Source organism: Oenanthe melanoleuca, chromosome 1A, assembly GCF_029582105.1.
Source record: "Oenanthe melanoleuca isolate GR-GAL-2019-014 chromosome 1A, OMel1.0, whole genome shotgun sequence".
NCBI lineage: Eukaryota > Metazoa > Chordata > Aves > Passeriformes > Muscicapidae > Oenanthe > Oenanthe melanoleuca.
Genome location: NC_079334.1, coordinates 46,697,499 through 46,838,159, shown reverse-complemented (window position 1 = coordinate 46,838,159; position 140,661 = coordinate 46,697,499). Strand labels below are relative to the sequence as shown.

Below are 140,661 nucleotides of genomic sequence, written 5' to 3'. Positions count from 1 at the left end.
ACTAAAAATAATCCCAGAGATACAGAAAACATTTCAGGATATGAGGCTTAAGGATGTCAAGATTGAGAAGTGATTTTGGATATAGCAGTGATGCACTAGTTAATTTGGAATTTAAATGTATCTTCTATGAAGGCATCTATCTCTGCTTGCTGCTTTAAATTGAATACAGCCAATTTTCAACCAGTAAATCTCATTTATAAAATTAATATTTTTCGTGTGTCATTATCTCTACACATTGATCAAAGGCTAATTTTCACTACAATCACATACAGAACAGCAAAATATCCTGTTGCTTACTAGCTAGATCATGTCTTAGCAGCTGTCTAGTCCTACTATGTGAAGCTCACCATGGGCTAGCAGATCTGTCTGATGAGCAGCATGTGGTTTAGTGATGTAGTGAGAGAAAAATTAATTAATTATGAAAATACCCCACCCACCCACGTCCCAAACAACAGCTATTGAGTTTTACTTAATCTGATCAGACATAGTAGATTACTTTTTCAAGTACCTTGCTGTTTTGCTGTACTGCTTCTGTCAATTTTTTCTGTATTGTCTCTGTAGAGCCAGACCCCTGGCCCTTGAGTAGCACTGGGAGGGAGAGCACAGAGCTCCTTACTGCAAGGTCTCCCTGCAGGGCTACCAATATGGCTTGAGGGAAGTGCTAAAGCCATCCTGAAGATTGGCAATGAGGTGATAGGACATAGAGGTTAACACAGCACACCTCTGTTCTTCTGCACTGGCCCCCAACATCGGGATAAACAGTGCAGAAAAAAATAAAGTATATTTTCATTCTCCTCCATCAAGGCAGGTGATTGACATTTTGCTGATTGCATCTGCAAGGACAAACTCATGAGAGGTGTCTTTGTGCTGAGTGTTGTCTGAGTGCTCAGAAAGGCGGGGCACCCTCTCTCTGATGCCTGCTCCTTTCCATGGGAAGCACCTTCTTGCATCCTGATACTTGTTGGAATAAATCCTCATGTTTCTGTGAGTTGGTAGGAGACATACTCCAGTTCCTGAGATTCCCAAGTATGTATCAGATCTTAGGGCCTTGGGAATAGTCTACCGAATTGTGTCTGTATATTTGGAGACTTAGTATTTGCAAATCTCTCAATTTGCTATTTTACCTTAGAGATCCTTAGCAGCAAAAGCAAATAGGCTTCTTCTAGACAAGTTGAGTGATAAATCCTTAAAATAGTTTTGGAAAGAATGCTGTCATAGGAGGAAAAATATTAGGAAGTATAACTGTGGAGCAAGACTGAGACTGAGCTGCCTTCTATAATAGCACTTAGGATATTTTAGACCCTGATGGATATTTAAGGGAATACTTAGTAGCCCTTCATTTGCTGTGGAGGTACTTCTTAAAATCATGGATCAGCCTAGCTTGGAAGGGACCTTGAAAGATCAATTGATCCAACCTTTTGTGGGAAAGGGAGCATAAATGAGATTTCTCTCCAACTGAACTTTCTAATTGCCCCATCTTGGACGTTGTTCCAGTTAATGTTTGTTCTCACTGTAAAAAATGTCTTTCCTATAGTGAGATTTTTGTTGATGCCTTAGAATTTACTGTCATTTGGGTTTTTGCTCATCAAGTTCATGGTCCTTCTTACTGTGGCATTTTTTAAATTGTTACACTACTCTTTATGCTTTGTGACCATAATACTTCGGGAAATTTTGTTAATTTTGCACCATATTTTATGCTTTTCATAGAGACTACAGATACAATGACAAACTGGGTAGTTAGAGTGTACTGCTTTTGCAGTTAGAGGGGCCCTTACTAACACATTCACCTTAGAAGCTCTTTTAAAGTTTTTAAATACAGGATTGCATTCAAATCTTATCCATACTTGCTTTGTGACTTCCTATTCTGTTTCTATTGGAAATGTTCTCAGCTTCTTTATCCACCCCATCCCTTGCATGAATAGGAAGCTATATAGCTTGCATTACATAGTTAAAATTCGAAGTCTAGTATTTGCCTTTCTTTTGACATGTACCCATGTTTTAGGAAGTAGATACTGATATTGTTACTTAGATTTATCTTGAAATGCAGGCCAGTAGTTCCTCCCATAAATTGAGATACTTTGAAGCGGAGTGGAATTATTTATTTGTGATACAAAATTTTTATCTAGGGATGGGAACATGCGAAAGGAGGGTGAAAAAGAGCAAGTGTTGAGCATTTTAGAGAAGGGCAACCAAAGAAAGGAGATACTCCTATATCTTGTTGGCTGCTGCTTCAGCAGAGACAAGGTGGTATGAGGGCAATGGTCAGTAGTGCAGCAACATCTGCAAAGAGCTGAAGTGAACAGGAACATGAGGATGAAGTGCTGCATACTGAACCATCTACTTTTGATTCTAGTCAGTCTCCAACTAACTTTCTGAATGAGCAATACTTATATATTTTCACATTCTACTGATTCTGTAGCCTGTATTCTTTGGACATAGGGGATCTGATTGTAGGTTTCTCCAAATGTGTTAGTTATCTTTGCTGTCTTTGTTTGTTAGCTTTTTAAAAGCCACACTGTTAGCTATTAAAATGTTGTCTATGGCAGCCAGCTTCTTTTCTTTACCTGTCCTTTGAGTCCTCGAATGTATTGTTTGATAAAATTGTCAGACTTGCAAAAGGGCTTAATCCAAAATTCCCTGAAGAAAGAATCCTGCTCTCCAGCTGAAATATAAAAGGAAGTACTGTCAAGCAAAGAAGATTAGTGACTTCTTATAAAATGTCTTTCATTTCAGAAAGTCTTCTCTCAATTCTGATGCAATGTGATAAGCAACCGAATAATGAAAGTGTATTCTAAAAGTGTTCTTGAAGTTAGCAGTGCATGATGGATTGCTAGAACTGAGCAATTTTTGGGGCTTAAATAAAAGCACAGAGTTTGCAGGGAAAATGGGGCAACTAGAGAAGTTTTCTGTAGGATTGTTTTCAGTATCCATGGAGAAGTTGCTAACTTAATCTGTGCTAAAGTGTTAAATATTTTATTAATAAATTATATCATAGCTATGTGCTGTGATAGTGCTTTGGAAAGAAGAATATTAGCGTGTCTATTTCATAGCCTTTTAAAAAAAGATAAATATATTTGTTATAGACAGTTGCAGCTAGAGGCTTTCAAGGAGAGCATCTGTGCATTGCAAAGAGTTCAAAGAATGATCAGGGACTGGAAAATGCAAGCAATACAATCTCTGATTAGTTTTATTAACAAAGAAAACTTCTTAAATATTTGTAGCTACTTTCGGGGATTTCAGAAAGTTGTTAATTGTATGTTTTGGTGTATTAGAATACAAGATTCATGGCAAGAAGTTAGAACAAATTCAGGCTAAAATAAGCTTAATATTGGTTATCAGAGCAGTTAACTATGATTTAATGATTTAACCAAGGCAACACTGGCACTAGCAATTTTAGAGCAAAGACTAACCATTTTTCTAGAAGATATATCCTCCAATTCAGTGACAGCTTAAGGAGTCTTGTGGTGCATGTTGCAGGAGAAGGTGGCAAGGAATGCAATCCTGAAGCAATACTTCCTGACACTATGGCATGATTCTCTGAGCCCTTTTCCTTTTCAGCATCTGATGGAGAGAAACTGAAGTAAGAGTGGAAGTGGCTCCATGGAAAAGATGAAGAGAGAGGATAGTAGGATGTAATGAACTGAATCCAGCAAGAACGGAGTACGAAAAGGAGTGAAAAAATTTACTAGGGAAATTACTGAGGGTAGAGTGGGTATTAATGAAATGGGGAATATCATGGTCAAATGAATCATCTGTAAAAAGGTTTAAAGTATTTAAAGTTGGATTATTGGGTAATACTTTTGATACTTAGATGATAAACACCTGAGTCTCAGCTCACGACCCTCAGCTTCAATCAACAGGGAAGCACATAAGCACTCCAAAGGTGAGATTAATCTGACCTAGTTAAGACACTTGTTTTAGGACAAGATTATTGCCTATATGAGTTCAGACCGAGCTGTCTAAATATTAGGTACCTGTATTATGACAGCCAAATCCCCTTTTACTGTTAGAAGATCAAAAAGAAAGAAGGTGGTGGACCAGTGAAGGGACACAAGAGCCAGCAGAACACAAGGAGCAGCTGAAGTTAAAAAGCTAGGGGAAAGGAGAACTGTAGTTCAGCAGTGCTCTGTGCTCCCTAGGGAAGCTGCACTCAAAGAGGTAAATCACATATTTATGCACAAAGGACTTTGTACCAAGAGGGCTGTGCTTCTGTACTGCCTTTATTGCAGCTCCTACTCAGACATCAGGAATGCCATATCAGCAGCTATTGATAGTATGGAGATAGAGCAGGATTAGGATTAACAGAAGAAGAGGACAGGCTGGGCATTAGGAAACAGACCAGTCTAAGAGTTCTGCAAAGGCTAAAGAGGGCCCTTAAGACAACAGTGTGCCTTACAGCAAGTCCAAAATTTCTCCAGCCTGAACCAGTCTTGCTCTCTTTTGGTGTACCTATTTGCCTTTGCTCTGTACCAGGATAAATTGAGAAAACAGTAGGAGAAGGCAGAACTGAGGAGAGCACTGCTTGTCTCAGCCATCAAATTGTTACAGGAATAGAACAGTAGCTCACAGGATTTGAGCAGCCACCTGATTTTGAAAAGCTCCATGAGAAAATGTAAAAATTCCTTTCCTTCCCTCTCACTGAGCCTGATTCTTGCTTATATTTTTAGTTATTTCTTTCTCAAAAAAAAAAAAAAAAAAAAAAAAAAAAAGCGTAGTCTTCTAGCTGGATTTATTTACTTTTGTTCTAAAGGAGTCTTGTTTGGCAATTTAATTTTTCAACAGGAAATGGTAAATGTGCTGATTTGTTTAATGAAGTTGAGATTCACTGTAGGAGTCCAAATTCCTCTTTTTGTTTTATTCTCTGTGGAATTGAATGTCTTATGTAGATAAAATCTCAATAAAGATAAACCATTCAAGCAGATGTGAGTGAAGAGCTGAGAATTTCTGGGCTAGTGCAGAGAAAAATGCCTCACAGAATCAGTGGTACTTCGTGCTGCTTTACAGTGGTGTGGGGCCTTAATTTTTGATCTTGTGCACATATTGGAAGAAATAGTAGGAAGAGAAGGTTGGATTTGGAAGTTAAATAATGTAATTATATTTTTGAATGCTGGACCTCTGAATGAAAAGCAGCATAAGCACTTGAGCACCCTTGATTCTGACTCAATAAAAGTCCTGAATGCTAAATACTTGTGAAAATTAGGACAGTGTTCCAATGTTCATGGAGGAACATTACTTCTTTTATCTACTTTTGAAACAGTTGCCACGATGTTTATTGATAAAATCACACTGATCTATTAAAACATGTTTGTTTTGTTTGTATCTTTTTGTTTGGTTGTTGATGCTGTTCTGCAGTGTTCTGTTTAATCAAAGACTGGTTAAGACAGTGGTGCAATTTGCCTGTAGCAGTCAGGACTCACCTGTGGCCTTAGAGCCAAGATCTGCTTCCTTGGGAGATCTGTCATTTCTTAACACTGCACTGGAACACAGTAAAACCCCATTAGGTGTAAAAGATACTGGAAAATCTATCTTGCCATTTGACTTTAGCAAAACTAGTCCTGTATATGACTGTAGTAATTGCATTGTTCTCAATTTTCTGTTGTCATAGAAATTTGACACTACAAGAGAGCCCAAGATTTTACCCACATGGATTCTGAAGTTGATGATGACTGTGGATCAGGTCAGGTAAATTAAATGAGCAGGAATCAAGGAAGGTTACAGATAAATGGGCAATGTGTCTGAGGGAATGCTAAGTTTTGTATGACTATACATTGTCCCAAGTTAGCATTGAACTTGTTTGACTTAAACCCCCTACATTTTCTTATTCCTCAATTTTGCACTTAATTTGGTTTATAATGGTACAGAGGTCTCAGCTGTGACCAATTTCATAGGCTTCATATCGACAAACTCTTATTCAATTCTTTAAAAGGAAGAATTTGCACCCCTTCCCCTAAGTATTTCTACTGTTGATTATCTCAATGGGAATGACTTTTTAGATTAGCAATTCTTTTTGTTCCCAAGAAGTTTGTAAAAAGGGAAAATACTTTTTGTTGTTGCAGTAAATAGGGTTATAGGGATCGTTCTCCCTCAGGTCTCATAAAGACAATTGACAAATGTCTAATGCAAACCCAGAGAAAATACATCCCACCATAATGTCCTCAACAACCCCCCAAGGAGTAATTTTTTGGTTAAAAAAAACAACTCAGAAAAAAAGTAATACAAAGACTAAAGGTCTGATTTTACCAGTTTCATTTCTCCAAGCTCAAGAAATGCATAGAGGAGTAAATCATTAAACTTCCTTAAAAAAATGCTGTCATTTTCTTCTTTGTGGCACTTTAGAAAGCATTTTGTATGGACTTATTTGGAATGGAAAACCTTAGAACTGTAACTGTATTTTGGTAGTAAGTAATAACTCACTAAAATGTTTAATATCTGGATGAACTATTTTGAACCGAAGAAAATGCTTTTGATCCTTAAAGGGAACAAATTTTTATTCCACATGTGCTTTAACCAGTTTTGCAATTTGTAGAGAATTGCACTTGCTACGTGTGCCTGTTTTACCTCCTGTTACTGTGCTATCATGATATCCCTGACTGATATAGATCAGTATTAATCTGAGAGAAAGCCTCATTCTTTCCAAATGGTAAGCTCAGACTTTTGCAATCTGTGGAAAGTTAGTGCTAATACTGTGCTCCACTTCCTTCCTCACAGTAAGATTTTGGAGTTCTGTTTTTAGTCTCTCATGTCAGATCAGGATATGCAGCAAAAAAAAAGAAGTCTCATGTCTCTGTTGTGATGTGTAGGATAAAGTGATGAAGAGCTACAATCAGAAGTGGGGTATCTAGATATGTAAAATAACACCATCTAATGTGTTGAAGAGAGGTCTCTACTCTCCCTGTTACTTGTTTTTTGAATTTTTGTGGCCCTCAAAAGTAATTTTTTAGGGAGAGGGGGAAAGAAGAGCAGCAAGGTGCCTTTATAGATGTTTCAGGTCCAACACAGGGCAAAGACAATTTTCTTGGAATGTGATGGTAGCAGAAGATGAGAGTTTGATAACCATTGAAAGACTTAGAAGGAAAGATGGTGGAGGTGGTAAGATACAGGTGGACCACTGCCTTCCTAAGCTGCTTGCTGACATGATGACATGAAGAGCTGTTTCTAAACCTGGCTGAATTTACAGAACTGCTGTAACTGAGTCCAGCTTCCTCATACAACCTGTGTCATCATGCATTGTTTTCTGGCTGTCCCTTTGTGTAGTACATGATGATTGGACCTTTATGTGTTAATTTCTGGTTGTTTCAGCTCTTCATTGCCACTTGTTCTGGGTTTGGCTTTACATTCCTTTTAGTTATGGTCTTTGCTCTAAGCCACATCAGACTGCTGATTCCACCATTGCTCACTGCCTTGTCTGCTGGGAATTCTCCTGGAGCCAGGAAAAAAAGAGAAGACCTAGGAAAGGAGTGGCGAAATGGGAAGGTGGGGAGAAAAGGGAAGCAGAACTCATGTAATTTTTTTCCTTACAGCATACTGTGCTTCACTGTTTCCATGCAATATAGCCTGTCTCATGCTGTGGGCTGTGTTCCAGGGAAGGAATTTTCAAATGGTCTGTTAATAAACCCTGATTGAGTCACAGAAGTCTGCTGCAGCTCTCTAAACCTGGCAAAATTAGGATTTTGTTGTGTGTATGGAGGACAGCATGGTGGGGTCACACACTGGTGATAAGCCCTGCTCATGCAGAAGCTGGGAAGGACAGTGGCAAGGGCCTGATCCTGCCCATGGCACAAGGTGGAGAGGAATGGACTAAAATGGGCCAGGTCTATGTCATACCAAGGGTTTTTATGTTTTAACGTTTACAGGAATTTCTCTCGTTCAACCAAAGAAAACAAAAGGGAAACAAAAAAAACAGTGAAGTGTTTTCAGTGAATTGACTCATTCCCCTGATGTCAGGGAGAAGCTGATAAATAAAGCTGCAAAGTCTGAAAGATGTGTGCTTGACTTCTGTGTGTGCTGCACACATCTGTGTCCCAATATCAACTGAGACGTGCCTGACATTATATTTTATGGGTTAAAGATTAGTGATACCAGGCTATAGGTACAAAAAACCCCCGGTGAAATATGAGTCCTTAGGGTAGAAGGGAATCTGAGGCAATTGGCATAGAGATTGTAATCTTTCTTTTCCTGCTGCAGGATATACAGCCTTAATTTTAGGGTTTCTTTTGTAGTTTAAGGCAATCTGTATTAAAAGCTGACAATGAATGTACTCTAATCTAGTGTAGACAGCCAAGTATGATACTAGATGCAGTGGGAGGGCTGAATAGGATTTTGGGAAAAGGGAGTTGAATCTGTATTCTGTTTACTTGAAGGGGAGCCCTGGGCTCCTCAGATAGAGACTGAGGAATGAGATGCTGGAAAGCAGTGCTGCAGAAAGGGACCTGGGGGTCCTGGTCAATGGCCAGTTGAATGTGAGTCAGCAGTGCCATGGCAGCCAGGAGGACCAAGCATATTCTGTGGTGCATCAGGCACAGCATCACAGCTGGGCAAGGGAGGGGATTGTCCTGCTCTGCTCTGCACTGGGGTGGCCTCATCTTTGATATACTGGGCAGTTCAACTTCCTCATGAGGGAAAGAGGAGGGGCAGGCACTGATCTCTTCACTCTTGTGGCCAGTGACAGGACCTGAGGAAACAGCATGAAGCTGAGTCAGGACAGGTTTAGGTTACATATTAGGAAAAGCTTTTTCATCTAGAAAGTGATTGAGCACTGGGACAGGCTCCCCAGGGCAGTGGTCACAGCACTAGCCTGACAGAGTTCAAAGAAGCATTTGGGCAATGCTTTCAGGCACAGGGTGTGACTCTTGGGATGTCCTGTGCAGGGCTAGGAGCTGGACTTGATGATCCTTGTGGGTGTCTTCCAGCTCACCATATTGTGTGATTCTAACAAAAAGATGTGACACGTGCAGAATTTTTAAATCTATTTTATGCATAATATGAAGATTATAACTTGGGTTGGAAAAGACCTTACAGATCACCTAGTTACATCCTCCCCCCACCCTTTGCCTGCCCCTGCCGTGGTCAGGGATAGTTTCCACTAGAGCAGATTGTTCAAAGCACCATCCAGCCTGGCCTTCAGCACCTGCAGGGATGGAGCATCCACAGCTTCTCTGGGTAACACGTTCCATTGTGTCACCACCCGCACAGTAAAGAATTTCTTCCTGATATCTAATCAAAACCTACCCTTTTTCAGTTTAAAGCCATTCTCCCTTTTGCTGTCACTCCATACCCTTGTAAAAAGTCCCTCTCCAGCTTTCTTGTAGTCCCATTCAGATAGTGGAAGGATGCTGTAAGCTCTCCTTGGAGTCTTCTCCAGGCTGAACAACTCCTCTCTCAGCCTAGATGACATCTAAAAATAACAGAAATATTTCAGTGTTGCTGTTTTGAAACAAAATTATTTAGAACCTGAGAATTAATGTCAATGCAGGACTTTATTTATTTTAGTTAATTCGCAGTAGTTAAATCTACAAGTAGATTTAACCATGAGGTTTTATTAATAATACAAATATAAATATGACATAAGACGGTCTTTGCCTGAAAGTTACATATTCCCCACTGGTAAGACTTGGGAGCTCAGGCATATAGAGTGTGGCATTAATTTATCAGTCCTTTTCCATTAGCATTAGGGAATGGTAAAATAAAGAATGTGATTCTGTGTGATGCTCTGGCCACAGCAATGCACTAGATGGCACTGTTGGTTTTAGTTTTAGTGCTGCCTCTTCTCGGGAACTTGTCTTAATTAGCTCCTTTTGAAAACAAACATGCTGTTTCAACAGAGGGTCAGTGTACATTGTTCTGGGCTGCTGCTTTTATATTTATAGTCATGTAATCAATATGTTGGAAGGGTAATTAATTTTTAACTTCAAGCCAATTGTAGATCAAATGCCACTAGAGTTACTGGGTGGAGACAGTTTAATTTCCTTTGAAGCAGTATACTGATTAGCTGTAAAGGGTTTGCAGTGAGTTGCTGGAGATCCAGAAGACCTTTTGCTTTGAAATACTGGTGTTAACTTTAAAGTAACACCATTACTGTGATACAGATTAATGAATTGGGGCATAATTCTGATAAAGTTCCACTCATGTACTTGCTATATTTTGTCCTGTCAATTCCCATTTCAAAGCAGCTTTATTTGCTTTGACTATTCCGTTCCTATCAAAGGAATGGTACAAAGTAAGCATTAAGTTGATCAAACTGACTTTCTGCTTTTTATCCCTGTCTCTCATTATCTGTCTTTGGGGACTCTAGAGGCCCATGGCTAAGGATGAGATGTGACCATCTGTACTACAGCATATAGGAGGGATGGCATGAGAAGCTGGGGTGTTTTTTGAAATCTCTCCAACCCATGCTTGTCAGACATGCTGGTGTCCTGGCCTCCTGTCCCTTTCTCCTATTGTCTAGGGCAGCTCTGTCTGTCTCTCAGGCTCCTTGCTTGGAGATACTTGCTAGCTTTCAGTGCTCCTCCAGTGATTTCAGCCCATCCCCTTGATGTGTCCTTATCCTCTGAGCTAACCTTCCTTGATCATATTTTCATCTGTTCACTCTTTCATCTTCTTCTTTGTCTCTGTTCTTCAACATTCAAACAAACTGAAATCTCAGTGCTCAGCTCTCTATCCCTGTCTTACAACTTTAACACCTTCCTTCTCCTTTTTGTAATCAATAAATGAGCCATTTTCATGGATAGGCTATTGATCACTTCTCTGGCTGCTCGGATTCTTTCTGATCTTGTGTCTTTGCTTTCCATTACTTAAAAATTTCACTATGGGCCCTGACTATCCACTCTTGGACAAGTCTCAGAGCCTTTCTGCTGTCCTCATCTTTGTTGATCTTTTGGCTGGCTTTTGATACTTTGATCATTTAATTGGATTTCATGCTGAGTAAAAGCATGGGGACTGGTTTAAGCTGAAATTAAACTTTTGTTTAGTCTAACATTAAAAAAATAAGGTCAATTTCAAAACAAAAAATATTTCAATTTCTCTTTAAAAAGCCAGCCTCTTGTATTTTTAGGTTTAAACTATTAATTTAGTTCAGTCTGGTCTGAGCAAATATTTCTGTCCATTTAAGTCATACTTTTGAGTAAATCTTCTCAATTAATGGAACAATGTTACTGAGCTGTGCTACAAATATCTCTGATTTCTGCTGGAACCTAGAATAACCCTCAGTACAGATGGACACAGTCATCAGATATTGAGACATGTCAGAATTTTAACCTTTTCAGGAAGACAAAACATCATAATTAGGAAAATGATCAGCAGAGGTTATGGTCCACGCCATTACATTTTCTGTCAGAAATTAATATTGTGACTAATAAAGGCAGGACTGCAGTTACTGCAGCAGACTGTTCTGTAGACTGTAGCCTACAGTTGTTTGTAAGATATTAGATTAAGATCATGAAATTTATTCTAGTTTTGAGATAAACTAGAGATGGATATATGCAGCATACAAGAAGACTGAAAACTCAATTATCATAACCACAAGAGCTGAAAAGAAAAATCTGTGCTGTCTTCCTGTCTGCCTGTTCTACAGGATCAATTTTTCCAGTGGTCTTAGTCACAGTGCTTCAAAGTACTACTTTTGTCAAATCTGGCCATTTTGGGGGTGGTGGGGTGGCAGAAGCACATATCCCAGTGTATTTACAGTAGAGGGAGCTGATGTTCAATGCACATGCCTGTGAGTTTTCACTGCTGTGCCAGTCTTTGTTCAGAATATGCCATTACCAGTGTCTGTAAGCACTGCTGAAGAAATAATTTCTCTCAGGAGTTTGAGAGAACTTCATTCCTTGCCCACTGGCTGTATTCTCACAGAGCTCTCTGTCAGGGTCAGTGGCCTCAGGCAGCACTTGTTAGGAGACGCCTCCTGGGGCCTTGGGCATTTTTTCCATGCATCAGTTTTGAAATGGGGGAGTGGCAGGAGTGTTGGTATAACGTTGCAAACGTGGATCCTCAGTGTGTCTCCTCCCTTACCTACCCAAGTCTAATGTTTCCATCTTTCCAAATATCATGACTTCCTATTACACCATGAACAATGTCTCTATTGTGCTCTTAGCTTCGCTCTGCTTCTTGAATCTGGCCTGTTTTCTGCCTGACCCATCCATGAATAAGTGCTCAAGAAATTCCTTTCGGTACAGCTGCCTTTTTAGAAGCCAGAGATCTATCATTTGCTGGTATTGCCTGGCTGGATTATGCAAGTTATTTAAAGTTAATGAATCAAAGTTAGTTAAAATAGAGACAAAGGAAATGTGAAACCACTAAATACATATGTATTTAAAAATATGTATTGTGTAAAATGAATGTAATATTATTTTAATGCAGGCTAAGGGATGAAGGATTAGGGCTCCAACTAACTTGAGTTCCTGTTCCTGGCTTTGCTGTAGCTCTTTGGTTAAAAGAGTGCAGTGGTTCAACTAAGGTAATCACAAAAGAATGAGTTAGGGGAGGGACATAATCTCAAGACAAAAGTAGGATATAGACTTGTAAAAAAGAGGATTCAGTGTATTACAGACCCATCCAACTTGTTTGACCAGAAAGATCCTCAAGCAAGTTATTTATTTGCCTTGTTTGCACCTAGAGCCACATTTCTCAATATGTGGAAAAAACCTCTAAGCACGTAATGTGCTGTAGTATGTTGTTTGTCCAGGCAACTTGGGTCATATTATTGGTGACTTAATTTAGCCATGAGCAACATAGGCTGACTTAATCACTCTATAAAGTGGTACATTTTGAGAGTACCCAGTTTATCTTTGTCACCACACTTTAGAAGTAAAGAAATAAAAATAGACTGGGAAGAACCAGTAAAAAGAAATATGTTAAGAAAATATAGGCTATGACAAAGGGATGAAAAGAACTTTTTAATCTGAGAAAAAGAGATTAAGATGGGGCATCTTTGCTTAAATTTTTTCTGTAGATTACCTGACAGCTGTTTGTTGGCCATGTAGCCAGTGTTGGGGCAAAAAGAAGGATATGGATCTCATACTGAGTAAGAAAGATATAGAAAAGAAATCCATGAGAACATTTTTCACTATACAAATAATGAAACCTTGAAATCCTTGTAGCTTGTACAAGTGAATTTTTAAAAGAAAACATTAGACAAATGTTTGCCAAGCTTAGGTGCATTCACCCTATCTTAGTGACATGGGTTGGACCAAATAATCTCCTGACATGACTTCCAGCCCTGTATTTTTGTGCAGGTGCTTTGAAATGTATTTATGAAAACTCCAAACTAGGCAGTAGTATTCATTATAATAAAGGAAAACTCCTATCTCCAAAATTGGTTCTTTCTGCTAATTCTCTGGTCAGCTTTCTTCCTCAGGCCTTGGCACTAGGCAGTATCATAGCAGGCTGAAATTTTTATTGGCTGTTTAATCAGAGGAGTGTTTGATTAGAAGCATCATGAAAGGAAACAAGGAGGCTTTTATGATGACGATTCTACATTTTTCAGTATTTCCTAATCACAAATAATTTTCCTAATAATTTCCTTAACAAGTCTTTCCTAAGAGTGGTTGATTTTTGAGCTGTGTGCCATGGTCTGCATTTCTGGTTAATACCTTCATGTTGAACAGTGTACTGATGTTAGCTGATCACACAGGTAGGATGGATTTCATGCTTTTTCAACAGCTTTTTATCAGTTCTTCCTTGCCTTGAGGTTAAAAATGACTGCAGGCTGAGGAACATCTCTCATATTCTCTAAGTGTAGCTTGGCTCTGAGGGAAGATGTGATATATATCCAATCTGTACCTAAGGAAAACCCACTGTAAAACATAAGTGTCTGCATTTGTGGATACCTTTCACATACATGAAAAACACAACATTGGCACTGCAAAACATAGATAAGCCAAAGCAGCAGCTCCTTGTTCAGATCCCCTGTATCTGACAGCTTACTGCTCAGTTCTGCTTTACTACTGAACAGAAGTTCCCCTGCAACTGTGCAAATCTGTCACTTTATGCTCATATATTTGGAAATTGCAGTACATCTGGGAAGTGAAAAAATGCTGGGAAGCATTTCAGATCTTGCAGTTGAGCACTTCAAACAGATGGCTTTTTTCCAGAGAGCTCTTCCAGCTTTTAAAATTACTCTTCATAAAATTTGACCTAGCTATTTAGGGGTATTAGTAAGAATGGTGGGAAGGAGTGGCATTAAACTTATAGCAAATAGTGTTGGTACCTTAAGCAGTGAAATTCTTTGATCTTCTTTCAGTCTCTAATTTCCTGATTGTGGGTTAAAGTAGGAATGATGGACAAAGCTTCTATAGTCTCATTCAGGTGATAAAGGAAGTTTGGTGGGTTACTTTTTGTTAGTTTTTTTCATTGAAATGAGACCTTGTTGATTTGAATTCAGGTTGAAAATACCAGAATGTTGATCCTGTATGTTGTACTTTATGAATGAGTCATGAGTCTGTTTTATACTATCTGCTTGGCAGACTAGTACAGAAGCACAATATGAAAAATATGATTTAAATGAAGCATTTCATTAAGCAAAGACATTTGTTATTGGCTTTTAAGTATGGACCATTAACCTTCATGGATGCTACTTTTCCTGCAATGAAGTTACTACTTTAAGACCATTCACTATTTTATGCAGTAAAATACATAACTACATAAATTTTATGGTAAGTACTATAAGGACTTTGGAAGGGGAGTTTTGGGAGAAGTGCTGTGTCAGAAAGGATTTGTACATCACAGTAGTAATAATATAAACATATTGTTCATCACCATCCAGACTTTGTCTTCCTATTAGCTACAGAGAACAATATTGGGTAGGTATTTATACACAGAACCTCCATTGATGCCTTCTTGGTAGTGTGAAGATACTAGAGGCAAGAACCAGGACAAAGTATTTGGCAAATCAGTTTTGGCAGACAATGAACCCTCAAGTACTGCAGAGAAATGCAGTTTCTGCCAAATAACCCAAAATCAGTTTCCCTTGAATCAAACTCAGCTTTCAGAAGACAGAAAACATATTTCAAGGTGCCCAGAATGGCTAATAGAAAAGAATTCCCTGCATTTATCCAAAGGAATTGGCAGATACATTTTGAAGCTTCTAGATATAGGTCATAGGTTTAAACATATTTTAAAATAATTTACTTTGGATTTTTGTGATGGTTGTAAGAAAACCCTGCTGATACACATAAGATTTCTAGCAAATGTATTTTATCACTGCTACTGCAGATGTAAAGGTATTTTTTCAGGATATTTTTGAATAAACTTAATACTCATAAAAAGAAGTAAAAGTAGTTCTGACATAGATGCTCTTTGTTTACCTGCATTTCATACAGCAGCCCAGGTTACACCTTTCAATGAGGTGAGCTTGTTTTCATCACTTCAGTGACAGAATTCACGGGAACTGCAAGGGCCTGACCATTTTTTGTCCTCTTCCCATTTGATTCAGAGCTAGTGTTTGAAAATTCTGACAATAGCTGGAACAATTTGGTGCTCAATGGAGGACACAGCAGTGCTGAAGTGGTTTTACAATAATTGAGCTATTGACCTGTGAGGGAAATGTTTCAATGCTGTTGCAGTTCTTGTGGCCATGTGGCAGATATATCACATAGGCACAGCTAGTGATTTAATACACCAGGTAATTTCAATAGATAGGTTTCCAGTAACTGACAATGAATGAAGAAGCTATTAATTTAATTACATTTCTCTACAAAATTCAAAAGTCACAAGATGAAATTGTTTTTAACTTCTGATGATGGCTGTCATTCCTGTAGAAGTCTTCTCTTCTAAGGTTTGCTTAGACTGATAACATGCAATTGGAGTTGGGTGTGACTCACTCCTTGTTATGTTCCACTTGCTGATGAAGGTGAATATATTGTCACATCTTCCCATGTGTGTGCCATCAATTCCCTACCAAGAGCTCCATCAGGCTGCAGCCCCAGTCTATCTTAAATTGACTTTATTTTATGTTGAGCCACACAAGATAGTGAATATACCACTGCTGTCTGGAGGTCTTTTTTCCTTCCTAATTAAACTTCAAACTCTATTTTTAGCATTTGAATTCAGTTTTGTCACACTTGCAAAGCATGCCAACTGCCCCAGTGAGCTGCAGCCTCCTGGCAGCTGAGGTGTCCATGTTTGGTCATGCACCCTAAAGTTTTTGGCAATGACACTTTTCACATCCTAATGGAGGATATTCAACTGTCATTTGTGCCAGAGAGGGTCTCAATGTGTGCTTGATAATTAGAACCTGGCAAATGGTAATGCATGGTGTTTGTAGGAATGCACAGAGCCTCAGAGGCCCGAGAAAGGATGACTGCCCTGTTAAATTGTAATGAGTGCAAGAAAACTTTTGGCAGATAGTGATGAATCTCCAAACAGCACTGGGCTGCATCAAGGTACCTACAATTAAATCAGAACTGAATATGGCAAGGATTTACTTTCTGCTGAGGGTCTCTCCCCAGGCATTGTGTGAAGGGAGGAGGCTGCTGGCTCTTGAAAGGAAAGCACCAAAATTAATAGTAGCAGCAGCCAGAAGGCAGATTTTCTTATAAAACAGAAATATTTTCTCTTCTGTCCCCCAGGAGTAGCTACAAGTCCTTAATCTTAATCAGAAAAGTCTCTTTTGGTATCCTCACTGGAAGCAAATGTGCCTGTAATGTTAGCAGGTGTATGGGGATTGCAAAAGGAAAATTCAGGTTTTGTGTCAGAGCTCAGTTCTGGTGTGAGACACTGATTTCCACTGGGCTGGTGTCTGTTGAGTCAATAAAATTGTTTTGAGTTCTCCCTGCTGTCTGTGAGATCACAATTTCTTGTAAATGTTTTCACTAATCAGTTTGGCACAGTCCTAAGATTTTCTGTGTCTTTCTCTCATGCTCGGAATATTCAGTTCATGACCTGTTTGTTAAAAAGAATGGAAATTGAAATTTTCAGGAATAGATGTTTTGCTTAGTGAGTAAAAAACCTATTATAATTTCTATTTCATTTATTTGCTATGACCCTTTTCTCTGATATAGTATTCTGACTGACTCCCAGAAATGAAATTTCTGAAGGGAGAGTTTCATCTTTAGGTATAAAATTATTTTGAGGCCTTTTGCAATTTCTCACCTGTACTGTTTTTGCTGCTGCAACCTCATAATTTATTTACATAAAGCATGTAGGTCTCTTCTTCATGACTGATTTTAACACTAGAGACAAAAAATTAGCAATATGCTAAGGCTAAGCAACCCAGTGGTACTGTGTGCCATTTTCCTTTGTTTTGGAAACCTTTAATATTGTTGGATATATTAAAAACCTTCCTTAACAGATGCAAGTTACTCTCAGTGGATTAAAAATCTTCCTAAATAGAGGCAAATGACTCCCAATGGTTGAGTTAATAGTGCACTCAAAAAGTTGATGTGAACTCAACAGGAAAATTTCCATGGGGTGAGGATATCCCTCCCTATTTTTCAGTCTCTTGGCCTTTGTGTAGGGTATCTGTTATGCAATGTTTTGAGCATGGGCCCCATCCACTGTTAATATTCCTGCAGTGGGAAGCCTGCCAGTGTAAGTCAGCTGCAGATCTGCTGCAGTGTGTACCTGGTATAATCAAAATTACTAGGATGAAAAACTGAGCATGGGAAGCTTGTGATTCTGTTGACTCTTTCAAAAATGCAATATACAGCATCCCTGAGAAATCATGAGAAGTAATCAGAGGAATGTGTTACAAATCTGGTATTTAAGTTCAGACCATCATTTGACTGTGTGTTACGCTGGTTTAGGTTGAAGATCCTGGTATTAATAGCAGATTGTGTTAAAACTTTGGAGACTTTTTACTGACTTTTCAGGGAAATCCTGAAAATCTATTGGAAAATAAATTAAATATAAATAAATAGAACAAAAAATGGATTGGTCTTGTGACATAGCAGAATGTTTTCATTCTTAGCTACTATTTTCAATGGCTTTTTCACTAACTAAAACAATATTTAGGATTAGAAGGGACCTCTGGCAATCATCAAGTTTGAACTTTTTCCTCAAATATACTTTGAGGTGAAACTGAGCATATATATATTTTTGCTAAGAATTAAATGTGTCTGGAGAAAATGTGTTTTGATGTTGGGTTTTCCTGATATTTTGAAATGACAAAATCATATAAATGCTGTTTTTAATCAGCTGAGGTCACAGAATTAACTAGGTTGGAGATCTTTGAGATCATCAAGTCTAACCTATGACCTAATCACCTAGACCATGGCACAGAGTGCCACACCCAGTCTTTTGTAAAACACCTCCAGGGACAGTGACTCCACCACCTTTCTGGGCAGCCCACTCCAATACCCAATCACACTCTGTGACGAAATTCTTCCAACCTAAACCTCCCCTGGCCCAGCTTAAGCCTGTGTCCTCTTGTCCTGTCTCTGGTTCCCTGGGAGAAGAGACTGATCCCCCCTGGCTGAGGCTCCTTCCAGGTGGTTGTAGAGAGCAATAAGGTCTGTCCTGAGCCTCCTCTTCTCCAGGATTTTTGAGTGAGTTAAGTACAAAATGTTCCCCTGAGATAAGACACTGGAGAAATAAGCTTGTAAGGTCTGACTTAGAGTGGCACATGACACCGTGCATTGCAGTGTTTGTGGGGTACCCACTTAAAATACTCTTCACAAAAGGAAACTTGTGAATTCAGTGGGAGACATCTTATGTAACTGAGAGGAAATGTTTGGGTGAAGGGTGGGGCTGGCTCCTCTTGCTCTGGAAGAACCAAGAGCCTGTGGATTTTTCTCTTCAGGTGTCACAGATACAAAACACCTTGCAGACATGAAACACAGGATGGATGACTCTGAGTGACACAGATTCAGCTACTTGAAATTTCTTGTGGATCATGACTGATTAGGGATTTAGTTACCAAACAAGTGCTAGCATCCATGCTGGGCCATGAAGGTACTCCTCATGATTGCTAAATTCCAAGCTTCAATTGCCACCCCAACTCTAAGTGCATCAAGAATTGTAAGGGTCTGCATGGGTGCAGCCTGTGGTTAGGCAAGAGGCTTCCTATTCAAACAGACTATGCCATAGTTGTTGATGAAAAATATTCAACATCTTTCTCTGACATAATGATGGCTATGAGGCTGGTGAACTGTGTGTTTGATTTATTGGAGCACTCTGTATTTTTAGGTTTTGGAGTTTTTTTTCCCTTCCCTTCCACAATTCCACAGGTTGCTCTTCCCATTTTAGTCAGAAAAAGCATATGGACAGACTTGTCAGTTTAACAGTCAGTGTGAACAGTAATTAGAGCACTAGGAACTTAAAGTATTACAATCATTCATTTTAATAACATGTTTATTCGGTCATAACAACAACTATAAACATAAGTACCATTCAGCTCTTTGCAGATATACGAACTTACTAACATCAAATCTTTACCAGAATCACATATTCTTACAGGTGTCCCAGACACAACATTAACTTTATTAAGCAAAAGTTCATAAATAGTAAAAATGTCCTCTGTTTCACATTGCAGCGTTCCTCAAGCATGTACGTACAAGTTTGGAGTAACTTCTCCAAATCTATGTGTCATAAACTTCCTTAGCTGTTTTAACAACCATAGAGATGATTTTTTTTTTGCCTGCAGCAAAGCCTTTTGTCCTTGAGCAATCTACAATTAGTATCACTCTCAGCAGACATGAAAGTTCATTTCTGAAATGAAAGTGGTGATGAAACACAATACAATATTATCTGCTCATAGCTTGCCTACACACTCTGCCCTCATTATAAATCTTTCAGTTATAACACAGTCTCCCAAGAACAATATATCTTCCTTATATCAGCTCTTTATCTGCATTACGTCTCTTTGAAGATCTTAAAATGGTTGGCCTGCAGCAATGGAGATATTAGACCTAGGGTGGAGTGTGTTTACAGTCAGTTCTTTTCCTTTTTAATATTTACACAGGATTTCTTAAGGTTGCTACAGTTTATGAATCATGTACATTGACATACATTTTCTGAAATGTTCACAGTGCAGTATTCTGTGGCCTAACCAAACTTTGTAAATGTCATTAAAAATAAACTTTTTTTTAATATAAAAATAGAATACTTTATGTGTTTACACCAGCAAACCCAGTTCTATCCTATTCTAAACAAACTATACAGTAGTATGCACAGAATTCCACAGGAACAGAAATGACATGTGATGTTTGCCCTAAAGTTATAGTACTCTTCCCTAATGAATAGAAGTTTTATTTACTATATCTTTTCAAAATTGTTTCTCTGGTCATAACTTAGCACTAAAAGTAGATAATTCACTGGGTTGTGTGATCCAAGAAAAGAGTAAAGAGGGCCTAAAGCCATTTCTTCTTTTGATCAGTCTTCTCTGCTCTTCAGGGCTGGTATGAAGAAGTTACTGATTTGCCTGCTTATGGTGGTGTCTTTTTAGGTCAGGGCTGCCTACAACACCTCTGTCCTTACCTTTGTCAGTAACTTCACCCAAGGGTAGGTGGCAGAGCTTCAGCTGCTCACCAAGTGACTCACCAGACAGCAGCCTTCAAGTTTTAATTCTCAGAGTGATTAATTGTTTATTGAAGGAATGGAGGCTTTTCATTTTTCAGCAAGAGATCTGTTGCTATAGACTGTTTGACTCAAGTGGTTGAATGTTGGAATAATGTTGACACTAGGAATGCTTTAAGCTAGATGATAATCCTTTTTTTTTTTTTTTTTTTTTTTTTTTTTGTACCGTCTGACTACACCAGAGAACTGGTAAGATGTAGAATCAGAGAATCACAGAATGGCCATAGGTTGGAAGGGACCTTGAAGATCGTATAGATCTCCCCCTCTGCTGTGGATACATTGATGAATGTTGAAAAGTCCAGGGATGGAGCATCCACAACTTCCCTGGACAACCTGTTCCAGTTCATCACCACCCTCACAGTAAAGAATTTTTCCCCTATATATAATTTAAACCTACTGTTTTTCAGTTTAAATTGATTCCACCTTATTCTCTTACTTCATGCCTTTCTAAATAGTCTTATTCCATCTTTCCTGCAAGTTCCCTTCAGGTACTAGAAGGCCACAATTAGGTCACCCCAAAGCCTTCTCTCTTCCAGGCTAAACAATCCCAATTCTCCCAGCTTTTCCCCACTGGAGAGGTGCTCCAGCTCTCTAGTCATCATGGTTGATGATTGATGTCCTTCCTGTGAAGGGGCCCCAGAGCTGGATGCAGCACTCCAGGTGGGTCTCACCAGAGTGGAGCAGTGGGGCAGAATCCCCTCCCCTGGCCATGCTGCCCTTGAAGCAGCCCAGGGTACAATTGAATTTCTGGGCTGGGAGGGCACTTTGCCTGCTCACATCCAGCCTCTCATGCACCCCAAGTCCTTCCTGGCAGGGCTGCTCTGGGTCTGTTCCTCCCCCAGCCTGTGCTGATGCAGGGGCTGCCCTGACCCAGCAGCAGCACCTTGCCTTTGGTGCTGTTAAAACTCCTGGCATCTCCACCAGCACACTTCTTGAGCTTGTCCAGGTGCCCCTGGATGGCATCCCATCCTTCAGGTGTGTCAGCTGCACCTCTCACCTTGGTGTCATCTGTAAATTGCTGAGGGTACACTCGTGCCCTTTGTCGATGTCATTAATGAAGATATTAAATAACACTGGTCCCAGTGCAAACCCCTGAGGGACACACTTGTCACTGATGGCCATTGGGACTCTGAGCCATTGACCACTATCCTCTGGATGTGACTGTCCAGCTAATTTCTTATCCATCTAACACCCCACCCATCAAATCCATCTCTCTCCAATTTAGAAAGAAGGATGTCGTGGGGGCCCATGGCAAAAGCTTTACAGAAGTCCAGACAAATGATACCTGGTAGCTCTTCCCTTATTCACTGGTGTAGTCACTCCATCATGGAAGGCCACTAGGCTGGTCAGGCAGGATTTGCCCTTGGATAAACTGTGCTGGTGTCTTGAATCCTGGTGAAGGATCCTGTCCTTCATGTGCCTTCTCTGAGGATCTGTTCCATAACCTTCCCAGGCGCAGAGGTGAGGCTGACAGGTTGGTAGCTCCCAGGTTCTCTGTTCTTTGTCCTCTTCTTAAAGAGAGATACACTGTTCCCCTTTTTCCAATCACCTGGAACTTTCCCTGACTGCCATGACTTTCTGAATATCATGGAGAGCAGCTTGGCAACTGCATCAGCCGATTCCTTCTGGACTCTGGGATACATTTCACCAGGTCCCACAGACCTGTGCACATTCTGGTGCCCTGGGTGGTCATGAACCGGGTCCTTGCTTACAGTGGGAGGGGCTCTGCTCTCCCAGTCCTCATCCTGCTGTCCATCCATTCAGGAGGTGTGGGAAGAGATGCTGCCATTGAAGACTGAGGAAAGAAAGTTAAGTACCTCAGACTTCTCCTTGTCCACCAGCATTGTTTAACAGAGGGGGAACACCTTTGGCTTTACTTTTCCGATTAACATACCTGTGGAAGCCCTTTCTGTCATTCTTTGCATCCCTTGCCAGGTTCAGTTCTAGTTTTGTCTTGGCCTTCCTCACCCACTCCTCAATCATACTTTTCTACACTTATTTTACTGCACACCATTTCTTGAATTTGATTTCTGTTAAGACACAATGAGGCTGGCTATCTTGGCTGCCTAGGTTCTTTGAAACCTTTTTGATGTAGTTCAAAAATCCAAAGTTTGCCCCACGTGGGATGAAAATGCATTTAAACCCTTGTTATTCTCATTGCATTTCTTGGCCTTTTGTGTGAAACCATTTCTGCACTGCTCGTTATCATGAAGTACATGCACAGTAACAGTCCTTCCAGCCATACTGATTGACATTCTACTTTCATGGCATTTGTTCTTGGGTCTGAGCACACATTAGTGACAGTCTGTGGGAGCCAGCTCTGGATGGTAGCACACCCCATTTCCATTTGGTAAATTGATGGCGTTCTCCCAATACTTGGAAATTACTGTGACGGTTTACGGAATCCGGTATCCCTAAACAGTATGATATTGTGTCCTTGTACTACTGCAACTTGGGCAACAACATAAACATGTGCAACAGTGTTCTCACAAAGACCGGGCAGTAAAAACTAGTGGACAAAATGTTTTGCTTTTTGTTCATACAACTAAGAATGGATTTTCCTTAATTTCAGACATACCCGTCATGTGTCAACATCCACGTCTGTGTTGTCTTGTGATGATAGAAGAGAAGGATAGGGAGCAATGCACTTCACATTGACATAAGTAGCATTGACATGGACATAGTGTTCCCCAATAAAAGTGGAGAAGATTGTTGATATTTTTGAAACAAGTTCAGAAAATGCTGGACGCATCTCAGGTTTCGGATGCCAGCACTTCAGCATGACTTCATACCTGCCATTCAAACAAAAGAAGTGTTCAATTATGAAATCACATAAAAAGAAAAAAACTCCAACTCTCTTTCCTCCAGCAGTCTCAGTTACTACAGTACTATAGAACCATCAGCATTTGCAGAAGCCTTTGCAAACTATTTACTTACAGTGGATCAGGGCAGTATTCAGGTTGCAGCAGCCTTCTTCCTTGTAGTAAGTAAACAGTTATATCAAAAGAATTTACATCAGGATAAGGTGGTGCCCCTCGTGTCATAAGTTCCCATAATAATACACCAAAGGACCACTAAGAAAACAAAGAAATAAATTTAAAAAAAGTTAAAGGGTTGGCGGGCTTTGCATTCCTGTTTTAGAAGATGGTTTGACAGATTTAAGCATTCAACTGCATGGATTTTTCCTTTGAAAAGTTGTTTTACTGCATTCAGCTTTCTTTTAAGTGGACTAATAAATGCTGTAGGGACTTGAGGAGACACTTAAATAAAAGCCAGAGAATCTCAACTAAGTAAATGAAAGAATATAAAAGCCTATAGGCCTGCTACTTTGCTGGTATAAATTGGCAGGCTTCTTTTGAGGTTAATGGAGCTCTGCCAGTTTACATGAACTGATGATCTGACTAACTCTGTGTAAATACGTGCTGAAGACAATATACATGGTGAAAATTCTATGCATCACAGGTCAGTCTGAATCTGGATTGAATGGAGTGCTAAAATACAAAGCAATCCAGCCAGCTGACTTCATTGTAACAACTTTTTCTTCATAAACGGCCAGGTAGTACTTGGGATTGCTGTAGGCAGCCAGTAATTCTTTATAAAGCAAATAAAGTATTTTGGAGAACTATTAACTTTTATGAGTCTCCAAGTCATCCTGTTCTGTCAAGCTTTCCAAAGCCCCTCCTATAGCAGGGGAGCTACAGGAGCTCCAACCTCACTTCTTGGAATGTCCTCAGTTTCCCTTGGAACAGGGTTAAACTCCTAATTCTTTCCTGAGCAGTAAGATATAATCAGGTCAACAACTTCTTGCTTAGTGACTGGGACAAATACACTTTCTGGATGTAGAAAGACTCTTTTATTCTTATGTGAACAAAAGCTAGATTCAAATATAAGTTTTGGAATTGTTCCATGAATTAAATACTAGAAAGATGCCTCAGGCAATATAAAAGAAATAAATAGGTGATACAAATATGTTTGTACGTTACCACATCTGACTTTGTTGTGAACTTCTGAGTTTGTAAACTTTCTAAGGCCATCCATTTCACTGGCAGTTTAGCTCCTGTTTTATTGTGCACACTGTAGTATTCTTTATCATAGACATCTCTAGCAAGACCAAAATCAGCAACCTTGACAGTGAATTTTTCATCCAACCTAGAGAAATGACAAAAGGTATTTGCAACTGAGCAGGCAAGATTTACCCTGCTGGTGGATTATAATGACTGACTTGCATTCTTGAGACTGTGACTTTGCATGGCAGTACTTTACTTGGAATCTATGAAACTAATGTAACACTGAAACAAAAGTGCAGCAAAGTATACTTGACACCCATTTAACACAGTGAATGAACTCAGGAAATGACTGATACTGTTTTGATTATACCATTTGAATTACAGTTATTTTAAAACAATTGCTATGTATAAAAAGATCTTTGCTAATAGCCTGTACATCCTGATGGAGTTCTGCATCATTACTTCCACAGCTGTTTTTTCTTCTGTATCCTTAACTGCTCATTTTTATTTCCAGGTTAATGCACCACCTTTTCTACTTAATTTCAGTTTTGATGTGGAGGGATCTATCATTATCCCAGTGGCTGCAATTATGTAATAATGTAGTCCTGTAACTAAGGATGAGTTTGGTGTCTGTTCTGGGAGAAAATGATGGCATAACAAAAGTTCTGTTGGGGTTACAGCTTACCCATACCAGAAGACCTCCTTAGCTTTGCTTCTCCTAAGCTTGGTATTTGTCCTGATAAGTGGTATTGTCACAAACAGACAGTGTGTGGGTGTTGGCATTTTCAAGCCTATCCTTCTTTACACATGCAGACCTAGTCACAGCAAGCACTTCCCTTTGGGCTTCTTTACAGCATCACACATTCACAGAAGGGGTGTGGTTGGAAGGGGCCCCTGAAGATCATTTAGCTCACCACTATCTCCCCTGCTCAAAGCAGGGTTCTGCTGTTGCAGGTTGCTCAGAACCAGGTGGGTTTTGAATACCTGCAAGGATAAGCACTCCACTACCTCTCTGGCAATCTGGGCCAGTGATCAGTCATCCACACAATAAAAGCATTACTATGTTTAAATGCCATTTCCCCCATTTCAGTTTGTGCCTGCTACCTGCCCTTGGGCACCACTTAAAAGAATCTGGCTTCCTCTTCTTTAATCCACCATATCAGGTATTTATACATATGGATAAGATCTCCTTGAACCTTCTCTAGGCTAAATGATCCTGTCTCTCTCAGTGTCTACACACAACATTTCCCTGTCTTGAATTTTTGAGTTTTCTGTCTGGACAACTCTGGTCTGTTGAAGTCCCAGTGCATGGGACAGAACCATCTGATGGATTTACTGATGTTGTAACTTAATCTGGTGAAGGGAGTAGGAGGGAACTTCGATGGGTCAACAGGAAACAGTTTATGCCATAGCAGGTTCCTGCTCTTCTTTCAGGATAGTGGAATAGAGCTAAGAGTCCCTGAGGACTGTGTTTGCATGCTGGCTTCCTTTCTGATCACCACTGTAGCAGAGCCTATACTGAGTGCTGGACTGCACATGGCCACTGGGGAAAGTGGGTCTTGTGGCAGCACCTCTCCAGGCTCTGAGTGCTGATCCCTTTAAAAGTACAAAAGCAGTCATTCAGTGGTTGTGTGAGACACCCTGAGAGCTGCTCCTTCCTCACCCGAGGAAGAGACAGTAGGCCAAGGGGAATGTCCTGTTGCCATTATTTGGACTTTGATCAGATGAACTACATCTGTCGTTCAGTAACCCAACACATTTCTTCTTAGGAAATCTGGAAATCTGCTTGTGGCTTTTTTCATCCCCTAAAAAAACCCAATACCTGTAAGAAAATGTTCTTTTTCAGAGGCTGTTCAGCTGCACAGGTGTGCAGCCTTGAAAAAAGAATAAGATACCTGATGTCACAGGTTAATGACCTTATTGCAGCCAGAGTTCCAGTTTATGATGTGCTAAAAATAATCTTTAATGTTTAAGGCTGTGCCTCATTAATTCACAACATCAGTGATAAATCAGCATAATCATATTGGCAACTCCTGTATCAGTTTGTCTTTGTGGGAACTGAACTGTCTGGCTTCCCAGACACTAGTAGGATTCTTTGAATGTTAATTTGTGTGCCTAGTTGAGCCAAAGTAAGCTCATACTCATGTAATGAGAGACTACTGTCAAGAGGTCTCACTGGTGCTTCTTTGTGTTCCTGTTTTTCTCACAAAGCTCCCCTGTGCTCCTCTCCCTCCTGGTTAGGTGTGGCAGCAGAGACATGCTGCTTCTGAAGAGGCTGGGTGGAAGCACAGCAAGTTGAGACAACAGCAGTTTAACTTCCCTTAGGAGATGCCTTTTAAACTCTAACCAATGATTTTGACCTCAGCTTTCTTATTTCTCACACTCAAAAAACGCTTATGTGTAAGACATGAGCCCTTAGCAAGATGAGTAGCTCATCATCATGCAAGACAAACATCAGTATAATTGCAGAGCAATGAAAAAAACACCAACTTTTGACGAAAAAATAGCAGAATCCTGGAAACTTCAGTTTGTCTCATCTCACTGTTTTACACAGAAGAGCATGGTAATGTGGCTGAAAGTAGATGCTTGTACTTACATACAGTTTCTTGCTGCCAAATCTCTATGGACAAACTTTTTACTTGCAAGGTATTTCATTCCTTTTGCAACCTGAAGGCCAAATCCAATTAAATCTTTTACTGTTGGATTCTGTAAAATACAAACATTTATGTTAAAATGAATGCTGAAACTTAAAGATCAGATGCTTTATGCTGTGAGTCTTTAGGTTTTTTACACCTCTCCTGCCACCAGAATGAACAAGAAAGCTTTGTGCTTGTACTGAAACTGGTTTAAGTTTAGGTCAACTCCTTACTCCCAGTGAAAACAAAAAAGCTGACAGTCTCCAGAAGAGTAGAATTTGCAGCATGAGCAGCCTAACCTGGCCTGGGAAGTGGAACAGTATCTCAATGACACACAGAATTCACATATGTGGACTAAAGAGTGACAACATGTAACTCAGTGGAAGGTACTAACTATGGAGTTCATCAGCTCGAGATGACCAAGAAAAGAGAAAGTCCTATTTGGGACAAAATAAGGGCATTAGTATGATGTCATGAAAAAGGCAAATGAGACCTTAGCAGTTACCAGAGGAAGACTTTTGGCAATTTTTTCTGCTTGCCTACATGGTGAGATGATACTCAAAATGTTAAGTATCAAAATAAGTATAAACATAAACCTGTAAGTCTTTTATAGCAATCATATGACTCGTTATGGAATAGTAAGGATTCTGCAGATTTGTTTGTGTTTTTGACATTGTTCCTTATAATTTTCTTCTCTGGAACAATCTGTGGTCATTATCCTATTTATTTCAGAAAGGACTGTGGCACTATTTACAGACAAGGGCCCTGGTGCTTGTAGAATGAAAGATGTTCAAATGGGAGCAGGTCCCAGACGCAGAAAGCTAAACTCCTCCAAAAAATCTGTCAAAATGTTTTGTTTTTTTTTGTTTTTTTTTTCTTAAATTGTACTGGCTATTGCTGATTTCCATAAAAGCAAGGACAAAATCCTATTGGCTCAGAAGTCACTTTGTATTGTTCTAACACTGTGAAATAGGTGAAATACTACAGTATAAAGTGTAAAGGCTTACACTGCCTGAGGTAAGATCAGTGGTCTCCTACTTGAGAGACAGCAGTGAGGCACATTTGAGGAATCTACAGTCTTTCAGTGGAAATGGGGAAGATAGCTGATAAGAGAGTACTCATAGTTTGTATAACAGTTCCTGCTTTTCTTTCTGAAGATAAGAAGAAGAAATATTGATAATAAATGGACTGGGACACTAGTAGGATATGGAGCTCCCTTACCTAGGAGCTGGAAGAGCAGATGTTGACGACTGGCTCAGCTGTGCTAAAGTCAACAGAGACGTGCCAGTTTAACCAGCAGATGATTGGGCCCCTGGACACAGATCTCATAAACACACTTGTTTATTAAGAGGCTTATGGATGGGAAATGAGAAATACTTATTGCTGATAATTTCTGGGAAACATTCTAGAGAGGAATTTGAGGGGGAAGGGAAGGAGTGGCAGCGCTGTGGCTGGGCTTGATGCCAGCCTAAGCAAGTGCTAAAGGTTAAGGTGTAGTAAGAGCGGCCAGTGGCAGACATAATGTAATTATGAGAGCTTGTGAAGTGTGGTGCTGGAGCAGGGCGTGGCCAGACTTGCATTAGTTTGCACCTGACCAGGTACTTACATGAGTCTCATTCCTAATGAAGTTTCGAAGATCTCCGTGTTTCATGTATGGAAGAACAACTAATGGGGATCCTTCATTGGGCAAACAGATTCCCAGGAGTGACAGAACATTGGGATGAGTGAAATCTTTCATGATTATTCCTTCTTTCAGAAACTGAGCTACTTCTTCCAGGTCTGTAATCCCTGAGAAATCCAGTAATAAAAGGGGTTAAATGGAAGAAACAGAAACAAACTAGGGTTCATTTCTCTACGGCATGCTGTTGCACAACAAAGTGATAACAAGAGACTACAAACATGCTCTCCATCTCCCACATTACAACCAAGTTATGTGCATTGGTTTTCCTACAATTACCAATTACAGGCTGTTGGTGATTTTAATTCTGTTTCCCCATCTTTTATTTTGAATGATTTAAAATTGAGTAACAACACTTGAGTGAAATCCTTAATAAATGCTATTATACTATCTTCCTTCTTGCTGTTTTTCCAGCAGCTTTGCCCACTCTCCAGCAATTTAACTTCCAAATCTTCAGGACTTGATAGAATAAAAAATGATGCTACCTTTCCCTTATTTTCCAGTGTTTTTTTTCTTCATAGAGGAAATATATGAACATTTCATTTGATGTAAAAATATATGCCAATGTGTTGTGGTAATCTGAAGTAACTGGAATTGCTCCAAAGATAGATCTGATTCAGCTGCAACTAAGAATCTTTGTTTCTGAATGTATACTTCACATGAATTTATTGGTTCACCCCAGTTATCTTTGGAATTAACAGTAATGTCTCACTATTAAACATGTAACTCACTGTTCAGTGACTTCACAGCACAATGAATTTTCCTGCTATCATTATCCAGCAATGTCCCATGATACACACAGCCAAAATGTCCTGTGTAAAAAAATGAGCAATATTAGCTTTAAGTAAGATTAGCTTTCTGGTATTTTCCACTGGGTAGCAATTATACTCTAAGAAAGTGATCACATTCCATTTCTGTCCAATTCCCAACACTTGTAACATATACTTCCTAACTAACATATTAAAATAAATGGAAACGGACCATTACATAAAACCACCATTCATAAAACCACCATTACATAAAACCACCACTACATAAAATGAAAACTCTATTTGCAGCATAATTGGTATTTCTTGACCTAAATGGAGAGTATAAATAATGACTAAGCTGGCGCCACAAATATTTAATTTTCTTGTAATGACTGTGCACACAAAACCCATGTCAACCCGTTCCCATCATCTTCTCCTGTGACCCAGGTGTTGAAGAAGGACACCTGGAAGGCACAGGGAGCAGTTAGGAGCCAACATGACCACTGGATTGGTGGTTCCCAGTGATCTCAAGCCCAGGCTAAGGGGTCCACTGGCCTGTACAAACTTGATGCATCTGATGTGTCTGATGGAAAGGACAGCTACTGTGGGATTACAGTCACTCAGGTCTTGCTGTTCCATGGAAAATGTTGAATGTTAAAATGATGTGTTGGCTGTGGATGGTTTGGGAGTTGCTCTACTGATCACAGACTGATGACACCACTTGGCAGTTTTTTCTACGGCCTAGTTCCAAGTATAAAATATCACTAAAAGATGCTGAACAAAATTTGCCTTCTTTCTCCTGGTCTAAGCAGTGAAATGAACTGTCAGGGACACAGAAATCCTGTGCTTTCTTGTCAAGCAAATGATGTTGTCTATCAAGACTTCCTATGAGAAGTCAGGTTTACCAATTTGGGAAACAGTGAACTTTAAGCTCCAGGCTCACACATTAATTTCTCTAAATCAAATTATGTACATGCAGTTGTGGCTTTCTTTCACAGATGAACTATTTACTGCACACTTTTTAAATACTAATATTTGCAGTTAGAAAGCAAAATTTTTTTAAAGTGTAAGTTCTACAGAGAACAAGACTATCTAATTAATTTTACTACATTCATAAATTTACGACATAAGGTCAGAGAGCTCAGTTGGCTTTGCTTTTGGCTTGAGGTAAAATTAATCTAAAGTTTGTTTTATAAAAGCAACTAAAATCCCATCAGACCACAGATTGCTTGGAGCCTGGGCACAAATCCTAAAGCATGGATTGGGTGTGTCTAAAATATTTTGGGGTTTGTCCCATTTCTGGTTAGAAAGGAGAAAATTTAAAATGGTTTATTATCTTTGTGTCATTCCAGATATTTTTCAACATTTAGAACATGGGAAATTACTTGGAGTTTTCCAAAACAAAAAAGAAAAGAAAAAGGCCCACCCTTGCTTTGGGGATGATGAAGTGTAATACATAGAAGTGAAATACACTGACTGTTTGATTTGTGGCTCTTATCCTGCAGAAGAGGAATTAAGAATATAATTTATAGCCAATTTTTTATCAGTATTCTGATACTCAACAAGAGACCTCTCATGCATGATCCGCAGAAACACTGAAAATCCAGTTTTTACTTTGGTTACTAATAGGCACTCAATCATACAGAGTTTAAAAATGTTCCTAATAGAAATAATGCCTTGGGCTATGAAAGGTGAAGGGAACTTGCTTATGAAGATGTAGAGGAATAGGAGTGATAAGAGAAATTTAGAAAAATAGGAGATTAGCTCAATCAGGGACTAATCAAAACTAAGGGGAAGTGAATCAGGAGCTACATATTTCTGCAGCTGGCATGAGAGGAATGAGGTGATATGAAGAGCATTTGCTGGGAGGAAACAAGCAGCAAATTCCTCAGAGCTGGTGGAAACTTGAGGAGGGAAAATGGGTGTGGGCATTTCACCTGGCCATGGGCTCTAAAGACTGCAGGAGTCTCCTGTGTCATCCTAGTTCAGGGTCACTTGTGTTCCTGCCTCAGCATCTCCTGACATTTAGGTGTGTGCCTTAGGTTTCACATAATGTCCTGTAGCAGATTCACTCCCATACCACAGCCTCATGGATCAGAAGCCCTGGCTGAGCTTTCTGTAGCCTGGAAAAGGGTGAGAGTGAGGCAGTTGGAGGGGGACCAGCAAGTCCATGGGTTCAAATGAGCCTCGTTAGTTGGCAGACTCAATCCTCCTGATGGTGTCTTCTGCAACTGATCAGTGCACTGACTTCAAAGGAAAGCCCCTTCATTCTCCCCTTGATTCAGTGCATGGTATGCAGTGCTGTAAGAGCTAAAAAGCTTGATAAAAATCTCTGTGTAGACACCTTATTCAGAATGATTTATAATGAACGGGTGTGCAAAAGGAGGAGCAGTTTGCAATGTAAGAGTTGCAGTACCCACCTCTTCCTATTACTTCACTGAAGTGCACAATCAGGCTGTCAGCACCAATAACCACATGCTGCACTTCTTTGACCAGGTCAGGATTCAAGGCACTGATGTCAATGTGGACATTAGTTTGGAGAAGTGGACTGGCTAAATCTGAGTCTCCGCTAGACAGAATCGGGGAGAGGTCAGAGTGAGGATACTGGGCAGGTCTGCACGATCCATTCTGAGACATGCCTGGAAACTGATCTGCAAAATGAACAGAAACTGTTATAATCCTTTCAAACTTCTTGAAATATGAAGCATTTTATTGCATTGGTAAGGAAGGTCTGATTTTATCAGTTTGGAAGTGACTTGGCTTTAAGGAAGTTTTGGTCACAAAGGGAGAATGAAAATATGCACTGGTAATCTGCCAACCTCCAGGAAAACCATGTCACTAGAAACTTATGCTTGTCTCAGCTCTACTTTTATGAAAGTAAATGGCAAAACTTCCACTTTTCTGAGGGGATGGAATGAAGCCCTGTCACTTCTTGCCAAACAGAGGTTGTTGCATTTCTAGCAATTGGGAGTAACAAGAGCAAAACAGAAAAATGACAGCAATATGGTAGGAGGAGGTAGTGAACAATTAAAAACATGAAGCTTTTTATTGTTGTCATGTTCTAATTTGGTAGGGAACTTTACACTTCACGAAGGTTTCCAAAGTGCTGGTGACTGGCTATATTTATCCAATAGTAAATATTCAACCAGGGAAATGCCTAGAGGTGATTCATTTCCTGTAACTGCTGAAGATAATACAGTTGGTGCTACTCATGAAAATAACATGAGCCATCTGATATAGCAGAAACTAAAATATTTCAGGAGTAAATATTTCAGTAAATCCAGGAGTATCTATCTGAGATTTTTTTTTATCAACAGCATGTTGTTCAGGTATTTCAAATTGGTTTTGGTTAAAACCTTTCTCCTAACATTTTGTGTGACTGAATGAAAGAACTATGTTTAGTTTACAACAATTTCAGCCTGGAATGATTTCAGTGGAGTCAGGGAGCTGAATTTAGTCCAGGGTCAAAACCAAAAAAGGGTTTTGTTTACCAACAGAAATTATCAGGTATCTTATTACAAAAAGTAAAAAGGATTGTACAAACATGCTTTATTTATTTCTGCATAAAACTTGTGAAATTATACAGCATAAAAATGTATTTGGCATAGAATTATTCTTCCCTGAGACTGGCATAAGGGTGCACATGGACCTCCATTCAATTTGATATAGTCTTCATATCCTTTTAGCTTAATTTTTAAATTAACATTTCTGCATTATACAGTGTCCCATTTCACATTAATGAGGGCATTAACAGACAGAAGAATATCAGTTTACAAGACTCCATGTTCCATGCTGGGCCAACAGAACTGCTTTATTATAACTGTAGGAAGTCACTGGGAGACACTAAACCTACATCCACTTGATGCTATTGTTAAAATCAGCCTTTTTAGAGTGGATTTGCACATGGTGGGATGGATCTTATGACAACACAGAATCACTATGTACACTAGCTCCCAATAACCTGTGGAGCACACTTATAGAGTTTTTACTAACTGTATTTTATTTATTCCTTCAGCCTGAGTAAAAGTAAAAATCCTTTGCATCTTAATCTTGGGAAGCAACTGAGAAGTTCAGTTAAAATAGCAAGCCTATGAACACACTAGAGTCCCAAAAATGCACACACAGACAAATCAGCTGAGAAACTGAAATTAGGATACTGATCAAAACAGCTATCATATGAAGACATATGAAAATCAGGATGTGTAAAATATCCTCCATATTGATTCCTAAGAGAGGCATACCTTCTAGAAAAGTTGATCTGTAGTCCACAGATTCACTTGAAACCATTTCTGTTGTTGGACTTACACTCCTTGCACTCACCAGCCTGTCCAGGTGAGGAGTGTGCACTCTGCCATCATAACGAACCAGGTCACTTCCCAGATCTGATGGGGGAGGAGAAAGCAATGTCAGAAAACCCTCATGGTTTTGGCATGCCAATGTTGATTTATCTATTTATTTAATTCTAGATGTTCTGCTCTGCTGGGAAGAGGGTCAGGTTGTTGCTGTGGCAGACATGCAGGACTTGAACTTGAGCTGTTTTTATAGTGAAATATTTTCTGCAAAAAAAATCTTGTGTTGAAGACCCACCCTGAGCTACACTGGAAGGTCAAAGACAGCTTTGAAGACTCCAGGTCCAGCTTCATGGCCTGACTGTGATAGTGCACCAGGACAAGACTTGGCTATACCCTAGCTCCCCTCCTCCTCCCACCTTACACAGTGTGGCTGCTCTCACTGGAAGGAAACCCAGACACAGGGGCCAGAGAAGAACCTGAGTCTGAACAAGTTCCTGATTTGGGGTAAAAAGAGACCAGGAGACTGCAGCACTCTGTGTCTTGCACAACTCAGGCACAGCCTGGAGCAATGCAAGGCAACTGGATGAAGCTGAACTACTTGTGATTCCATGCATGTCGTTTACTCGTCTCCTCTTCCAAAGCTGGTTAGGGAAAAGAAGTTACTGAGTTTTCCTAATAGCTCAGAGTTCCTCAGAAATCTTTCTGCTTAAGGCATAATGTGGCCCTTCACCCAGCTGAGGCTCTTGCCAAGCACTGAAATGCAACTAAACATTGGGACTTGATTGTGAAACCTCTGCTGACAGGTTACAACAGGGCAATGCATGGCAGTTCAGCAAAGCATAAAATCATGTCAGTTTTCAAAATCTAAGATAATAATGGAATTATTTGATGGGATTGACTATGATGGACCTTTAATTTGTTTTTTCTTTCTTCTCCAGAAGAAAACCGCCAAAAAGATAAAAATTAAGATTGATGTTGAAAGAATTCCAGCAATTAGTCCCGTGAAATTCTGATCTTGCCGGACCAGCACTTTTCCGATAACTGTTGACAAAACTTCTTGCTTCCACTGAAAAAACAAAGAAAAGAAATGATTTCCAAAGACAAGTAAGGACTAGATTATTAGTACTAAAGTATGAGCTGATATGTCCCATATGTATCAAATCTTGATTTTGTGACGCTGTACTGAGATAAGACACTGTGAATGGAGAAATTGTTATATTGGTGTACATGAAAACATGTTAATGACTCATTTGTCACATTCAAGAGCTCTGGTAGTGACACAGCATAGTGTATTTACTCACATGCACTGTGGATAAATGGGTTCCACTGTTACTAGATGCTGATTCAAAATGTTAAATGCATACTTTTACTCATATGGGCCTAGGGCTATATGGGCTGAGATGTACATTGAGAAAAACAGCCCAACTGTCTTTAATGTGTGTCCTTCTAGCATAAATATGCTGTAACATCAAACTCACTCTCTTGTTGACAGCGTTCTTGCATTTTAGTTCCCAAGGTCACGTGAGCCTGTCCCTTGCCAGTTTCTAGCTTGCTGACAGTTTAACAAAACAAAACAAAACAAAAAAACAACCCAAAAACCAACAACCAAGCTAACACCAAGCAGCTAAAAGGGAAAAACTGTTTTAGGTCACACAGCACTAGCTCAGTCAGTTGGAATGCATTTGGCCATCTTTTCTCTTCCTCCTGTGGAATTCATCCCTCTGGGTACTGTAATGATGGATTTGCCCGTCAAAAGAGCAAATTTTCTTCTTCGCTGGGCAGACTACAATTTCTGAGCCTCCTTGCCAGTAAACAAGTAGAAACCTTATTTAACCCCTTTATGTTTTGTTCTTTTCTTTGTGCATGAAACGTGCCACACATATCTGTTTCTTAGAGGTTAAGAAAATATCATATAGTAGAACTAATTGAATGCAATGTTAGTCCTGGTTGCATGTGTAAAAATACAACATATTAACTGGATGCAACCTGTGCACAAATATTATATGAAACTAGGCACTTAAAAATCTTGGAGACCTCCATCAAAAGGAGAGCTGCATCTAATTTTATAGTTTGCCTGATGTATCCAAGAAAATGAATACTTACTTTAAAAAAGAAATTAATATTAAAACAAATTACTAGTTACCATATTAATAAATCAAATTAGTTATTACTATTTACTTAGATTGCAGTAGCACATAAGAATATCATTCACAGCCCAGGATCCTGTGAGATGAATGTTATAAAGACACAGAAAAAAAATAGATGTTCCTGCTTAAAAGAGCTCACATAGACTTTGACCCTAGTCATACTTACATGACCAGCAAAGTCTCCACTGTTTTCAGTGAATCAGAGTGCAATTTCATATTTTAAAGGTAATCCCATTCCAATTTCCTTTTTTCATATATTGAGAAAAATACAAAATTGTGATTTATTTTTTATCTTTTAAAAAGATTTATTTCTTATTCTATAACAAAGTATGTCTACAATTTAAAATTTGCAGTAGCACATTGAATGACTCTAATGAGACCACCTTTAAAGCAATGACTCAATCATTTGTCCTAAGTGTCTTCTTCTTACAAAAAGAATTGAAATTAAACTATAAAATTCAGATTAAAAAAAAAAATCTTTCAGGAAAGATTTGGTCCTCTTGACTGCAGCAGAATGTTTTGCTGAAAAAAGGACCAGTGAGTTCCAATTAAAACTACTCAATTACAGCTTCTCATTCTTCCCCACATGTTTCCTCTTGTGTTTGGATTAATAACTATAATTTTATTTCTGTGCTTAGCTCAGGTCCTACTTTGTGCCTAAGGCTCCAGAAAGTCTCTGTACAAACAGGTAGCAACAACAATGATGGCCACATTTATTTTTAAATAGCTGATATTATTTGAATTTCCATCCCAAACAAACAGGGATAGAGACAGCTCTGTAAGCACAGGCTTAGGCTTAAATTTTATTTAGGCTTAAAGTTTATTGGTTCAATAGTGACACTGTGAATAATAATAAAAATGGCATTAATATCTCATGTGTGGTGTAGTTGCCTCACCTCTATATTTAGCTCACTGTTGGATTTCAGGAGATCACTGGGAACCGTACAGAGAATTGATTCAGACTGCAGGAGAAGGTTTTCACAGCTTTTATTTCCAACTTTTAGCACCTCGCCTTTAACAGCTTCTGAGTCAATATAATTTCCCTTGGAAAAAAAAAAAATCAATTTCATATTACATAACCATCTCATAGAAGTTAAGTAGTTAAAAGCCTGGAAAATATTTTAAATGAAAAATAAATTGTGAAATTAAAGACTAATGAGAATTTACACTGTCCTGTCAATATGCATGTATGGGCTTATTTCATGTAAATGTGACTTTGACAGACAGGCCAGTGTAGGATGGTAGACTTTCAGATAAAATCTGCTGTCATTCATACAGCTCATACAGACTTCTGAAATTGTAAATGTCTGAGGGATTAATCCCATTGGTCATGTTTGGATTTTTGCATAATTTGTTCAAGAAAGGACACATTATGTAACACTGTTGTTTACACAAAACTGGCATTATATTATCCACAAGCTAAAGGCATCTCAAACATTTTGTTTTGCAAGTGGTTATGGTAGCAGAAGTGAAGCTTTCAAAAAGAAGTATTTAATTATGATAATACACAAGTCTGTTAAAATCATGTTCCACAGACCAAAAAGGAAAAAATCTTAGTAAAGACGAGGCACGAAAAGTACACTTCTTACCCAAAAACCTGCTCTCACATCCCAGACTTGGATGAACAATTATTCCTTCTGATAGTGTGACAGCAGAAACCAAAGGTCAAGTTTAAGATCTTTTGTGCTCAGGAGTGCATCTCTATTTAAGAAGCTGCCCTAGCCTGTGCACAGCCCAGCTCAAGATGAAAGAAGAGGCATATTAACTGGGATTAGAAGGAGAGAAGGGAGTATGGGACTAATACAGGCTATTTATATGGGCTGGATCTGGGAGTTTTCCATGAGAAGGGAGGAAAGTAACACAGCTGACACCACTGTGAAGCCTTGTATATTGGAAAGGAAACAAGAATCCCATTCTGAGGGGCAAAAAATAATCTTACTTTGGCATGTTTTAGATCTGCTTCAGAATGAGACTGAACCCTGGGAAAATTGTAATAAATGTATAGGACAGCCAGTTTAATGTCCTATTTTGATGGCAAAGCCACACTCCAGGTAAATGCTTTTTAATAGCTGGCCATAAAAGTCCATTTTGCACTTTATCTTCTGTCTAATTAAAACCATTCTGTTTGGCGTCAAGTAAGAAAATATTCCTGGGCCAGGGAGCATATGAATGCTTAGTGCTTATTAGTGCAGAGACTTGGGGCAGATTGTGAGCCACTCATGTTCAAATCTTTCCTCTGAATGATGTACCTCAAAAGACTTGAATTTAATTCTTCCATCTTCAGGATAAATATATTATCCTGAAGAGTGTGGTTGAGTGGTCTCTTCTTCTACACCAAAACCCAGAAATTTTTCTCCAAAACTGATGAAAAAATAAGTCATATACTGATATTTCCTAAGGTGGTCTTTAGCCAGTTATAAAGGTGGTAGCTTTTACTTACTTCTATGACCATGGCATTACCATCAATATATTATAGTTTCAAATATATTCACTATGATATCTATATATAGTGAGAGTTTCAAAATGCTTTCAGCTGTGGTTTTGCTCTTCTTGGGACAACAGAATTTCCCTACCATTTTAAGAAAAGGGGGAAACTGGCTCCTGTGAGAACTGGACAGAAATATTTGCTCTTTTTAAATGTGTATAACCCCCTTCTTGATGAGCAATACCCTTGAATGCAAGCTGGAGAAGTTAATCTTCAAGCTGTACTGGGTAGCTGTTGCAACCCAATCTGATAGCACAGCCACCTCACAACTTTAGATAGACGGGAATAATTTGGGTAAAAGTCTAAAAGCACAAGAAGAACAGTAAACTAACTAAGGTTTGGAAATTCTGAGACTGGAATCTGAAGCATTTTTGAAGCTCCTAAGCAGAGAGAGCAGGTTGACTTGAGCAGAATGAGGAACTGCTGCAGCTGTAGAGATTCCTCCTCAACTTGCTCAAAAATACAGTTTCCATATTGGTCTCTTTTGGACCAGGTTTTGAGAGTAAGAATTTCCTATGTGAAGTGAAAGAAGATTGACAATAGAGTGACCTATGAACAGGCAAGAAGATTTCCTTAAGATTGTCTCATAAAGAATAGGTGCCATGGCTTAAGAATAGAGTAGGTAATTTATTAAGTCTTATCCTACTCTGAGTTTTAAGTTTTAAGACAGAAGTGTCAGAGCACAGCCAAGATCTCAGATGTGCTGTACAGTATGCCAATTGTTACACACTGAATTATAACTGTGCTATATATTTCTCTAGTGAAAGATTTATATTTGAAAATATACTTAACAGTGCACAATCACAACCCAGAAGAGACCAGGCCACTGGGCTAACTGAAGAAAGATGCTTTTCTTATTTATTTGTTGCTTGGTTTTGTTTTATACTTTTTTTTTTTTTTCACAGCTAGGATGCTCTGGGCTGTCAGCAGCCCAGCCTGCAGGTCTGGATCAGTGGCTTCTGGGGGAGGCAGCAAGTGGACTCTGTCCTCTTCAGCAGACTCAGCAGTGAAACACCAGAATTTCTCCTGCCCTGACAGCTTTCCACATTGGCAGGAGATGGGAGCACTTCTGAAGTGGTGACTTCATAGTGTTGAAGCAGAGTTGTCTGGTACCACTGTCATGACCCTTCTGACCGGCATGGTGGGCACCAAGAGACTTGAAAGAGCCACATACTTGGCAGAGGAAGACAGTGATGATGTGGGATGTTGAGAGGCTGGCACTGAAAACAAGGAAGACTGGCATTTGTGGCACACAGTGCTCTGTGTTTTAAATAGAAAACCTAATGTTTTACTGTGTATAACATTTTCTTACAAAAACGTCTTGTGGTCATCAGGGGAAACCAAAGAGAACATTTCAATCGGTACCCACTGTCATTTGATGAAAGCCAAATATGTCACACTAGATTAGTTAGATTGAAAAACTTGTGATAAAAGCTCCCTCCACCCCTCTGAAACTAATTAAGAAAGAGATAAAAGAACTTTGGTTTGGTAGAACAGACTGTTCACTGAAGCAAGCTGCCATTTAATTTCATGCTGAGCTTGCTTAATTACTGCACAAAATATGATCATGAGGCATGTAAACTTGTGTGTGTGTATTTTTGAATGTGGGTATGGGGTGAGGGAAAAGTGTTGCCAATATGGCTTGTAATGCTCTTTTGGCTCCTGGCTATAATTTATGAAAGTTGTCTCACTGTTTTGATAGAAGCATCCCACTATAACTAATTCTATTTAGAGGAAGATGTCAAATTGGTGCCTGTTCATGCTTCATTCTAGGAGACCAGTTCTCACTAATGCTGTTCTCCAGCTGGTTGTCAAGAAACAACCAGGACTTTAGGCTTAGGGAGACATCTGCCTTGGGTGCCATCACTACAGGTCAACACTACAAAATTGTGCCTTTGGTCAGTTGTCACTATCACAATCCTCAGTCAGCCTTTCTTATCTAAATGTTTGGGGTTTTTTCCCCAGCAATAATCAGCACTAGAGACTTTTTCATGGAGAATAAAAGAGTAAACAAAGTAGGGAGTTAAAAAAACCAGCTTATTTTTGACCCTCAGTGTCTCTGAAGATTATAGAGCAAGCCCTCATGGACACACTTCCAGGCAGAGGAAGGACAAGAACACGACTGGGAACAGCCAGCACAGGTTTCCCAAGAGTGTGTTTTGCCTGACCAACCTTCTATGCAGACAGGATTGTCTCTCTAGATGAAAGGAGTGCATTGGAAAAGTGAGCCTTGCTTTTAGCAAGTTTTGCAACCTAATTTCTCCTACCAATGAAAAAACTTAGGATGGTATGGACTGGATGGATGGTATATAAAATGAGTGAAAAACAGATTGGACAGAGATCAAATCTTCATCTGTCAGTGGCTGATACTGGGACCAATATTGCTTGAAATCTTTTTTGACAGCTTGGACAAAGGGATAGGACGCACTGTCTGTGAGCTTTCAGATGACATCAGACTTAGGAAAATGACTAATATACTGGACCATAATGTGAAATTAAGCAGCAGTGTGCCACTTTAGTGATGAAGGCTCAGCACACCTTTTAGCAGCAGCAAAGCCAGTAGATTGAAGGTGATTGCTCTGCTCTGATCAGCACTTGTGGAGCCACACCTTGACAATTATGTCAAGTCTTAAACCCCACAGAAAAAGAGAGGTACTGACAAACTGGATGAAGCACAGAAGAGGGTCACTGAGCTCAGAGGGGATCTCAAGTATGAGACATACAATGCAAGGGTAGTGGAGCAGAGTGTTTCAAAGCTGTAGAATCTCCATTCTTGGATATTTTCAAAACTCATTTACACAAAGCCATAGGCAGCCTGACCTAATTTTCATTTTAGCCCTGCTTTGAGCAATGGGGTTAGACTATGAAGACCTCCAGAGGTTCCTTCCAATCTACATTATTCTGAAATTTTTCCCAAATTAGTCCTCTTTCCAACTGGTTGATATGCATGACCTGGAAAATACTGGAAAACACTACTGTCATTGCACAGAGGCAGTGAGCCATGCAGCAGCTATATACTCCCAGGTCTCTGCTGACCCACACACCAGAACTCTTTCTAGCATTTCTCCATAACTGAACAAGAGATTTGCTCTTCATTGAGGAAGAAGTGATTGTATGGCAAAGAGCTCCAAGTAGAAAAAAACAATGTAAAAAGTAAAAATGAGACCAATTATTCTTTGGTATTTGCTCAAAGCACTTTGCAGAGATGGATTAATATTCAGAGTTTGACTGGAAGTCAGCATGGCTGACAGGAACTCTGAAGTAATCCTTCTGATGTCTTGCAGCCCAGAAGTTGCCCCACTGGACCACCCTGGAGTCAAAGACCTTAGGGCTTCAAGATTTCTTCATTGTGAAGGGAGAGAAGTTTTGGCTTACAGAGCTGTGCAGGAGTGACACAAAGAGATGACCCAAGCATTAAGACTGATTGTCTTCCATAAAACATTTTTATCAATTATATTTTATATAAATTATAGATAACTATGTAAATATCATATAAATACCAATAAATTTTTGTAAATTAGAAATATCCATATTTAGACCTTTTCTATTTAGTACTCAGAAAAAACTAGAGTTCAAGAAATTGGACTCTTGCAGAATAGATTTAACTTTCTCTGCAGCACAGCAGTAGAGAGCAACCTGTGCTATTGAGGGCCCCAAATTCCTAAGAGATGCTTCTCAGTGCTGTGCAGGCTAATCTCAGTGCACTCTGAAGAGGCATTCAGCATCAACTTTGCATTTTTTATGGATCCATAAATATTTAGGCTACAGCAGTGACTGATCCTCATGAGTGACTTTGTGCACAGGGCAGAGTTTCCCTCAGCTCAGAACTAAAGAAGCCAGACCACATCTTTTGTGAGGAAGGGCACATGGGCATGTGACAGTAAGAGCAGGGCTCGTGCACAGACCACATACTTCAGGTTCTGGGCTGCTGGCCATGTTTAATCCTGAACTGCTGGTGCAGCTTATTGCAATCAGAAGCTGATGCAGTGTGGTCCTCCCATGAGGACAAGGAAAACCCCTCTCCCACTTCACCTGATGACAACAATCACTCTGGTACATACATCTTTGTTTTCAGTCCTGTGTCTTTTAAATTGTAACAACTGGGCTCAGGTGGATGCAGTACTGAACACAGTGCTCTCTCTGCCCTTGCTTTCTTGGGGCTTCCTTTATTTCATCAAAAAGTCTATTCCATGCTGTGCTGCTGATGTGCACTTGCAAATAATTGAAAAACTTATTTCAGCATTTCTTACCTTAATTTCCAGAACATTTTGGTTGCCTCTTGAGATGAACACTGTCTTTTCAAAATGCTTAAATACAGGATTATTTACGTAATCAAAATCAAAGTAAAAGGAGCTGACACCATCAAAAATAAAGAACACTTTGGTTACAAAGGGTGGTTGGAGATTGAAGGCTTTCAGTGAAGGTGTTGTACAGCAGATTATCTCTGAGCTAGAGCGGTGGCTGCACGCCTGTAAGAAAAATAAAGAGGTAATTGCAGTATGTACATGCATAGGAAGTCACTGATTAATGCAACTTTCTTTAACAATACACATATATTGAAAAAATAAACACCAAGGTCTTGTTCTTCTTTAACCAAAGCAAAATCCTGATCAGTGCTACACAGCGTTTATGTAGAGCTGGGAGAAAAAGCATAAAAACTTCATGTCAATGGTGTTTGCACTCTTGTTGAGGAAATCTTCAAGTAAACAAGCTTCCTGGCTTGATTGTTCACAGCACTTTTAAAGTAAATATTTTGCAGATAATTAATGGAAAATAATTTCCAAAGCCAAGGACCATCAGAAGGCTAGACTGGTGTACTGAGCAGCCATAGCTCAGCTTACCCAGACTGTCACAGTGACTGCAACACGGATTTCTCTTTCTTTTCCACTGCCAAAGCAATAGTAAGGGACCAGAGGACGAGGTAAAAAGTCAACAATGCTAACTGGAACAGTGGAAAACAGAAGTAAAGCACTGTTTACCCACAGTGTAGCTAAGTCTGTATGTTTCCAGAAAGGCACTGTGGACTGTGAGAAAGGGCTTTAGAGCCAAAGCCACTGTGGATTCTGGACCACAAAGCTAGCAAAGTGTATCTTCTTTCTAAAGATGTGTATTCAAGGCCCCAGATGTGTGGCACGTGGTGCCTAGGCATGCAGACATGCGAGCTCCTGCTGAGAGTGCTGACTGTGGGACTGGCTTTGCACTGTACCTCGGACCAGCAGGGACAAGAGGTTTGCCTGACACCAGGCATGAACCCTCACTCTGCCACTATTCCTCACGACAGCCTGCACAGGGGAAAGCTGCCGGTGCAGCCCATGCTCAGAAGACCTTGCAGAGGATGCTCTGTGCTGTGGGGATGTGACCCAGTACAGATGCAGGACTCGTCTGAACTGCCCTTGCAGCTGACAGAGGGACAACAGCTCATCCCGAGGGGGTTTCATCTGATCCACTGCAGACAACAATCTAATCTTTAATTACATTAATGGTGCTCTAGAATGTCAGCTTTGTCGAGACTGTGAAGGTTTCTAAAGGAGTTCTTTGCTTATCATGTCAACAGCACATTTACAAACCCCAGAGGGAGGCACGGTGCGTGCTGGACCGCACCACAAACTGCGAGAGCCGGTTTGTTATTGTATCGTCTACTCCCTTCCCTGGGCTGCTTTCAGGCTGCCTACCAACGATGTGGTTGAAGGACTTCTGGCACAAACAGAGCTGCTTCAGCTCACAGAAGTATTTCTCTTCCAACTCTACAAACCTGCTGTAAGTAGTCCTTTGTGCACTGTGCCCTGAGAGCAGAGCAAAATTTTAATTTTTTAAAAAAATATTAAAGAGCATATCTGACATGTATCCCAGAAAGAATGGAGCTAAGCTCCTCATCATTATAAATCTTACATTTCTTCAACAAGAGATTTCCTTGGATGATCAACAATGCTCTTGAATACCTTTGTGCATCCAGAGAAGGCCAAAATATATACTTTTATGTTTTGTTTTTCAAAATAAAGTTGTTCTCATTATCAAATGCTGCCTGAAGGAGCTTTGAAATTAGTTTAAATTAATGCAATGTAATTTTGCTGTTTCAATTCAGTGACATAACCACTCAGGCTGTATCAGCTATATACCCACATTAGCTTGAAAAGTGGGATTAAATTAGCTATCTGCAAATCAGGGCTTTCTGTTATCACCATAGCAATTCATGTTTCTGTGAATAATATTGTGAAATCTTGAATCTGCCAAGGGAAACATTTTCAACACTGAGCATTGCAGTTTAGAGCTCCTACGTGTCTGTGAGCTGGGATTTCAGCGCTCAGTTAAATAACTTGGTGGAGCTCTCTGTGATGCCAATGGCATCACTTGCACCTGTGTGTCTAACAGCCCATTTATATTCCCAACAGAAAATCAGAAATATTTTTGTAACCCCCATGTCAAAAAGATAAACTGTGGGACACAAGACAAGGAAGAATTTTGCTCCACTTGCTTATCTGAATACCTCGTTATATGCCACTGATCATATCTCAGGCTTTGTTCTATCACACAGATCTAGAAATTAATTTCAGTTAGTATGGAAATAATAAGATGCATCATTAGTATAATGGGTGCTCAAGCCATACTGTTCTGTGATATATGAATATTCTTTAAGGTATCTATCATATTGTGTCGATTCTTAAAAAGGATTACTAAAATATATATAATTATAAACCCAAATATGTCCCAAGTAATCATTATATTTATTTGATTAATGTAAATTCATTAGACTCTTTATCTACTGTAGAGTAGTGATGTCCATTAAATTAATAGCAGTGGTATTCATAACTTTGTTTGTGGCTATCTATTAGAATCAGATACTTTACTTCATCAGGCTGGTCTCTGAAGCAGAAGCTTTCAGAAAATGATAAAAATCTAATAATACTCTTTGGAGGGGATGCAATGTGACTGATTGGTAAGGTCAAGAAAAATCTTATTTGCAATGCCCTTATTGGTACATGATTTGACATGACATTTTTACCTTGAAATTGGTTTTAGCAATTGAAGAATATGATGGTTTAGTTTTCAAGAAATATTGGATTGAGGACCTCCAAGAAAACCTCCCTAATTCAATCTATTGCCTTCTCAATTAAGATACTGCCTATCACCCAGCACCTTTAACTTTTATTTAATTAAACTTAAAAGTACATTCACTTTAAAAGCTAAGCCTACATTTTTCTTGTGACTATAATCTGCATCTGAAGACAAAGAAGAAGAAAAAAATATAAAAATTATGGAGCATTTCACAAGCATAAGTAAATGCTATACCCCAAAGGGAATAATAATCCATTGCACAATGCATATGACTCATCACTTAAGGTATGTATTCTTGTTCCATTTGTAAAATATGACCCTTGAGGCAATTAATTCAAACCTGACCTACAGAACCTGAAATTCAGAGCTCAATTCAATTTTTTTTCATCTGATAGAACAACAGGAAAAGTATGAGGGAGGACCTCTAAGTTCCAGAGGTCTCCCAGCAGCTGACCCAGATTAGAGAGGGGCAGTTGGATGTGTATTACAGAATCTGCAGCTGTCAGAAAGCAGAAAAGGGCCAATTTGTCCTTTCATAAAAAGTAAACTTTTGGAGTTCCAGTGAAGAATGAAAGATGAATGAAGTTAAAGACAGAAGTTGGAGACTCTCCAACTGTCTTTGCCAAAGGATGATTTCTTAATAGAAAAAAAGAAAATACAGGTCCAACATGGAGAGCAGCCCATTCAGAAGACTTTTCTGTGCAAAGCAGCAACACTCAAGCAGTACCCTGAGGGTTTTTCTGACAATTCATTGCCTTTTGCTGGCATTTTGAGTGGCACAATGGATTATCTTAATGGACTGATTGCCTTTTTATTTTTGTTTTTTTCTTGGATGAAGGCATGGGAGATGATGCTTCTAGTCCATCAGATCATTGGACTGGAAGTTAGAGTCAAACCTCTCTTGCTCTGGGGTCTGAGAGGCAGCCCCTGGCACAAGATGATCAGTGCTGACTGGGAGTCCAAATGGGATTGGGATGGTCAATGTACCTTGCAGCACTGCATCCCTGGCACCCTGGTGATTTCACACAGTGGGATTTCCCTGACATCCCTTTCCTGGGCAGGAGATGTGTGTGAGATACAGATCTGGCACAGAAAGAAAGACAACTTTTCCACTTTGTGGGGGAACTCTTCACTGGCTTCTGTGGCAGCTTTGTGCCATGGAGTCAAGACAGAAGATCCAAGGCTAGGTGTCTTTGGGAAGGGAATCATTAATATCTTCTATAATCACACATTCACTACCCACACTTTACAGGGAATGTATTTTATCATTATTTAATACATTTAAGGTAGACACTCACTGCTGAATTCTAGGCATCTTGATGAATGGGTTGCTTACAGTCCTGTAAGCATTGAACAAACTTTAGAGTACTTTAAAATTCTCCTGTATAACAGCAGGAAATGGCACCTGGCAGGGAGAAATTATGAAATGCTGAAGAACATACAAAAAACTGCTTACTGAAGAGATAATTAAAAGTCTATGGAAAGAGAAGATCTTACATAGCTACAGGGTCAGTTGTTGAAGGTCATGTATTAAAAAATGCTTCTCCCGAGTTTTGCAGCCTTGAATATCTTGGGACATTCATTGTTAGAAGAGATTAGACAGTAGGAATATATATGCAAACTAGTTAATAGATGCAATATTGAAAATGCTACAAGAAAGGATCCCCAAATGACTTGTTCACTTTGGGGGAATCAATGGAAACTACAGGCTCTCAAAAAAAAAAAAAAAAAAAAAAAATTATTCCCAAGTGCTTCAGAAGCAGAAGGATCATCTAGCATGACTTACTGCACAGGTTCCTGATCAAACACCATTCCAAACTGTGCCTAGGGTTTTTCTACAGGGACAACAAAAGGAGGGAACAAGCTGCTTCCCTGCCTGTTTACCTCACACAGGAACTGGACATGTGGACAGAAGTGAGAAGGTTTCTGTATTCTTTTGCATTCTCTAGAGCTCTTGGAAATTTATGCAGCACTGCCTAAATTCTTACTTTTTTCCCTAGTCAGAACTAATGTTCAAAAAAACTCATGAAATAGAAATTATAAAGAAACACATTGCAATTATTGAAACATATGGTTCAATACATTTTTTTGCTCATTGAAATAAATTCAGAGAAGGCAAAATGTATTATTTTGACAATGCTAACACAAAATGTAATATAAACACAACTAGTGTGAACATAGTACTGAACAATTTTAAGGAATGTAAATAAAAATGAAAAGATGACTGTAAAATGGAAACAAGGCATTTTTTGCTCTATAGAAGAAAAACTTTCAGAGAACTAAGTTGAAAGAACTAAGCTGAAAAGCTCAACTTAACTGTTTCTTCTACAGGGGGATTGAGTCCAAAACTTTTCAGTCTCAGTGAAACTGCACTTCTTATAGGAAGCTCTTCTAGAAAAAACTTTTGTATCAGTTGCACCACTCACTTCTGACACCAGGATGGAAAGAGGCACAGAAAAGCAAATGTCCCAGGGCTTGTCTACTGGCTCAGCTCCCTGAGACTTTGGGGTGCAGAGCATCCCCAATAGCTCCTGCTGTTTGCAGAAATGACCCTCCACCTACTTTGTGACTCCATCAGGACTCTAGGCCACAATTAAACCTGAGGACAGAGAGCTAACAGGAAAAGGTGACAGCTGTTTTAAATTGGGCACCACCAGTTGTAGGCAAATGGAAAAGGGTCTGAGAGGTGGGGGAAAAGAATGAGAAGAGCTCTAGGAAACAACATTTATCAGGAGAATTTGGAGTGGTTTGGTTATTTTAACTGGGAAAGAGAAAGGCTGAATCATAATTTAGTGCAAATATATAAAATTAGCAGGAGAGATTGCTAATCTGTAGCTTGTATCCACAGAGGGTTAAACAAGAAGATAGGTAATTAGCCACAGGATTTGGGTTAATTATTAGAAAGAAGTCTTTCCAAACCACTAGGTAAGCAGGTAGAGCAGCTCTCTCTAAAGCTTGTTTAAGCAAGATTGTGAAATTTCTTTCACAAGGAGCTTTAATAACAGCCTAAACAAGTATCTGTTGGGCAGTGGTCTGGGTGCATTTGCCCCTGGCACAGGGAAGTGGGCCATGCTGGGCTGTTGTGGTCCCTCCCAGCTGTACTTTCCTTTGATGCTCTGGGATGTGTTTCAGTGCTGGCTTTGGTTTTCCCAAGAGCCAGAGTTTCTGAATGCTGACAAAAGCAGCTTTTTGGAGGAGGCTAGTGAGAGAAAACTGAAAAGAAAAAGAGCTTAAATAACAATTTAAAAAAATGACTCATTTAGCTATCCTATCCCAAACTAAAGAAGAAAAAGACATGTATCCTCAGTTATAGCACTTCTTGAGCACTTCTTTGGTCTGTTCAGGACAACAATCTGTCTTCTCCTTTATAAATGGGATGGTTGGTCTGGATCTCTGCTGGAAACAGTTCCTCATTGTTGTTTATTTTTGCAATGACTGGATGAAATGTTGGGGTTTTTTGGTATATCCCTCACGCAGAAAGCCCAGAATTTCCAGTGCAGGATGGGTAAGAGTACAGCCACAGGCATCCTCCACCAGAAATTTCCTCAGTTACACAGTACAATCTTTTTTTGGCCCTCCTAAATCTTCCCTTTCTACCTGGGAATTAATACTATTCCTTTAGAAATATGCTTGAGAATAGTGGCAGAACAAATGGCTGCCACAGAGGCAGGGAAGGTGACCGAGTGCCAGAAGCCTTTAATTTTAGTAGAGCAAAAACATATTGCTTGGGCAATGTCAAAGTACAAAACTCTCTGGATTATAATCCATTTGAGGTTATATTCCACCTTTTGTGCAGGGAGAATGAACTTGTGTACAGCTGCTCATGCACTGGGGCAATTTCTTAGAGATTGGCAGTGGCAGGAGATTTATTTGTTGGCAAATGTCAAACATGCTGCAAGGTATGAAAAGGACAAGAATAAAGGGGATAATTCAGACTGACTAAGCCCATGTCTTTTTTCAAGAGCAGCTTGGAGGCAGGATGAAAGCAAAACACTGCTCAAAGGCAAGGTTGCTCCCCAATATTTGGGGTAATAAAGTAAATTCTATGGTGTTTATTGCCTGGAGTTACCAGTCAGTTTTGGACAGTGGATTTTCTTTAAAACTTTGTATCTTTAAAATCTGTTCAGATTCCAAAAAGTCCTAAATATTTGACAAGATATGCAGAATCAGGGCCTGAAGAGAAGCAATATTGCATATTCCCACATGGGAACAGAAAAAGCAAACAAATGATCTTCACACAAGGCAAGATCTCAAGACCTGATTTCAGCAATGATCTTTTCCTTCAAAATCCTTTGTGCTTAGAAATAATTATGCTCACCTTACTCAAAATCTAATAAATTTTGGGTCTGGAAGATTTCACTGCAAGGTTTTATTTTCTGACTGATGAGTAAAGTGACTTTTTGTTAACACCTAACACTGTGTTTCATTGGAAAGGAACTGATTTTTAGATTAAAATCTGAACCCATTAAATTACAAGCCACGACTACATGCTGCAGAAATTCAGGTCCTGACACTCATAATATTATACAAATTAGGATCATGAAGAATATGATGACCTTGAAGCTATAAAAGACTGCAAATTTGCAGACATACCATTTAAAATGCATTGAGCAAACCTAGGTCTAATAGTTAGAATTCAATTCAGGAAACACTGTATGATGATCATTAGAAATAAGCTGTGTATATGAACAGTAAGTAGCATGTCATAAAGAGTGTAGGTCAATTTAGCTTCAGTTAGACTAAAAAAACCTTACAGGATAAGAAAATGTTGGAGGTACAACACAAAAGTGTAGACAAAAGCTTACAGAAGGCAGTTTCAGTGAAACCAGGTGACAAATGCCATCTTTCCTTGAAAGAATTAAAGCAGATCACATGGTCATATCTGTGTCTAGATTTGGACACTGTGTAGTTTCAACTCAGGAACAAAAAAAAGCAGACTTACATCTCTGACTGACCTGCTGTTTATCAGAGGTACCCAACTGAAAGAGCCCAAGCCCATCTTAAAACTTTGTTGCTGAACTTATCAAAGTTAGGAGAGATTTCCACAAGATGGATTTTGGCAATCAGAAATTCTTAAAAATAATACTTACTTTTGATTTTATATATTTACTCTTCCTCTTCCTTTGATATATATCCACATTCACCACTTCAGTATCACAGTAGTGCTTGAACTTGGCATGTAATCTGACATATCTATATTGCATTGCTAGTGTTTAGTTACTGAATTTGTATTGTTAAATTGAAATATAAAAATCTTCTTGACAGATACTGTACTAGCCTTATTTCTTTGGAAAATGTTTCTTGGAAACAGTTGTTTTACCCTCAGCTTAATTTCAAATTTGTTTTGAATTTCACCTATACAGTGAAAACAGTTTTTGCAGAAAACATCAAGATATCAGTGGAAGCCCCAAAGTTTCAAGGCAAAAATCAAAGTATTTTGACTGAAAATTCACAACCATTCACCACACCAGGATGAAAAGATAACAGATTGTCTTCTCCAAGACTGACTCACCACAGAGAAGTTCATTCCTAGTTTAGGTACAGTAATCACCATCTGAGGAAAGCACACTGAGTTCAAGTTGATTCCCTGAGCTGTAATTGTACTTCCACCACTAGGAAAATTTACCAAAAGAAGAAAAGAAGAAGAGAAGATAAGTAGGATAAATAACACCCTAATGTAATGTTAATTACAAATTATATTTTACAGTAAATGATAACATAAAACCAGAATTAGGGATATAGTGGGTAAATGCAAATACATCGCTTTGAGCAGTGAGACCATTTTTCTGGGGAACAGATTTTGCATTTAATGTAACAACTAATAAAAAATAGAAAACAAAAATAATTTTTAAAAATGTGATAAGCCAGGGTAAAAAACAAACGTGTACATTTTAAAAGAGGTAGCTTTTTTGTATTTAGCATTTGCTAACTAACTTATTTCACCTATTGCTTTCAGTGGTGCTGAAAAAGGTGCTTTTTACTGCTGTCATTTTTTTGGCAAAGGCAGATGGTTTGGATTAGAGCTACTGAGACCATAAATATGTCACTTGAAAACACACATTCTACCATATATATATATTCATAATATTTATATAGCACTGTATTTAGACCATTTTAAAATCCATTTGCTCTCCTGAGTCTGCTGACTTGTCACATTAAATGATTTTCCTCAGCAATCAGTGTAATGTCCAGACACAGTATAGGAGACACACTTAGCTGTGCTGTGGGTATCTCAGCAGGACATCACAGGTAGGCTCAGCAGCAGCTAGGATGAAATCACAAAGAGAAAATGGGCACCCTTCCCCCTTCTCCTTCACCTCTGAAAGGAAATGATTTGCCCTCTGCAACTGCACCATAATAGAAACAATTGGCATGGAAGATAGAGATAAAAATGCAATTTCTTTTGATAGATTGCTGAGCAGCATAGCTGCTTTCTTCATTTGTTGCTTTTCTTATTTCTGTAACAGAATTTTACTCACCTAAGAAAAGATTTGGCTGGATGAATGCTTAAAACAACTGGGTCTTCTCTGTATGTGAAAGGTCTGCTTGTGTCTCGAATAGCTTCATCGATTTCCATTCTCACACGATATTCCTGGGGAATTTGCTGTGCTGGAGTGTAGCACTCCACAGTGCTTGCTGAAATGCTGGGAGGACTGAAAACAGATTGCTTGTCACCCTTATAAAACATGTACTTGGCTTAAAACACTGTCCTTTACTGAGCCCCAACACTGCCTAAGGATCTGTTTCTAAAAAAAATGTCATTGATTTTCCCATTGGATAATCAAATTGCAACAAGTAAGCATGACATAAGGTAGAAATTGCAACAGCATGGCTTAGACTCAAGATTGATCTTAATTAAGTTGACTTGCACCTTGCCTAATGGAAGGTGTTGCCCTGGTACTGGTGACAACCCCTTGAGTCCCTGAACCCTGCAAAGGCAGCTTCCAGCCTGGAAAATAAGGGCACATTCCATGTTTAAGGAGAATTACTTGATCTGCTATAACCAAAGGATAATGCCTCTTTCAAATCCACAGGACTTTGTGCTAAAAGCCTCGAATAAAGGTGTTTGTATGGGATGTACCAGATGCTGAGGGGCAGGCAGAGGACAAGGAGAAAGAAAAAGGAGAAAATTCAAGAGCTGGCTGAATTCAGCACATCAGCAGAGTCTCTGGGATGTTCACCCTTGCCTTGCTATCATGCTTGGCTGTGGAAATCCTCTTCCTCCTACACTGAGCTCAGTGGGTGAGTGGGCAGCAGGAGGGTCCTGAAGTTTGAAGCACATGAAATGTGGCCACAGGAAGGAAGGCACATCAGAGACATGAGTTGCAACTGACTGGAGAAGCAAATATAACTCTACCAGCTGGTTCCAGTGATTTGGGCCCAAGCACATGCAAGTGAGGTAGTTCTCATAGAATGTAAGAGATGGTCTCCAAATTAGACAAAAGGGACATTTGCTACAATTTATAAAGCATTCCAGGAAGGTGGGGTTCACCAAAATGGACAGTGATTCATTCATCTGTATCTGGAAACTTTTTAACATCTCTTAAAGGAAAAAAATAAACCTTGCTCTAGCTGCCCTCAGGACTGGGGAAAGCTGCCTGTTTAGCTGGAGAAACACCTGCCTTGAGAAATTGGTTAAGACTTGCTTAGAAGTCTACAGGCAACTTGGCTAGTGAGAAAGAGAGTGCTGGAGATGCTTGCTGAGTAAGTCTCAGCTGTTGTTCAATACCTAGAGGTCCATCTGAGCAACATCTGCATCTGAGCTGGCTGCTGTCCCATCCTCATAGCAGGTGTCTCAAATGAATCATTCCCAAAAGTTTTATATATTTCTCCATTAGCTGACAAGTTGAGATGAAGACACCAAGAAATGCAACCCTAACTATTAAGGAACAGAAGTAATTAAGATCTTTTTAGTGATCAGACTTGAATATCTAAATCCTTTTTCTTGATTTAGTCAGACTTGGCTGTTTTGATCAAGAGCATACAATAAATCATTTAGCAGTAAAGAATAAATTTCATCTCTCCTGACTCTGAGTCTTGCATTAACAAATAGGCTGCTGCTTCCCCATCATCTCCACAAGTGTGAAGTTTTACCACAATGACTTTCCATAATCATTAGATGATGCTCAAATTTCAGAGGAATTGCTGGATATCCTGTTTCTGGAACACCTTGGGCCAGATTCTGCCCTTGTCCACAGAGGTGACAATTCTGGAATCATCCTGCTGTACCTGAGCACAGAACCAAGTAGGACTTGTGCTGTGGTAGAATGGCTACCAAACTCAGAACTCTGCCCATCGTGGTGAATCTGTGCTTGGTTTTTATCATTTATATACAGCTGTGGTTGAAGGCATTTCCACACAGAACACATTAAAGATTTGTGCCTGAGCTCCTACTGGATCCAGTAGAGAGCCACAAGAATTTCTGGCTTAAACCTCCAAACCAATTTTCTAGATAGCAGGAAAAGCCCCAAACTGATGCTGCCTCTGTTTTGCAGGCTGTTCACTGATAGCAGTGCAGAAATAGTTCTCCTCTGCATGGGATGGACATTGTCACACTGGCCAGGTTTCCACCCAACAAGGCAGTAGGAAATGGTAACTTGTGCCCACTGGCTGCTCACTGGCAGCTGCTGCAGGAACAGCAGCTCTTGCTAATACAAGAGAGAGGGCTGAGTGTGTGGGAATCAGGGTGACAAAATTAATGGGAAATAACAGTTTCTTGTCCGTTAGAAGCTGATTTGACATTTCTCATGCAACCTTTTAATGAGATTAATGAATTACAGAATAAACAGAGAACTGTAATCCCTTCTAGAAATCTTTCAGGTATCCTAAAATCAGGATAGATACTGCTTATTGTATGAACTCCCCAATAAGTGACACAAGGAGAGGAAAGCAAATGTTTGGGTTTGGTTTTTTAACTCCAAAGCCTTTAATCAAGACATTTCAGTATTAAAGGCATTGTGTTTTAGTCAGTATATTACCTTTTCAAAATGCATGGTTGCTCACCAACAAAAATTCTCATGGATTTCCCACTGTTTAGGTATTTTCCAGCTACAGTCAGCAATGTTCCTCCAGATTTGGGGCCATAGGTGGGAGATATACTTGTTATTACAGGATTCTGAGGGGAGGTAAAAAAAAAAAACAGTGGATGATAAAAATATTTTCGAAATGTAAAGAGGAGGTCTTAAAACATTTATTAACATTTCCATGAAGTAACAATAAAGCCAGCATAAATACAGAATTTGCCATACTAGATTGGACTCTTGAGGAGTCCTTATCAGTAAATATTGAAGCTGATTTTGACTATAATAGTTCAATCATAGTACTTACCACGTATGAAAATGTATTGAACAGTGTTTTGCCATGTCCAACAGAAACACTACTGGATATATTAAAACCTGGACTTTTTGCAGCAGGAACTGTGCACTCCAGCCTTTAGAAAACAAGGTAAAAAAATAGGATTACATTTTTTTTTCTGATTGATTTTTTTCATATTAAAATAGAACCACTTCAAACTCATAATAAGGGGGAATCCATACTAAACAGATCATCAGTCTCTGTGTATCATGGGCATTTCAGAAATAACAGCTTAAAGAACTGTGTCCCTCTTCTTTAATAATAAATATAAACACCATGGTCTTTATAATATTTGGCCACAGAAAATAATTTTAGTAAACATTTCAGAAAAAAAGAAGCATGACAGAAAAAAAAATACCTCTATTCAATGGCTGATGGATGCTTTTGAACTTTTATTTAATATCAAATTTTGGCAGACAATAGCATTAAAAAAAAAATGAATCATATACACAAGTTTGTTGTAAAAAGTAAAATATTACCAAAAATTAAACTTGAACTTCTGCAGCAGCATGTGCCAATGTATTATATTACATTCACATAGTCTCATATATAATTTAGCCTCCTTAAATCATCTTGTTTCCATTAATACTGTTCAGAACAGCAGTCAGGAGAGTGCTCAACACTTCTGGAGCACTTGCTGGAGTATCTGCACTGCTATGTATGTGAACAGGAAAGCTGTGCCACAATTTGTGCATTGCTTTGGTGGCAGAGGGAGGATATTATTGTCTTTCTGAAAGATAACAACCACAGTAACCTCTGTCTTAAACTTAAGCCATTATCCCGGAGTCTCAAATACTTATTTCTGAGGAGAAGAGGGGCAGTGTAGGGTCATGAGCTCCTGGATGACGAAATACCTGCATCTTCTCACACTTCTCTCCAGCAGCTTTGCAGATCAGGAAGAGAGAGGTGACATAACTTAGCCCAGCAGGATCCCAGCCAAAGGAACTGCCCCCTTTTCAAACCTTTGAATAGATTCATTCTTGCCAGCTTCCACAGATGTTGAACAGCATTTCACAGACAAATCAGAAAAACTACTGCAGGAGATATTGGCAGAAACTAGATTTATTTCATCTCCTTTTGAGCATTGTTTTTCTTGGGGATTTTATTAAACCATGGGATTTTTTCAAATTTGAAATTTCAGAATCAGAGATGATACTTATAGGCTGAATGTTTGCATTTGCAAAAAAAGTCCATATCACATAAAGAACATCTCTGTAAATGGAAATTAATATTTTAGGTTTCTTACCTATTTTTGTTGCTAGACTTTGCTTCTAGAGGACAAATTTGTCCCCCAATATGGACTACTGTATTTTTTAACTCAAATCTGTTATTTTTGCTGAATCCAAAGTCCCATCCACACAGTGTCAATTTTGTCCCACCTTCTATGGGAGCACTGCTCGGGAGAATCTGTTAAAAAAATATTGTGTTAGTTGAATCAGGTTTTCTTGAACTTCACTTGGAGCTAAAGAATGGGCAAAGGAATAACTTTAGAAAAGCATTTCTTTTGGTAGACTGTGTCCTAGCATTCATCTTAATTGTTCTTCACCTTTCATTTGTCACATTATGAGCTTTCTGTGACAGTAGCAATAAATAACAAAACCTACACTAGAAAGCTTTGAAAGATAGTGTTTAGGGGCACTGAACAAGCTGTGCATTGTAATAGTCTTTTAAATCCTGCAGTTCTTGTCTTTCACATCTTATTTCTGCCGTGTTAAACATACAATATACTTATTTTGTTAGGAGCTGAATGCTGAACACAAAAGAGCCCCCAAATGACCGTTTTTTGTCAGCATGATGAAAGTTGGGTTCAGAGTGAAGTAGCTTCAAAGACACCATAATCCAATACCACGTTGACTGTGACAAAGTTAACACGACTTCTGCTATTCTTTCCTTAAACATTTTACATTTGGTCACCTCTAATTCCAAGTTAAAAATAAACTGCACCTCAGAAACACAGAGACAATCTACAAAGGAAATACTTTTTTTTGTATGTGTGTGTGTGTGTATTGTAAATTGTCCTGTAAAATATAACAATGGTGGGAAAAACGTAGGAACACTATAGAAGTCTTACAAAACTCTGTAAAAGTACTGGTTAGTACTGTCAGTAAAAAAAACCAAAACAACCCAAAATCCACCAAAAAGCAACCAAAAAAGAAAAGATATTGGTTTAGGAATTATGAGGACTTTCAACAATACTGCACAATTTTGCAAACATACCAGTACCACTAGACAAACAAAGAAGAATGAAAGGAATGAGAGACTGAATTTATACTTGTGATTATAGTGCCTAAGTATCTTAAACTTAATGCTTTAGTGATAATAATTTTGCCCCTAAAATGCAATACAGCTGTGTCCTTCAAAGAACCCGGCTTAATTTTCAAGCTGAAAGGAAAGTGTTTGAGTGATACTTGGCTATTATTTCATCTGGAAATCCAGTAAGACAGCACATTTCTTTTCAACTCTCTTGTAGCTATACTTCAAGACTCTCACAAATGAACTATTGTAGATAGAAAGGCAGCTGAAGAATACTTCAAAAGAATTATACCATATACTATATATGGGGAAATTTACTGCCCTCATTAGAAACCAGACAAAGAGTCTGCTTTAAAATGCACTGAAGGAACCTTTCCTGTTTTAAAGAGCTTTGAATCAGCTCTCAATGAGCAAAGAGGGAACCTATGCAGGAACAGCACTTTTGTACAAATCTGCAAAAAAGGAGTGATAACTCACACAGCTCCCTGACACACAACTGCAGCTATGAGCTGGAGCCATACTGTGCCCATGAAACCTGTGCTATTCCCAAGTTTAGCTTTTCCCTATTTCTTTGGAATTTTCTTCTTCAAAATCTGGATTTGACTTCAGATTCTAGTTTTCCACTCTGCTTAATATCTCAGCACATTCTCTGTTTTAGAAATGACAAAACCCTAGCAGAAACTGAAATTGCTCTGTGGGGATACAGGACGTCCTGATGGTTTTTACAATACATTGACATGTGGCATTTGAAGAGTTTGAAATGTAATACACAAGTTAGCAAAATAAGGGCTTCACAAAGCCACACAGAATAAAAACTGAAGGTACTGATCACTTTTTTATGGATCTTACATGGCATAACATGTAAGATATTCACATATATATTCACATAATATCACATATTGTGATAGCAACCTGTGTGCCTTAATTGAGGGATAGAAAATATTTAGTGCATTCTGTCAAAAAATAAATTAACAAAATCTTCAAGTTTTGTTTTTAAGTTCTGCAGAATTCCCCCATTTTAATTCAAGATTTTTGTTCCATTTGAACAAAAATTGTTCTGTATGATGAAATTTCTGAAAATCAAATATGGTTTTCCAGACTTTATCTTGGGAGAGTTGACAAGAATGGACAGTGAATCTCCTGGTCTTTGAACTGAGGTATATGCAGGTCTCTTCTGTGCACTTACATTGCACTGGTAGTAAAAGAAAACAATCAAAATGCAAACCAAAATGCAGGATTCAAAAAAATATAGTGTTATCTCCACTGGTAACATGGAGCAAGTCCACTGCAAGGTTTGTCATTCTGCTGTTCCTCAAACTTTTGGTTAAGGGAGAAAGTAAATTTTTTGTTTTTGGAAAACTTTAAAGCATCGTGTTTTCCTTTTATTTATGTTGACGGCTAATATTCACTTATATAGCTAATACATTTTTGGAAGAAAATACCTATTTATTAAAGTTTCATTAGCTCATTCATTTTAATTCAAAGACAAAAACACGTACAAGCACATGTGAAATTTCCAGCAAAGCCTCCAACCTAAACACGCAGCAGAAAGCCTGATGTTCTTGATACATCTGATACAAAAGCCAGCTAAAATGACTCACTTTAAAAACAACAACAAACCATGACAGATTTTTAACCACAACAAAGAATCAGAAGGGAGACCAATTTATTTCTTCTTTCAGACCCTTCACCTTTTAGCGTGACCTGAGCGCCACGAGCAGATGCCTGCAATTTGTTCCAGCACCAAGAGATCTCCGAGGAGACTCCCTCCTGGCTTCCCTCTAGAACTGCTCCTCCAGCCTGCTGAAACTCCTCATTGTTGGCAGAGGCAGTGGATGGGAGCAGGCTGGGAGCTGGGCTGTGGAGGGGATGTGTGCCAGTGTCTGCCCTACTATGCTGTCTGTGTCTGGGCAGACTTGACAGCTCCTCCCCAGCCCACAGCTCCAAGGGAAAGTGTGTAAAGCAGGGAAAAGAATCAAAGGGTCTGCAGGACTCCATGGGAGAACACTGGGCTTCTTCTCTACCATCCCTCCTGAGAGGAAAAAAAATTTTCTCCACCCATTGTACATCACTTTGTGTAATAACCTGGGAAAGCTGAAGACTTAGTTAGATAACATCCACTGGACCAGACCCTCAGGGAGCAATCTGTTCCCCTCGGGTTAAAGAGATCATATGACATATCTCAAGCAATCTGTCCCTCTGAAAGCTGCAAAATATTAGGGAGAGGTTCGGACTGAATTTCAGACACTATGCAAAGCAGGTCATCCTCTGTTTGTTAGGAACAAAACTAGCTTGTTTCTTACATTTTATGCATGTGAGTTTAAAGACAGATCAGAAGATGATGAATAATCTGTTTTATATTTTTTTCAGTAATCATGTTAAATGTCATGGTCCAGTAGAGCATGAAATTTGTCTTAACAGCTAGCAATCCAATGGATTTAAGTACCCAGCTGCATTTTTTTTTCCTGACAAACCTTCTGGAAGCAACTTCTACCACCATTGGCATGCAGTAATTTGAGACTCGCTTTAAGATCCATCAGTGTCACAGATCCATATTCATTACAGGGGTAGACTGGGCTTGTGCTGAGCAGGCTGGGTTGAGCCACATGGGGAAGGAGAGCACCTAGCCAGCCTCACACCTATTCCCACTGCTCCACTTCCAAGGTGTGCTCCCCTCCCAGGGACTGCAGAGGTGGCTGTGGGGGATGCACCTCCTGTCTAAGCGTCTGTGCATGGGCTCCAGGCTCTTGGTTCTTAAAACTGCTGAGTGAACACATTCAAAATTGAAATTAAAGAGGGCTACATGAAATTAAAGGGGCTACAGCCCCTTTGAAAATCAGCAACTGAGCAGTTCAGAGCTGGAGAAATATTTTTTGAGCTATGGAAACGTACAACCGCTGCTGGAAAGTTAGTGAATTAAAAAGGGTGCTTGAGCTCTAGAAAAGATGAAACAAACTGACCAGTACAGGTGAGTACCTTGGGCCTGCAGAGGTAAAGAAAAATGTATAAGAGCTAATTCTCACTGTATACCTTTGAATTGGTGATTCAGACTAAGGCTGGAAAGGATTATCTCACTATCTAATATAACCTTTTTGAAATAAATGTAGTTTTATATAAAGGAAAAGGAAACTATTCACATTCCATTAGCAATTTTTGTGCATCTGCTTTGTCCTAAGTAAATGGCCATAGAACGTGAGGCAAACTGCCCCTCCCCTTCAATTTTCCATTCATTCTGTTTGATTCCTATAACTCTTTATTGTTTTTTTCACAGAATTTTGCCTGTGTTAATCCTAAATTTTGTGTCTGAAGGATAAGCATGGATAAAACCAACGCCATAAACATACATTTCTATACTTCTTTCAAGATTAGTAGCCGTTTTGCATTAGAACTTAAAAATATTGTTGTACATGAAATCATATGCCTGGATGAAAGAAATACATTATTTATTTAAAAACCCACTATTTTTTCCTCCCTTTCTCTCTAAGAGCTTAGCATATCAAACTTTCATCTCTGTATTCAAGTTGTATCCTAATAAAGGAAAATGTATATTTAACTACGTGATGTAGTTTAAATGCACTAACACAAGTGAATGGGTATAAATGCTACTAGAAAGTTTCACGCTTGTCCTTCCCTTAGATTTCTAGTCCATCAATCCTCTGCCTCCACAGTTATATCACACTTCACAGAGGAAGATCTGGTCCCACGTACAGTACAAATCCTGCATTAACCATAACCATTAAATTAGAACTGGACCGTGCCAGTGCAGCTCTCTGCTCGTCTGTGCCTCTCTGTTCTCACACACCCTGGATGAGCTCTGCCTGGCTGGCAGCAGCCTCTGTCCTGGGGGTGCTGCTACAGGCTTGTTCCTCACTGGTGCCAAGTGGACACATGGGAACCAGTAGCCAGGGAGAGACATTATGGAAAAATAATTTCTCTAGGAGCTTGGGTGGGGGAAAAAGGGGATTTTTCTCACAAAGAAACACCAGACTTTGCTCCAGCACTGGAACCAGCAAGAGGATGGATGAGGAGTGGGAGCCAGAGACCTCTGCTGGGTCAGGCTGTGGTGGCTCTGGGCAGGAAGCGCTTTCCTCCACTCTTGTCTCTGAGAGAAGTCTAAGAGGAGGGAAGCTCCTTTCTGTGACTGGCTTTCCTGTCAGACCTCTGCCAGGCTGGCTCAGACTCATCTTGTTTCCCCATTAGAAGTGCTTTGTAGGGCCAGGATCTCCCAAGGCTGGTAAGGATGATCAGACAAACCTATCCATCCATGAGCATCTCAGCCCACACTACTCATGGAGACCATGTGAGAGGATTTATGGACATCAGGGCTAAGGAGAAGTCGAGGAAAGCTGACAAATTATCATGATTACATTAATATAAAATGTCTACAGACTCTTCTTCCCTCAAGAGACAGATGTGAGAAACCCACCACTTTACCTCATAAATGCTAGGCAAGCAGGTGTCCTGGGTCCAGGTGTTGCTGGGGCACTCAGAAGCCCTGAGGCACTGCTGGCTGCACCAGCCACACTGCATGAAGGCTGGTGCCAGCAGGCACTGGCTGCAGGACCTGAAGTGATGGCAGCCTGGCCCCTTCAGAGGGATCTTTGTTATCTGTGGATGGAGAGACATGATGCACACATCCTTTTAATACATGCACTAAGTGCAAGGAGAATCTCTATTTATGCATAGCGTGCTGGTGCTACTCAGATTTCAGATGTGCAAGCCACAGTTCGACTTCTCTTTAGCTCAGTAATTATAGGATCTTATAAGTAATTTAACTGACATGATTTTAAATTCGCTTGGGAGAAACCCTAAAGGCATCTTAATGTTATATACAGTTACTACCAGCATCTGGTGTTTACAGCAAGATAGCATTTTTTGCTGATGGAGAAAGAAAACAGCAGTGTGCTCCTCCCAGTTCTGTATCTCAGTGTATCTCAGTATGCCTTAGTTTATACATTTGTAAAAATAGGCATGATGGCTATTTCAACTTTGGTTAGACTGTGTTAATATCTGTGGCACACTTACAGCATGTGACTGCCCATGTACTTGTTTTTTAACACCTATCATCAAAAAACCTATACTTTACCTAAAACACAATTTAAAATTTATACTACTTCAAATATCAGGATAGCTATGAAAAAATAACCCTAAATATGTAAGAATTATTTTTGGTCAAAATATTAAAATCGATACATAATTACATTACTATGTAAGTGCCTCATATTTCTTTATGCTTCAGGACCTTTCTTAAATTTATTTTGTACATTTTCTGAAGACCACTCTTATAAATATCTCATACGTTTCTAGTAAATGATTAATAGCAATCTTTATGGCTGATGTATTTCTGTAAGCCCTTATAGAACTCAAGGGGTCAAATTATTGCTTACAATCATGGTTTAGGATTATCTGTAATATTATCTGCTGATGTTTTAAACCTATTCTTCAATGCATATCTACTCATGACAATAGCATATTTATGGTAGCTCTTCATCTTTTATTAACTCTTTGCAGACTACATGCTAAAGTAATTTTCAAACCTTGCTGACTTACAGTAGTACAGACACCCATGTAACTCTTGCACACACAAACCTCCTTAAAAAGTTACAATGCTATGACACAAACCTACAAAAGCCAGGAAACTGAGCACCATTCTTTTCTTAAGCCATTGTGTGTTTTGTCTTTGCAAGCACTTGAATTAGGGACAGGGTTTCAGCCTTAAAATTTGCGTTTCCTGGCTTTTGTTGGTTTACATCACCAGCTCTTACATTATTTAAACATTTCTCAATATTAGGCTGCCAGTTTGTTTAGTAGGGGAAAAAACCTGTATCTTGGAGGAAAGTTGCACCCCCAGTGTTCTGAGGGAATGGCAGGGCTATGAGGATGCAGAGCATAAAGTGAACAGCTGCTGCTCTGAAGGCAGGTTTGCACAGCACACAGGAGGATTAGACTGTGAACCACTCACCTTTCTCCCAGTCACTACCAGGGTATAGCCATCATCTGCTAATGAATTCTTGACAACAACCTGGGGAGAGATGGGGTGGGAGTCTAGCTGAAAGCTGACGTGTGGAGCTGTGGGTTCTGAACGGGAAACCACTATCTAAGGAAGAAAGAAATTTTGAAAATCAGCAGGCAGTATGTAACACAAATGCATGCTGCTCAGCTGTCTCATGGTCTCTGCTGCTTGCATTAATTACTTTGCATTACATTGCATAATATTTAGCATAATGTTCCATCATAATCTGATTAAAGTGCTATAAAATCTACTTTTATTTAATACAGCAACACCATGGCTGTTGGAGGATCCTCAAAATACACCGTATTTCTTAAAATATGCAGGAGCCACTGCATGTTTCCTAGTCCTTCAATTTCAGGTATTTATAAACCACCATAAAAAATGAAAATAGGTCATTTGGTCAGTCATATACTTTTAAGAGTGAATAACTTTATCTACAATATCTATTCAAAAGAATCTTAAAACTCTAGGTCTTCAGAAGTCAAAAACATTTCCTTTTATTTTCTCTTTGGTCCTTCAGTTTGAAAAGTAAACTTGAGCCTGTGTCAACAGTCTCTGGTCTTGCTGCAGTGGGGCAATTAGATTGCAAAGCTATGTCAGGCACTGCAGGTGGCTGCTGTGGGCACCCCTCAGAGCCATGAATACACCGAGCTCAGAGCCACAAATGCACAGAACTCAAAGCCACAAGTGCACAGAGCTCAGAGCCATGAATACACAGAGCTAAAAGCCATAAATGCACCAAGCTCAGAGCCACGAGTACGCCGAGTTCAGCACCCAGAGCTGCTGAGATGGCTCCTGGCAAGGTTTTGCTGGGCACCCCAAGCTCTGGCTCCTGTGGATTTCTGTGTAAACTGGGTGTCCAGGACTCAGCATTCAAAGCACTTCTTAAATTACATGGAACAGTGGAGGCTCCTTTAGGAGATGCTCCAAAACAGGAGCCTAATTTAGTCATCCTGAAGCCCCTTTGCGAAAACCTTCCCTTTCTCCCTCTCTCTCGATTTTAGGAGATCTTAGGGAGATTAGTCACACCAGCATGAAATTCCCCACTACTCATCTCTCTGCATCTTGAGTTACCTAAATTCTTCTGAGAATCCGGGTCTATTCCTGCAAACACACGCCTAACTTTACTACTGTAACTTTGTTGACTTTAACGGGATGAGTCACGGCTGTTAAGCAGAGGCATAAAGCATCTGCAGATCGGGGTGGATATTTGATAGCAAGATTTTATAGGCTTGGGCCTGCAATCCAGAAGGATGTGTGCCCAAATGTGATAGCATCAGGCAACAAAGGCTGAGGATTGTTTACATGAGGGAAGATCATGTTCATGTTTCAAAAGCTGCATCACGTGTAGTTTACTTAAGGAATTTAGATAATCAACATTTGCTGAGAAGTTAGGATTCAATGGGGTTCATTATTTAAAAAGATTGAAGCCATTCTGGAAATAACTTGTATGTCAAACGTTTCATTTTTTACTATAATGAAGCTTTTCTTCTGACTCCGAAGGCAGAATCAGAACAGCCAGGACATTGACTTACACGATTTCACTGGCTTTTCACACTGCCAAAGGCTTTCAACAAGATGGCTGACTCCAAAACTAGGCTTAGAGATGCTGTAATTATAGCTGATGTTCTGATGTAATTCGAGACTTAAATAAAATATATGAGCAGTTAATTCATGCCGATAACTGCTTCACATCCCAGAGGTATTTATAGTTTGGGGTTGCAAGAAGCCTTTTTTTCTTTAAAAATGAGACTGGTTTTGTTACAGAATTTGCTATGGATTTATTTCACAGCACAGAAAGTACAGATTTTAGAAATCAATAAGGTATGATTGTTTTTGGTGACACAGAAGTATGGTCTCTGACTCAGTGTAATAGGGCATGAGCTCTGTTTTTCTATTCAGGACAATGAAAAATAGAATGGACTGGAAAGCTGCATGAAAAAGCTTGATTAATGTTGGCATTATGGGGAGAGGTAGCACCACAGCTGCAAATACCTTTTTAGTTGATCATTAGCCGTGTCTCATCTCGAATACCCACTGCTATAAAATGCTAAGAATTCTTTTCCATCATGAATCCAGGCTTCCTCTTATTGCCAAGCATTCTTTCTGATTGAGCCACAGTGTTAACTCTTTAAACACATCTGCATTCCAACCTCAGAGCAATACATGAAAATTTGGATTCCACCTCTACAATCCTGGAAAAATTACTCGGTACTTTAAACACTGACTGACCTTTATTTTACTGAGGTTGATAGTCAAATCACCTGCTCAAAGCCCAAGTGACTAGACTTTGACCTCACAACATACAGAGAGCTCGGATTACACTTCCTAGCTCATGGAATAAAAGTTTGGATTTTGCTTAGACCCAATCTACCAGCCTACAGTGCTGCTATAACAGATACTAGATGCAAAAATGTTCTTTTTGGTCTGTACAACTGTGTGATTTTTGCACACATCAGCCCAGTCCTTGAAATTCTATCTCACCCTTATCCAACATAATCCTGAAAAAAAAAAAGCAATTTGAAGACAGCTTCTACAGCAGTAGGAAGAGGCTACTTAGGACTCTGGTGTCGTTCTCATAAAGCTCTGATTTTTATGGCTTGGGACTGAGCTGGTATGTCTGCAGCATAAATTTCATCTGCCATGGACACACCAACATACAGGGACCACTACCATGAAAATGGTTTAGTACTACAGGAGGATTTCCCTCTCAAAGTCTATAAAATCCTGGGGGTTTTGGGGGTATCTGTTTTTGGTGGAGTGAGAGTGGATGCTGGATTTTTAAATTTGTTTTATTTATATTTTAGTAATTAATTTATTAACCATTCACTTCTCCAGAGCATAAGAGAAATGAAAGCTTATTTCCATGCCTGTACTCAAGCAATTTGGAATGAGGGAAGGTCTAGCACAGATAATGAACCAAAGGAGAACAAACAGACATTAGCAGTAAATGGTTAGTGACTGCAATGGTAAGAAGTCACCAGAGGTGTTCTGCAAGCTGTCTGTGCTGGGGTCCATACTGTTCAATACACCTATAAATGAGTTAGAAAAGTGGTTGAGCAGTCCATAAAAATGTTTTGTGATGATCTGAAGGTATTCAAAGTGGTTAGGATGAGGACAGACTATGAAGGATGGCAGAAGGACTTTACAAGACAGGACGTCAAGGTAAAATAATGTCAGGTGAACTACAGCAAAGAAAATTAATTTAAAACAGGGTATAATAGATATCTAACTGCTTAGCATCAGCCAAAAATAACCTAATAAAAGCTCAGAAATTATTAGAAAAGGATTAGAGAACAAACCAGAAAACACTCTGATTTCATATAAATTGGCTGAAATTTAAAATCTCTCTGCAGTTCTACTTGTCTCTGGGCAAAAAGAGCATGTCAAAAAGGGAGAAGCTCAGAGAAGGGTAACAAAGATATCAAAAGGCTGTAATGAACAATGATTGAGTATGGAATCTCTATGAAAAAGGAATAGAGAATCATGAGTGGGTAGAGACCAACCACAAACTCTCTTCTACAACTACCCAAGAGGGGGTTGTAGCCAGCTTGGGGTTGGTCTCTTCTCCCAAGTAACAAGTGATAGGAAAAGAAGAAACGGCCTCAAGTTGCACCAGGGGAAGTTGAGATTATATTTTATGGAACATTTCTTCACCAAAAGGGCTGTCAAAGAGTGGAACAGGCTGCCCAAGGAAGTGGTTGAGTCACCACCCCTGGAGGTATCTAAAAGACATGTAGAAGTGGCACTTAAAGGCATTTTTTAGTCCTGGACTTGGCAGTGTTAGGTTAATGGTTGGACTCAATGATACTTGAGGTGTTTTCACCTAAATTATTCTACTACTCCATGATTTAATTCTAATAAAAATTCTAAACACCACCAAAAGACAAAAACAAGACTTGGGTTCAAGGCAAAGAAAAGAACATGACAATCTAGCAATATGTGATGGCCTGTGGTACTCTCTGCTAAAGGATGTGAATGGAGGAGAAATGCACATTAAAAGGGAAACTCCACAGGTACATGGAAAGAGCTAAACAGACAAAAATCAATAGCTCAGGAAATTCCCAGAAAAAAAATACTTGGAGACTTGCAGCAGAAGGTAGTATCTATGTGTGTCTGGGTCACTAGGCACCCACTTGTCAATACCACTGGAGACAGAGAACTGAACTAGATGGACTCTTCATTTAAATCCATGTGGCTCTTCTGATGTCTTTTGAGAATCACGTTCAATACCAGTAACTAGGACAAACACAGTATTTATGACTCTCTATTTAGAGAAAAACAAACAATTTTTTTCTAGCATAGCTCATACTATTTCCATAAAGTATCTCCATGAAGATAACAACCAACAGTTAATTAATAATGAATATATTAATGTATTATTTGAATTGGAGGTCAGCGATCACTAAGGTCCATGAACACTAAAATTATTAACTTAAATATTATTTCATGGCCATCAGCTAGTGCTAATGTTAAATATGAAGACTTGAATCTAGGTTTGTCTGTGTGTAACATGGCAAATTAAGTCTGTAATAACTTGAGTTGAAAACCAGCATGCAACAGCTTATTTTAAAAATCATTCTGATGCTCAGTTCTGCTAGTCAGCAGGATTGAATTACAAATGTTACTGTCTACATGTTGAAATATCTTCTGCAACAATGAGAGGCCTTCTAAAAGGAATCCAATCTAAGTATCATATTGTTATTTTTTCCCTATATGTCTGGCAGGTGTATGCCATTATCCAGCAGAGATAGGCTCAGGGTTAACTTTACTGTGCAATGCCTCAAATGCCCAGGGATATGCAGCACAGCCTTGCAAAGGGCACATATGTGGCTTTCTAAATGCTGTATATCATTCTAATCCATGAAGAATATAATGGATCTCTTCTGAAGAGTGTAAGCTTTTCTACTCAAACTGAATATTAAAACATATGTGCTCTCAAACCAGTTATTCAGCACCAGGTGTTAATTTTAATTTGGCTATATGGATTTTACATTATGCAGTGTTTGATACCTTTTTTCCCCTTGAGAATCAAGATACATTCTTTACCCCAGAAAGAACTGGTATCATAAATGTTAAAAGTTGAGCTATAGATATGAAAATGCTACTTAGCAAGAGTTTGCCACAGTTTTCTGTTGGCTTAAAAATGAAAGATGGAGGGATTGCAGCTATTCACATTCCTACCAATGCTTGTGTGCACAGTTTGCATTTAGCCTTAAATAGGTCAGACTGCCAGTACTGAAAAGCCAGATGAATTGCTGGGCTGCTGAGACAGGACAGCAGTGGGCACTGAGGACAACCTTTGCAATGACTCCATGGGCATCCCATCACTCTTTCCCAGGCTCTGTAGGGTTTGAAGTCCATGCTCATCTATTTCTTGACCTTCTTGCACTTGCTTTAAATATGCCTTGCCACTTGCATACGTGGTTTTATCACAACTCCATTTCTCTGGAGGGACAGGGTCTGCATCAAGAGGAGTTTGATAAATTCAAAGGTCCATTTGGCTTCTTGTACACTACAATATAAACCGAATTTGACTGAGCACAGTGAAAGATGCAAAGCTTTGTATTTCTTTGCTCTATGTCAACTCATTTTGCTGACAGGCACCATGGCTCTGACTCTTGACTCCTGGAGTGGTGAGGTCTTGCTGCTTTGCTGTTAGCAAGAGGAGAGCAATGTTGAAGACTTGGCTCTCTTGCTGAATTCTGGGACAAATTTTCCCAATCCTTGAATGCAGTCACAAATAAAAAGCAGATGTGATGTTTTTTTTCACTGATTTCTGTAGCATGCATTATGTTCCCTGGCATGTAGTCTATGAAAGCAGCTACAACACATGCTAAGTTCTCTCTTTTTGGGGAAATGAGATGTGTGTTAAAGTTTGGTTGTGGTGCTTGTTTTTAATCATAAGTATTCCTGGGAAATGAGCATGATTATCAAATGTTCTGTCTACTTGCATGTGAAAGACCACAGATTTGTGCTCAGTGTGTGAGAATTTCCCAAACCATTGATTTGTGAGTGCCCCACTTGTATTTCTCATCAGACAGAATCAAAGACAAATGATAAGGCAGCATATTTAAAGAAGTCCCAAAAAGTTCTTTATCATTCAAACTGTAATGAAATTATGAAAGTCATTGTTGCAGCATACCACAGAGGGGAAAACAAAAATAAATTAGAAAACAGTAAGCAAAACTGAGGAGAAAGGAGTCCATAAATGCCTATTAAGTGCAAAATATGGGTACAATTTCCAGCTCAGAGTATCTCAGTGCCAGAAGCTGGAGGGTACTGAGAAAGGTATGACTGTGTGCTTTTACTGGCCTCATACCTCTACCTTATCAATCTTAGTCCCTGCCAGAACTCTGCTCCTGGAACCTTTATTATAACCCCATATAACCCTTCCCAGCAAAAATACTGGGATTCAATGGTTCTCTAGAACCAGGCTTACATTAATCTGTACTGTTGCATGTCCAACAAGAGCAGAGAGCCCCTGGGAGGATGAGTGGTCTGTTGCCTGATGTGCAGCACTCCAGCAAGTTCTATCTTACCATCAAGCTTTGGTTTTTGTGCCCAAAGCCATTTTCTGTCCAGAATCTGCTCAGACATGACAGTGCATTACCATGTTTTGCTAATGCTTGGCTTTTCAGCTAGAGCTGGCTCATGTTCAGCCAGATGGGACAGGACTGCAGCCAGCATGTGGCTGGTGGCACCTCAGAGTCGATGTATGCCCATGGGAAGAGCCTTTCCTCAGCTCCAGAAGCAACAGGATGGATGTCCCACTGAGCCATGGAGATGAGAGGGGCTGTGGTGGGGTCCCTCATTCTGCACCACTGCTGCCCTGCTGTGCACTGAGCTGCACTGGCATAGTCACAAGGATGAGGTGGCCCTGCTGCCAAAATTGCATCTACAGAGAGTGGCTGCCTGTTGTGACTGTAAAACATTCAGTGAAAGCTTCTCCATCTCTCCTCCTCAAGATCACCAAGAAGCAGTTGTGGTGCTTTTGCTGGGGTGCTGTCTTTGAGGCCAGCTTCAAGTGTAGGGGGCACATGCACTGCTCTGCTTCCAAACATAATCTTAGGCTGAAATCCAGCCTCTGCTATGTCAAGGGCATTGATCTCTTGTCCATTGTTATGGCCAGACCAAATGTGAGCTCTTAAGAAAAAATCTTGTTAGATGTTCCCATATCCCACACTTCCCAGAGCTACCACAAAGATTTCCCCTTCCTGAAGAACTCATTTCATCATCACTCTAAAAACATTCTCTGAAAAAATGCCAACTTCAGGCAGAAAAAACCCAAAATGCCTTGAAACCAAGCAAAAAAATTAAAATTATATCAATATATCATGGAGTGGATTTTTTTTTTTTTTAACAACTATAATTTCTCAAAATACTGGCTGGTAATGTAAGTCTTTTCCAGTTTTGAGTAGTATTCTCAGCATATCTTAGTTTGAGCAGAATAAGGCTGTTTTACACTAGCTGAAAATCTGATTCCTCAGCTATAGCAGTGTGACTGGGTGCTGTTTTCTAATCAAATAACCACTGTGAAATACCTGATTCACTTTGCACCCAACAGCTGTAGTTACAGTCTATGTTCCCAGTCACAGTCTGAAAACAAGCACAATAAGAAAGGCTGAAACAGCTGCAACTTCTCAGCAGAAAAAAAAAAAAAAAAAAGAGAAGAGGAAAAAAAAGTTTGTTGTCAGGCTTCAGCTTAGGAAGGAAGTAAAACCATTTTTCTTTCCTGTCTCATGCATGTCAGCTGTCTTAGAAAAATTATTACTGGTCTGTTTTGTAACAGAAACCCCACAATATTTAGTAAACTACAAACTCTAATCTATTCATGGCCAAATACAGATTTGACATTTCCGAGGCAGCCAAAACATGCTCAGTATGTGAATGGGCTGCAGTACTTTTCAGGAGAGATCTGGAATTCACCTCATGGCCCTAATTATCCTCCTTAGAAGAACACATCTTCTGTATTTGGACCATCCAGATTGATTTTATATTAGTTCCAGATTTTGGCTGAAAAAAAATAAACATATAGTGAAGGAAGCTTTACAGTATTTGCTTTACAGTATTAGTGCTTTCCAAAGCTGTTCAAGTGAATAATTCTATTTTTTTCAAACTAAAAGCAGAAAACAACAGGTGAGTATTCCTTGGTGGGATAAAACATGCCTGCTTTTGCATTCTGACTATTACTGGTTCTTTAGAGAGCTTTTTAAAATAAGTAAAACATGGGCTATGCTCTGAGTGTGATCATTAACAATTCTGATAGGTAAGGCTATAAGCTTTGGGAGAATCACTTGTAAAGTTAGGAACTATTCATTGTGATGTATCCCTAAATACATCAAAACCTACATGTTAAATCTGTTGAATTTTGCAGCAATGCTGTGCTATAGCCATGAGGTAAAGAGACAAAAAATAGATGGATAAAGAAATAAGAGTTAGAGACAAGAGGAATATAGGAAGGCAGGAAAAGATGAACAGAAGAAAAGCAAAAGGAGATTAAAAGATGATAAAAAAGAGGAAAGAAAATTAAAGAATCAAGTGGTTGGCTGCTGATCAAGTGCAAGTAAGTAAATGGGGGTATATGAGAAACATTTTCAAATAAGTTTCAGGTTCAATAACTTGCTGCTGCACCTACTGGCTTCCACAGTGCAGGCCTGGAGCTTCAAATCAATTTAGATTACAAGATCACTAAGTTTTCATGAGGTCTCCCCCTTAACCCTCCCAAAATGTTTCATAACAACTAAAAGAAACCCTAAATTAATACAGCAAAAATGTGATTCAAATGTTCATCACTTTCCCCAAACTGCAGCACATCTGGACACTTCAGGGTGCTGTTGTCAAAGACAGAGATACTGTACTACTTCTTTTAATCTCATGGATGGCTGCTAGTACTGAAATTTATGTCAGAAATGAAATTGTCTAAATATAGCAAGGTTTGGTATTTCAAAGAAGATACAAAATGAACTGTGTGCACTTGAAGGGCTGAGCTGATTTTCTAAATATAGAAAGCTGTATATGAATATTTCTTCTTTTGCTTTTAAATAGTTGGTATGATAATATGTTCTCAAAATACTAACACAATAAAACCAGTTTTAAAACAGGTTCCCTGATAGGCAGAATTTTGTAACTAATTTTCTCTGAAAGCATACTTGTGTCTGAAGTCAGCTTTAAATAGCTATAAGTTATAGGGAGATTGCACAGGAAAATTCAATATTTGCTTGTACAAATATATCAGTACAAAAATATCAGTGCAAATGACTGTGCAAAAGTGAGATGCATAATAAGTGAAGAGCTGAGGATTCTTTGAGACATGTTCCAACAGATTTGTGAATGAAACAAAAAAGAACATTAAATTTCTTTGGTATGTGGAAGTCTTTGGGGATATATTTTTGATTAATTAAGCCATTGTTAGATTATCCTGATTTTTTTTACCCATTTTACTTCAGTAATGGTCATATAATAGCTTAATTTTTAATGATCTAAATCTCATTGCAGCTATATTTCCATAGAAACACTACAAATCTGCTTTAGTTGGGCATTTCCTAATGAACATGTTTAAAAGAACTCCCTAGATTGCCATTAGAAAAAAAAATAAAGTAAGAGAACATTAAATTCTGCAAAAATTTGTGTCTGCTATATCCTACATATCTGGTATCCCTTCCAAAGTCATTTAATAACAAAACAAATTCTAACTTTTTATTTGGAGGCAGTGTCATTAAGGCAGTCAGTATGCTTATTCTCTTGCTAGGTTCACCCAACCCTCAAAGAAAGAGCTCCTGTTTAGTACAATATGAGCCCAATGCTGACTTCCCCCTGTGGCTGAAGCCAGTGTGATTCAATGATGAGAATATTTCTGCTAATGGCCATGTGCAGTTTACACAATAGCCTTTTCTTTTGATCTGTAACTGAACCTGGAATGGGAAATGTATTCTGGAAATATTTAATTGTTCCGTGAGTTGGGCAAACATCTGAATGAAGTGTGTGCTGCAGGATTTGAATGAATAATTTAAAGAACATTATAAATAAAAATAATGCTCCCTTGTGCTTTCTACCAAACCTTCCTAAAAGCTTTGTGACAGCCCAGAAGTAATGCTGGGAGTAAGAGAGTAGTTGTTATTAATTGTATTTTGTAGATAAGGAAATGATTTCAGAAAGGTTAAACAAATTGCTCATTTCACTGTGTGAATCAGTATCTGCTTTCAAGAACAGAGAACAGCTTGGGCCCATGCTAAGTGTGCAGCTCTTAGCATTTGTCTTTTCTGCACAGAAGACAAACTGCAGCTTAAATTTACCAAAGTCATCATGGGAATTTGAGGTAAAACTGGCAGAGTTGTCATTGAAAGTTTTGTTAATTTTTTTTTTTTTTTTTGGTGGGGGGAGAGAAACATGATTTTCCCTCCTTTTTTCTCCATCCTTTGTGGCAAATCACTTTGAACTTCTTGCCTGTAGAACATTACAGAATTTGCATTATGCAGTTGGTTCTGTGTCCAGTCTGTGCAGAAGTCTGGAGGTTTAGGATTCCCTTTATCCAGACAGGGTACACACACTGAGGAAAATATATAACCCTATGCACTGCATGTGGCAGGAAAATGAGGGGAAGGAAGAGAAGAAAGGAAAGGCTTAGTTCCACTAAAGGCTGCATATGCCCAAGTCTTTTCTAATGGAAGGTTATGGGAAGTGGGAAAACTGGAATGGCACAGCAACTGATGGTCTTCTCATTAACTTAGATGACTCTCTATAGCCTACAGAACAAGAAGGCCAGAGGACTGTCAATACTTGAGGAAGTTTTCATTAGTCACCTACAAAGAAGTCATGCAGTATAATCTACCTGTCTAGATTAGTTATGTACTTAGTGGGGGGAGACAGACTACTCAGGAGGGTGATTTATCACTTTTTTATGAAAAACTTGTTTTAGGACAGGAAGAACTGTAATCCAAAAGAACAGAGTGAGATAGGAGTGAGCAAGAGCCTGAAAATCTAATACACATTCAGAGAAACTTGAAAGTAGGTGGAGAAGGAGCTAATCTCAATTCTACAGCTGTGAGTCATAGGCTATGGGTACACTAGCAAGGAATTTGGTGCCAGGGGAGTGTATCAGCATATAGAAACTACTAATGCTGAGGATCCTGCTTCTGCATTATAAACTGTCTTGGCATTTTACATTGAATAGATTTAATCTGATCCTCCAGTGTAAATGACCATACAAAGTGTATTTTTGAAGCTGTTTGAATAATCAGTCACTGTTTTAGACCTTTCTGCCTCAGCTGGAGTTGAGGCATACTTGTTGTTTATCCAAGACATTGCTTTCAGTTTAGTCTTCTTTGAAAGAACTCTTGTTTGTATGGACCAAAACTGTTCTGTGAACTAAGACAACTGGAGAACATGGTAGAATTCGCTCCTCAGCCACTGTTCCAAACCACAAACTCCAGGTAAACACTTAAAATACTGAATGCTCTATTAGACACTTCATTTATATTCCAGAAGCTGTATTTTATTTGGTAATTTCAATATTCTAATATCTTTTGAACTAGTGTAATAATGCTCCTCCCTTTTCACCATCCTGCTGAACGCTAGTACTTTGTTTCATTGAGAAGTTACTGCAGTGATACAGTAATATTTACCTGCATGAAGCGGCCCTCTGAAGTTCCCAGATTAGCAATGGTGAGGTTCCCTTTGGTGAAGATGGATATTGAAGTTAACAGGACACTGTTGAACTGGCCCATGAACAAGTCAACCCTCTGCAGAGGAGTCGTCACTTCTAAGCGATATTCATCATCCTGCGCTCTGCAGTATGAAGCGTTTCTTGAAAAAGCCTGTTTGAAAATGAAGTACAGATGAGTGCTGTCTTTATGAGCAGCAATAGATCTTTGTCAGAATGAAGTCATTTAGCACAAATGCATTCGACCAAAAGTATTTTAAGATGTTTCAAACTTAATTGCTTCATCAGTTATGATGTTTCATGAGGAAGGCAAAAACTTCTTAATGTTATGGGAATGTTTCTATTAACTTTTAAAATCATGTCTGCAGGAATAAGACATAGGGTCTATATTTAACTAGATGATATGTGTATAATCACATATATCAAGGGATCCTTTCTCAGTGACTTCCTTAATGCTGCTTCTCCAAGAGTCTGAGAATTCTTGTACTGCAGAGCCTGCCCAGTGACACACCTACTTCTAAAACAGTTTCCTAGAAAAAGATTCTCTGACAACAACGTGATTTTCTACGTTAAAATAACAATTTCCAGTATTCTTTTCTCTCTATTTTCACCAACTTTTTCAGACTTAAGACACTAAAGTGGAGAAGCCAGAGAAATAAAAGGGAGGTAAGTTAGGAAAAACAGGTTTCTGATTGTATGTTTAAATGAAACTATGGAGCAGACAGATTTTAAAAATTGCAGAGATTATTATATTGATCATCCGTGGTTCATGCACTAATTCATCTGACGTCTATATGTCTTGAGTGTACTAAAATAATAGCTGCATTTGCAGGATTTTCTCTTTCATTTTGGGAATAGAGATTGCATGTTTTTAATTTTCATTGGAAAAAATATTGAACAATACACTTTAAGTTATCTCTGATGAAGAATACAACCTCCTAACAATTCAATAGTAATCTATTAACCAATAATTTCATTATTATTGATATTACATTATCTGTTTTGGGGACGTGGTATAAAGATAATAACCAGGAATTCCTTAAAGGATCTTTAACCAGTTTAAATTTGGAAATCATGTAGCATGTTCCTACTGTGCCATACTTAATGTATAAACATTTAGGAAGGTTATAAAGGATCTTATGGTGGCTGCTTCTGTTGAAATCAATAGTGAGCTTGATTTCTCCTTTTTTTTAATTGATTTGTTTTTTGTCACAAACATGTTTTAACAAATCTTTTAAGAAGCTTGAAAGAAACGTTTTCAAGACACTCAAGACTCTTTTTACTAAGTCAAATAGATCTGCATCATACCCTTAAAGAGCATGTAGGAGTAAAATTTTATTGTCTTATTTTCTAGGTTCAGATGTCTTTCCTCAAAGTACGAAAAAGAAAGCAATGAATGAAGAATTTCTTGTTGGCCTAACTGGTGAATTCTGGACTGAAACCCAAGCCACTGAAAATACTACCAACAAAATGTTCAACCTAGTAGCTCAGCCCTTTGCTGTTAAATTGAGATCTTTATGAGGTGAGCCCAGCAACAGCACTGGCTGTGAGGTTTTCTGTGGTCCCTAGGAGATGCAGTCAGCACTGGTGCCAGCTTTTCTGAAGGTGCCCTGTCAATTTACTGCATCATTTAGGTGAAAGCCTACATCAGACCAAAACTGAAATCTCTGTGCAGTGTCTTAATGATACAGAAAAAGGGCATCTAAATTAGATCTGGTACAGCATGATTTAACAGTTTGGTTATCCACATAAAAGGTTTTGCTGTGTTAGTTTTCTTATTAACTGTTATTATACAGAGAATTTTGTTCAGCAGGAACTGTATTAATACTTTGAACTAGGAACACACCTTAAGTATTTTTTAACCCAGTGTTTGACTGGGTTAAATCATCAATGGGCAGGTTTAGCTTTTCTTTGTGTTGGCCACCAAACAAGCTAAAAGCTGTATTCTTTTGCACTCATATCCTATCCAGTCTAAAAGTATTTCTGGAACATCTGTGCAGATTACTCATACAATGAGTATGAATAGTTCAAGTGCAGAAAGATGTACAGTTTTCATGGTTTTTGAAATAAGGCAGATTTCTGATTTTACCCTCCCCCAACATGGGATCTTTGCTCTTTCCTGCAACTGCTTTTTTCCATAACCAAAGACTTTGGAGAGAAATGCTTCTGTGCTAAGCTTAAAGTACTTCCTCCTAAATAGTCATTTCAGCACAATTCAAACATCCCAACATGCTGCCTCATGAAACCCTGTTCAAGCTCTTTGGAAAAAGTGGCTAGATTTCCCTGCTTGCTCTGACACCTTTCTTAGCTTCTACAAAGTCAGCCACAAAGTCAGCTCAGCCTTCCTCTGAGATGCCATAATTTTGTCTGTCTGCTGAAGAACCTACAGATTGTTACACATATGGTTCTTACAAAACCTGGCTCTTCATGGATTAACCATAATGTAGGGTTGGCTGTTCAAGAAATAGGAAGGCTTTGATCTTTGAGTAGAAATGCAGAGATTAAAAGGCTACTTAGAAAACTAAAGGAAGATTGATAACAGGGAAAACTTTGTCAAAGATGCTGCTTTAAATTAACACTTTTAAGCCTGGTTCTCTCTCTTCCTCCCTCCCTCCCTCCCTCCCTCCCTTCCTCTCTCCCAGTATACACATAACTATCCATTTGGCTGTCAATGTGGAAAAATAACTGATGTCAGATGATGCACTCTGGATGTTATGCCAAGTTCCACTGAGAAATCACACAAGCATTGAAAGGGACGATTAGAGCAGGGTAAGTGCTTGGGTTCAGCTATCCTACTCCTCTTGCAGGGCAAGAGGTGCCAATTGTGCCTGTGATTCACAGAGAGGGCTTTGTTACTGCTAAGCTGGCACAGGTGTGCTGCTGGAATGCAGTGAGGTGTGAGCAAGCCCTGCCTTACAGCTGTGTCCAGAAGGCTAGAAGATAATTAATGTTATCTTACTTATTCATACGGGAAGTTGTGGTGTGTTGGAATTTACCCTTGATTTGGTCCACAGAAGACAAATATGCCAAAAAAGTCTCTAGACATCATTGAGCTGAGCTATCAGGAGCTGTCACTCTTTTGCAGCCAACTGATGGTTTCTATGTCATATTCAGTGAGCATAAAAATAAAATATTTCAGAGAGTTGCAAAAGTGAGAGAGCCAAAAGTGCAAAGTGGGGAAGGAGGTCTTACAGAAACTAATGAAAATCTCAGAAAAATACCTGGTTAGGTCAGTGTCAGAAAAATGACCCAAAAGTCTAGTCTCTAGTCTGAATACTATACTATACCCAGGGGAAAAAAAATCCAAATATATTTTTGTGAGTTTTTCTCTAATTTGCATGACTGTAAATCGGAGAAACACTCCTCCAGGCTTGTTCTTCTAAAGATGGTCAAAACCTGCTTAGTTAAGTGCAGTGCTCATATAGAAAGTGATATTATGTATAATGTCTTGATATTATGTTTAATGTCTTGAATAAACTGGAAGTCAATGACTTAATCACTGCAGAACATTTCATAATGTCTTGTGAGCCACTCGGAGGACATCATTAAAATTAAAATTTAATTTGGCAAATTGGAGAAATGGTCTGAAAGTAACTAGGTGATATTTCCTAGTGTCAATCATAAAATACTGCAGTTATGATGTAAAGCTCAAATAAAAGTAGGAATATGCATGAGTTTTATTTCCTGCTGGTTTGTTTGTATGACTTTTAACTGTTTAGCTGTCAAGAATCAGAATTCTAAGTATCAACTTTTTTTTGCTATGAACTCTGGGATTTTCCCTCAAGAGAAGTTGTCACCTATAAGAGCCAATAGCATTTCTCCTTTCACAGAATCAAAGAATCCCTTAGGTTGGAAAAGACCCTTAAGGTCTGTGGCACAACATGGAATGGGGAGAAATAAGCTATTTCTAAATGACCTGCATCCAGATGTTTGCAAATGGCAAAAATCTTTTTCCAAAGAAACTACCGTAGACTTTCTCAATGAATAGGTGATTCTACATAACAAATTGGTTACCAAGACCTTTAAAACCTGAGAGTGTATAAGTTCCTTACCTCTTCTCTTGTGGAAGTCAGTGAATTAAGATGAATAATAAAACTATAGTTTTCAGAGTGGGTCCTATTGGAACCAAACACATAATGGTGAAGAATTTACAGGTAACAGCAGACTCTGAACAGGAAGAGTAACCATGAGGAACAAAGAACTTTATCATTTTTTCCTCTCTAAATATTTCCATGTATTTTCAGCCAATATAGCTTTGCTGTTCTTGATACACCCTAATTTTCTGGGTAGTTTGCATTATTTCTCTTCAGATGAGAAGTGCATTTGATCACTGCTTCTCTCTATTGAAAATACAAGAATGTAATTCTAGCCCAAATAATTCAGTGAAGTCAGGTAGTTGTCTGAGGATGAGAGTGACTTGATCATCATCGTGGTAATAATGATTCTTGCAATCCTAAGGAATGGAAGAATGAATCATATTGAAGGGCTCAATTTTGCCAGTGGAAGCCAATTCATGTGCTAAACAGTTCCCATGGAAGCAGAGCCACAATGCTTCTGGTTTCTCCTTGACTGGTGAATAACACCTTGAGGGTGTGTGGGTGTTGTGAACTCAGTCCAGTGCTCATGCAGGACAGAACCTGCCTGGGACAGGGGACTGGGTTCTCTATTTCTAAGAACTTCTGCTGAGGCAATGAAGCTTTACTCTAAAAGGTAGAAGAGTTTCTTTCTCTTTTTGTTTTAAACAAAGAATTGTTTCCCTCTTCTTCCTTCCTCCTCTTCCCAATACTCCTCATGTATTTGAAAGCAATTCAAAGATTTTTGTATGGAATACAGAGAAAGCATGTCCCTTCCTGGGAATAAAATTTTTTAAAGAACTCCATCAGTGTAAAATTTTACACAGGATCATTTCAGTAACTCTTAATACTTGTTGCTTTGATCTATTCCTGAAATGAGATGGGGGAAGGAAGTCACTGTACTGATGCTCCACTTAAGGTAATAAGTAAAAAACATCTATGTTAAATGTAATTAGTTAATACAAATTAAGATGATTTCATGTTCTTTTGTCAAGATCATTCAAAGAGTTATTTGCTTTTGTCATTGAACAGTACTGCATTAGTTCTCATAATCTGGTTAGTGCATTAGCACTAAGTAAATCCTATTGATTCAGCAGACAAAATGGACCTAAGTAATCTTTGTATTTTGCTGATTTCCTTTATATTAATTTAGCATTTAACTCAGTATACAGATTATCAAAGAAGAGGTGTTGACTAATTACACATTTTTAAGAAATAAAGCAATGCATTGGAGATATTGTGCTGATGAAAGCAATTTTGCTGCACATTTGTAGCATTTATAAGGTTCATTTTTCATAGAAGTCCTCAGTAACATGGAAGCTGTGGTAAAATAGAAAAGCTGGAAATTCCATCTAGACCAGTTATCCAAAGATAATGCTGAGTGTGGAGACCCTTATTCCAACAAAACATTGCACAACAACTACATGTCTAGCCAAAACAGTGGTGCAAGACATGTGGGACAGAAAGAAGTCAAGAAACTAGAAGAAAATCATGCAATCTGCCCTAATTTCCACAGCCTGTGTATAAAAGAAGTGACATCTGCCTTAAGAAAATTAAGCTGTCATTACCACTTCCTGCAAGTCCTGCAAGATCACTTCTCTAGCATTTCTTTGTTTTCACACACCCTGTAGACAATGCAAGTAATAATTTCATATGGCTTACACTTGCTTTCTGAACCACTTATACCATGGATCTTCTTCCTTGGCATCACTGTTTTTTTTTTTTAATTTACTGTGGGATCTGATTCTGGTTTTACTTGTATGTTTGGAAATGAGGAGTAATTCCACTCTGATGCAAAAGCTGTCTGAGATCAGAAACCCACATGCCACCTAGAAAGTTTGAGTAACAGCTCTCTCCTGGATAATAATTACCTACTGTTGCTTTAGTGAGCAATAATGATGGCCAGATGTGGTCCTGAGTCAGAATAAGTAGAGAGAGTACAGAACTGCTGAGGTAAGGTGGGTGCTGAGTGAGCTAAAAGACAGATGTCTGCTTTGTCAGGACTTATGTGTCTCTCCATTGTTTGGCAGCAGAACTCCAGGAAAATTCATTGCTTGCTTAGATGGGTCAAACACCAACCTGAGCCAGGTGGGATGAATCCAGGACTTGGATCTGCACACACTGCACTGCATAATCAGCTTCTCTTTCTCTGGAACATGGAACTGTGCTTAAAGAAATCCAGGCAGATCTTTCAAAAGGGGCTGAGATGGTCCCACTGCAGAACAGTCATCAGCAGACTGGGCATGAACTTAATCTGGGATTAAGGAGTCTTAGAATTTGTTTTAAGAAAAGTGGCTCAGATCTAAATATTATGCATCTTCAGGGAGTGTCCATAGTATTATACAATTACTAGTATACATTTTTGGACATCTCTTTTAGTAGGACTGTAAATTTTTTCTAATTTGCAAGGCTAAATAAGGTAAGAAAATTATACCCTGTTCAGTTCTAGTCTTTAGATTTATTTAAGGGCCTTCAGAAGCTGAGACATAAAAACCACATGACCAGACATCAATTTTAACAAAATAAAAATTACTTTCTGCCTGAAATGATTTCTCTGCAATTCCAGAGAAAAGCAGCAGAGTCACTTTGCCACACTAATAACCAATAGGGAACCCTGCCTTCAGTGGAAGAATTTGATTAAAAAGTCTGGAAATGGAACATTATTAGTAACTCTGGCTGATAAAGCTGTGCCCTTTGCAGAAAATGGTAGCTTAACGGATACTACTTTTTCACAGAGAAATCCAGCTTTCATCAAGAAGATGATAAAATGCCAAGCAGCAGCACTGGGAAGCAAGGAAAGACAGGTCCCTAACTGGACACCAGGAGAAGGAAAACTGCAGTTTCTGCAGCCATCACTGACGAAGGGATTAGCCCCCAAACTCCATAGCTCCTGGGGCTCAGAAGAGTCTGCAAAGATATCTTCCACTAGGGGTGGTGGGGTACCTTCCCAAAAATCTCCCTGACCTGCCCTTTTCCTTGTCTTTTCCTCAGGAACTCCCTCATGAGGATGTCCATGTGGCTCAGCAGAGACCCTGGGTGCTGCCAGGACTCATGGCAGAGAGGGAGTGAGGGCAGAGCAGGAATGTGCATGCACCCATCCCCTCATTACTGGGTTTAAACATGTATTAAAGGCTGCCAGTGCACTCTGTCCATCATTCTGCCCTCCTCATTTATTGTTCTGAGACGTCAGAACCCCACAGAGGAGCTTGCATATGAATGGGAAAAGATTTTGTGCCCAGGCAGAGTGCTGTGTGCCATCTGATATAGCATTTATAGAGGAATAATCACTGAACTAATCTAATGGATTCTGGTGCCTGACTTTTAGTGAAAATATTCAGTCACATTCTACTCGCAATATAAAAACATCTCCATGCTGTGAGATTATCTGAGTAATTTACAACAACCTATTTTAATCAGAGATATGTGGTGTTATTTTTAAACCTGCCAAAATTTTATGCCAAATGGTGTGGGATATTACAGTTACAGGGCCTCAAAAGAGTTATTTGTCTCTGTTTATTTTATTAAATATTCTTAGACACAGCCTTAAGATGACAGATCAATAAGTGCCTTTGTGGTTTCCTGATAGAAGGCAGCAATTATTTTCTTCCATTACAATATAAGCATAACCTAATTTTACCCATCTATCATGTGTGTAATGGTAATACAGAAGCATCACCATGTGTTTATTTCACTCTCACTTTATTTTTTATTTTGGTGCTCTTCTGTTTTCCTTTCAAGTTTTGCAACTGTTTATGCCTTTTATTCAATAGGAGTTGTGACCAGTTTGTCTTGCTTTATGACACTTTGTGGGAGCATGGTGGCAAAAGCCTATCTGTGGTTTCTCTTTTCCTGTAAGTCTAAGTATTTTAGGCCTTCACCTGAACTTACCTGTAGAAAAAACAAAGACATAAGATCTTTACAGACCTGAATTTGGATTTCATTTCTAGAGGTATTTTATCATGTAAATCCATAAAGATTAAAGTCAGGTAATTTGGCTTATAATTGTTTAGCACATAAGAGATGCAGAAAGGATAAAAAAATCTTGTAAGATCTTGATCTATCCAATGACAACTGAAATGTATAATTGAGATTGTAAAGGCTGAAATCAACTCATCTTCCTCACAAGAAAAATCCCACTTAATCCACGGTAAAGATGCACACTACTGGACTATGTCTGCAAATGAAGTAAGCAGCATTTGTCTCCTCATCTAAGCACACCTCAGCTTTGAGGATACCACACTGGGGCTGATAATGACTAACTGACCAAACAAACTCTGCTTAAAGAGTACATCCAGTTTTCTCTTTGTTGTGGGAGATTCCTGAACAGTGATGCAAAACCCCCCACAGCTACCTCTCAGATATCTTTGTCCTGACTCAAGCAATAAAACCTCCTTACTTCCAATTTTTCTTTTAATTCAAAGCCAGTTCTGTTTCCATCTTGCTGTCATTTAAGTGTCAGCCAGCTCTTCACTAAGGGAAATTATTAGGTGGCAGTACTAACTGGTCACAGCTCTGCTGAAATACATCTGACATCAATCAGATACTCCACCAGATTCACTTTCCTTAACCCTGACTCCAACGAGCCCAGGTTCTGGTTTAATATCTATTACACTTGAACACAACTGGAAATGTTTTATTTTGATTTTATCAAGTTTTCCATGAGCACTGGAGTAAGTGAAGCACAGTTGTGTCTGGATTTGTATCTTGCGGTTGGTTGACTTTGCTCTTCAACCAAGCTCTGATGGAGACTTTTCCCATGGGTGAGCAATACTTTCTACAGTCCTTGTTAGTTGTTCTGATGTTTAGAAAGGTACTCCTAAAATTTCATCAGTTTCCATAGCTAAGCCTGTATGGGACCTGTCCCTGGATTCACACTTGAACTCACACCTTTAAGATTTCTTATTGCTGAGGCTGTAAGGATAACTAACAGAAAGACAGACCTAAAATAGCACAACCCCATAAACTTCATTCCTTTAGAAAACAAGGCCAAAACGGAACAAATTTTGCCAATCACATCAAGATGAGTAGATATTTTTCTTACTTTTGCTTTAAAAATGAGAAGAACAAGCTGAGGAAGTGTTTTGGATGTACCACTAAGGTTTATTTTGGTCTAATTCTACCTTTAGAAGCCTCAGATTAAACAGCCCTGAGGGACAGCCACTTAAAAAGATGGACTACCCAAAGTCCAACAAAATTATATACAATTGTCTTATGGGACTTTTTTTTTGATAACATGAAATGGCTTTCATCAATCAGACTCTAACTGTAAATTATCAGAGAGGATTTCCTTGCAAGGAGTGATAGAGGCTCATTTTTCTTTTTAATGTTGAAGTTAGTGGTATACCATACTCACTGCTGGACTGTTTTCACTGTCCTATGACTCAATTTTGCAGTGATCAGTGCCTTTCACTTGCATGAGTGGTCTGTGGTTTTATCCTCTCGACATCAAAGATCATCTTGGCTACATTACAGAAACAAGTTTTGAACTTGGCAAAAATAAACTGTGACAAACTCTCAGATTTTAGAAAAGCTTTCTTTTAAATTGAAGGTGACTTACAAAAAGGGGAAAATGTTTTATGCCCTCACGTACAATTTTATAATATACAAAGAAGTGCCTAAGAAGAGTTGAGGGGTTTGAGACACTTTTATTAATTATTATTTAATCTCCAGCAAAATCAGAAAAGACGACATTTGACATTTTTGGGACAAATGTAAGAAATAATGTGCTTTCCTTCTTCCGTTTGCCCCTTCCCTTCCTTCAAATTCCAACTCTTCAGGTCTACTTTACACACCAGAGAAAAACAGGTGTACAAAGGATGGTTGGAAAATTATTGCCAATCTTTATGGCTAGTTGAGACCCGAAAAACCTCAAAGGACACTTTTTAGTGGAGCCTTAATGAGTCCTCAGGAATAAGGCACAGGAAATGGAATGGCAAAGCTTGACAGTCTTGATATTTCAGTGTCAAGCAAACAATCAGGACAAAAATTTCTGGCTGCCTTTATGCCACTTAAAAGAACCACAAGAAATCATAGAAACATGTTTTCCTTTATCAATTTAATGTAGCAGAAATCAGAGCTATGATGACATTTCTTGAAAATAGGCAACTATAATAAACACGTCGGCAGTACAAGACATTCATTCTGATATGCAAAGCAGCAGCAGACTCTGGAAAAGCTTTTGAAACATGAAACTACTTCCCAGCATGTGAAAAGCAGCAAATTATTCTGTCAATATTTTAATGGTGTACTTTGCTTTGAAGAGATCACCTTATGAAATGTGTGTATAGGCAAGCGCTGAATGAGATAAGTTAAAGGCCACAAGCTTTAAAGACAGTCATTCACAAATCATATACCCCAGGAATAGAGAATAAAATACTTTCAGAGAAGGACAATGGTTCTTGTTAAAAATGAACTGAAAAATGAAAAAAAAAAAAAAAAAAAAAGAAAAAAGAGGATATTACTACCTGAAATGAAAAATTAGGACAGCAATAACACAGTGAAGAGAGATAAGCTATTGTGCTGAATGTTTGCTAACTTGTTTTTAGTTCCTGAAAATTGCCTGTCCCCCTCCCACAGAAAAGGGAATGAAATGCTGTTATTGTTTGAGCTGCTGTATCAGCATCCACTGGCAATGCCTACATCTGTGTTGAACACCTGAAGCCTGCTATAAGCAGCCATCCCCCAAATGCCAAGGCTGCTGTGGTTATGCTCAGACTGCTTCAGACCCCCTCTGAGCACATTGCTGCTACTGGGGAGAAGGCACAGGGTCTCTGTAATGGGTTCCTCTCCCCAGACTGCCCTGTCTCACCTCTGGCAGTGGGGAGCAGCCTTTCTCTTTGACAAATTAGACTCCCACTTCCAACCAGGGCATTGTGCCCACATCCTAACCTGATGCCCTGTGCTGAGCAGCTGTGCTGAAGAGGAGAGTGGTGATACTTATGGTGAAGAAGGTCTGTGGCTCCCACTCTCACTCTGAGCTGTCCCAACAGTGGGATATGACATACTATCCACCTCTAAATGCAGATTGAGCTGCTGATCTGTCCTGACAGAAGCCTGAGCAGAGCCCCACCACAGAGGCTCTGGCCCTCTGGTACAAGACAGCGTGCCACCTCTGAACTCCAAATCTCTTGTATTGGAGAAAATGAAGTTCTCCAGGTAGGATATTTAAGGGCCTGCTTCATAAGCAGGTGATTGAAACTTCCAATGCTTCATGTTCCAAAGTAACTGTACAAGTACCTGATTCCCAGATTCTGTATTTCTTTTACAAGACCTGAAACCAGCACTGGCCAGAAGGGAAAAGGAAAATTTCTGTGCTTCCTCTGCTCACAATATTTCATATGGTTGGAGAGCAGCAACCTCCTGAAGTGCACAGAAATGCAACCCTCCTACCCAAGACCACCTGAACCCTTGTTCAGACACAGATTTCACTGACACTTCTTTCATGCAGAAAACTGATGTCAGTCGGACTGTTTCTGTAACCAAGCATGAGTAACTACATTACAATCTGGCTCTTCATGGCATACTCCAAACCAGCTCTTTCATTTTTTTATTGAGAAGGGCAGTGATTCAGCATTAACACACTTTTAAGTACGTGATGTTTTTCAGGGGCTCTTCAGTGCACATAAATACGAATGTTTATGAATAATTTTTTAAATATTAAAAGAAATAACTGCCTAAATGTTCCATTTATCTGCATCATAGTTTCTCAAGCAAAAAACCTAAGTTTTTTAGCCCCATAAAGACCTCACCAACTTTTAGACTCAATTTACAGGAACCAATCCTTTTAGAGATAATCCACATCAATGTTAAGCAGTCTGCAATGATCAGGGTCTTACATATTGTAACTGAAACTGAAGGGATGGATACCTGGCAATGGAATAGGCAAGAGAGAACAAAAGTCCCAAAATGTAACAAATCAATTATCACTTACCCTGTTCAAGCAGTATTTGCTGTCTTTCCCGTAAAAGTGTTGGAGACACTTCATGTTCTGCTTGTCAACAATCTTGTTGAAGAACTCGTTGATGGTTCGCACAGAGACGGCACAGACAGCAGATCGGTTGGTTGGTTCAGAAGAGTCTGGTTTGCTTTGTGCAAAAACACCATAGAGGATATCATCATTGAGCCCAAGGCCCATCTCGTGTGCTAGAGCTGCACCGGGCTTGCTTACGTAGGCAGCTTGCAGAATGTTGAATACCTCCTTTCGGATGGACCTCCTCCTCCTCTTTTCTGTAAAAATGCACTCAAGAGGCATTTCCATGTAGGAACGCATCTCTGAGTCTAAAGTGCAGAAACGGATAATTCTAGTGTGAAAAGACTGTGAGTCAAGAGCTTCTCTCTGTACAGTCAAAAAATAGACAAAGTGATCATTTTCAAAGGCATGGACATACTTAATGGGATACGAGTCACGGAACTGAGGGAGGATATCTATATAAGATTGATCCGTGAGAAACTCAAAACCGTCCTGTGTTTCTTTTAATCTTCTAACTGATATTGAATGCAGCACATGTGGAGGTTGAAATGTAGATGTCACAGTATTTCCAACAAAGAAGTTGACAAACCTGTCTTTTTCAGTCACCAAAACTTTGGTTCCTAAAGTGCTAACCACACAGTCAGGACAGTTGTCCGCCTCTCCGTCTGCCTGGGGTGAGTACATGCAGTGCACCTCACTTTCAATGTCAGCAGGGTTGTCAGGGTGAATGATGTGACGGTGGCAGATGCCCCCGGACACACTACCACAGCTAATGAGCTGATCATCATAGTAAGTTTCTAAAAGCAGTGCCATGTTGACGTTATCCTTCCATATGCTGTTAGATAAATTGGCTTTATCTCGGCAGTCCTCACATGGTGCACAGTCAGGGTTCTCCAAAACAGGCCCAGTCTTGTACACAGAGACGTTCTGCAGAGTTTCATTTAGTACATAAATCTTATTGACTGCTCCAATATAAACATGATGCTTGTATAAAACTACATTCTGAATTGGTGTGTCTGCAACGAAGTTAGGAAGATCGTATTTTACACCAAGATTCATCTCTGATTTTTTAGCTGCTTCTTTGCATTGTCCATGGCTCCTCTGCAGCAAGGCAAACAGGAATACGATAAACCCAGAGGCATATGCAGTAAAAGGCTTCATTGTCAGAGATCTAATCTGTCAAAATATATTTAATGGAAAAACTGGTTATATTTCATATACTAAACTGTCAGTTTATCAGACAACAGAAACCCGTTTCTAGGCTGCGTGTAGTAGCTGAACTATTTTAGTTTAAGAAGTGTTGCAATCCTGCTTAGTGTCATAACAGTTGTGCTAGAAATGGCTACAATCACTGTTCTTTGTGGGTACCCATTTCACCACCTTTAGAACAATTCACAGAAGGAATTTCTTATGATGAATTTCTCAAGACCACTTGGCAGGTTGTAGAGCAGCAAAAGAGAGAGCACTACTTCCACAATGGCATTAAACCATCTGACTGATACGGTTTAGAACAGGATGGTGGACACATAGCTGAAAGCAAAACTGCCCAGGACACTTAGGACACAAAGGCACACAAACAGCTGGAGCACTTCAGTGTGTGGAAATAAGATATTTGTCAAGTTCTCAAGGGGCTGAATGGGTTCCTAGCTGATCAAAAGTAAGAAAAGACATGAAATAACGTTAAGATTTGAATTAGAGCAGATATATTCTGTTGATATTTTTGATTAACCAAGGAAGAGACACTTCTCCACCAGACCAAAGAAAGAAACCCCTCTCTCTCTAGCTTTCTCTTTCTCTCCCCCACCACGCTCCCCAAACCACTGTCTTTCATAAAGGCCCAGTTTGGAAAAAAGAATATCTTTTTTCAGCCAGCCCTACTTCTTGGAATAGTCATTCTCCCTAGTGTTGACAAGGCTTTGTAATGTATTATTAGAATATTTTATGCATCATGTGGTGCTTGGCATGTGCAAGCTTTATTTCAGGCCCTGTACCACAGCAGTAAGTCACTCTGGTGAGCCTTACAAGATACAGGCGTATTGCTGTACTGTAAACAAAGGGCTATCAAGTGACCTACAGCCATTAACTGATGAAATCAAACCACCTAGCACTTCTCTCTTTTTTTCACTTCTCCACACAGTTGTTTGATGTGGCTTGAAAAACCGAGGGCTGATGACTTGTGTGATATTTCACCCCCTTGAAAGATCAATGAAATGAACTGTGGTTATGAGTGTTTCAGTGCAGTACCCACACTATGCCCTGTCACACCAGATATTTTCTGTCAGCATCATGACACAGTTGCTAAGCCAAATTTAGCTTCTTCATGGAGAAAACAATTATGCATTCTAACAGCAATATGATCACATACTTTGGGAAAATCCCTCTAGTTTGACTATAGTTAGGCAATTGTTACTAATCAAGAAATGCTTGTGACCACTGAGAGAATTAAAAATAGATGACCTTGAAAATTACAAACTAAATAATAGGAATCTGTACCAATATTTTGTTTCATTAGGACTTTATGCAAAATGAAAATATGACTATAGGCCAGAGCTGTTTCAGATGTGTATAAATCTAGTGTTTTCACTAGATTGGATAAAACAATCCATCAATAATTTTTGTGGTGCTTTATTTCAGCGTCCACTGAATTCTTTCTGTGGTTTACCTCTTTAATTACACAAAATAATAGGTTTTAGAAACTAATTGTTCTTCCTCCCTGTTATCAGATAAGAACCATGATCAACAGTTAGGGATAAAAATCAGAAACACAGGCTATTAGCAAGTATTAGCTGGTAAAAATAAGTCACATTTATAGTATTGAGACATAAAGATCTTCCTTCAAATCAGTAACATTTTTCTGATATTAATTAGTGATAACAGAATCCTGGAAACAAATCTAGCCTGGGTATACATTTGAAAGAAAAAGAAAAAAGAGCAAGGATATTGCTCTAATTAGAAAATGGTCCCAGTACACAAACTGCTGACCTCCACACTGTATAGGGCAGGAAACTGTCTCCTCATCCTCTGTAACATCTTGCTGTTGTGAAACTTTTCCTGCTCTGTGCTGGGATGAAACCAAGAGCTTTCAAAGTTTGTGTAAAACACTCAGAAGTCACACATGATCCAAGAACAATCGTGTTGACATCCTGCCTGGCCAGTGCCAAGTGAAGGCCCCAGCACTGGGAGAAGTGGGAGCCTGGTCTGACTGTCTGCCTCTCTTCAACCAGCACTTCCACCCAAGAAGCTGCTGAAACTGATGCATTCCTGCAGATTCACTTCTGATGAGTCAACATGTCCTGACAAATACTAGATTACGCAGAAAATTCCAAAAATGCCCCATTTCTGACACCAGGCAGAGGTAGGTATATTGTTTACTGCAGTAAGTTTAAACCCATTTAACAGAGGCAGCTCTGCAGTGGAGAAAGAAAGGAACAGGAGGGACAAGAGTTGTGTGAGGATGAGGCTGACTGACCACCAACACAGGAAAAAAAGATGGAAGGAAGGTTCTTGACAGGTACCTTATTTGTTGCAGGATACTCTGTGCTATGGTCTTATTTCAATGTTCCCAAATAGATTTCCCACCCAATATGTCCCTCAGTCTTCAGTTTACAATCCTCCCTATTCTTCCAGTGTCTGAGAAAGAGGACCCCTAGCTGTCCCACAACCAGCACCAGTGTGCACTGCAGGGGTACTTAGAGCCATAAATGCTGTCTGACATATTCTTTCACTCCAACCATATTTTGGGATGTGAGGCCAGTATCCTCAGCTAGTCTGATCTGCCTACACTCAGCAAAACACCACTGATTTCAATCTATGTTCTGGAGACTAAAAATTCCACCTTAGACTCCTTTAGCAAGTGAGGCTGGAATGGAAAATTTAACAGTAAGAACAAAGGTGGGATTCAGTGTGATTTAAAGGATGCCAGGAATAATAGCTACTTTATTTTACCACTACAGGAAGGAAAATATGAGCAATAAATGAAAACCAATTAATCTTTTCTCTTCTGTTTGAGTCTCAGCATAGTGCTTTCCTTTGTGTAATTCTGAGATGTTTCAAGTGTCTTCCCAAACAGAAATCTGCTGATTCCCACCTATGGGAAGCTCTGGCTCAGATTTATGGGCAGCTCTTTAGGGAAGATGGTTCACCATAGTCTGTGTCTCCAGCACACTGTGAATCTTCTCAAGGTGCCTGGTATCAGAAGGAACATGCCCTATGCAGAGACATTTATAGCAGAGGGGAAACACAGGAATGGCAAGAGTAGTCTGTACTTCACAGTCCTCACATCATATAAACTCTGCTGCTTCTTACTCACTCTCATGACATTTGGTGTCTCTTCATGTGCATCTGGCCCAGGTTTTTTCTCTATTCCAACACTGTAACCTCCAGCACAGAGCTGCTCTTTTGTCACTTGCAAATACACCTCACCTGAATACATCCTGAAGAAGCAGAGAAATTTTGGTGAATTAAAAATTCAGTCTTTCCTCTCTTCAAAGGTCCAGTAGCTCTCCTTAGCACACATTCAAATGTAATTTGTTGAACTTAAAGAGTTTTGATGAATTAGAACATAGTAACTGTGCTATAGCTCAAATAATTAGTTGCAGACTACTAGTTGCCTACTACCAGTTCCAGAAAGAAAACAAGGACATCTTTTGTTTCTTTACTTGGTTTGAATGATGGAAGCTCTTCAATCTTTTGTGACCTTCCTGTGACACGTGTGTCCTTCATCTGTCTACAGATGACTTTTAAGCTTTGGCCTGTGATAGCCAGCAGTGAGCAATAGCTCTGCATGGATTATTCCTTTTGTAAGAGATATTTTCAAAGCCAGTGTCAAGATGTGCTCGTTTTTCCATCCCTCATCAGATAGAAGCCAGTAAAACTGATGGGAAAATAGATTTTGGTTAACCATTGCAAATGGTTGGTAATGATGTGTCATATCAGTGTGAGTGCTATGGTTGGTGCTTTGAGTGTTTTTGTACCATTAACAGCTTCCCATTGGCAATCTTCTTCCTACAAGTTTCATTCCCTATAATTATGACTTGGGTGATAATTTTTAAATATTGAACATCATGTCTCTCCTCAGCACTGTTTGTGACTGTACTGACAAGTCAGGCTTGGCCTTACTGTGGAATATGTCCAAGCTGGCATATATGCAAGGAAGCCAGAAATCACAGCCATGCTTGTTTGCCTTTCCCTCATTTCAGAAAATTTGGTCCCATTTATCTCTAATCACAAGCACTCCATGCATCTACACAAGCTCAGACAACATGCTGACACGAAGGCATTTTGTAGGTTGTTTGGTGCATCTCATTTTTCCTTGCTTTTTTACAGAAAAGGAAATGACAGGGTCCTCTATCCCACAGAGAGCATGTTTGTACAAGAACATATTTAGTCCTCAGACAGGTTGTTTCAGGTTAGGTAACAGCAGAGCCATGTTAATTCATGTTTCAAAAACTCTATTGTCAGCCTTTTCCCCTCTATAAAGCTGATAGTATGGTTTTATACTTTTTCCAGTGGGAGAGTAAATCTTGTTACTTTGGTCTCTGACAGAGTTGAGGTGGCAAATTTATACAGAATAACCCTAGTGACTACTCCTCCTGAGACTTCAGTTTGCTTTGCTATTTTGGACTAAAATCTGTGCCAGTGCAGGACCTGATTCCCTGTGGTTCAGAGGCTGTGCCATGGAGAAAGCATCATCATTTAAGAGGACAGGGAAAATGAGAGAGGGTGATAACAGCTCCATTCATCCAACTTTAATCAGTTGTTGCAAATCTGTCACAGCACTACCATGAGCTTCAACAGATTAAGCTTACAAGGGATGTGTCTTCATCAGACTTCTCTGATTAACCAATTGCATCTATGCACAAGGTTGATTATATGTAAAACACTTAGTGAGGGTAACCTGTTTTCTAAGTTCAGAGGTAAAAAAATTGGGTTTTAAATCTGAACTTAGTTACCTTAAGACAACAGAGAGAGAACAAGGAAAATGAGTAAGTCAGCAGCAAACATACAAATTATCCCTGAGTTGAATTCAAATGGCTAATCTGAGATAAAATTCATTTTCCCTTGTCTTCAGTGCTATTTCAGCTCTAGGTTAGGTCAGTCATCCTGACTAGGATGGCAACATAATTTTTCCTACAGCATGGTATGAACTCTAGCACAATTCAGTTTTCCAGTGTATAGAGTCAAAGAACTTATTAGGAGTGATTTGGGCCATAAATGAATTCCTAGCAGAGCTGGGAGGTTTCTGTGCTATTCCAAGAGGTGTGTGTGCATGCAGATGGCTGATGGGGAAGAACTGTTGGGCAGGGCACAGTCTAGGCAATTGCTGGAGGATCTAACATTAACTAAATCCTCTACATACACAGTGCAGTCGTGTGTGTCAGAAGAAATTGCTTTCATTAGCTGGTTCAACTGATCTGTAAGCCTTTCCTTACAATATCCAAACACATAAAAATGAATTTAAATTATCCCTGCATAAAACACACCCTTTAATATACACAGTCCATTACTGGGTCAAATATACCATTATAATTCACAGCAGCTATCAAAAGAAGCATTTTTGTTGTCTAGCACATTTATTTTTAACAGGCTTTAAACCACAAGAACACTAATCTAGTCTTTGCAGTGGAGAAAATGCTATTCTTACACTCATTTGGCATTTTTTGGAGGTGTCCTGCAGTGCAGTAGTGTATATTATTTGAAACTTGCTTCAGAACTTAACATACTAAAGCCAACTCATGTCATGGGTCTCTAGCACAACTGGATTTATTTAATCATTTTTTGTTGTCATGGGCTACAATGGCCCTTCTGGTTCTTTTGTAATGAACCTCAGCAAACACTCACTGATATATTACAAATGAGTGGAACAGATCAAGAGCTACATATTGCTCCAAAAGATTAATTTAATCTTAATAGGTGGAATACAGCATTTCTTGCAACTGAGAGAAACTTCTTATGTGAGAAGTTTAAGGGCTGAGGAATCAATTCCACAAAGAACAACTGAAGTAAAATAAACCCAGTTCTAGCATGGACTTAAGCTTGGTATCTGCAGCAAATAATTCAGCCTGAGGACTGATATATGAACATTTTGCTCAATCCAAAGGTTCAGTACAAGTAGAAAAAGTTCTATGTGTGTGTCAGCAGAGTAACATGCTATGCTTGCTGTAGTACATGTCATGAATAGTAACACAAGGCAGTGTTGGTCTTCTGGTTCAGGCTACTGCATATGGAGATATTTGGGGGGTCACTTCAGATTTTTCATGTTTGAACAGACTAATTAATCTCTTATCTTTTTTCACCACATATGCAAAGCAAAGGGCTTTATCAGCTTCTAGTGAGTTGAGATAAATGCAGATACACCCTGGTGGACTGAGGAAATCATACAACCTCAGGTAAAGACCCAAGTCTTTGTTTCTGGTGTGATCAAAACACCTTATATAGTAGGAGAAAGCAATTTGCTTGCATTTCTGAGTTGATCCTGTTGATGAACTTTTTTACATGAGTCTGAACATTTTGTGGTTGTCTGTACTGAATGGGAACAGTGCAATTTCCTTGAAATATTGTTCTTCCTTTTATAAAGGAGGCAAACCTGGCTGCAAACAGTTTTAGCTCAATTCCCTCAACTAGTCTCAGCACTCAGATTTGCTACTTTATGTTTTATGATTATAACATCCATCTACCTGAATTCTCGTATTGAAATGCAGAGCATATTTTGGAAGCCTTTACTGTCTTGTTAAGCTAACAGCCTTCCATACTGTGATAATTAAAGGAATGACATGGGTCATAAAAATGAAAAAGATTAAAAGGTAGATAGTCATGAGCAACCAAGACAGCATACAGATTTGATCTAAATGTTCTAACAGCAATTATGAATGATCTTGATGCAGGACATTTCCTGCAGTTTAATTGTCATTTGCTGCTAATGGTTCTTAGGAGTCCCTGAGATAATAAGTCTTCACAGCCAAACATTTATCTCTTAAAAAAAAAAAAGTTCTGTATGTCAACAGATAGAGATGGTAAAGTATATTATAAGATACATGGCAACTCTACCAAAATAGAGATGATAAGGTATATTTTATTAGAACGGTACCAACCGATCTACAAGCTCACCAAATTACCAAGTTTCCTTTTAATGTCATAGTAAATATAATAATATCAGCAACTAAAACCAAAGAAGTCCCTGAATTCTTCCAAGGTGTGGTACAAATACCTAGGATACTAAGCAAGAGAAATTGTACTGGCTCCATTCTTTCCTCTGAAAGAGCTGGCAGGACAGTGTCAGGCAGCAGCTTTCTGCTTGGTGGGCACACATAAAGATGCCACTGTGTCCCATGACTTCACCCTTCTTAGCTAATGTGTCTCCAAGAGCCACAAGGCAAATTAGCAACAGAACTTAGGGCCAAGGATTTCCAAAAGGTTGCTGATGCCTTGCTTGATACACAGCTCGTCGAGCTGAGATGTCACGGTCAAACCGCGCAACTGTGCAGGGTCCCAGCAAGAAGAGCACATCTGTACGAGTGAGCTGGGCTCACAGATTTGGAGAACTGGCCCAAAGGCTGCAATGAGACCCCCAGCTCTCCTTTATTCAGCATGTTGGGGTGGCTTATCTAGGGAAAGGAAAAAAAAAAACAAGAAAAAGCTTTGCTTGTGGGCCCGTGTCAGCACTGTATAGAGGACTTTAAATTGCATCCAAGTCATCTCTTTGCATCTAGGAACTTTTGTGGGGCTGCTGAACTGGTCTGACCTGCCACAGTCCATTGGCTGCTTCTGTGTTGGGCTGATCCTGTACTTAGTCTGCATGTCTATTTAGTGCTGGAGAGCAGACTGCACTCCTTCCATGCTCAAGCTGACTCCACAATGTATAACCCTGATTGTGTAATGCTGTGTTTGAGATAATCAGCCCTGCCAAACACAAACCACCTCTATGCAAAGCTTTGGTGGTCTTTGCCCCAAGTGAAAATGTGGTGCAAACACTCCAAACAAACAGCCACAAACAAAACTGAATTGGATGTGTTTGTAAATTTGCCAGTGAAAGCAATGGGTCTTTATTTATGCCTCAGCTTCATACATTATCTGATACCAAAGTTAATAACCTGATGGTCTATTTAGCTTCATAGCAGCTTTTTGATAATCAAACAGGAACAATGTCAAGGATAGTGTTCATTTCCCATCTGTGTTTGGTTAGGAGGTTATGACCTTTTCTTTTTAATGCTGACCTCGCTTTTGTCACTGTAAGTTTATGTTATTGCAGTGCACTTTAACTGATGCCCTGCTTCCACTCAGTTTAGAAACAGAGTTAATGACGACTCATTGGCATGACTGCTGCCTTGCTGTGAACCTGTGATTCATGATTGCCTTCCAAGGACTTTACAGTATTGGCGTTCATAAATCCCCAAATGGCCTGGGACCAGCCTATCTGACATCCTGGCTCTCACCAGAGGCAACAGTGTCACAGCTGCAATCAGCAGAGTGCCTGATCTGTAGCAGCCTCAGCTCCCTTTTTTTTTTTTGGCAGATGTCCCTCAGCAAGGGTCCGTCAGCCGCAGTTTTTATTTTGAAATATTGTGTTGACCTTCAGAAGATGCTGAAAAGCTCAGTAGTTTGAAGAAGGGGTTCAGGGATGGCTGAGTTTTTTCATGCTAATGGCATCTTTTTGTGTGTGTTTGTTTCTGAAAGGATTTTTCAGCTGGTTCATTTACTTTCTTTCAGCCTGTCCTCTACCCTCATTTGGAGAGACCTGGGAAGCTTAAATGTGCAACTGTTGATCTTCAGAGGTTCTCATTGATACTGGGCCCAGAATGAGGTTTTGGACTTCTTCAGACCCTGGAATGCTTCCTTTGGAAATCTGGAGCCAGATTCAAGGAGTCTGTGAGATAAGCAAAGAGGCTGTTTCCAACCTTCAGAGGGTATTTACCTTTCTCAGAGGGGTGAAATGAGGATAACGAACCCATTCTTACAAAACACCTCCAGAACACAAAAGCTTAGTGCTGGTGTTTACTACAGGCATAGCACAGAAAGGCTGAGCTGTAGCCCCTGCCATATAGGGGCTGATTTAAAACCATGGTCCTCATCCCTGCATGAACAGAGGTATAAATCTGGGACTAGGGCTTGGCTCTGCTGCTCTTGGCCCCTGCCCTCTCTCTGCAGCCCCTGCCTGCACTCTCCTGCCCTTTTGCCATGAGATCCAGCAATCCACCACCCCATGGCCATTCCTCACTCTCCTCCTCTTCCTGTCCTGGTGGGAAGATGCAGTAGTGGAATGTGAGTCCTGCTAGGCAAAGCTGTCCTGATGCTTTGGAGCTGAACCAGCTGGGAAGGGGAGAGGGGATGGAGGCTGCCTGTCAGCAGCAGGACCCGTGCCTGGCTCCATCCTGTCTGGGCACTGCACAGGAGCTTAGCTGGGAGCTGTAACCCAGCCAGGACTGAGAGCCTCTTACTGCTCTGTCCTCTCTTCCAGAGCTCCAGCACAGGTGAGATCCAGGGAATATTCAGCACAAAACACAGACACTGGTTAATCTAAGCACCTGTGAGCTTGGTGACCAGTGAGTGTTAGCTTTTCAGATCCCTTGGTTGGACTTGTGCCTGAACTCACTCTAAGCCCCATTTTAGATGCCAAAGTAGCCTCTCTGGATCTTCCCCATAATATCAAGCTTGGTCTGTTTATCCAAAAGGAAAATAAAATGGCAGTGGTAAAATTCAAAATTGGCCAGTCAATGTATGTTTTTAATTTAGGACTTTATAGTGAAACAATTGCTCCTGAGCATGATGTTTTACTAAACAGTTGATACTGAATTCAATATTTTGGGCACTGAACAAAGGTCACTGTCATTTAGCAGGAACATTTTCTTTTAAATCCCAGCTCCTACCAAAAATATTCAAATTATAATGTATTACGAACTAGCACCATGTATGTTCTGTTCAGACAAAAACTACAGACTACGTGTGATTCATAATTACTCACTTAAGCATTTTCAATTTGAGCAAGGTACAGATGGATAGATCTCAACTCTCACATACCTGGGTTTCACACAGAAACCTGGTTTTGGACCTAAGATAGGTCAGGATAAGCTACATTCCTTCACTTCCATCATCTTTTCCAAGACTTGACTCCAGAGTCTCTATGCAAACATTGCTCTCATTGATTCCTGTGATAGTTGAGCTGACTAAGGACTAGAGAACAGGGTGCTTAAAAGAGGCTGAAAGACAGAAGATCTGTGGCAATGACAGAATCTCAATACTACCTCATTTAAAATGAGCAATGGACGATACAGGGTAAATACAGAGATGTAGAAAATGTATGGAATGATAGATGCAGAAGAGCAAATCTTTAAAATCTTATATATTGTTAATGAAGATAATAATTACTCTTTACAGAAAGGCTGAATTAACCAACGCTGCATTTCTAAGTAACTAGCTAATGGACACAGGCATTATCTTTCCATAAGTCTTTGAAATCCCTATAAACCATGAGTAGTTAAATATTTGACTGATGGGCTTTTACCCCTGTTAATAGCATGTGATGGTGGTCTCAGTAAATAACATAACTCCAGATTTCCCTCTTGCAGCTGGGGAAGAGGTACTTTCTAATTTTTACACCACCTCTTATTGCTCCCTGCTGCTTCCTGAAAGGCTTTTTGTACTGTGAAAACAATTCCCTGGTTGTTACCTTATTTTTGTGCCCTGAAGGGGATTTTGGGTGCACATTCTCTGCTCAGATAAGCAGGAACCTCTCCCACTGCAACCAGGGGAACTTTTAAGCCATTCCTGCTTACCTGCAGACAGAGGTTGGCCCAGCTTGTGTTTCACTTACAAAACAATTGTGGCATTATTTGCATAAAAGAAGTTCTTTCAAAGCATGTTATATGAAAACTTCTCAATCTGAAAACAAACAAAAACACAACTCAGCCATCTTCAGGAAGCAGCAAAGCTGTCTCTGAGCTCTACCCCAGCTGATTTTATCATGGCAGCTTACATCTGAAGAAGAACAAATACATACTTATTTTTGTAAAAGTGTTTTCAGAAGAAAAGAAAAAAAACTCCACAGAACTGGAAAACAGGCCTTCTTACTGAAAATGACCACAAGGTGTTTTTCCTTTCTTTAGCTCTACATGAAAATCATGTGCTTCAGTTCTGCAGTTAGAATGTTGTTAATGATTATTGTGATTTCATGTATGCTTGTGCTGACTTTACTTACCTTCATTCTGGCTCTCACCTCTCTCAACTTCTATTAGCATGTTCTGCATTCAGAACACCTGTTCTCATGTAGCCTTCCACAGTCAACCAGGGAAAAAAAACCAAACAAGTGACTGCTGTTGGTTAGGTCCTTTTGAACATAACCAAGAGAAGGAGAGAATCATCTCTTTCTCACAAATGGACTTGCCTTGCAATCCCTCCCTTTTGTAAACATAAGGTTGGTATAAAAAGGACAAAACTCAAATGGAATCTGATAGAAACTTATAGTAAGGTTCCCATGCTAGATTCAAAGGGATTTTCCCATTGTGGAAATTTATGGTGGAGAGCTGAAAAGATCTTGAAAATGTCACAGGAGAGGACATCCCAGAAAAGGAGCTATTTAATCCTCTGAGAAGGAAAAAAGGACACAGTGAAATGTTGCCACCATGTCATGTACTCTGGTAATTTGTTTTAAGGCCAGTGTTTGCAATGCCAGGAAAAACAGACATTTGGGAATTTCAGATTCTGACTACAATAGGCTTAATAAACCATAAAAACTGGGAAATGAAGAAATCAAAGTAAAGCAAAAAGACACAGTGCACATCTGGGTCCTCAGTCTGCTTTCAGCTCTTGTGTAGTTTCCACTGAAGGTGATAGAATTTACAGCCTGAGTTTAAAGGCACCTACTCCTGGCTGGGAAACACCCCTAGTCACTATTTGGAAGTGCTGCAAACACACACAGTGATAAAACTCATTATCATGCAGCACTCCATCCTTGAAGCTGTACAGGAAGGCCAAAGCAAAGTGTTCAAAGTTTTCCTTCACCAAAGTTTTCTTTTCCTTCATCAGAAGAGTTAAACAACAGTTAAGATAGTTTTCAATCATCTGCTGCAAGCTAAATTGCATCTTCAAACATGAACAACATTTTTCACCCATCTAAATGGATGGTAAATACATTTTTTAGGGTGAAATTTGGATTATTTTCTCTGATGCAGAAGTGCTTTATCACACAGGGAGTTCCACATTGGATCACTGCTTACTGGATCCCATTACTGTTTGCATTCCACCTACTCTTTAAACGATTATTAACATTGCAATTGTATTTTTTTTTTACTTCAGCTTTGGGCATTTGTAAGAATGATATTGAATACTGAGTAGTAACAAGAAATATTTTCCCTCAGGAAAAATATTGGCCTCTAATCCAAAGAGCAAAAGCAATAAACCTAAAGAGTTTTAGGTTTAGGACAGCTATATATAACATGTAAAATTAGTACCCCCTCTCTAGAAGGGTAGATGAGAAAATGAAATATAACTAAAGTAATTAATTTAACATTTTCAATGACATCAGGAGTGGGTAATTAATCAACTTTTAACATTAATTCAACTACCAACACCTTTCACTGTCTTCAGCAATGCTGCCTCACTCTCTTTTATCCTACTTTCTTTTCAGACCTAACACAATCTGATAAATTTGGATGAAAAGATACATGAAAGTATATATAATAATAATACCCATATATTCACACCCATAATAGATACTGGAATATATAATAGCAACAAATAAAAGAATATGTAATTCCCATAATAGAAATCCTAATACACTTTTGAATTTAGAACTGTCTCAAAGATTAAGAGTTACCCCAGAATATATCTAAGACAAATGAAGTTTGTGGAATTATTTTAGTTTGTCCTTTTCTAGTCATGCTTTGGGACAATCCACAGATTTGGGACTTTTCTCTGGGCCTACTTGGGATGCTGGGCTTATTTGAAAACTTGCTACCTGATCCTTACAGGATCATCCATGATGTGGGTGTGTAGGGAAGAAGAAGCAAACCCCAATGTCTTAATAATTATCTTTGATGGTCTCAAAATTCTGGTGATTTAGTTTGGGTCAACCAAACCAAAATGCACTCTTCATTATACTGCTAAAGACAAAACAATAAAAAGTCATGTATGTCTCTGGGCATTCACATGGCACAACAGACCTCTATCAAGCTTGAAATCTCACTAGCTAGATTAGTTTCAAAACAAAGTAAAAGAAAGGTGAGGTTCAGCAAACAAGCTAAAAAATAAACAAAGAAACAAAAGAAACATTTTGTTACAAAACATTAAATAAGTAAGTAACCGTAGATTATAATTTGGATTTGTTTCCACAAAAATTAGATAAAAATAGATAGTTCCTGCAGGACTTAACAACTTGTACAACTATTAATGAGAAAAAATTTATGTCAAATAAGATACATCAACCTTCTATTGAAGTCAAAGAAGAGGAAATCCATTTTTCAAATATGGTGAAGACACACACAAAAGCAGAGCTAAATCCAGTGTCCAAGAAGAGTCAGTGGCAAAACTCCCAGGGACAACCACGAGGCCACAGTCTTGCTCAAGGCTCTTATCAGAAAAGCAGCACAGCCACTAAAACAGGTAAAAAAAGCCAGTTTCCTAGGACCCACATGTGTTGCCTGGGTGTTTGTGGTGGGTGATAAAGGGGCTGGAATTCAGCTGAGGGGATGCTCTGCCAGATGTGGGCAGGGGCAGCAGCCTGCAAAGCTGGGGTGGGTGTGCACATCCACACCAGGGCCATGTGGCTCTCAGCCCTAACAAATGCTCAGTGTAATCAGCCCATTAGCCCAGGTTTCTCCCAGCCCCAGACAGTTGTTTAAAATGAGCATTATTTGAAGCAAACCAGAAACCTTAACACTGTATTTCATAAATAACTGTAACTTTACTGCCTAAATTCATGGTGGTCCAGCCTTGTTACTACTGTAGGCAAAATGCCTTTCTGAGTCCCATCACCTCTCCCCTCTGAAGGAGGTTCAGCTAGGGCAGGTAGGGTGCAAGGGCATGCCACAAGGTCACAAATTACACCCCAGATACCAAAAGGCAAGAGTATTACACATGCTAGATATTTTGGTCACCTGCCCATATCTAAACAGAGGAAAACCCTTCAGGTATTTCTTGCCATCCTCCTGCAGCAGGGCTATCACCTGGAGGCCACCTGCTGGCCTGCTCTCTCTAAAGAGAAGCAGAAAATTTTACATGACTCTTCAGTCACAACCAAAGCCACAATTCTAAACATTTTATAAAATAAATTATATATTTGGCAAGTTTCATATCGTTATGCTGAAAGAAAATCTGGCTGAAGCAAAGAAACTTCCTGTGTGGGAAGTGAACAACTTACATTGTATAACATTTTCAATAAAATTAATTACTCATTGCTTAAATCTAGCTGTCTTTATGAGTGTTCCTCCTCAATTAACTGAGTCTGCTTGTAGAAGTGTAACTGAGAGGTCCCTGTGCTTCATCATCAACTCCAGAGCCATGCTATTTTGAAAATAAAGGACCTGTATCCTGTCCAAAAAATAAACTCTGGAGGTGATTTGCCATGTTGCCATTTTGGATTACAAAAAAATACTCAACCAACACACAGGGGAAGGTTTAATTCCAGCAAACACACACATAAACAGGAAGCCTCTCTCCAGTCAGAAGGTATTTTTCCTTCATACAATGGGGTTCAAAGATGTGTCATCATATAGTTTAAAACAATTACTAAGGAACCTTACCATTTCCAATAGTTTAGGAATAGAGTTGGCTTCCACAGTTGAAAGCCTGTCTGAACTTGCATGGGAAGCACACAAACACTAACAAATATATGCTGGCTTAGGCCAGTGCAGAAATCTTAATCAATAAGCATGTCAAGCTGGGGGACAGGGAGGGGAGGGAATCAATTTTCAGAAGGCAAATGGTAACAACTGTAGATTTAATCAAATTGCAGATGCAATCCCTTACTATTCTCAATATTTTTGAAAGAAAGTAGCTCCATGGCAAAGAATGAATTTCAATAAATGTCACATATTTAGGTTTATTGCTGAACTTTTAAATATATCAAGCTAGGTCACTGATCCTTCACAGAAATGATAACCATACATGTCAAAAAGATTCTGGTACTGTTTAGCTCGATAAACATCAAAATGAAGGAACTGCAGTAAAGGAAAGCAACTTACATAAAAAATTGTTATTTCTGTGTGACTACAGGAAAATAAGATATGCCAGTGTGACCCTTCAGTGTGAGGCTAAAGCTGCAACGTACACAACAAAGTGGATAGCTATCAAATACCATGGTGATGGCCATGGTGTGAACACTTGAGCAAAATGAAAATCTTCTGAAAGCATTTGCCAATTTTCCTTCCACATGCATTTGCAACCAAATTTATCATTAATTCAAACAAGAACCTTTTGATGTTTTCCATACAAAAGGACAACTACATGTTCATTTTTTTGGGACAAGCAGAAGTAACTATCAGAGCTGTAGGATGCATAAAAAACCCATTTTGTTTAAGAATTTTGTGCTTATTAAACTCCTGAGCATTGCAGAAACTCTTCTGTTATTGACAACTGCTTGAAAAATTAAATGTTCTGGAGCACTTGCTTCCCTGGAGACTGGTGTGCTGGGCGGAGAGGCAGAGGAGAGGTTTCAGACCGTTCACTACTTCTGTTGCACCACATGCACCCTTCTGCCTGGCTCATGTACACAGCCTCTCCTTAACATACAAGCACTACAAAATTCTTAAAATTTGAGGCTATAAGCCCCTCAAATTATTTATCTCCACTTCTATTTTCCACTCTCATGTTCGGTATACTCCATTGCAACTAATTCAATGAAAGTCCATCTGAGCCAAGGGGACTCAGTCACCATCCAGCCACATCAAGTGACTGAAAAAGATCACAGCGTGACTAAAAAGACCCAGAACAGATCAAAAACCATAGCAATCTACTTGGGAACAATGTTTACTTCAAAGGAGTTACATCCTGAACTAACGTGGTCTGATAACTTTACCTCTCTTTTCTTTTTCTAATGTTTAAAATTGGAGGGAAAAAATACTTTATCTTCTTCTACAACATCATAGTTTTCCTCAAGGCAAATAGCTTGGCAATTTGCTAGATTTGTTAATGCTAGAGGAAACAAGTTAGCACACATACCATGTGTTTGAATGCCTTTGGAAATTAGATTGAAACACTGATTTGATTTCCTAAAAGGTATCTTAAACAAGGCAAGGTTAGAGATTTGGAGAGTAATGAGAATTTGTGTGACTTCAAACAGCTCTACATAAAACAGACCTGATATTCTGGGGGGAAAAAGGTCACCTAATTATTCGTTTCCTGAAGGCCCTGTCTATAGTACATTTCCCCTGGGTAAGGAAACTGATTTAAAAATGGCTTCTGCTAACATGTTTGCTGCAGTCGCTATGTATGAGACAGAGATTTTTAAAGCCACTGCCAAGAAAAACACAACATTTTTGTCAGAGAACAAGAGAAACCTCTCCACCTTGGCTTTAGCAAAAAGATGCTATCCTCAGAGTCCTGCATGGAGCTGTGGCCCTGCCTCCTTGGTGAAGGCATGCTGCTTGGGGCAAGGTGGCATGACCACCAGTGGTGTGTTGCACAGGTTTAATTACCAAATACAACCTTTGCAGAGGAAGCAAAATCACCAACAGTGGCCACAGCAGACAAGATGCACAGGCTGATGGCTCATCTGAGGGCAACAGCCTAACAAAACATGAAGTTTGCCACCAGCTCAAAGAAGTGACAGCAAGGTAGCAACAGTGGAGTAGAATGCCTGGACATAAAGGCTTCACAGGAACCCACCACAAAGATGATGTTGACACCCAAAATCTTAGGAAGGTGTGTTTGAAGTTTCACACACTGCACACATTCCTTCTGCTTTGCACCAAATTCTTGTAACCCCCTACTGCATTTTGTGTTTCTGCAGTTTCAGAGAATGCTGTTCAGCTGCCCCATCCCCTTCTTGTTCAAGAAATGATGTGTAGTGCTGAGAGAGCCCAAGCAGGATTTCCCTTACACTAGCTGTTTCACAAACACAGATGGAGATGCAGGACCTCTCCTTGCTTTCTGCCTGGAGCAAATAAAGTCTAGACACATGCCCAGCAGAAAGCAGTCGTGGCACAAAGCAGATCACCCAGTGCTCTGTGCCTCCCACTGCTGCAGCTCCGGCTCTCTGGCCACCCCAGCACAGCGTGCTGCCGGCATCAGGTTCCCTTTGTGGCTGCAAAGACAGGACTGCTGCTCTTGCACTGCACCAGCTGGGCCAGTTAGTCTCTGGAGTTCTGGAAGCCAGATTTGGGAGGCAGCAGGCTTCGAATTTCTCATCTGAGTTGAAAAATACAGAGCAGGCATTTGCAGATCTTAGAAGAGTAAGAGTAGGTGGGTTGCCCCCTTGGATTGCATTGGATAAGCAAGAAGAGGTTACAGGTCATCAGTTAAGGTACCAGAAGACCATAAATGCAGGACAATCATGATGGGAAAGGCAGTCCTGGGAAGACAACACATGCTACTTAGTTTTGCATTCATGAGCTTTTCACTGAACCTCTGCTGAATTTTGGCTTTCTGGCTGCCTTGCCCTGACCCAGTGAGCTCCCATCCATCTATGACTACACTGTCATCTACATTTGAGCAAATAACACATCTATGAATCCCTCTCCAGCCACAACATGGGCGCTTTAGCTTACCAATAAAGAACTGCTATGCAGTGGTTAACCTCTGAAGAGAAGAAAAAAAAAAAAAAAGAAAAAAGGGAAGGAAAGGGAGAAAAAAAGAGAAAATCCTTATAGAATAATAAAGACAATTAATTCCCTCCCCATCAAAAAGGCACAGAAGTTGACTCTCTCTTCTGTAAATAGTGATATGAATGTTTTACAAAATATCCCAGTTTCCAAATGATTCAGTTTGTATTTGAAGACAGAAAAAGTATCATACAGTGCTGAAGAAGGATTAGAGCACAAAGAACAAGCAATACAGTCATTCTCCAAGTTACTTTGTTTTCAACATGCAGCTCCTGCCAAAGGCTAGCTTTTTGCTCTTGCAGTGTATGATCTGTAAACATTTAACCAGCTCTCTGAGAAACATGTGAGACACTTTATCTTGCCTGATTATGAATCCAAACCTCTCAGATCTAAAATAAAAAGACGACAAAAAAGAGACACTATCCTCTTTTTGCAGCTGGACAATGAAAAAAGCACCTGTAGGATGAAAGCAAATGAACTACCACACAGGGCATAGGTTCTTCAGGAAAAGCATGCACTGCAGCTTGAATAAACCTCCTACAGGTTACAAACGCACAGTTTGTTAAACAACACTGGTATTTGATTATTAATCCCTACTGATGTATGTGCAGAACTTCCACTTTCTAAGGAGTGCATTCAGTACTTATAAAGCCTAAGACCACATAATTTAATGCTGACATGGAAACAGTGGTGGAATGCCATTATATGAGCCCTTTGCGATTTGTTTACCGTTCGAAACAAATTCTGCTTTTAAAAATGGAAAAAAAAAAAAACCCACCCAAACCAAAAACCCAACGCAACAACAAAAAAAAGCCACACAGCAAGGAAAACTGTGAACGCCGCGCAGCCATAAAGTACAGATCCCCAACTTGGGGAATCCCGCAGGCTCACCCTGCGCCTCACGGAAGGCGGTCGGACCGGCCACTACAACCGCGGAGCCAGCGAGTTGGAAGTTCCAGGCTGCACTGCCGGACACTGCCGCGCCCGCAGAGCGGCAAGGGGCGGAGGGGCAGCGGCTCCGGCTGCGGCCAAGGGGCGGCTGCGACAGCATCCCGGGAAGCGCTGCCCGGGAAGCGCTGCCCGCCCGCCCGCGGCACCGGGCGGCAGCGCCCTGCGGAGCCCGGCGGGGCAGCAGCGAGCCCGCAGCCCCGCACCGCTATCACCTGCCCCGCGGCCCCGGCCCGCTCCCGCCAAGTGCCCGTCCCCGCCCGCTCCCGGCTCATCCCGCTCCCCGCGTCCCCCCGCGGGTGCCGGTCCTTACCGGAGCGGAGCGGAGCGGGCTGCGCGCCGCCGCCACGGCCGGAGGGGCGAGCGCTGCACCCGGCGGGCTGGGCTGGGCTGGGCTGGCCCCGCGGTCCGGCCCGGCAGCCGGCCCAGCCCGGGCGGGGCGGAGCGGGGCACAGCCCTGCGCACCTCCGCGGCCGCGCCGCTCTCCTCCGCCCCGCGGGCTCCCCCGGCCCCGGCCCCGGCCCCGGCTCCGCGCTGCTGTCCCTACCTGGAGGCGGCGGGCTGCGCGCCCCGCGGGCAGGGGCGTCCGTCCCTCCCTCCGTCCGTCCGTCCCTCCCGCACGGCACCTGGGCTGCGGGGCGGCTCTCCGCGCCCTTCCCTCCGGCGCCTCCGCCGCGCTGGTGGCGGCTCCCAGCGGTAAATCAGCCGGTCCCCGCGCTCCCTCCGCCCCTCCGGCGCGGTCCTGACCTGCCTGTGACTCACCACATCGCAGGAGCCCGGGTGCGCGGTGAGGGGAAGGAGGGAGGGGGGGGCTCCTTCTGCCGCTCCCCCTCCCCTCCTTTCTTCCCCTCGTCCCTCCCGGCCAGGCGCCCCCAGCCCGGGGGCAGGAGGGATAGCTGGCACTCCCCAGATGGGGAAAGCCAGGAGAGGACCCTTGCTGAACCTTATCCTGCACCTCGCCGTATTTAGGCGCAGTGGGTACCGGCGGTGTCAGGCACAGCCTCCCTCCTCATCCCAGCCGCTGAGCACCCACCATCGGGTGTCAGTGCCTGACTGGTGCTAAAACCTAACCCTAAGAGGTCGTAGTGAACAAATTTAGCCCATATTGTATTCTCATGGTGTCAGTGCTGACTGTGCTTTAAATGTCTATCCGCGTGTAATTCAAGTAAATTACCTCAATTTATATAGACTGTCAAGTATCTGTCTCCCCCCTTTGTGCTTCCTACAGGGTACTAAACTGCACAGGTTGGGGTTTCTCCCTCACAAGGTTTGCAGAGCAGATGATGACTTCATCTTTCAGAGGTGCTGAGAAACTGAGTCATTCAGCAATACTGCCTGTGCAATGTACACTTGTGGAGCTGCCGAGAGATTGCAAGTCTCAACACTGGGGCATGCAACAAAGGATCCATCTTTTTTTTCTGGTAACAAGTTTCAGCAGCTACTGATTTAAACCAGATTTTAAGTGAAAGACTCCATATTCCAATAGAAGTTACTGGAGACATCTATTTTCCCTTTGCTTGCTTCCTTTTTTGGCCCCAACTCTGCTCCCCTTAATCATACCATTTAAACCGATGAATGTTTTTCATGAGTGAAGTACAAGGAACTGTAAGAAACACTGCCCAGTTTCATGATTAAGCATGAGAAAAATGTCAGACCTTACATCAAAACTCTCTGTAAGGAAAATTAAATATTGCATGTATTTGTTTTAGGCCCTGGATGTCACCATGATGTGTACAAAGACAAAGCTGTACATCAGAATAAAATGTTTTTAAAAAGCAGTTAGCCAGCCTTCCGCTAGTCTTCAGCACCTTCTCAATTTACCTGTCTCCCCTTTCCTATGGACTTGCCAGCACTAGTGATAAAGACATCCAACCTAGCTATAAGCTGATTCTGTGCAAAACCAGATGTGTGACTGAGGGCAGCCTGCCCCCCAGCTTCCCCTTGAGAGGAAGCTGTAACTGCAGTGAGGTCTCTCCTCAGTCTCCTCCTCTCCAGGATGAACAGACAGCCACTCTTCATACAGCTTCCCCTCAAGGCCCTTCACCATCTTTGTAGCCCTTCTTTGGATGCTCTAGTAGCTTTATATTTTCCTTACATTGTGGCACCCAAAATTGCCCCCAGCACTGGAGATGAGGCTGCCCCAGTGCAGAGCAGGACAATCCTCTCCCTTGCCTGGCTGGTGATGCTGTACCTGATGCACCCCAGGATAGGGTTGGTCTTTTTGGCTGCCAGGGCACATTGGTTTCTCAAATTCAGTTTGCCATCCACCAGGACCCCCACCTCCCTTTCCACAGTGCTGGTGTCCAACCTCTTGTTCCTGTCTGTCTGTACATCCAGTGTTGTCCCATCCGAGGTGCAGAATTCAGCACTTTTCTCTGTTAAACTTCATGACTGATGGGGTCTCCTTTCTTTGAAGTCTCTGGAAATCTGTCCACTTACTTAAATAACCTTTATTTCAATTAATAATCAGCAATAGTTAGAAAAGGAAGTGTCAGCCCCTCCAGGGAAAAGCATGGCTACAAATAGATTGTACTGCATGCTGGACTTCAGTAAGTGATCAGTCAGTCATTGTGCACCCATACAGACACACCAGATTTGGAAGAATCTGCCTTAAGGGTTTTGAAAGAATGTGATAAAGATTTAAATCTGGAGTTCACCCTAAGGACAGCCCCTCATGTTGTCTGTTCTTGGTCCTCTCCTGAGTTCGCTGTGCACCTGCCTGGGCTGAACAGACAGCGCCCAGGCTGTTATCAGTGGGACAGCCTGTGCTATTCTAAAGCTAACAAATGAATTGTCACTAACATAAAAAGGAGAAACAGATGTTTCCTTTCCATTTTGACCATGCTGATGCCATGTTATTTTAGGTTAGTTTTATGAGACAGTGACACTGCACTGAGGCTTTGATAATCGTAATCTGATACTCTTTTCATCATGCTTGCAATGACATGTGTGCACCATGAACAGCTTCTCAGAGGCTTGAAGCACCTTTAAGGTGCAGCTATGGGTGAAAAAGAAACTGTGACCTTCTTATTCACCATCCTGGTTTCTTTATAGGTTTTTCTAACTTCTCTTTCCTGTCCAAAAGGAGCTGGTCCTCTTCAGTCCGGCATAAGATTGTGTGACACATTTTAGAAAGCTGACGGCACTGGAAAAAACAATTGAAAAGTGTGAAGGAGAGTCCATGAGGGTTCTGTTCAGTAAAAGAGCTGGAACGCACTGGGGAGTGTTTTGGCACATGCTTTCCAGCCCTGACGTGTTTTGAGATAGGAAGATGATGAGCAAACCCTATCATATTTCCAAGAATACAAACACAGAGTTAGAAAAATGAATTGCAAGGCTATGTTGAAGTTAAACTTTCAAGTGTAAACATGAAGAATGAAAACAAAGGATGATTTATTTTTCTGTGCATTGGCAGTAGTGCATCTCAACACACTAAAATGTCCACTTCAGTTTTATTGGTTTCATTGTGACTTCTGTTCAGAATCTAAGAAGTTATTTACAGGTAGCAAAATGAAGTCCATAGACTTATGTATCCAATTTATACTTAATTTCAATAAGAAAAAAATATATTTAAATACCTCTACAAATCTGGATCTAACCACATTTTTTAAGATGCAGAATCAAACATTAATCTACCATGCATTGCTGCAGAACCATGCTCTACTATATGGCACCACAGCTATATGGTACCATCAGAGGATTTACTCATTGTCCTCTGCAGTCATTCACACCTTTGGGAGCAGATATAAAATGCAAATATCATTGTGAGACTCCAGAGACTTCTGACTTAGCGGAGCTTACTCATGAGTAAATGATTTCAGAAGGAGCAAGACAGCGGAAAGGAATTAATTTAATGCTTAAGAACACACAAGACAAAGATCTCTAGAGCTGAGCTTCATAGTGGTGAGTATCAGGTACCCTCCTGTCACAGACCCCTGCAATGGGGACTCAGAATAGCTGAGTCTGAGTCTCCTTGGAGGTTGATAAACAAAACAAGAGCCTTAGGTGAACCCACCCAACTCAACTGCTTCACAGGCCAGTGATCCATGGGGAGAATGACAGTGCAACAGCCTGCTGGGGTAATGTGTAGCTGTATTTCCTGTAGACCCTTATTCACTGGAAGGCAGCCTGGCTGCAAATGCCAGGGGCAGCTCAGGGAAGGGGTTCTGCCTGAGGCACATTTTCCTGTGACTGCTTTGTCCCTTCAAGCCACTCTGACACAATCTGTCTTTCACTGTCTTTCCTGGGCTCAAAAAGCGCATGGTGGGCAGGGAGACAGTGTTGGCTAGGGGACTGGGCTTTGGAGTAGAAATGCCCATGGTGTTGTTTGCCTCTCTGGAAACCAGGCTAAATATCAGAATTGCTACTCAGATCTCTAGATTCCAAAGATTTGATCATCACTGCATTTTATGGCATTTATTATCTAGCCATTTATTAACTAAGCCAATAGATTTTGAAAACTAAATAAGTACTTTCTGTTTGTTTGTAAGAGGGTCAACAATGTCACTGGAAGAAATTTAAGCTTGTGACTGATGGTTGCAAAAGTCCCTTGCAAAGCCAGGAATAGAGCCCTGCAGTTAGAAAACCTAAGCTCTAACCACTAAGCTACCCTGGGCATTTCTCCATTTGCATGGAAACACAGATCATAACCAAAGGTGTTTCTACCTGTTGCACTGTGGATGATAGGTGATTTCTGAGCAAAGGGAAGTCTCTCATTTAACTTGAGGTTTTCCTCCTTGTTTGTCTTTCTGCTTGTAAATGAACACCACGACTGGGCCATTCTAAAATCCAAATGATGAATGCATCAATGTAATTCTTGAAAATGGAGGAAAATGTTTATGGGGTTAGTGCATCTGAAGTCTGGATTGCCATGGCTTTGTGTTCTTTTTGTGCCAGTCCCAGAGCCTTGGTGATCAAGTGGGAAACTGGTATATGAAGTTCAGGAACCAGCAAAAATTAATCACTTAGAAGAACAAAGATTAATTTACAGATAGATTAGCTCTTCAAATCCATCTGCTCTTTAGTAATGTGAGCAGTAGTACTGCAAAAGGACGAGGTCAGAAACGAAGGAGGGTGGGCTCATGGCAGCTGAGATTTACATCAGCTTAACTGGAGGAGGCACCTCACCCTCCAGAAGGCAGGGGAGGAGATGGTGTGGATCTCACTGCTCCCACCTGAACCTTGCCTCCTTTCCTAGGGGTGCTGAAATACATTTAATCTCTGAATGAACATGCAAACCCAAGAAATCATTTTCAGGGATGGAAAGCTGACTAGTCTTTGTGTTCACGTCTCTGAAAATGACAAGTGCAGTAGCCCTTGGTGCTTTCACTGAGCTCACATTGCAGCAGCAAAGGCTTTCCAGCACATGCTGTGGAGAACTTTTCTAGCATACCTCAGCATGAACTGCTTCAGGCAAAGCACAGTGACAAAATCCAAACCCAGTACCATATATGTGCCACTTTGGAACAGTAGATTTGTTTGCATAACTGAAAACAAACGTGATGATACTCAAAATTAAAATATTTACAAAGTGAAGAAATTGCTATGTGTAATATTCATACATTCACCACTATTGCAAACTTAGTTAAAATGCATAACTGTTTCTTGACATTGTTTTTAGTACATTTTAAATTAATTCCAACACCACCACCCCTTTATTTTAACTGCAGATGTGTTGCTTTTGTTTAGTAGTGAAATCACACAGATTTTTATATTTCCAGGATTATTTTTGGACTAGCTGCTAGAAAGTTTCCCAAAGTCTCTTTTAAGTTTGATTCCTGTGATGAAGGTGTAGCTTTCCCCCTCTCCCCCCCAGTTTGCTGTTTGTATTTACAAAGAGCAGAGGAGCCAGATCATTGAAAATAGAAAATCTGCCTATTTAAAAGCACAGGAACAAATCCTGCCTGCAGCTATGTGTGCACCTGGTGAGCAGGGGAAGGGTGTGACTATGCTAACATGCGTGTGAGCATGCATGAGCAAACACAGTTCTGCTTCAGCCTACTTTTGGAGGACATAAGCTTCACTAGAGATAATCAGATGCCTAAAATTAAGCACTTGCCTAAGTTAGGTGATGCTGAGTGCCATGAGCATTTGCAGCCTGGCTTTTGCAGTTGTGCTCATCCTTGGAGGTCATGACACAGCTCTGCAGCTGCCATTTGCACAAGTAATACTGTTGGTGAGCTCCTGTGCACTGAAAGGGAACCATCACCTTCAGATTTCTCCTTTGTCTGAAAGCATCTCTGAATGCTACAGCTTAAGGTAATGCTGCTGGAAGGACTATTTCCAAGGAGTGGAATATGGGTTTTGAGGAGAAAAAAGCCCCCTTTATTTTCTGCTTACTTACTTCTTGCATTTATAGCACTTCTCCTGTTTTCAAATTAGCTCAAAGATTTTTCCCCAGTAATTTTTTTTCAATATGTGTGAGAGAGGAAGGCACTTTAAAATCAGAAACCATCTTTGTAAAATTTCACAAAATGCCAGAGAATACAGAAAAAAAATGAGATCCCATATCAATCTATATTTTCTTGGAGTAACATTGACCATGTGTCAGAAGGAAAGAAAGGAGAGGCATTTCAGAGTGGTTTGTAATGAAATCAATTGCATACACAAGTGTTTGCAGACTGGGAACTCATGTCCTAGCTCTTTGTAACTACCAAAGTGGAGGTCTTTGGCAAAATCTCAGACTGATGTCGTTGATAGTGGCAATTTGCCTGACATGCTTAGTCTTGAAGAGCTGTGTCTAGATGTCATCACCATCTTTTCCCCATGTCTAGGGGCTTATACGTATAAATATTTGTCAATTTGGAAAACCTGGTCACTTTTCTTTGAGTATGTGAAATTTGTCTTCTACATCTCCTTGAAGAATTAGAGCACAGTGCTAAAATCTCATAGTGGCTTTTTACTTAATGTCATTAAATATGAGATATTTCTCAGATGTGGTTTAGATTGTGTTGCATTTTATGTACAATACCTATTTTTAAAGATAAAGAACTCTGTTTTGTTACCAAGCCAAATTATTGTAAGTCAGGCTTGGATTTGGTTCATTATCATTAAAGAATCTGCATTTTAAAGTTAACTTTAGAATAACATAGTTGATTCTGTAATGATGTAAGCATATGATATTTGCCAAAAGCTCTATTTCATAAGGCTGGTTTAGGATACAGCCCAACTCATGATAATCTTGATGGGAGATTATTCCTTTCAATAGCTTTCATTATTTAATTAGACACATGTGCTGATTATGAATGTAATATTATGAAAAATGAAGTCAATGTTAAAATCCCATAATTTTAAATTAGGCAGGAGCACACCCATAATGTGTAGCCAGGAAATATTTGTGCCCTTAACATCATCTATACTGATAGCAGTATATTTCTTCAACAAAAAAAACTTGCCCCCAAAAAAACTCAAACAAAAAATCCCCAAAACAAAACAAAACAAAAAACCCCAAACCAAACCAAACCAACAACAACAACCCCTCCCCGCCCCACCCCCCTCGAAGAAAAACAACCCAAAAAAAAACAAAAAAGGGAAAATTCAGAGTGTCCTTTTATTATTATTACAATTTTATTGTTTGTACTCCTTTGGGAGCTAATAGCACTGTTGTGTAACATACAGGGAGAAAGCATGTTTAAACATACCAGCAAGTATTCAGGTGAGCTTAAAGTTTAACTTTGAGTTTGGGAACATTTTCAAATCAAATGAAACAAGGAACTTAGAGGAAATACTGAGCCAAACCAAAAAAAAGGATTACTCCAGCTTGGTAATTTTATGTTTCACTTCCCTCTATCTGCTGAGAGATTTTTAACAAAGGCAAAATTCAAAGTTAAAACATGGGTTTTGTAAGAACACCTTACTGATTTTGGTCACTTTCATAGATTTAATTTTATCTCTAAGAAGGAACAAAAGCACCCCACCAAGAAGTGGGCAGCAGGAAAGAGGGGACCAGTAGGACAAAGCGTATCCAGTTAGGGAGATTTAGCTGTATAATGAGTACATCAGAAGTGAGAGACTGGAAGTGGATGCTTTTTTTCAAATTAAATCACGGTACTCACTCTGAATGCCTGCCCAGCCTGCTGGGGAGGGCTGCAGAAGGCTCAGGCGTTGTGCTCTGGTGTTCCCCAGGCCCAGTGGTAGCTGTGAATCTGTGCCAGTCCCTCATAGACATGGTGGCTGTGTCTGCCCTCGCTTTGGCAGGGGTGTTTTTAATAGCATGCTCATTATACAGAAATATTTTCATTTGACAGACAATTTAAATGATCGTATAAAAGCTGCAATTACCATCAGGACAAATCCAGCTCTGATTGACTCCCACGTTTGCTCCCAAAGTTTGACTCTGAACTGAGAGACTAGAAAGATTTTTACCCTTCTTTTCTTCATTTTTGCATAGGCTCTTCCCTCTTACTGCTGTCTATCATGCTACTGAAGAACGTCTCAAACTCCTGCTGTCTAGTCTTCCCCAAAAGTCGCTATTGAGCAGTACTATTAGCTTCATTTTACTGATGGGGGACTGAGGAACAGAGAAAACCAGTCTTGACTAAGTTAAGACAGGGAGGAAACCTCTAGAGAAGCTGAGGGATGAAAGTAGTTCTAATGTAGAATTATCTTTCTGAAATGTCCAAAAATCCTAAAGGAAATGTGGATTTTTTTGATGCCTAAATAGGTCAGAGAGGTAAGCCACATGTGAAAATAAAATTAAAATGACAGCTTTGAAATTGGGACCCTGAGCTATGATGCTGATTCTGAAAATATTCCTTTTGCCAATGCTGTGTTGTTAATCTATACATTAGTAACTTATTTGTTTATCTGGCTGTGCACATAGCTGCTTGTTTGTGAAATCCAGTGATCTTTGTCTGCAACCATTTCATGAGAAACAAGGAAGAAATCAGAATTATTTAGTTCATCTGCCTTGAGCATCCTGGTCACCATATGAAGGTCAACTTGGTCAAGCTAGCTTGTGAGGTCAGCTGGATGCTTCAAAGCATCCAGGTCACTTCAGCCTGTCCTCTCAGTGCCCAGAGAAACAGAGGAACAGGGCTGAGAAACTCCCAGAAGTTGCACTGAGGGCAATGAGGGAATGGCCATTTGTTGGGAGTTTTCAATTTCCTCTGAATGTGCAAGCTAGACAGACCTTTTACATCTTAAAGTAGCTTTTAGTGCTTTTCTGAGAGCTAAAATGTATTACAAACATTTTGCTGGTATGTGTTAGTGCTCTTTAATGACAATTATGATGTAATAACTGTTAACATTATCTTAGAAGGCTGCAATGTGTCTCATTGCACACATCCTATTGGCATTAATCAGGAGACAAGCTTAATCTCAACCCAAACATGTCAGGGGAGTGGCTGGGGTGGAGGTGTGACTGGAGATAAAAAGGAAAGGCTGCTGCTTTCTAGGAAGGAAAGGAAGATCTCCATCACCCCCCTGTGGGGTGGCCTCTGTGTCAGAGGTGGGCTCTCAGCCATCCTCTGACCCAGGCAAGACCCAGATCACTTCATGTGCCTTGTGAGATGCCCAAGGGTCTCAGCCTGGTCTCCTTTCGTAGAAAACAGCAACAGAGAGGAAAAACTCTGAGAATTTAAATCAATGCGTGTCAAATATGAATCACTTCATTTTTCTTCATACTCTTGACTAAAAATGTAGGACATCTTCCTATCTGGATCCCAGTTGTAGACAGATAGTCAGATAAGAAGAACCCAGTTTTTTTGCCTGACGTGAAGTACTATGAGGGAAGTACCTAGGAAAATGCAAATGATGGAATTTTCAAAACCAGTTAATTTAGATTAACTCTTAATTGAAGTATTCTTGTTGAGATTTTGGAGCAGGCCACTTTGATTTTGAGGAAGACAGCAAACAAAATCCACAGATGAAAGCATAAAACCCCGAGACTTGCACAGCTTCTAAATTTATCCTAAATTTCTTGACTCTAGACTTCTGGGTTTTTTTTCTCTTTATGAAAGGTAGCATTAGACCATTAGCATTGACCTCCTGATCTACTTCTGACACAGTAGTTTTGAAGATAATTCTTAAATGGCCACAAAGAGATTGCAGACATTTTGGATCATTGAACACTTTGTTTCTCTTCTTGTGTTTGTTCATATTCTGGTAATTCCAATAGCCTATAAACATTTACCTTGTGTGGAGCAGGGTCCTATTTAAATCTGAAAGTTTAAGGGTAAGGGACTTCCTATTAAAACCTTGATATATTTTTCACTGGCTTGCTTGTGAACCTTGCATGCTTCTGTCCCGGATGGGAAGTTGCCTCCTTGCCTTTTGAAGGGATTCAAGAGTGGTTCTGCCTGATCCCCCTGCCTGGTATTAGAGCTGAGTGCCACTGCTCTGAATGGCTTCAGATGGGTTTGAAAGCTACAGAGAATCCCTCAGCCAGAACCTGTGATTTAGAGACTGGCCAGGTGTGGGCATCTGCAGGTAGGTCTGAGACAGCAGCATGACTTGGGCTTGCAGCAGGTGGCAAAGCTTTGAGGAAGAGTGAAAGCTCTGTCTTAACCAGGTGTGACCTGAGCTGCTGGAGATGGAAGATGTTCTGAGAAGATGAAAGACTGACTCAGAAGGGTAAAGTGGGTCTTATGTATGCTGGGACTCACTTTAGATGTCTGCCTATTTCTTGACCTGGCTGCTGGTAGAAATTACACCACCACAGAGAGTGACCTGAGTAGCCAGCTCATACATGGACACCTGCAAGTGGGCACCCCCAGGTGGTTGTCTTCATCATACAGCTTAGTATGGAATGGAAAAAAGAGCTGGGACCACAGCTGAGATGTTATGTATGGGCAAGATTATCCCAGGAGAGAGAGCAGGGAAAGGGAGTAAGAGTCAAAGCCACATGGAGAGTTGGAGAAGGAGAGGTGAAAATCACATGGAGGAGCAGTCAGGAGAGAAGAAAGAGGTACAATCACAGACATGAACTTTAAAGAGGAGCACTATAGCTGCACAGAGCCTAACTGGTTGTTTTGGAAGGTGGTGACAGATTGAGTTAGCCAACTGTGCAGCTCATGCTCTGAGAGACAGCTAGAAATCCCAGCAGCTAGAAATCCCAGCAGCTAGAAATCCCAGCAGCAAGAAATCCCAGCAGCTAGGAAATCCCAGCAGCTAGGAAATCCCAGCAGCTAGGAACCCCAGCAGCTAGGAATCCCAGCAGCAGCTCTGCTGATAACAGCTCTGTGTATTCACAGCCTCACATGGGCTGGTGTTTATTGAAGGGCTCACTAGAGTAAGGGAGGAAAGCTCATACTGGATGTAGAAAAGATTGAAGTTGACATTCTGAGTTGAAATAAGATTACACTAATTAATCATCCTCCTGAGGGATGGGACCTCTCCAGTCACATCAATCTTCTCCCAGTGATGGTGACTGGGCTCTGGCCACCGGCTCCCCTGGGCACAGAGCCAGCAGCTGGGGATGGCCAGAGCCCAGCCCGTGGGACTGAGCTAGCCAGCCTGCTAACAGCCCTGCACTGGCACTGGGAGCCAGGCAACTCAAAGGAAACCACTTGCTAAATTCTTCATGACCTTTCCCTTCATTTACAATAGGGATGTGGTGTTTCCTGGGGAGGAGTAGAATAGGACAAGGGTATTTCTCCCGTAGAGAAATTTCTCCTTTAAATATTCTTTGCAGTTCTGCAGTCTTATTATTTTTAAAAAAACATAGTGCAGATATATTTGCATGTACATAGGGGCATATTTTGTGTTTTCTAGATAAGGAACTTTTTGTTGAAGAGATCTGATAAGAGCAGAAATAGGCCTAACATTTAATATTTTTGCTAAATAACAAAGTCATCGTTTTCTAGATAAAAAAGAAATTGAGAGAAAATGCTATTTGTTTTTTACTTTACTTTTATCATTGTAAAAGAAAGTTGGTTTGGAAGACTGGCTGATTTTTGGATGGGATGTTCTGGTTGCAGGATATGATCACATCTGAGTTCAGAATCCTTCACAAGCTTCTGTAGGCACCCCAGCACTGAACACCCAAGACCATGACATGTGCCTAAAGGGAAGTTCCATATCTTTCTGCCTTTTCTTAGGAAACTAATTTTTCCTTGACAGATGTTAGAAATGAAGGAGATGTGTCAAATAATTCCCCAAAGATTTCAACCAGAGGTGATAAATATTATAATGATATGTGATATCATAAAATGTAGTGTTTTTAAAAAGAGTGTTAATATGTTAGTGTGCAATACTAAGAAAACTATGACACTGCCACCTCGTGGATTCTGAGATAATATCTAGATTATATTTTATCATCCTTATTTACATAGTGGCATAAATGTGTGTTGCACTTCATGGCCAAAAAATAGCTCATTTCTTACCACAGAATTTTGTTAACATTTAAACTTCTATTGAGATAGACATAATTTTACAATGATTTATGTAAGCAGCTCCATAAGTTCCTAAGACTTCCTTTCTGTTTGAAAGTTAGGAGACATTCTCACATAAGCAGTGTAGTAGTCTAAACAATTCTTTCCTCTACAGCATCCACAAAAGCTAATGCTGAATTGAGATGTAGTGATACTTGCAAATTATGCCTGGAATTTAGTTCTTAAATTGTTGAAGGCTGCTATTACAAGGAATGAAAAATTTTTCAATATGTAATTGTTCATTATGATAAATGAATTTCATCATTCACCTCTGAAAAAGTCTGGGTATGTGCATCAGGGGAATCTTTTAATGTGGGCTCTGAAGTGCTCTATTCTACTGGACCCAATGAATCAAGGAAAAGTGAAAAAAGTCAAAGATTCTCTTTTTTCCTGAAGGATCTGCATCATTCCTTCAGCACATCATCAGTGAATCCCTGATGAGTCAAGGCATGAAAAAAACCCAAACATATTATGGCAGCTTCAGAGATGTCTTTGTTTTTTGAGTTTACCAAAAACAGAACCAGGATCCCAAATCCCATATATGTTGGAACCAATATTTGAAGCAGAGCTCCAGTAAAACATTGCTGTAGCTTGATGTGCAGCATGGATCCATTCTGAGACCAAACTGTTGGCAGCTGTAATGACCAGTGATATCAATATTTATATCAAGGCAACTCTTCACCTTAGGGGAATGAAAAATAGTACTTTTGGCTATTTAAACTCAGGTATGAACACATTTCTGAAAGCTAAGTTCTGCTGTACACAAGCTAGGACCTTAAACCCCCAAAATAAACAATGCCTGAGGACTGCTGTAGTAGCAAAATCAGAAAACAGACACCATCACTGAAATAAACTCTATTATGGTTCATATTTAAGGCTAGACAGTGATTCATACTGTTTCACTAAGCTCAGCATGCTGCAAAAGGCACTTGAAATAATTAACACTTAGAATTAAACTACTTAGATTTCACATCATCAAACATTTAACTTTCTGTAATTCCCTCTGCAGCTGTGATTTATTTGCATTTATTATTTTCTCTATTTACCAGTTCTCTGCTTATTTTTAAGTTGCTCATACTTCCTTCATCTGTAAGTCTGAACACTGACTCATTGTTCTGGCTTTAGCACTTGCATCTTTCTCATACTCATACTTCTGGCTAGTTATAAAACATATTCCACCAAATATGATTTTAAAATTGCTAAAAGAAGTTTTCTGCTTAATTTAGTAATTACTTTCACTGTACCTGTTATCTACAAAATGCATGCTCATTACTGCAGTTTGTTTGATATTGGAAGAATGTCACTAGATAAATTTTTTTGTATTTGTTAAAACATTATTTTGTTTCAATAGCGTTTAAGAAAAAACACATGTGAAGGGGAAGTCTCCTTATATCCAAAAATTGTATCAAGAAATATAGATCAGAGTTCTCAATATGACCAAGTTGGAGAATTTGTGTAGACAAAGGCCTGATAGATAACTTGAGAAGAATGAACCTGGGACATACAATAAAATTCACTAGCTTTGACAAAATGCACTTGGATGTCTGGTTTCATAGGGATATTTTAGAAAGTGTAGTGATGGGAATGAAGGAGATCCAGGGAGAGACACTGACTAAATAAGTGTATAAAGTTTCCTACACTGGACCAGGAGGGAAGTCCAAGAAACCCATCAAACTTCTGAGTCCCCCACAACATATGTCTGGGGGAAAAGCACAAGAACAAGGCAAACATACAAAGACATTTTCCACTCTTTTCCTAATCAATTTCCAACAGTCTGCACCCAGAAGTTTTTCTGAGCCAGTTCCTGATTCCTCAGAGTTTGGTTTCATTGCTCTTGATGGACATTTCTTCCATCTGCTTTTCCTGTCATCTTTTGTACTTGAATATACATATGGCCTTCAGTGTCCTCTGCCAATGAGTTCCACTATTTAACTAAACTCTGTGTGTAAAAAAACCCTTCAACACTTCCTTCTGTACATTTTAACCTCTCTACCTTGTAATTTTGTTTGTTTTCTTCTCCTATATTTTTGAGAGACATTGAATATTCTTTTCCCTACATTTTTTTCTCTCAATGCTTTGATTTCTTTGGAAGCCTTACATTTTCCCCTGGTAGTCACTTTTTGAAGCTGGCAAATCCTAATCAATTTAGTCTCTTTTTTGAACATCATCTTTGTTAGTGTATTCAAAACATTTGTATAATTCCACCAGGTCTTAATGTCAGTCCCAGAAGCTCATAAAAACAAATATTTTCAAAACTAATTATTTTTTCTTAAAAGTAATATAATATTTCAGATTTTGAGAATGTACAAATTTCTTTTGGAGTTTCATTCAAAGCTAGCCTGAGAGTTGGTCACTCAGAAGGCAAAATTAATTCAAGCTCTTTGTGAACTGCACACCCACGTGTGCACCGTGGTTTCTTCATTGTTTTTAAAATTTGTTGCATGTATTTGACTGTGAAATTCCTAACTCCTGTGCTTTCCCAGTCAATTTGGGAAAAAATCTGTTTATCCCTCAAGGGAAATTATGGCAAAATAGTAGCAGACTATCAGATTTTGAATGAATTAGTCAGCATCCTCACTGCAAAATACCAGGTTAAAAAAAACCAAAACAGGTCTAACTGCAGTCTTCAGTTGGATAATTTACTTTCTCTCAAGGTACTTCCAAAGGAGGGTAATTTTTTTTTGTTGGTTTGTGTAGGTGGACTTGAGGGTTAAAATTTGAATAAGAGTTTTGCTTTATCCCACCGTGGTTTCACAGGATATAATAATAATAAAAAAAAATAGTTATTAGTGAGAAGATTGCCCAGTACACACTTAGATTAAAACCTGGAATAATGACAGAAGCTGCTGGTCAATGCCTCTGAACAGAGCAGGGGCCTCAGAAGAAACTAAGGATTTGTATCTGCCTCCTGTTGATACCCACCAGAGTTTTTAAGCTGACATAAGCCCCCAAATTTCATTTATAAGCTGCTTTTCATAGAGCTCATCACCTCAGAATTCAAAACGTATAGCTCAAGCTCCTGTAATTGATGAAAATGAAATTTATCTCACCTAATTGTGAGAGTGCAAAGGCCTGGTGTGTAATATAAACTAGCCAAATCCTCTCTGCAGTCAATGAAGAAAGATGGGGCCTTTTGGTGAGCAACTATTCTGCCTTCTTCAGACTCCACTTTTTAGCATTTCCTCAGCAGAAATTCAGCATTCTTGCTAGGTGGATCCCATCCCGAGAGCCACATGGACTGATACTCAAATGGAAAACAAACTTGCATGTAAAAGGAACAATAAATAAGGTACCCAAGAGGAAACCTGCCAGATAACCTGACTGGTCCCATTATTTTCCTCAAGGCAGCTGGAATGAGCTTGTGGCTGCAGTTCTTGCTCGAAGCACAAAGTCTAGGAGGAGAAGGATGGTCATTACTCAAAGTCCTAAAAAAGGTACCTCCCACAAAGGTGTTCACTGAAGAGATTAAGCCAGCAGTAATCCTCTGAGAGCAGATATCAAACACTGCTCATAGCACTGTTGTCTTGCAGTTCCAGCTTTCCCTTGGCATTTTTCACAACTGGCACGTATTTACTTCCCAGCAGCTCTGTGGGTGGATGCATGGACCTGTGCTCTGGTGTGGCTGATGTCACAGGCAGGATGAAGTGAGGTGCCAATAACAGCACCCCAGAAGGTTCCAGCATTCCCATTTCCTTCCCCCAGGAGCACACCTTACCTGTCAAGGAGCAGGTTTGGTCCAAGGCACTCAGAGGCTAGGTGGCTGTGCTGCAGGGCAGGTGTCACAGCATGGAAAATAGTCTGTGTGGGGCCAACTGCCCCTGCATCTCAAGGCTGGCTGCTCCCTGCACTGCAAAATAGAAATACACTGGTTAATGCAACACTCAAATAAACTGAAGAAACTACACAGTACTTTGTTTCACAGAGAGTGTCATAAACCACAGCATGGGACAAGGAGGATTGTCATCAGCACATTGACAAGACAGTATTTTGTTATTTGAAACTACCTTTGTGCTTAGTTCTCCAGACACTCACGCTTATATACATACACCATTTTTCCCTGATGAAGGGAAGGGATTTTGCTAGATGGCTGCTTAAGTTGTCTGACTTTAAACATGAAGACTAGAGAACCTCTTATGTTATATAGGTACATAATCTACCCCTGCCATTATTATTTCTTGGCTTTTTGTACAGTTAAAATTCTGATTAAGTTTCAGCTGTAACTATGCATTTTAGATAATGGATAAGACTTTTTGTGATTCCCTATTCTGTCTTGCTTTTTACAGAAGCATTTTTCTTTTTAGTTCAAGAAAGATGGGATGTGAACATAAATTATTTCAGACAGTCATAGCATAAGAAGTTTAGAAATTTTAGTTATTTGTAATCTTCATTCAGGGAGGGGTTGTTCTAAATTTTTCTCCCTGGAACAATGTCACTCTAAGTATGAACTCATCTTAATGAAGAATTACATTCTCCTTAATGCTGTTGCACCAATAAACTGAGGTGCTCTGGCAGAGAAATTTTTCTTAGCAAAAGGATGACCCTTTGGGAACTGGTCAAGGGAGATATGAGAAGGTACAAGGTGTGACAGTGTTTCTGTGGTCTGAACATATTCAATGGAAACTGGGCTAAGACTCTTGAAATGGTTTGAGGAGACAGCAGTTAATGAATTGTTCCAGTACTGAACATCTTCATATTTTCCACCAAACAAGTTTTCTTGGCAATAAGGAACTGCCCTTCTTGTAATAAGCTTCATTATGAATTTAAGACTGCCAGGAACATTAAATATTTTGACCTGTTATAGTCTATGCCTTCTTAGTTCTGTTGTCAGTACTCAGAATAACTTAAGCTAAATCTAGCTTGGAAACACCTCTCAGGTCTGGGAACACTCACAGTGAATATAGTGGAGGCAAATCCTAGGATTATAGCATTCCCAAGACACTCAGAATTCAAATATTCTTCTTTCTCAGGATTTTTTTTTAGCTTGATCAAATGTACATACGAAGATTTTTAGGACAATAAAGTTCAGTCTTGTATTGTGGCCATTAAAACAATCATTTCTGTGCCATAGAATCATTTATGTTGGAAAAGACCTTTAATATTATCAAGTCCAACCTACCAAGTACACCACTAATCCACATGCCGAAGAACCACAGCTACACTTTTAAATAAACCCAGGAATCCTGACTCCATCACTTTCCTGGGATCATATCCATCATAATGTGATCCTTTGTTTCTCAATTCTCGAGAATAAGGGTAAGAAAATAATCAATTGTATCATCAAGAGGAGACAGACTGCAGAGAATCCTCCAGACCCGTGGCACAGAATTTGACAAAGACCTAGCCAGTGCTCTGAGAGCTCTTCCCAGATTGTCCTGTCCCTGCCTGCCAGGCTTCTTGCTTTCTCCTCCAAACTTCTACAGTGCACCCAAGACTGAGTTACAAACCATGCACACTCACTGCTTCCCCACTTTCTGGGAGCAGGGAATGGAGTGTGGACATGGCAGGACCATCACACTCTCTTTTCAGAAATGACCAGAACACTTCACTAGGGGTGTTGCACACTGCTGGTGCATCCCCGTGTAGAGAGGAGGCAAAAGTCAGTTGATTACATACACTGAGATGTTTTAGCTTATTCTACTATAATTTCTACCTACAATATACAAATATAAATGACAGTATTTTTTTTAATAAGATATGCATCATATCCAAGAGGTAGTTGCTTGATTTCAAACTGAATATAACTGCAAATTGTACTGCTGTGGAGCTTACTGTTTATGTAATTATAACACTGCCACATGTGCTGAGATGAAGGAAGAGTACAGATGTTCAACAGTGTGAAGAAAAATTATAGAGTACTTGGAAGTTTACATTCTGAAGCTGGGAGTTAACCTGAAGAGGAATAAAACAATACCAGGGCATATTCCTGTTGTTTCCAGTCAAGATGATTTCCTCTGCTTATTCGTAGCTTACTTTAAAATGCACCTTTATTTTTTTTCTCTACTACTGGTTTTATTCAAATGTAAATCTATTGACTTTAGCAGAGCTCTGATATTTATCTCATTTCCTCAGTGTATTTTCCAGTCTTAGCATGACTTTTCTTTTCTAAAAAGCCCAAGGATAAAGACCTGCCAAGGTTTATTTATTATATGCAAACTGAAGCTCAGTATCTGCAAAATCTTGGAGGCTGAAAGAGTGTCACTAGGTGCTGACCCTGTTCCAACATCCTTCCACAGACCTCTGAAGTTAGCTTGTGATCAGATACAGCACTGGGCTGAGTGGATCTATCTGTCTGACATGCTAGAGCCTTTACTGTATTCTTGTGATTGCAACTCTGTTGTTAAATTATTCCAATCCTCCCTTATGAAGCCTAATCCAATTAAGCTAACTTTTAGAGTTTGAAAATACCAGCATGAATAACAAAACCCAGCATAATTAACAATTATGGTTTTTTCACAGTAAAAGATCAGTGATCAGGATAAAAAACCCTCCACCAAACCTCCTTCCTCCTTACCCTGAAATGATGTACAGCTAAACAAAAGAAAGAGAAATGGTCAGTCTTTTTACACATGACATGCAAGTTCCTGCTGGATTTATCACATCAATACTTACATGATGAGCCAGAAATCATGGATGCATCCTAGGGAAGAATTTTTGTTTCTAGAGAGAATGGTTAAGGTCACTGGGCAAGCAAAGAAGGAGGCTTGCATTCATTGAACTCCAACTAGAGCCTCAGATTAACATTTGGAGCTTTAATTTGAACAATGTCAAATACCATAGTGCTTGGAAGCAGAAGTACAAATATTTGCTCATAGAATTGAAGCTTGTATTCTTTTACCAAGCTTATGTGCTGCTACATTTTAAAATATAGGATCACATATGAGATCATCATGGCAGCATCAAATGCTAGAAGATAGGAGGATACCAGGTCCAGGATACTTCCAACCCTGTGGGCTGGAATTCTGAAACCCTTGGCTGTGCTGAGAGCTGGGGTCCCAACATCTCATTTCTTGTAACCAACATGAAGAATTTTCATTCTCTTTTTGTTTGGCAGCTTGGCAGTCCAGGGGCTCACCTGAGGGAGTGGGCCAGTGCTTACATCCTTCCACTTGCCTGGTGGGATGAAATTCGGATCTCCCATTTCCAAGGTGTTTCTGCCCATTTTCTTATTGTGCTTTTGCTTCTGTTGGCATCAAATAGATATTTATGACTGGAGGAGCAGCATTTTGAGCTTTCATGTGGGCTGTAGGAGAGGCAGTCTCTCTCTTCTCTGAATGATTTGTACATGTGATCAGAAACATCCCCAGATGGAGGAACTGAGGGTGCCTTTAGATGACCCAGCAGTCCAATTGATAAAGTTGGAAGGTCAGAGGCTGCTGCTGCTGGGGACAATACTGAAGGAGCTGGACCACTGATCTGGCTACATATGGCTTTCTTGCAGTTTTACTTCTGTTGACAGGAAAGCACCCCTGCCATCCCAAATAGGTACAAAATAGGTACTTAATTAGAACGCTAATTAGAATAGCAACATCTTCATCACAGCATGTTTTTTAGGATTAAAAGCATTTTGATTACCAGGTTAGCTCTCAAAGGATGGGCAGAGACCACATTATTGTGGTGCTAGGTGTGGAGCAATGCTGCTAAGATTTAAATGAAATATGTGTGCTCAAACTGTTCAGTGCTGCCGAGATGCAGAGGGTTCTGGGATGCTCATGTGCAGAAATGTAGAAAGCAGGAAGATTTTTTGCCTCTATCTCTAGTGTTAAATGGAGGTTTTAAAGGTGTTAATTTGGGACTTCAGGAGTCAGCTGGAAAACTTAGTTCCTGTTGTGAAGGTGATAATTGGAGGCAAAGAGCTTTTTCACACATAATGAGTGCTCAGTTACTTGGATTCTGGGAGTGTGTGTTTCACATAATGCAAAGTGCCTCACTTTACCCGTGGAGTTGTGGGCATCAAATTGCGAAGAATAGCTGTCTGACAGCCTGCTTGGCCCTTAGCTGTTTTTCTAAGCCTACAAGGGAAATTTGGCCAGCACGGTGGGAGAGTAGCTACACCCAAGTAAACAGTCTGAGTCAGTTTCTCTCCTTTGCCCAAATGAAACGTGCACAGAGGGAACAGCAACCCCCAGTGTGCAGAACACAGTATTCACAAACAGCAGCTTACTGTAGAAATACACTATGTTGTCGAGGAAGGCGATTTTTTTTCTTTTTTCATCCAAGATACAATGATCTTTCCAAAAGTGTGATGCTTGTTCACCCTTTCCAGGCTGGCAGTGCTGAAACCCCCAGCTCCCAGATCTTCCAAGGAATAGCTCTCTCATTGCCCTGATGGCTGTGACTTGTCCCAAACCCCTGGGACAGATTATCCAGGGAATGAAGCACTGCAGGGTCTCCCAGGGAACGCAGGGACAGGTCCTGCAGACTTCCCCTGGCTGAGGGTGCTTCTGCAGAACAATAGGCTGAGCCATATTTCACTGTCAGCATGGTGACAAATGGTGGCCCACTGAGCCCCTGAGCCGTGTGTAACTTGGCTGGCAAAGGTCAGGAATTGTCGTCCTACATTTTAAAGCTCAGTGAGACGCTTCTGTGCCGTATTAGTCTCTGTGTATTAAGTTTCAGAAAAGAGGGGGCAGGGGAGGAGGGAAGAGATTTTTATCTGGAGGTAGGTGATGTTAAATATTCTCAATAATTAGATAAGATTGTGTATAAATTAGATAAGATTGTCAAACTCTGTAAAGAACAGGTTATGTTAATAAAATATCTTTGACTCCCTCTGCCTCCTTACCCCCAATACATATGTGTACATAAATACACACACACACACACACACACACACACAAACCCCCCTTTTTAATTGGTTTTGGAGCTTTAAAAAGAATCCAGGCCCATATTCTTTCCCACCCCCTTATTCTTTCTCAATGAGGAAATGAATCCATATTCTGCACATTTTTTGAAGTTTCAAAAAGTAGCCAAAATAGGTAAAAATTCACTTCCCATTGCCAATCATTTTATGCTCAGCATGGAGCTTTTAAAGCCTGACTAAACCTCCATTGCCAGGGCAATGTCCCAGAGCTTACACCACAATGATTGCTGATGCATTTTGAAAAAGATATACAAACCTTACCAACAATAGGTGTATAAGGATACCCACAATGTAATCCTGACTCCATTTAAAAGGAACCTCAACCAAAGTGAGCCGTGCAAAAACCTGATGCAGTGATGTTAATTTACAGGTGTGTATAATCTGTAAGCTGCAGCTCCTTCTGACAGTGCAGAGAAGCCAAGAGGAGGACCAGCCTTTCTCATTCTGTCCAAAACCAAGCCCGCCTTCACCCCAAAACTTCTAATGGGAAGAAGTCATTTTCTTGAGTAAAGTGTTATTTTGAACAGTTCTGTTATTCACATCCTCTCATGTGCCTAGCTGCTGTCACATCAATGTTATTGAGTTGGGGTCTGTGATAGTTTATCAGGCAGAATGCCTGAAGGCTCTGATGAACAAAGGTATTACAGAGGCAGAAACACCAGGGAAATCACAAGAAAATCATTAAGATGAAGAATGATTTAAAGACAGTGCCACCACTGCAGAGGTCCGCTGGTCAGGAGGACCATCACTTAGCTTTTTTAGTTCATTACGATCCAGTAAATCTGATGTCAATGAAAAGTTTATCTAGGGGTGGAAATGTAGTCACTCTTTACAGACACATCTTCTACATCTGAATACATTTGTCTTCTGCACCCCAATTCCTGCAGAGGGAAACACGGAGTGGACCCAGTCATGTGGAGTGATAACCTGAGCATCCTTCTTCCTCTGCATGGGTGGTAGGAGCAGGTAGGGAGGTTGTGTGCTCCCTTCCTGCAGAGGTGTTGGCTGAGGGCTCCCATGTGCAATGGGGTTACAGTCTCTCAAGTGCTTTCATTGCATTTTTTTCCTCACATATCTGTTTGGTTTTCCTTGCTCTGGGACATGATTATTCTGCAAAAAGGTGAAGTGTGGATCTTTGTCTCAGGTGTGTGCTGCAGTTGACTGTGACTGGAACCCCTGGACACAGGTGAATGAGTTCTCCTCACAGTCAGTGCTCTCTCATTAGTTCAGGGCACCCACAGGGAAGCTTCCCTACAGGTGATCATTGCACATGAGAGCTGAGACCACCATACTCTAGCAAAACCTGATGAATAAAACAATAAGTGGAAGCAGCCATCACCATTCCCTTCCATGTTTGTTTGTTCAGTGCAAATACTTTATGAGTACAAATTCAGGAATGTTAGGCATGACACTGCTATTGATTCCTTCAAGCTCCTACTTGTTTCTGAATCACCAAACTCTTAGATGAATAATGATGTGTGCTGAACAAATCCAGCACCTGGTTGATATGAATGGGTGTGCAAGGCCCCAGGTGGGGGCAGGACTCTGCAGGGTGTGTGGGATACACTGTGAGACAGCACTCACATGTTTGCAGTGCTTGTAGGAGATGTTGAACAGGGATAACATCAAACCCTGCTCTTTCTGATGGGAATTTTGCACTTTGTATTGATGTACCCCTGAGGAATCAAATAGCATTTGAAAACATCCATACAAACACACTTAGTGCTGCTCAGGGAGCAGAGGCAGAGGACACAGAGCTGCGTGGGCACTGTCTCTTCCCCTGGCTGCTGAGCAATGAGATGATGCAAGTGAACAAAGCCAGTGATCACAGCTGTACCTAAGGATACTTTAAAACAAAGAGAAAGATAATACTTTGGAAACCAGGGCCATAATTACTATTTATTTCAACAGCAATTTGCCTTATTATGGTGCACAGCATTTGTTACCTAGGCAACAGATTTCTGTAGAGCCTGGATCAAATGAAAGTAAATCAGGCAAGATCTAACACCAACATCAGTAATATATTTTAAAAACAAGAGACTAGAGAATCAGCAATTTCACCTAAGAGTTGTGTTTTTTTTATTGTTGTCACTGGCAGATACAAGCAACAGTTTGTATCTAAGTAATAACTTTCTCTACTGTGCCTGACTGATCTTTTTCATATATGTTTACAAATAAAGAGATTTTTACAGATTTCTGCTCCTGTAATTGTAGGCAGGGATTAGTGACATATAATGCACTTCTGCAGCCGTGTGTAGAAGCACTGTTGACGTGTCTAACCTGATATTTTAATTTCAAGCCCTGCCTCCAAATTGTTTATGAGCTTTGCTGTGGGCTCAGACAGGTATCTGGTGTACACCTGGAGAGGAAAGTCTGGGTCTGGGTCTGGTCACTGTCATGGCACCTGCTCTCTCCTGGGTGGCATGAATAGATGAGTGTGAGTGAGGTTGGGCTCCAGTGGAGCTTATTTATGGCCCTAAGCTCAGGTGCTTTGAGTGAAACTGTTAGGCAAGGGTGTATATATAGATGGAGAGCTCCATCCATGGGTGGAGAGGGTGATGGGATATTTGATGTCCTTGTCTACAAGCCTGTCTTAATCTCATAGCATAAGCAGAGGCCAAATGCCATTTTATGAATTCATAAATAATGTGCTGTTTGATGATTCTCCTATCCATTGGCAAATAACTAAACTAAAGGATTCAAAATTTACAAAACAGATTTAGGGAACAATGTGCAGGTATACTTTCAAATGTAGCTTTTGGGAGATAAGCAGTTGTACTTCAGGACTTGCTTTTATTTGAAGAAACACTAGAAATGTAAGTCAGTGAAGATTAAAAGTTTTAGGAAAGGAGTCTGACTTCAACAGACATTTTAGAGTCCAAGGCAGAAGGAATATAAAAAGAGAGGCATGAGCACTATAAACTATAAAGATATTAATATTTTCCTAAATTCTGCTTTAAAAATGCTAGTCAGGAAACACTAGACAGCTTTTAATAAACCACTGATCATTCTAATGGGTTTTTTTGCATCTTTTCTCATTTTATTTTTTCCCTTTTTTTGTAAGTACAGCACAAAAAAATCTAAACAAAAAATGCTGTCTTGAGAGCCTAGAAAAAGTAATATTAAGCTTGTAGCGAAGAACAATGTAGGAAGGCTCAAATATTTGCCTTTTTTAGGCAGCTTTTCCACCACAATCTTAATGGGGGATTTTCCCTGCAGATGTTTGACCTGTTCTATAGGTTTGACTAGTTATTTTAGGCTTTCCTTTACAGATTGGCTCTTCTACTCTTGGCAAGCCACTGTCTTTATTGTCCAGTCTTTCCTTAATCTACCTCAATCAGCCTTCCCCATCCCAGGGCTGAAGCACCAGGGCAGTTGTAGCAGTTCTGGATGAGCTCTGCAGCTGCCTTTGGCTGCCTCTCCACAGTGGTTCCTTTGCCCCTCTGCAAAGGCAGCACAGGGCTCAGAGTCACACACCTTTTGGTGATGCTCCTCAAGCTGTGCCATTGCTTTCATCCTGCCTCTCACCTAGTCTCTGAGAGCACTGAAAAATCACTGAGAGAAAAGAAAGGTCCTGACTCTTAGAGCCATGGAGCAGAAAATATTTTGCTGGGAAAACTGGGAAAGATGTTGCAATATGACCCTAAGGTAGTGCCTGCTTTCTGAGAGCCTTTTACGAGTTCACAGCTGCCAATAAATCCCACAGTGGTAAACAAGGCCAGCTGCCTGACATTGGGAGAACAAGAGCTATTTAGTAATCTGAAAGGACCTGGACTTGCCATGCCACACTTGGGTTATTGAACATGCACTTAGGGGATTTGCATCACTTCGTGCTGAAAATGTCAGATGCTTTTCTTGGTAATATGCACCTTGTCTGTAGATTTGGTATTTCTAATAATACCAGCAACCAAACACAGGGAAGATCATTCCATTTTAATACAAATGGAGAAAGAGATACATGTTGAATCATTCACTTTTTGGCAAAAGGAAGGACTTTTACTCAGCTTTGGTAAAAGTAGGCATTTATTAGTTGCTAAGTTTTCCCAAATCCTTCCTAATTACTTCCTTCTCAGTGTCCTAGGGAGGTGCACGACTTTAGAGGTAACAGGTTTTAGATAATGTGTTTTCACTGGCATTTGTGACTGTTAATAATTTGCAAAGGTCTCCTGGCTCTTTTTTTTCCGAGAATATCCTGGCTGTGCCTCAATTTTATTGCATGCAAATTCCCCATTTTGGTTTTAATAAGCCATTGAACTGTGTATGCCACTGGACTGTTGTTTTTGGAGCCGCTCAGAAATTATTTTTCTTAATGAAAATTGTGCTTTATGATGAAAAATGAAGCTCATGTTTTCAACTGAAAATGGTTTTGTTTTGATACCTCAAGAATCTCATGGGAGCAGTAGTCTGCATGCTTCATATTCCAAAGCTTTCAGCTGTGGGGGCTTCTTAAACAAACTGCTCCTCCCTTGACCTGCTGTGTGACTTCCCGGCTGTAGGACTTATCACAGGATATCTAATCCAGCTAGAAAACCTGGGCAACAGAGGGAATGGAGACAGCTACAGCTTTCCTGAGCTACCACAGGGACAATCCTAAAATGTTTTGGGTTTTAAAGGAAAAAAAGCCAACACAATGACAACAACAATAAAAAACCCAAACAGAGCCAGAAAAAAAAAATTTAGATTATTTAGATTTCTGGCAATCTGTTGAGAGGGTTTGGCTTTGGCTAGATGCCAGGTTTTCACTAAAGCCTCTTTATCATTCCCCTCCTCAGCTGGACAGGGGAGAGAAAATACAATGAAAAGCTCATGGGTTGAGGCAAGGACAAGGAGAGATCACTTACCAATTACTGTCATGGGCAAAACAGACTTGACTTTAGGAAATTAATTGAATTTTTCACCAAGCAAGTCAGAGCAGGGTAATGAGAAATAAATCCAAATCTTATAAAAACCTTCCCCCCGCCCTCCTCTTCCTGGACTCAAATTCACTCCTGCTTTTCTCTGCCTCCCCACCCCAGTGGTGCAGGGGGACAGGGAAAGGGGACATGGTCAGTTCACACACATCTCTGTTGGTGCTTCCTCCTCAGGAAGGGAAATCCTCATGCACTTCCCCTGCTCCCGTTTGTGTCCCTCCCATGAGAGAGAAGGCTCCCTGAGCTTTGCCAGGCTGTAGTTCTTTATGAACTGCTCCAGTGGGGGTCTCTTCCTTGGGGTGCAGTCCTTCAGGAACAGGCTGCTCCAGCATGGGTCCCCCAGATGGCCACAGATCCTGCCAGGAGCTGCTCTAGCATGGCCATAGATCCTGCCAGGAGCTGCTCTAGCATGGCCACAGGTCCTGCCAGGAGCTGCTGTAGCATGGCCATAGATCCTGCCAGGAGCTCCTCTAGCATGGCCATAGATCCTGCCAGGAGCTGCTCCAGCATGGCCATAGATCCTGCCAGGAGCTGCTGCAGCATGGCCACAGGTCCTGCCAGGAGCTGCTGTAGCATGGCCATAGATCCTGCCAGGAGCTCCTCTAGCATGGCCATAGATCCTGCCAGGAGCTGCTCTAGCATGGCCACAGATCCTGCCAGGAGCTGCTCCAGCATGGCCATAGATCCTGCCAGGAGCTGCTCTAACATGGCCATAGATCCTGCCAGGAGCTGCTGTAGCATGGCCACAGATCCTGCCAGGAGCTGCTCCAGCATGGCCACAGATCCTGCCAGGAGCTGCTGTAGCATGGCCACAGATCCTGCCAGGAGCTGCTCCAGCATGGCCATAGATCCTGCCAGGAGCTGCTCCAGCATGGCCATAGATCCTGCCAGGAGCTGCTCCAGCATGGCCATAGGTCCTGCCAGGAGCTGCTCCAGCATGGCCATAGATCCTGCCAGGAGCTGCTCTAGCATGGCCATAGGTCCTTCCAGGAGCTGCTCCAGCATGGCCACAGATCCTGCCAGGAGCTGCTCTAGCATGGCCACAGATCCTGCCAGGAGCTGCTCTAACATGGCCACAGATCCTGCCAGGAGCTGCTCTAACATGGCCACAGATCCTGCCAGGAGCTGCTCTAGCATGGCCATAGATCCTGCCAGGAGCTGCTGTAGCATGGCCACAGATCCTGCCAGGAGCTGCTCTAACATGGCCACAGATCCTGCCAGGAGCTGCTCTAGCATGGCCATAGATCCTGCCAGGAGCCTCCTCCTACATGAGCTTCCCCAGCATCTGATGAAACCAGCTCAGCCAGCTCTAAGATGTATCCTCCACTGATCAAGGCTAAGTTCATCAGTGATGGTGGCAGCACCTCCAGAATCATGTATTTAAGAAGGGGAAAAAGAAATTGAGCAGCCAGAGAGAGGAGTGAGAACATGTGAGAGCAAAAGCTCTGCAGACACTCAGGTCAGTGAAGAAGGAGATGGATGAGGTGCTCTGGGTCCTGGAGCAGAGATCCACCTGCAGCCCATGGAGGACCTCACACCATGCAGGTGTGAGATGCATGCCTGCAGCTGTGATCCCAAGGGAAGTACACGTGGGAGCAGGCTCCTGGCAGGACCTGGCAGCTTCTCAAACTCCTGTAGTCTCCTTGCTACCAAAACCTGGTCATGCAAAACTAATAGACCTGACTTTTGAAAAAGATGAAGCTGTCTGGTAAATGGCTAGTTCTCACCAAGAATTTCATTTAGCTAAAAAACTATCAGAAAACAGTGTGATAAAAATAATTTGCATATCATTAACTGTCTTCCCTTTTAAAAGAATAATGCTCTTTCTGCCAGAGAACAGATCTATGCTGCACCAAAGGAAGGTTTATAAGGTATAGGTCTGATGAAATTGCAAATGGCTGCAATTGAGATATACTATCAGAAAGCACTGAACACAGGGGAAACACCTGACAATCTGTGCTTGAGGGATTAAACTCTCCTTCTGCATAACAAACCTGTAGCAGCTAAAAATACTGAGCATTCTACATTACCTACAACTGCTTTCAAATTATTGCAGGCTGATATTCAAGGTATTTGGATCAGAAGGTCTTGCAAGGGAGGTTTTTCAAATTTCCTGGGTACTGGTTTGATAAGGTTTGGCATGACTACCTCTTGAATGTCATCTGTTTTCCTGTCTGCATTTGCATTTTTACTACATGGTCTTAGATTTTTTGTAAAGTAAATATATTTTCTTTTAAAGTCAGAACCTGGTTTTTTGTTTTGGCTGTCCTGTGGCAGCAGCAGGTCTTGCCATGATGTTTTTAGACACTCTCCCTGTTTCAGCCATCCCTTCAGTTCCCTCACGTGCTGTTTGCACACCTGGGCCTTTCTCATGCTTTTGTGCCCTTTGTTATGGGTCTCTGAGTTGCCTGAGTACATCTCTGAAGATTTTCTTTCTCTTTTTATTGTAATGGGGTGCCTCAGACAGGTTTTGCAGCACTAAATGAAGTTGGGGAGTGTAGGTGTAGAAGAGGAGATTACAGGTGACCTTGCCCCTGATAATTACTAATTACCAAAGAAGAGGAATAGCCTTACCCTTAATGGGTCAGAGCTGTGATTAATAAATATAATTGTGATAAAGGGGGTGGGTTGGCTGGTCAGGGAGAGCTTCGAGGCAGAGGTCCTGGAGAGAGGACCTTGAGGAGATAGAGGAGCCCCGAGGAAGAAGGAATGATCCAGAGAGACACAAAGAAGAACAAAACAAGGCAGAGAGCTGCTGCAGTAGAAGCTCTGCTGTGAGGTCAGTCTGGGTGTGATGGAGTCAGAGCTGCTGCTGGAGCTGCAGTCACAGCTGAGCTGGGTGCAAGCTGTGCTCAGAGTCTGCAAACCAACACTGCAGCCACAGCCCAGCAGGAAACAGCCACAGTCAGTCTGCAGCTGGACCTGCACTGGAGCTGTAGCACAGTCAGGGTGGCTGAGCTGTAAAGAGGAATAAACCAGGACCCTTTTCATGCTGTTGAATGAGAGTCTGTGTCCTGGCTCATTTCTGCTCCTAATGAGAGGTCTGCTGCAACAAGGGGGAAGTTTCCTTCTATCAAAATTGTGGGTATAAACCCACTAGTTTATGGTATACTCAGTGTCAAATTTGCTTTCTTTGCGAGAATTGATGACTTTCCACCTATAGTAGAATTATTTGCTGGTCCTTGGCTCAAATGCTTTTGGCATTTATGATCTGTATTAAACTTGTAGTTCTTATGTCAGTGAACTGCTTAGTGAGATGTTCTCATTTTCTGGCTTCCCTGTGTTCAGTTCTTTCTATGTCCATTCACCTGACACCTTTTTATCTGCACAGCTGCTAAACAATTGTTCTTTGGGTACTGTGAGTCAAGCAAAAATTTTCACTCTTTCAGGCCAAATAAGGACTTTTTGTGTTCTTTTAAAAGTAGCAGGCACTGAAGAACAGTGGATTCACAGAAAATTGGTGTTATTTAGGCACATTAGTTGATTATTATCCTAAAAACAAACTTGTTTCTTCCAACATACCTTATGCCTTTTGTCTCTTTCTCCTGCTCCTGTGAGGCTGGTGGAGCAGACCTGATTCATTGACTGACTCCTTTGATGTCAATGGGATGAAAGTCACAGCCAAACATGAGCTTTCAAGATTACTTGGTGTATTATTTTCTGGTTGCTTTAATAGAGCTATTGTAGCAAATCTACATCTACCAAGATAATTTTAATACAACAACAGGTTTTTTTCACAATGATATTCTGTAATTATATTGTGCCTAGGGAAAGAAATGTCTTCAGGATATTTCTGGAGGCTACTCTTCTACAATATTAATTTTGATTGATAATCTGATAGGCAAAAGTATCTACCTATCATTCAGTCAGTTTGTTTCCTTTGTTAAATATGACTTTATCATGTAAGATCTACCTTTCATTTAAAGAGCTTGAATTGGCTGAGAGGAAGTTACCAAACTGGCAGTTTTACCCCAAAATGTCAGCACCTGAACTGCAGCATTAGCTCCCATGTTGGCCAAATCTTAAATTCAGAGATGCTACTAAGAGCCTAGAGGTGTTCCATGTGCATGGGCAAGTCAAGCTTGCTCCTCCCTGACTCATGTCAGCTCTGTATAATCTGTCTGATAGTGCTGTGGTAGTTGGTGTCCCTGTAAGTGCCTATGATGGTTGCAGAGCCACATGGAGTAAAGAGCAGTAAATGTACACTGTGGCTAGAAAATAAGCAAGCATCCATCTACTAAAGGACTACAGCACCTTCTGCATAAAAAGCATTGGTTGCTGTGCAGTCATAGTTTGGAGAACAAATGAACCCTAAATACAGTTTTCATTTATTAGCTTGTTCTGTCCAATGTAGATATGAATGTTGATTTTTGCTTCCCAGAAAAGAGGACTGCAGTGATTGTAAATCTCTAGGTATTTTGCATGTTTATTTAATCTTTTCCAAACAATTACCTAAAGCTTCATGATCATTGAAATTAATCAATTTAGGCTTAATTGAACTGTGTTTCAAAATCACAACATCTATCTTTACTCCTAAAGTAAATTTAAAAATAACCAGAAAACATAACTGCTGAGACTATAATTGAACAGTATTTATCTCTTTAATCACTTGTTGGTTGTGTTCCAGGCTTAGCATCTACAACTGAATATTCAACAAAGCATCAGCAAGATTTTCTTTCTAGACTGCTGGTTCAGTGCTCAGGACATACATTAATTCTTACTTTCAGCTGTTAGTAATCTAGCCAATACTCAGTGTTTAATATGCTGGATCTGTGACAGAAACTTTCCCCCACACAAGCGACTATCTTTGGCTTCAGTACAGCATTAAAAAACTAATGTTGTGACAATCTTTCAGGAATGCCATCACCCCTCCTTGTCAAATGACTCTTCAGCACGTTTACAAACCAGCCAGTGGCAACATGGCTTGTTAGGTCAGCTGAAAAAGTGGCTTCAAAGCATAGCTTCATTTACAGATCAGAAGAGACTCTGGATTTCTGTCAGGGTGATTTTACGAACCATTAAACAAGCTGTGAGGCACAGGGATGCTCTCAGGAAAATGAAGAGGAGCAGTGGATCCCCTGTGATTCCCCCACTGCAGCTCCTCCATGCCCCTGCCATGAGCAGCACTCTACTGAGCTCCTTCCAGTTAGGGAAACACATAGGCATCCACACACTCTGCCTCCTCCTTTTCATTGAAAAAATAATAATCTGAAAAACCTTTCCTTTCTGTGGTGTTGTACAACAGCAAATTGGTGTAACTGCCCTGTGGCTCTGATGTATAGTCAGATTCCAGATGCCAGAGATTGGGCAGTAGATTACCACTAGCCCACTCCCATTTAAGCTCAGGTGGCTGTTCTCTTCTGCTAATATGTTTTTTTTTGTTGTTGTTGCTTTTTATTTTTTTATTTTTTTTTAATTTTTTTTTTTTTTAATACAAACAATGGAAGATGAAAGATGGGAAGAAATAAGGAGGTAGATGTGGAACTGAATTTTCTTTCTATCACTGGCTAATTCGCCTTTTAAAACCTATGTACAATCTACAGTGGCTCTGAATATGGACTTACAGTATTGTGATTCCTGCCTCATATTTTGTCTGCTTGAAAGTATTTATATTTAATCAGAGTACTGTGTATTTTTCCAGATACTACCTTGCCTGCAGCTATGGCAGCAGCCTTTTAGAAAAGTCTTTTAAATTGTAATTAAATAAAATAAATAGAAACAGAAACTGTTAATGGAGGATAAGAGCATTCAGGATGCAAGAGGTGCTATTTTTCTGTGTTAACCTCTAATAATTTGCATAAACCACCTGCCTTAGTTTATCCAACTGTTAAATTGTTATAAGAGCACATTTCCCCCCCAAGGGTTGTGGACAGAACTCATTAATGTTTCATAAACACTTTCAAATACTTATCTAAGACCATCCTATTCATAGTGGGTCACACTAATGAGATCTAGTAATGAAAGGTAAAAAAGTATTATTATAATATTATTTACTCACAAAAACAAATATTTTGACAGAGTATAAACATCATGGCATCTTTACAATAAGAAATGTATCATAGTTTTTAAGGCACTAGAGTCACTAATGCACAGGACTGCACTTGGTCCACTTCAGAATCATGGAGATTTAACAGATTTCCTACATTAATTGAGTTTTCCAAAGACCTATCTGCACATCCAAAGGTGAAGTCTCTTCCAGACAGATTCAAATATTTTTTGCAGGGTACATTCAACTTTTCTTGAAAATGATCCCTGAAGACAGTGCCTTGTGGAGGAATGTTCAGTCCTCCAAATCTGGGCATGAGGTGCAGGCTGGATATGCTCAGATAAAGTTTAAGGCTGCTCTGATCAAAAGTGATGGAATTGTGGCAACCAGAACTTTATAAATACATGAAAATAATATGTAATGTTTTTCAGGTTTTTTTTTTTTTTTTTGTTTATTTGCAGTCCCAGGATTGCCTGATAGATGTTAGTGTTGTTTACACAAGATTCCCCAAAGTGCCTTATGGACACAGGGATCTGTGCAAAAATCTCCTTTCTATTCTACACATATTTAAAGCCAGCTCTAAAGCAGGCTAGGAAAGGGAAGTCCTGCTCTGTAGGAATTAATATATTTTTAGTTGACTGATCCTAGTGCAACATTTGAGAATGAGTGTTACATGAGACAGAAAAGCTGAAATGATAACAGTGAATTGTTTCAGCATTGTAGAAACTAATTTGCAAAAATATTTTTAATTTACAATGCCAGTGAAATTAATAAGTTGCTGCTGAATATTTTGATTTATCTGAAACTCTGATTCCAACTGGAAAAATACAATAGCAACTGAAATATTGAATCCTACTGTTGGTTTTTGAGGCCATGAGCTTTTAAACCACTCTTCTTAAAAATACCTTTTTAAGGAGGCTTTTTTGGGTGTAGGTAATGCAGACAGCAGTGCAGAAGGACAGTTCAGCTTGGGTCCATAGCACTGTCCTCCAGCTGAGCCCTTCTGCCCCTGGCAGGGTGCCTAGGAAAGACAGCCTGTAAATGCAGGCTCCCCATTTAGAGCCTGTAAGGCTCCTCTTTGCATGTAAATAAAACACTTCACCATGGATTTTTCTCAACTTCACATAATCAGTTTTTGCAATAGGAGGGAGATGATAAGCAAAGTTACAGAGGATATTGTGTGGCAGAATGAATGTTGTGATTACCCAGTCATGTTTCCTTCATTAATTGCTTGAAAATAAATATCTTGTGTTTACAAAGGTAAACAGGATTTACTGGGCTACCATGTAGCCACAGGGTGTAAATACTTGAAAGACAAAAAATAAGTTTCAATTGTAAATGCTTGATGTGCACTGAAAGCAAGCAAAAAAAGTCCAGAATGAAAACATCATTTGCAAGGAATCTCTATGTGCAACACTGTTGAAAAGCTATAGTTTATCCTACTTGATGTACAAATATATTACCTCTTAACCTGAAATAGCTTTTGAGGGTTCTGAAGGTAATAAAAGTAACATGGATTTTGCTGCTTTATGAAAATTATTTAGGTCCTAAGAACCTATGTGCTTTGCTACTAACCTACTGAATTCTATGAAATTTAAAAATGTGGGCCAGAGCTGGCCCTTTTTTATTTTTAAGGGTTTCAAGGCTGTGAATTTCTACTATGCTGACCAGAAGAAACTAACTGAATATAAGGGACATCTATAGACTTACAGGCTGTGGAATATTAAAGATCAAACAACCCACTTCTTCCTAGTCAGCTATGGTGATACAGGTGATAAGTAACTTACAGAGTGGGCCTTCCTTTCAAAACTCCTCTTGTCTTTAAAGTACATATGGTTTTTCCCATCTACATGGATGACTTTCTGAAAGCTTATCTTTCAATGAAATGCAGAAGCAAGTCTCATGGAAAGAAGCATTTCTTGCAAGTTTTCCATTTTGCCCAACATGTTTTGAAGGTC

The 140,661-nt window shown here is 40.0% G+C and overlaps 1 protein-coding gene across 6 annotated transcripts; it reads right to left on the bottom strand.

Moving 5' to 3' along the window:
* Window positions 1-19,266: 19,266 nt before the first annotated feature.
* Window positions 19,267-107,201, bottom strand: MET (MET proto-oncogene, receptor tyrosine kinase). Of its 6 annotated transcripts, XM_056515481.1 has the most exons (23): window positions 98,648-98,762; window positions 91,189-91,312; window positions 86,841-88,055; window positions 74,800-74,991; window positions 63,125-63,259; window positions 61,597-61,770; window positions 56,156-56,316; window positions 54,883-54,985; window positions 54,534-54,670; window positions 52,035-52,208; window positions 51,068-51,167; window positions 42,753-42,971; window positions 36,914-37,060; window positions 34,780-34,936; window positions 33,820-33,960; window positions 31,999-32,229; window positions 29,561-29,641; window positions 28,758-28,939; window positions 27,112-27,221; window positions 24,492-24,657; window positions 23,446-23,582; window positions 23,087-23,300; window positions 19,267-22,303 (listed from the first exon to the last, which is right to left on the bottom strand). In XM_056515481.1, the coding sequence occupies exons 2-22, from the start codon at window positions 91,309-91,311 to the stop codon at window positions 23,090-23,092; spliced, it is 4,296 nt and encodes a 1,431-aa protein (XP_056371456.1). In that variant the 5' UTR covers window position 91,312; window positions 98,648-98,762; the 3' UTR covers window positions 19,267-22,303; window positions 23,087-23,089. The 6 variants fall into 6 exon arrangements, with proteins under 6 accessions (XP_056371456.1, XP_056371451.1, XP_056371471.1 ...); XM_056515476.1 differs by having other exon boundaries at window positions 19,267-23,300; window positions 98,648-98,761; XM_056515496.1 differs by lacking the exons at window positions 91,189-91,312; window positions 98,648-98,762 and adding an exon at window positions 107,124-107,201 and having other exon boundaries at window positions 19,267-23,300.
* Between the last annotated feature and the right edge of the window lie 33,460 nt (window positions 107,202-140,661).

Bases quoted from the DNA above. Each gene is read 5' to 3' on its own strand.
- MET (XM_056515481.1), bottom strand. From the start codon at position 91,311: ATGTATTCAGGTGAGGTGTATTTGCAAGTGACAAAAGAGCAGCTCTGT. The intron at 34,937-36,913 runs GTGAGGCAACTA...TTGTTTTTTCAG, and splicing joins ACAGTGAGCTAAATATAGAG to TGGAAGCAAGAAGTTTTGTC. The intron at 23,583-24,491 runs GTAACGTACAAA...TTGTTTTCTTAG, and splicing joins TCACAACAAAGTCAGATGTG to TGGTCCTTTGGTGTATTATT.